At 38.2% G+C, this 140645-nt stretch overlaps 2 protein-coding genes across 4 annotated transcripts; one reads left to right on the forward strand and one right to left on the reverse strand.

The window, feature by feature from the left end:
- Positions 1-44408: 44408 nt before the first annotated feature.
- On the reverse strand, positions 44409-91458 carry IPMK (inositol polyphosphate multikinase). 2 transcript variants are annotated; one of them, XM_037139918.2, is made up of 6 exons: positions 90963-91458; positions 73124-73209; positions 68296-68392; positions 56320-56492; positions 50949-51030; positions 44409-49555 (listed from the first exon to the last, which is right to left on the reverse strand). In XM_037139918.2, the coding sequence occupies exons 1-6, from the start codon at positions 91150-91152 to the stop codon at positions 48933-48935; spliced, it is 1251 nt and encodes a 416-aa protein (XP_036995813.2). In that variant the 5' UTR covers positions 91153-91458; the 3' UTR covers positions 44409-48932. The 2 variants fall into 2 exon arrangements, with proteins under 2 accessions (XP_036995813.2, XP_036995812.2); XM_037139917.2 differs by having other exon boundaries at positions 73115-73209.
- Positions 91459-92675: 1217 nt separating this feature from the next.
- Positions 92676-114323, forward strand: CISD1 (CDGSH iron sulfur domain 1). 2 transcript variants are annotated; one of them, XM_037139919.2, is made up of 4 exons: positions 93896-93915; positions 98073-98167; positions 99591-99796; positions 113904-114323. In XM_037139919.2, exons 1-4 carry the CDS (start codon positions 93911-93913, stop codon positions 113991-113993), a joined length of 396 nt encoding a protein of 131 aa, XP_036995814.1. In that variant the 5' UTR covers positions 93896-93910; the 3' UTR covers positions 113994-114323. The 2 variants fall into 2 exon arrangements, with proteins under 2 accessions (XP_036995815.1, XP_036995814.1); XM_037139920.2 differs by lacking the exons at positions 93896-93915; positions 98073-98167 and adding an exon at positions 92676-92852.
- Positions 114324-140645: the final 26322 nt, after the last annotated feature.

Here is a 140645-nt window from a genome sequence, read left to right on the forward strand (position 1 = left end):
ACTCAGATTCCAAATAAGCAACCACTGACAGAGAACAAGTCGACCAAGAAAAAAATGGGGAAAATTACTGTTTTTATACATATTTAGGGACCATAATTTTTCTATAGCAACAACAAAAAAGGAGACGTAATTTCTCTGATTAAACAAATTGACTAACTAAAGAAATTTTTATTGCTCAACTTTGGTTTCTTATATCATTATAAAGTAGATAAATCTGGGCTAAAAATCCTATATCCATATTTATTAACATGCTGTTTGGGCACATGCCTTAATATCTCTAAGCCACAGTTTTCCCACCTATGAGTGAGATACACAATGATAGTGACCACTGCAGAATGTTAATGTGAAAATTGAATTAAATAATGCCCCCAAAGTGCCTAGCAGTTATAGTCAATAAGAGTTAGATACCATTATTATTACCTTTCTCTGAACTTTGCTGCTCTGGGGCAAATAGTAAAATAATATGTGGTGAGGAGGGCTGGGGGGTGGGCAGAGGAAGGAGAGGAGGAGAAACCTCTAGCGCAGACCCAGCCCTTACTATGTACTAGACATTATACTGGTTGCTCGGACGTAGGTTTTTATTTTTTCATTTAGCTTTTATTCCTTTTATTATGCATTATTCCTTTATTATGCATTACTATGCATTATTCACCACAATTTTATGGAGTAGTTTCTATTACTCTAAAGATGATGAAACAGGGGTTCAGAAAGACTAAGCGTTTTACTAAGGTCAACATAGACAAAAATTAGTGATGCTAGGATACTAACCCAGGCAATGTGACTCCATGGTTTATCGTCTTGACAAGAATCAAATAAAACCTATTTCAACACAGTTCAAGTCAAGAATAAAAAGCAGAAGACTTTTCAGGGAATGTACAGAGCAACATTGAGCTCACCCGCAAAAGGCTCGCAGGGCGACATCAGAAGCGTCCAAAGCCTTGCGAGATGACGCTGCCCGTGCCACAGCCTCAGGCGCGCCGGCGGTGCCTGAGTGAGCAGTGTCCTGAGAGGGGAATCAAAGCCGATCTTCTCCTGACCTTCCCATCTCGTTCTACACTTCAGGTTGAAAAGTCTATCTCTGGATTGACCTCCATCCTCGAATGTACATTTTGAAGGGAGTTAAATAAAGATCAAGTGCATACATGTATGTTCTCTCGTTGTATTCTCCTTTAAGCTGAAGGAGGAAGACAGGAGCAGAGCCTGCTCTGTCCTGGAGAAAATCTGTCCATCCCTGTCTCTTCTTGGCCCTCTCCTCCCTTTCCAGACCTACCTCGAACTGGTGAGGAAAATTGAGTCTGGAGATGATTCCTTCCTGGGGGTTTCTAGAACTTCTTGTTTTTTTACTCACTGCTGGTGCTCTGGCCATTGAAGCATAAGGATCTGAGACGCCGGGGTGCACTTAATGGGAAAGAAACGCACTAGTTTTTATTATCCCTGACTACACATTAGAATCTACCTTGTTAGGCTTTTAAATTTCCCTTGGTCAAGACACATGTTATAAAGCTTAGCCAATATCTATGGCAGCAGGGGAGAGAATGCAAGCAACAGTTATTTTTTTTTAAACCCCAGACCATTCCAGTGGGCAATTAGTGAAATAGTCTGTTCTGGTTGTAGAACTCGGCACTGACCTTAAGATGGCAAAAAAATAAGTTTTCCATATGGCTCAGCACAGACCATGAAAATTCTACAGTAGTTTTTAGGGCCAGAGCATAATAAAAAATATTCCTTGACTCCACATTTTATCCTGTTAATATAGAACCCTTTGGGAGACTGGGGATAATTAAACTGGAACAGAGTTTAAGGGTTTGGGTCGAAGACAAGTCTCATCATCTTACTCCATAATATTTGTCCTGAATTGCAGAGGCCACATTTTTCTCTAATTTGAATAATGCTCTTTCCCCTTCCTGATTCCCTCAAGCCTTCAGATACACTTGGGCAGGAAATTAGGATCTATCGACTTATGATATGGTTCCCTGAAGCACCAAAAGGAGAAATAGGTCGGCCAAAACTTCTACTTATGTGCACCATGAAACAAAAAGATGAGACACATATATTAGGATTTTTGTTTTTATTTGGAGGGTAGTGCCCTTCAAGCTTCCAAACAAACTCCAATATATAGCCAAGATTGAGACCCAGTACTCTAATCCAGCAATTTTTTAACCACTGTGTCATAAGAATTTTTAAAACACGCAATTCCTATTTGCCCTGGCTGGTGTAGCTCAGTGGATTGAGCACCAGACTGTGAAGCAAAGGGTCACTGGTTTGATTCCCATTCAGAGCATAAGCTTGGATTGCAGGCCAGGTCCCCAGTAGTGGGCAAGCCAGAGACGACCATTCATTGATGTTTCTCTCCCTCTTTTTCTCTCTCCTTTCTCCTCTCTCTCTAAAAATCAATAAATATGAATTTTTTAAATCAATATTTAAAAAATAATAATAAGACACACAATACCTGACTATTTGGTCAGGGACACTGACCTCTTTTCCCTTGAACTGTCAAATTAAAAAAACGACAACAGCCAATACAATAGCTGTCTGATGTGAATGAACCAAAATTACAGCTATTTTTTGTCAGATTGACAAAAATATATATTTGTGTGTGTGCTGCGGAATTTTAGTAATTACTTTATTTGTGCCATGAGATTTTTTAAAAAGGTTAAAAATCGCTGCTCTAAGCAGTGTCTCAGAACCGTGGACAACAATCAACAGCCTAGGCATTAGGAAGGAAATAATAAAGAGAGGCATTGCTCTTGAACAACTGCTTTTTACCACAGAGACAAACAACTTAAAGAAAATAAGAACAGAAAAAAAGTACAAAACATCAATAGAAAACCCCATTCTGGTTTAAAGTAATGTTCTCAAACCGAAATGACTTACATGGTCCAGGTAGATTTTATTAAGAAAAGAAATAGACAAGGCTTATTACATGATGGTAGTTTGAGATTCTCCTTTTGAAAAAGATATCCTTTGCATATGGAGTAATCTTCAAGTACAAACACACACAAAACAATGTTTTCTGATTTTCCTAAAAGAGCTATGACCTTCTAGATTTGTATCTTATTATTCTACTGTGGATGGAAAAATATTCATAAGACGTAATTGCATTTTCCTGTTTATTCTGCGAGAGAAAAGCAAGATGATAATAAATGAAAACCTCGTAAGACAATAACAGAGACTAAAGAGCACATCTGTAGGAGAATCTGGACATACTAACAACTCGAAACTGGATGAAATTAACAAAATAATGCAAAACACAGTAAACTTTCCAACTCACTTCAGAACTAAGCTCAAATTAATTCTCAGGCCATAATGTGCTTTATGATTAATGGGTATTTAGGGAAGAAAGATTTTCACTATTTATCATCAGCTTTCCCTACTTCCCAGTCAACGTATATTAGCAAATTTCCATTCTGCAAAGTACCTGTTGGCCTGTTCACTACAGCTCACACAATGCAGCGAACTCTTGCAATTACCTAGATAATTCCTGGTGAACAGGGCATTTGCATAATATTCAGGACACTCCATTTCATTTCCATTACAATGTGGGCAAATTCTCTTTTGGAAACCCAGATAAAGCAGTTCACATTTATCAGGCAAAGCCACAGGGACACTATGCAAATACCTCAACCTTTTCTGTCAAATGTGGTATTTCCATCAGTTAATCATTGCAAGCACCTTTCATTAAGCAAAAGAGCCTGACTGTGAAAGCCTAAAGCCAGGCAAAACTCTTCATATCCAATCAATCATGAGAAAATAGAAAATGCCCACATTACCTAATTTTATTTATAACAATTAGTCACTGAAAAGCAAAAACAAGAGAGAAATTTGTTTTCTCCATGAACAAAGTAAATCACTTTCACATTTTTTTAAGCGGAGGATTTTTGAGGCACCTGGTTCATCTTATCTATGACTATTGCAACCCATCCCACTGCATCCCCGTTCTAGCCAATGAGCTTTGTGTCCTGCTCTTTAAAGACAGAACACAGCAGCTCTGGACTGCACTTCCTGTGACTTTGAAGAGAATTGTTAAGACGTAGTGTCAGAAATGTTTATAAACTGTTGCCAACAATTCCTCTTCTGAGCTAAAGTTATAAATACTTAGCTAAATTCTAAAGGAGTATTTATGAGATATTTTCCCCTGAGAAAGAATTGCAATCTCCAAAAATGTCTGTTAAAAAATGAGTATGGGAAATACACATTTCTTTCAGGTTTCACAAAACTTTGCAATCTGTGGTCCAAAGGGTCCTCAGAAAACTCAGAGTTTTCTGCTCTGAGAACTTGTTTGGCTGCCTTGGCTGAAGGTTCTCTGGTAAATCCTGGTTCTTTTTAGTGTTACTAAAACCTGCCCATGAATTGGGAACTGCAACGAGATCGCTGTGAATACTGGAAGGCCAAGCAAATCAGTTTCCAAAGCATCTATTTCTGAGGCTGGTCAACTGCATGGGCAACCAGAGAATAGCAAATGTCACTAGTACACAGTTCATTCTATATCCCAGTCTGTGTTTTCTTTCCCAGAGTGTAACAAAGACCACAATAGAGAAAGCCTCTGGTGATTTATAATAAAACTAATGGAACAGATGGCTAATTTAAAATTGATGAGCCCTCACTAGTGCAGCTCAGTCGATTGAATGTGGGCCTGTGAAGCAAAGGGTTGCTGGTTCAATTGCCCATCAGGGCACATGCCTGGGTTTCGGGCCAGGTCCCCAGTAGGGGGTGAGCAAGAGGCAAACACACAGTGATGTTTCTCTCCCTCTCTTTCTCCTTCCCTTCCCCTCTCTCTGAAAATAAATAAATAAAATCATTAAAAAAATAAATTCATAGGAAGTTTCCCCCCAAGTAGGAAGTTTTGCTCCTTCAGCTATTTTGTATGGTGTGTGTTTTTTTATATTGAAGTGAAATTTTTATAACAAAATTAATCTTTTTTAAAGTGAATAATACAGGATCATCTTGTAACAGGTTAGATCAGAGAAGGGGCCCTTGAAAAGTAGGGGAACCCCACCATTCCCCCAAATCCTGCAAAAAAGGCACGGGGTGGCAGGTGGGGGCACAAGGAAGAGCAGAAGGCAAAGCATTTGAGGCACATTGCATAACAAAGGCAGATTAACAGCCCTCGCCTTGCTGAAGGGAGGAGCTATGGAAGAAAGCTGCTACCCAGGGAAAATTGTGTGTGTGTCTGTGAACACATGTGCCAGCAGAGTAACTGGTGACATAGCGGGTTGGGGGGAGGAGGAAACAAGCTCATACAGCACCTGTGTGAGCTGTGGGGGCCAGACACCCACTCTGGATGCTTGTGCGTGGCTGGGAATTCTTGCCCTGACTAAAAATGGCAGCTGAAAAGAGGGTCAAAGACACTGGAGAGCTGACAAAAATGGCAGACGCTAAAACACCATAGGAAGAACCAGATGTTCAGCTGCACAGAAACTTCTGAGCCAAGCCTTTAAAATTAGAGTGTGCCAAAAAATATGGGGTCTCCCTGGAGGTCTGGAGGTCTGCTTGTAGGACTGTGGGGCTGGAGGCCCTCAGCACCCCTCCCTCACAGAAGACGGTGCACAGGTGGCAACATTGTGGGGGACCTGCCTGGCTATGCACACAAGCACACTGACGGCTGAAGTAAAGGCAGCTCAGGAGAGAAACAGCATCTGCTGTGAGAAGGACTCAGGCTGGGCACACAGACTTATGGGAGATGCTTCTAGCTGAACTGCGAGATGCAGGGCCCACCAGGGGCTTAGACCCTGCATGGATGGGAGCCCACTCCTAGAAGAAGGGTCCTACACAGGGACCCATTCCTGGGCTCCAGCATCGGAGACACCATGATGCAGTGCAGCACAGCGTGTGGTTTCCTGACCCGCTACATGGAGACAGAGAGCGGTGTACCCGAGATCCTGAGAGAGAGAGAGCTACTGTGACAGGACGGCTCTGAAACCCATGAGTGCACTTTCCAGAGAGGATGGAGATCTGTTTGCGTGATCAGCCTATGGACAGTAAAGAAATGGGGAACTTCTGGGCATGGTTTTGGCTTGTAGCCTTTTGGGAAGCAAGGGAAGTTCTGGGTATCTTCTCAGAGAAGGGCTCACAGCAGGAGTGCTCTCAGCCCCACCCTCCAAAGTTGGACTCCTACTAATAAAAACCTGTTCCCTTAAACACAAATCATTGATTCATACTAAAAGGCACTAAGTGGCTGAAACCCAGTTTGCATGGTTACAATCTTCCCAGGTATTTTAAAGCCTAGACTGGCTACCACACCATTCCAATGCTAAGAGTGAAAACCATCATCAATCAGTATTCTTTAGTACTCTACATTTTTGCTGTGTATATGCCAAATAAAGGTTCAGCTGATTTTTTTCACATACCTGACTAGTTTTAGACATGGCTAACTTGAATTGACTACTAACTCGGGAAATGCTTATATAACACTGAAATAACTAATCAATCCAGAGGGAAAATAATGATCATGTAGATTGTGTTCTCATGCATTTGGCTGACAAAATTGATACTTTTTAATCTACGATTGCAGTGTAGAGACATACCCTCAGCATAATTCTATCAAACTCTAAGACCTCCACAAAGAGAAGCCCTGTGCTCACAGCAGGGAACCTGGCCTCATCTTCATCACCACTCGGATATTAGCACCTGCCTTTGACACCACCAGATTCCACTTCTCTGATCCTGCCCAGGGAGGAACCCTACCATCGCAAATGACTTCCCACACTAAGCAGCGAGTCAGAGCAGCACACCACGAAACTGGAAAACACACAGAGGCAGCTCCGGAGAACCTTAAATCTGCTCATTGGAATCCTTCTCCTGCCCGTTACACTCTGGAGACCAGTGAAGTTCTGGGCCTCCCATAGTCGGTCCTGCGGTTCCCAAGAGGCCGCCAAAATCCTAAACCTTTCTCAGCTCCAAACTACCCTGTGCTTTATGCCTGGCACTTTATTGATTGTAAACAACTCAGAACTACAAAGCTAAAGGCTGTTAATGAATGTCACCCCACATTGCTGTTACACTTCAATCTAGGAGAACCAGAGGAGGAACCAGTGATAACATTCTGAACCCCCCTGTTAGGCTGAAGGGGAGAAGGGGTTGGGGGCCCCTGGGTCCTTTCTGTGCTCCTGAAACTGCTAATGTGGGCTGTTACTCTGGCAAGACTCGTCCGGGGAATCCGTTTACCTTATGCTTAAGAAATAATTGTCACTCCAAGAGTAGAGTTTTCACTGCACAATCAACTGTGCAGCTTTTCAAACAGAAGGCCCCCACGCTCGTTTCCCACCTCCAGCCTCTCTAGTGCCCAGGCATCTGCACTTTTTTGAAATCACCCAGCTGAGCTTCAGCCAGAGCCAGAGCTGACACGAGATGATTCCTGGGAGCCAGCCTGAATCTGAAGGCCTGTGGCCTGCAGGAAACATTTCCCTCTCAACAGTTAGAAGAGAAAAATCACATCCCCTTGATTGTTCTGTTTGCCTCTTTTGGATCTAAGATTCTCCGTGGCAAACAGGACATTCAGGTCTTAAAGCAGATTCCATTTTTCTCCTAATACTCACTGTTGGTGAATGAGAGGCTAAGGTCTCACTGACTTCATTACTGAAATGAATTGAAAGGCGTCAAGAAAGCATCCTAACCAAGCCATTGATAATGTAAAAATCATGTTCCTCGTGGATTGCAAAATAGCTGTCTATTTCCATGGGAACATCCTGTGTGGTTCTGGTGCCTGAGGGGGTGGCTAATTAAGAGAGCACATCATCCCTATCAGGACAAATTCACACTCCTCATTTGATCTTCAAATCTTAACAAGAGCACGTCTGCCACCCAGTGTTCAAAGCCGGCATTAAGTTCTTGTCGGCATCACAGAAAAGCAGTTCCTTTCTTTCAGAACTTCAGTTTTATTTTCCTTAACTAGGTCAGTTCTGGACCATTTGGGGGTTATAGGAAGAGGTATTATTTCTATTGTTTTAGATTTTATTTATTTATTTTTAGAGAGAGGGGAAGGGAGGGAGAAAGAGAGGGAGAGAAAAAACATGGATGTGTGAGAGAAACATCCATCAGTTGCCTCTCACACAGCCATGCATGTGCCCTGACCAGGAATCAAACCAGCAACCTGCCTGTTTGCAGAATGACGCCCAACCCACTGAGCCACACCAGTCAGGGCAGGAAGAAGTATTGTTTCTGAGTGAAACCTATAAAAAACACAAACACTTGCACTCATTACTTGTGCATTCAGTCGCTGAAGATGACAGAAATTAATCAAAACAGTCACGATCCCTGTGCCTGACCCTCCTTCTCAGCAAATTGTCTCCGCAGTATTGGTAACCAGAACCTGATGCTCCCAGAGCCAGACTGGCCGTGGTGAGCAATCTGTGATGTCTACTTGCATGTATATAGCCTTGAGAAATTTTACTCCTAATTGGCTTAAAGTAGTCTGTCCCATTACAGTAATTTAAGTTTCAACAAGAAGGTAACAGTGAGGACTGCTATATTTGGTGCTGAAATTCACATTCCACAAAATACAATTCACATCAAAATGGCCTGTCCCTACAAAATGCATGGGCTCACGGATCAGTGGACCTAACTGTCCTATCTCCCCAGGTGATATAATGAAGACACTTATTCTCCCAACCTTAGTTCAGCTGGAAAATAAGCCTGAGCCTACTTACAAAGAGAAACAGCTATTATATGCAACAGTAAAAGGTCTTGTGGAAGCAAAGACAGACCTTCTGCGATACATTGCCCTTCCCCCAGCCTCAGTAAGAGCTGTGCTATGGTAATATGGCTGGGGATGGATCCATCACCAGGTAATGGATTCAGAGAGAGGAACCTATGGGAATAACCAGCCTCCTCCTCCTCATGGTTCCACCTCTATAATGCAGTCTATTCTTTTTGCATTCACCCAAGTTAAAAAATAAAATAGCTATGACCCACTGGGAACAAATAAGCGACTAAGAGCCATCAAAGAAATGTATCCAGACGCCACTGTGAAAGTAGTCTAAAACTGACCCTTCCTCTAGTTACCTCATTTAGCCACAAAGGGAACTGACTGATCTGCATTAATCAAGCACTTACTATGTGCCGGGCACTATGGTTTAACTACATTACTACTCCCACCTTACCAGTGAGATGCATTGACAGTCTAACACCAAAGCCCATTCTCTTTCCAACACGCTGCACCAACCCTCCTGATCTACTTGTGTGGAAAGTACCCTGGTTTGCATTTCTCTGCCCCTCTCCCTATGTTCCAAAGCTCTGGAGTGAACTTGCCAAACCTCCTGGCTTGCGTAAATGCTCCCACATTTATCTACTCTCTCCTCCTTTGTGAGAACTTCCCCTCTGGGTCTCCTCCGGCCCTTATTGTTAGCATCATTTAGTGAACTGTGTGTGTGTGTGTATTCCCATTGCACTGAAGCACCTTTGGGGCAAAGATCACGCTTCCAATTCAAATATAAATTACATTTATTGAGAATCTATTTTGTGTCAAGCCCTATGTTCCATTCTATCTTATACCTCTCTTAACCCCCAATATAACACCCCTGCAGCTGAGAGTAAAGTAGGTAGGCATTCAAGAAATATTTGTAAGAAAGGAAACAAAGTTTTTAAGGCATATCTCTATAGTAGATGTTTTATGTGCACTATTGTATTGATCCTAAAACCACCCTAGAAAGAAGGCATTTTTCAATTTTTATACATGAAAAACCAATATTTTAAGATCATAAAAACTTACCAAAGGTCCCTGGCTGGTGTAGCTCAGTAGATTGAGTGCGGGCCTGCGAACCAGACAATCACGGTCTGATTCCCAGTCAGGGCACATGCCTGGGTTGCAGGCCAGTTTCCAGAGAGGGGATGCATTAGAGGCAACCATACATTGATATTTCTCTCCCTCTCTCCTTCCCCTCTAAAAATAAATGAATAAAATCTTTTTTAAAAAACTTACCAAAAAGGTCACCTAAAATGTGATTAAGTTTGGACCAAAGCTAATTGTTCCTATCTCCAACTTTTTGCACTATATTATGTCTGTATTACAGGTAAACATTTGTTGGCAAGAGATCCTATGAAAGAAAATTTTTCTTTGAGGGACAACTGAAGCTTCCAAATAAATGCCATTTTATAGGAGAATTCTTCTTTTAGTAACCAGAATGTCTCTTAAATTAGTTGGTATATTTGAGACTAAGTTATTAACTAGATGATGCAATATTTTTATAATAGTGTAGCAAATGAATATTAGCACAAATACTATGTTTGAATTTTAAGAATGTGGTAATATAAATAATTCTTTCCTAAAAACTAAACTTCTAGACCTAACTACCAGTTTATGAAAAATATGGGGGTTTGGGGACAAGCTGAGCAATGTCATGAAGATTCATCCAGCCAAATCTAGAAATGTGGGAAGAAGATTAATAGAACAGCAGTCGGCGGCCGAGCCAGGACAGAACCCCGGAACAGAAGTCTGCGGTTCGCTCAGGAATCTGGGCCCGGAAACACTCTGTTACACTGGCCTGAGCAACATGCCATTCCACCTTCTCCCTTGACAGTTTATTCTCAGCCCAGTTGAAACAAAAAGGAAATATCTCAAGGTGACACTATTTAAAACTAAATCAGAAACTAAAAAATTTCACTTTTCCCAAAAAGAAGAAAAAAAGAAACAGGAAAACCATTATAGAAAGGTCTAATTCTTTCCCAATGGCATAAATATTCTTGACAGCTGGCTCCTGAAAGCATGTCGCAGTGCCATATGAAGAATGAAACTGCAAAGCCACTTCCGGACACCAACACTGGCATCGGCCAGCCTGGGTGGCTGTCACGGCTCCCACGCTGCTGTACACCATTGCATTGAAGTTCCCTTCTACTAGGTCAGGCAGTATTGGTAATAATGTATCCACATGTTGATTTACACTTTTGCAAACATTTACAATGTCTCAAGCTATTTATGACAAAAATTTTAGAGATAATCCCTAATCAACGACTAACCATGTTCTATTGCTTTAATGCATGTGAGTTAGACTACTTCTTCCCAGCAGACAAAATATGTGTCTGCCTGTGAAATGCCCTTGTTAAAGCTTTAGGAAGACAGAGCACCCAAGGTTTAAGTCAGTTGTTGAGGACCTGACTGATCAGCAGAACTTCCTGGTCAGATTTTCAAAAATACAGGCTTCGGGCCTCACCATGGAGCATGTGAATCTGATTCTGGTGAGACCCAGGGACTTGCACCTTTTTAAAACTCCTAAAGACTCTAATGGTTAGCCAGGTTTGAAATGCTCTGCTCTGGACGGCAGGAGGGGCCATTCTCTTCCTTTCTCTTTGTTCCTATTTGGCTCATGAAATGGGAACTTCCACTCTGAACTTTAGGGGAGAAGTTTTTGCCAGCCACTGGTTCCTGTTCCCCTCACTTGTTCCCACGGGATACGAGGGGTGACCTGTCCTGACTGGAAATGCTGCAGGACAGTCACTCCTCCTGCACGGCCTGTCCTTTAAGTTCCGCTTGATGCTCTCTCCCAAGCAAGCTGCTCACTGTGGAGCATCTGCTCCTCTCTCCTCAGCTTCTCTCTTGGCCCTCTGACTCATCTATTTAAACTTGAAGGGCTGTGAGCGGACCGTGACTCTTAAATTGTCTTGTCAAGGAAGCATCTGCCTTCCAAAGCCAACCTCCCCTACATGCAGATCCCATGGCCCGGACCTGGATGTAGGTAAAATGAGGCTCATGCACAAATAACAAAATGGATTCTGCATTTTAATTCTCACTTGGTTCCTGTATCTACTTCTTCACCAGCTCCTCCAGAACTTCTGACTCCAATGACCTGGAATTAAGCCAAAACACATCTGAATAGTCACATGTATAGACAAAAAGGTTCACATACTCAACCTGACAAGCTCAGGGGAGGCCTGCGTGCCAGCCTTACAAACTCAGAGACCTACACTAACCACATAGGATGGTCGGAAATTAAAACTTGCTAACTAAAATCAGTTCATGATGGGAATCCATGTCTCAGGCTAGAATCTTCCCTGATCAAAGTCAATCTTGACCCTAATTGAGGCTTTCTATTGCATCTACAATAACATACCTTTAAAACGTCAAATTCCCTTTTTCTGGACCCTTCAAAGCACAGGCACCAAACCAGAAGAAAACTACAAATCCCTTCATTGTCATTGTTATCATGTTAATTGTTGACTGTCAACTATCCTGTACCACCGGTGTAAAAGAAGTATTTGTCTATTATATTACTTTTTGTCCAATCCCAAAGGTTTCCCCTCTTTGCTTTCTCCAACCTCCCTCATTTGTCACCAGTGGATATCATGTAATCCATTTGTGTCTTTTCTCTTAATTGTAGTATATAAAATAAGGTGCAAAACTGCCATTCTCCAGAGCATTTTCTCAATCTGTTGATATTTTGCTTTCTACCAATTATCACTTTAGCTCAGATAAACTCACAAATTCTTACTGGTTTGGATTTGATGCACTGACAGGTGAGACAGTTTGCCATTAATCAAGAAGTGGATACACAACCCCAAAGTAAACAAAAAGTTAGAACCTGGAAGCAGGCAAGAATTTTGTGAAGGGTGCCCTTCTGGACGGCCTCTGCCAAACCCCATCTATGGCATCAGGAAGTACAGACTAGGGGATACAGCCAGGGAAGATCCACTGGTTAGAAGTATAAAAATAAAGGGATTGTGGGGTACAAAGCAAAAAGACTCTTTCTCAGTTATTTTGCAGAGTGGAGCCAAATTCACCAGCATCAGGGAGTAGAGAGTTGATCCTCCTAACTCTTCTTTCCTCTCTCCCATAACACACAAACAATTTTTATAGATTCCTATAAAAATACATCAAATTCCTATTTTATATCAGCTTTCTTTATACAAAAGATCACTATACTGCAGGTAGAAATCAAGAGGGCAATTTTATATCACTTTAAAAAGTATATTCGAATTTTTTCAATTAAAAGATAAATACTCTTATGGGAGATCCAAAGTGTCAGAGGAGTAAGTGGAAGCCACACTGACCTCCTCCCAGGACCAGTCCGGAATTACAACTAAATGGCAGAGAAATCATTCTTAATAACTAACTGATCACTACCTGGAGAGAAACCTTACAGCCACAGAAAGACAGAAGAAACCGCTTCACCACAACAGGACTGGTAGGGAGTGTGGGAAAGGTGGGAGAGGCTCCCAGGAGCAGCAGTTGAAGTTTCAGAAGGATATTTCAGTAGTTAGGGGGTTCCCTCTGAGAAATGTGGGGTCCAAACTCCAAGCCTAAGCACCAAAGCCAAAAAGGAACCCAGATAACATCCAGCTATGAAAAGCAACAGGGTTTTTGTCTGCACAGAGAGGGACAACTGGAGATGCAGATAGTTTTTTAAAGGATTGATGCACAAAATTTCATTTGCAGCTACTTACCCTGGGCTCCAGCAGAGGTAGGGGAAAGTGGACTAGAGACGCCTGAGGAGAATCTGGGGTTGGTGGTTCCAGGGAGAGAACTGAAGGAATAGCTACCAGGATCCCTGTGCTGAGTCATTCCCCATACTTCAGAAGCCAGCTTTCTCAGGCAAAGCAGGCCCCTCCAAGTTGTATCAGCCTAAGGGGAAGCAAGAGCCCTGCCCACAAGAACTACTCTGCCCCACCCCGTGGAGCTTAAGCAGGGCTGTTGATTATATTACTGATTAATTTAACTACTAAGGCACAAAATATAAAGCAGCAGCCAAAATGGGAAGACAAAGAAATAGACCCCAAAGAAAAGAACAAGAGAATACTCTAGAAGAAGTAGAATAAATGGAGGCAATCAATTTATCAAATGGAGATTTAGAGTAATGAGTATAAGGATACTCAACAGCATGAAAAAAGATATTGAAACCACAAAAAAGGACCAGTCAGAAATAAAAAAATGCAATATCTGAAATAAATAATACACTGGAAGAATTAAATAGTAGGTTAGATGAAGTATAGGATCAAATTAGCTATTTGGAAGACAACATAGAGAAAACAGGCAAAGCAGCAAACAGAAAAAAGAATTTTCAAAAATGAGAAGAGCTTAAGAAATATTTTAGACAACATGAAGCATAACAACATGTGCATCATGAGAATGATAGAAGGAGATGAGAGCAAGCAAGGGATCAAGAACCTATTTGAGGAAATAATGGCTAAAAACCTCCCTAATCTGGTAAAGGAAAAAAACACCCAAGTCCAGGAAGCTCAGAGAGTCCCAAATAAGTTGGCCCAAAAGAGGCCTACACCCAAACACATAATAGTTAAAATGACCAGACTTAAAGACAAGAAGAGAATTTTAAAAGCTGCAACAGAAAAGCAGGTAGTTATCTACAAGAGAGCAACAATTAGACTGTCATTTGATATCTCAACAGAAACACTTCAGGCCAGAAGGGAGTGTTGTGAAATATCCAATGTGATGAAAAGCAAGGACCTACAACTAAGGCTACTTTACCCAGCAAGGCTATCATTTAAAATTGAAGAAGAAATAAGGAGCTCCCCAGGCAATAAACTGCTAAAGGTGTTTGTTATGACCAAATCATACTGCAACAAATGTTAAAGGGCTTACTTGAAGAAAAAAAGAAAAAACAAACTAAGAGGACAGCTAGATCAGGAGTAAACCATAGAAATAAAGATCACATGGAGGGTTAGCAACAGGGGAGTGGGAGAATGAGAAGGGGGAGAAGGTACAAAAAATAAGTAGCATAGATGGTAGGTAGAAAATAGATAGGGGGAGGGCAAGAATAGTATGGGAAATATAGAATCTAAAGAACTTGAGACACGTGGTCATAAACTAAAGGGGGGAATGGTGGGGGAGGGGTGTGCAGGGTGGAGGGGAATGAAGGGGGGAAATACAACAACTATAATGGCATAATCAATAAAATATATATTTTTAAGAGGAAAGAAAAAAAAGACAGAGGAAGATAGTCTAACAATAAAATGACACTAAATACATATTTATCAATAATCACCTTAAATGTAAATGGCTTAAATGCCAACCAAAAGACCTAGGGTAGTTGAATGGATAAGAAGACAAGACTCATATATATGCTGCATCAAAGAGAACCATCTGAGATCGAAAGATACATGAAGACTAAAATTAAAAGTTTGAAAAAAATATTCTATGCAAATAAAAAAGTTTAAAAAACCTGGTAACAGTACTTATATCCAACAAAATAGACTTTAAAATCAAAGCTATAGTAATAGACAAAGATGGACTCTAGTTAATGATAAAGGGAACAATCTGACAAGTGGATATAACCCTAGTAAACATTCACACAACCAACATAGAAGCACATAAATATGTGAACCAAATCTTGATGGACATAAAGGGAGAGATCAAGAGAAATACAGTCATAGTTGGAGATTTTAACACCCCATTGACTTGAATGCATAGATCTTCTAGGCAGAAAATAAACAAAGAGACAGCAGTCTTAAATGACACACTAGATCAAATGTATTTAATATCTTCAGATCATTTCATCACAAAGGAACAGAAAATACATACTCTTCAAATGCACATAGAATGCTTCCTAGGATAGACCACATATTAGCACAAAAAAAGCCTCAGTAAATTTAACAAGATAGAAATCATATCAAGCTTTTTCTCTGATGATAATGCTATGAAACTAGAAATCAATCACAAGAAGAACACTGAAAAGCACACAAAGATGTGAAACTTAATAACATGTTATTAAACAAATGAATGAGTCAAAATGAGATCAAGGAAGAAATCAAAAGATACCTTGAAACAAATGAAAATGAGGACACAACAATCCAAAATCTGTGAGACATGAGGAAAGCAATCTAAAAGATAAATGTATAGCATTCCAGGTCTATCTCAAAAAAACAAGAAAAAGATCAAATAAAATATCTAACTTCACACTTAAAGGAACTTGAAAAATAACAGCAAACAAAGCCTAAAGTGAGTGGAAGGAAGGGAATAATAAAGATCAGAGTAGAAATAAATAAAAGAGTCTAAAAAATAAAACAAAAGATCGGTGAATGCAAGTACTGGTTCTTTGAAAAGATAAACAAGATTGACAAGCCTTTAACCAGACTCATCGGAGAGAGAGAAAGGACTCAAATAAAATCATAAGTAAAAGAGGAGAAATAACAACACAACTGATGCCAAAGAAATACAAAGGATTGTGAAAAAATATTATGAAGACTATATGCCAACAAGCTGGACAACCTGGATGAAATAGATAAATTCCTAGAAACATATAATCTTCTAAAACTAAATCAGGAAGAATCAGGGAATCTGAATAGACAGAGTACACATAGTGAAATTAAAGATTATGTCAATAGATGCAAAAAAAGCACTTGATAAAATCTAGCACCCACTTATGATAAAAACTCTCAGCAAAGTGAGAATAGAAGGAACATTCCTAAACATAGTAAAGGTCATATATGACAAACCCACTGGAAACATTATACTCAAAGGGCAAAAACTAAAACTGTTCTCCTTAAGATCAGGAACAAGATAGGGACATCTGCTTTTACCTCTCTTATTCGACATAGTACTGAAAGCCCTAGCACAGCAATCAGACAAGATGAAGAAATAAAAGACATCCAAATTGGAAAGGAAGACGTTAAACTGTCTTTATTTCCATGGTACTGTATATAATTTCAAAGATTCCACCAAGAAACTACTAGAACTGATAAATGAATTCATCAAAGTAGCAGGATATAAAATAAATATCCAGAAATCAGTTGTATTGTTTATGCCAATAACAAACTAACAGAAAGGGAAATTAAGAAAACAATACCACTTACATTTGCTTCAAAAAGAATAAAATACCTAGGAATAAATCTAACCAAGGATGCAAAATATCTATAGTCAGAAAATTATAAGACACTGAAGAAATTAATTAAAGAAGACAGAAATAAGTGGAAACACATACTATGCTAACGGATAGGAATAATTAACATAATTTAAATGTCCATACTACCCAAAGTAGCCTATAGATTCAATACAATTCCTGTCAAGATTCTAATGACATATTTCACAGAACTAGAACAAATATTTCAAAAATTTATATGGAATCCCAAAAGGCCCCTCATAGCAACAGTAATCCTAAGAAAGAAGAACAAAGAGAAATCATGCTACCTAATATTTTAAGTTCTTTAAAAAATTAAAATGGCATTATAGGAAAGAAGGAAGTACACAAGCAAATGAGATAAGTCGGGTGAGTGGTGGGCAGTGTTGTTTTGCGAAAGCTTCGTAAGGAATGTGAGTTCTCCAGCCCTGACTTGTGTGGCTGAGTGAGTTAGACGTCATCAAACAAACCAGAAGGTCACTGTTTTGATTCCTGGTCAGGGCACATTCCATGGTTGCAGTCCAGGTCCCTGGTTGGGGGTGTGCAAAGGGCAACTGATCTATGTTTCTCTTGCACATTGATATTTCTCTCCCTTTCTTTCTTTCTCCCTCCCTTCCCCTCTCTCTAAATATAAAAAATAGAATTTTGAAAAACAATTAAAAAAAAAGAATGTGAGTTCTTCAAATCTGATCTATGCTTTGGGGTTGGAAACAACACAAACCAGCAAGCTTTCATTTGGGCCTGAGGGACATTCAGGGCAGGCCACCAATGCTTCTGTGGTGACTCAGGAGAGGAGCCGTGGAGTCTTTCTCACTGAGAAGGGCCAGTCCTGTCTGCAGAAGTATGTGCCTGACATGCACACACTTGATGCTTCTTGACTTGCTCAGACCTGAGAGTTTTCCCTGAAATGAATGTTTCCTGCTCTGCTCTGTGGTCCGCAGGCTGAGCTCTTCTAAACATTTCCTGCATCTCAGTTTGCCATAGGTTCAACGGAAAGAGATTCAGTAACTTGTGCAGGATCATGTGGCCAGGAAATAATGGCAACAAAAGCAGATGTGCCTGTTTTTTTTAGCATATTTTATTGATTATGCTATTACAGTTGTCCAATTTTTTTCTCCCCTGTCCCCCCTCCACCCTGTATCCCCCTCCCTACAAACTCCCTCCCTGCTTAGTTCATGTCCCTGTGTCGTACATATAAGTTCTTTGGCTTCTCCATTTCCTATTCTATTCTTAACCTCCCCCTGGCTATATTGAACCTACCATATATGCTTCTTATTCCTTATACCTTTTCCCCCATTCTCCCCTTACCCCCTCCCTGCTGATAAACCTCTGTGTGATCTCCATTTCTGTGATTATATTCCTGTTCTAGTTGTTTGCTTAATTTGTTTTTTTTTTTGTTTTCTGGTTCTGTTTTTGATAGTTGTGAATTTGTTGTCATTTTACTGTTCATAGTTTTGATCTTCTTTTTCTAAGTCCCTTTAACATTTCATATAATAAGAGTTTGGTGATGCTGAACTTCTTTAACTTGACTTTATCCGGGAATCACTTTTTCTGCCCTTCCATTCTAAATGATAGCTTTGCTGAATATAGTAATCTTGGATGTAAGTTCTTGCTTTTCTTGACATTGAATACTTCTTGTCAGCTCTTTCTTACCTGCAAAGTTTCTTCCAAGAAATTAGCTGACAGTCTTATGAGAACTCTGTTGTAGGTGACTGTCTCCTTTTCTCTTGCTGCTTTTAAGATTCTCTTTATCTTTAATCTTGGTTAACTTAATTATGATTTGTCTTAGTGTGTTTCTACTTGGATCCAACTTCTTTGGGATTCTCTGAGTTTCCTGGACTTGCATGTCTAGTTCCTTCGCCCAACTCGGGAAGTTCTCCTTCATTATTTGTTCAGATAAGTTTTCAAGTTCTTGTTCTTCCTGTTCTCCTCTTGGCATCCCCTATAACTTGGATATTGGAATGTTTAAAGTTGTCCTGGAGGTTCCTAAGCCTTTCTTCATTTTTTTTTGAATTCTTATTTTTTCATTCTGTTCCAGCTGAATGTTTATGTCTTCTTCCTGTTCCAAATCTTTTATTTGAGTCCCAGTTTCCTTCCCTTCACTGTTGGTTCCCTATATATTTGTCATTTCACTTCATATAGCCTTCATTTCTTCCTTTATTTTGTGACTGTACTCAAATCATTCCTGTGAGCATCCGGATTACCAGTGTTTTAAATTCTGCATCTGATAGGTTGGTTATCTCCTTGACACTCAACTACTTTTCTGGAGTTTTGATATGTTCTTTTATTTGGACATTTCTTTGTCTTGGTGCACCTGTTAAGTTGTTAGGACCAGAGCTTTATGTATTCGCCAGGGCAGGGCAAGCCACTTCACTTGTTGTGAACTGTCTGTGGGAAAGGGGTCAGAGAGGGAACAATGCTGTTTGCTAGGCTCTCACCCCACTCTTAGTCACTTCTCTGGCTTCCCACAAGCAGACTGTGGCCTGCCAGGTGCTGATTCATGGGTAGGTGGGCTTGTGTACATTCTAGGATCCCATCAGGTCCCTGTGAGACTGGGAGTTTCTCCCACCACGGCAGCCCCTAAAGGTTTTTACTGCTGGAGCTTTTGAGGCTTTATTTCCTCTCGATGGAACCCTGGTCTGTGTCACTCCCCAGTTGTTCCTCCAAGCTTATCCTCACACAAAGGTGGGATATCCCAGGCTGCCAGCCACAGCCTTGCTGTGTCCTCTCTGCCCCAGCTGCTCATCTCCACCTCTCCTACCGGTCTGGATGAATGTGTTTTGAACTCCTTGGTTGTTGGACTTCATATACTTTGATTTTCTGGCAGTTGCGGTTGTTTTTGTTTTTAAATTGATTGTTGCCCTTCTTTTGGTTGTGCGAGGAAGCAATGTGTATCCACCTAGGCCTCCATCTCAGATGTACCTGTTAGTACATAACATCTAAACTCTTTTTTTAAAAGATCCTATTTATTTATTTTTAGAGAGAAGGTAAGGAAAGGAGAAATAATGGGAGAGAAACATCAATGTGTGGTTGCCTCTTATGTGTCCCCTACTGGGACCTGGCCCAAAACCCAGGCATATGCTCTGACTGGGACTCAAACTGGCAATCCTTTGGTTCACAGGCTGGCACTCAATCCACTGAGCCAGACAGGCCAGGGCCATCTAACCTCCTTTATCTCCCAACTACCTGCTCTAGACCCCTCCCCTCACAGTGTCCCTGTTGTCAGCATTGACATCCAGAGGCAGCTTGGCCCATCCTTATCTTCATTGCCCCACAGCAGGGCTGTCTTTGATACACTGCAATCAAAAAATTCTGAGCCACTTCTTGAACAGGCAGACACACAGTGTTACAGAATGTGACGGTGGTCCATTTCAATAGTCACCACAGGAAAATTTGTTTCATTGAGTGGTAGTGAAGAAGCAGGTGAAACAAAAGCATCCTTCCATAGTGTTAGTTGTCCTTTTACACAACAACATCAACCTCTTTTTCACAGAGAACAGCATGCGCATCCATCAGGAACCTGACTCTTTGCCTCTGTTGCAGTCTCTGGATTAGTTTCAGAGAAAAGTCAATGAAGAGACTATGATGCTATCAGTGAAGCCTGTGTCTTTGTTAACCTGGGATGCTCTGGCTACTGATTATCACTGTAACTGTGCAAACTGGGCTTCATTCACTTGGCACCCTTTTAAGAGACCCAACAATTTGTGTTGAAGGAAACAGGTTTTTATTAACAGCGGTCCAACCTTGGGGGTACTGAGAGCACTCATGCTCTGAGCCCTTCTCTCCCAAGAGACCCAGAACTCCTCTTGCTCCCCAAAAGAGTACAAGCTAAAACCATGCCCAGAATTTCCCATTTCCTTATCTGTCCTTAAGCTGGTCATGCAAACAGATCTCCATCCCCTCTGGAATGTGCACCTGTGGGTTTCAGAGTCGCCACCCTCTCGCAGCAGCTCTCTCCTTCAGGATCTGGGATGCACTGCTCTCAGTCTCCACGTAGCATCCACAAACCGTGTGCTGTGCCACACTGGATCCTAGTGTCCCAGAGGCTGGAGCCCAGGGAGCACTTGTCCCTTCAGAGGACTCTGCCTCCAGGACTTGGCTCCCATCCATGTAATACCTAAGCCCCTGGTGGCCTCTATACCAAGAGAGTGACTTCTCTGTACCAAGCACCCGTACCAAGAGGGGGAGCAAACGAGAGAGTGAGAGCATTTCCACCTTTTCCTTTTAACAGGCCCTTCCAAAATCCCACATGTACAGGAAGCCAGTGGGAGCGCCCAGGCTTTGGTGAGTCGGTGTCCCCCTTTTTTGTCAGCTCCCCAGTGTCTCTGACCCTCTTTTGGCCGCCATCTTTAGTGAGAATGAAAGTTTCCCAGCCACACACAGGCACACGTTTCTGCTAGTCAGGGTGGGGCACCCGGCCCCACCCCTGCAGGTCATGCTGGTGTTCTGTATGAGCTTCACCCCTCCCCCTCCCCAGCACCACCACCCCTACCCCTCCACAAGCACACATTCTCACAGTCACATTTACAGTTTGTCCTGGGCAGCAGCCTCCTTCCTCAGCCCCTCCCCTCAGGAAGGCATGGGCTTTGTTAATCTGCCTTTATTAAGCAATGTGCCTTAAATACTGTGCCTTCTGCTCCTATGGCACCCTTCCTGCCTCCCTGCTTTTGGGGGGTTCCCCTGTTTTTTCAGGGTCTCCCCTTGTTCTGGCCTACCCCATTACATTACCATTGATGCTCAAGGTAGAAATGAGATACTCTTTTCCTCTGTTGAATCTCCTGTGAGACTTTTCAAATATAATAGATACCAAATGGAGAGGCCTGGATAGTATACACCCAGGGCCCTCTCCAGCAGCTCATTTTCCAAAGAGAACTGAATCTAATGCCACTTAGAGGCACACCCCAGAAACATGCAATGTGGAGTCAAGTAATTTCTATCAAGAAGAAATAGAAATTACTTGATGAAATTAAGATAAAAATCTTTTGAGAAGATGAAAATGAATGAGACTCCCCAAAAAGACAAATATGTCCACTGAAGTAAAACAGTCAAATCAGGAAACTACACACTTGCCAAAAAGACAAACCACATCCTGCTGGATGGCTGTGGTGGCTCTGCCTGCACCTGACCCTGTTCCGTCCCCCTCGCCAAGGGGCCCTCAGCAAGCCCACCCCTCCGGATGATCTGGGCAGGAGCAGCTCAGCGGGACTGAGTGGACTCTGCTGAAGACAAAGAAACTGGCTCATACAAGCGTGGGAATGTGAACCCTCCAAACTATGGACCTCTGGGCTCTGGACCCTCCCTTTTGTCATCAAGGCCTCCTCTTGTGACCTGTCTTAGTCCATTAGGGCTACTATAACGACATAGCACAGGCTGGGAAGTCTATAAACAACAGAAATTTTTCTATCAGCCCTGGAGGTTAGAATTCCAAGGTTGATGTCAATATGGTCGGGTTCCAGTGAGAGCTCACTTCTGGGGTTCAGACTGCCCATTTTCCTGTGTCCTCACCCAGGGGATGGGGTAAGCTAGCTCTCTGGGGCCCCTTTTATTCCTGCTCTAATCCCATTCACGAGGGCTCTGCTCTCATGTCCTGATCACCTCCCAAAGGTCCCACCTCCTGAATACAGCACTTCCTCAACATTGTTGCAATCAACATTTTTCCTTATAACACTGAAAAAAAAAGCCCCCCACCAGGAGTCACCATCTGTGTGGTGTTTGAATGATCTCCTCACATCTGCGTGTGTTTTCTCTGGGACTCTGGTTTCCTCTCACATCCCAAAGCTGTGCACATGAGGTGAACTGGCCTGTCTCCACTGCCCCATCTGAGTCAGTGTGGGTGAGGGTGTGCGTGGCCCTGGTTCAGAAGGGCATCCTGTCCAGGCCTGGTCCCACTATGTGGCTTGCTGGGTTGCCAGGACAGGTTCTGAGCACCCCTGACCCTGAACCGGAATAAGCACATTGGAGAATAATGATTTATTTGTCTTTCTTAAATGTATGTATAGCTCACATTTATTTCAATGTTTACTATTAGCAGGGTTTGGGGCCTTTCTTTAGAAAAGTTTGGGGATGTTTTGTGACTATCAATATGCCCTAGGAATTTAACTCCTGCTTATATCAATAAGCTTGTGGTAAAATTGGTTTCATTATATGTCCTCTCACTTAAAGTCTCCACTTCCAAGAACCTATTGACAACATTAAGACTTACTGTATTGTTACCTTGGGCATTAAACTTTTAACATGATTTTGGAGGGACACAGAAATTCAGATCACAGCTTCCTCCATATACATGTAAAATGTTGCCGAGGTGGGATTCTTTGCATGGAGCACATTTCCAAGTGCATACAGCTTTGCCTCAAGTCCGCAACTCTACGCACATGAGCTGACTTTTGCTAAACCTTCCTCAACAGACCTCATTTTGTCACACATCTTACTCCATATGTTTGTCCCATAACATGACAGTTATGTAACAAAACTAAAGAGGAACTAAGTGTCCTCACTTTATAGTAGTTTTCATTCCAAATAGAGTCAGACTTCAGGAGGCAGAATGGAGGGAAAAGGAAAAGCCACGGCCTTTGGGGTGAGACAGGTCTGGGGCTGAGTTCTGGAAAAAGGACGGTGCATCCTTAGGCCAGTCATACACCTTCTCACAGGTGAGCTGGAGGCAGCGATGCCTACTGGGTTTTAACAAAACCTAGTAAGAGTTCATTTCCTTTCTGCTTCCTCTTATTTAACCTTAACCCTTCAGTCGCCTTCTTTCCAGACTTACCAAACTTAATTTCACCTGAGCTTCAGCTATTGAGAACAAAAGTCATTTTCATAGAATGAACACTTATCACTGTGGAGTTAAAAAGAAAAAAATGCCTCATATTTATGAAGGTAATTCACAAGACTATTCCTCAAAATGCACTAAATATGGCAGCAATATTTATTGAAAGGTGTTTAAAGTCCCCAAGGTAACACTCTGAAAACCACCACAGGCACTGTGTGAGTTCTGGCCTATTGGAACAGAGTTAGATGTGCGGCAACCGTCGAGCAGGCCACTGCTCCTCTGAGCGTCTGCTCTTCTGCAGAAACAGTGTTCTGCCCTGTGAGAAGGATGAAAATGAGGAGTCAGCCTTCCTTCTCCTACCTAATGAACAGTATGGTTTGAGAATTAAAGTAAAATAAAGCATGCGAAACATTTTATAACAATCTAAATAAATAGGGGAAGTGATAGTCACGAATGTTTTAGTCATAATGACACAGCCAGTTGGCTTAAACAAACAAACCAAAGGGGAGGAGCCCCGCTGACTGAAGCAATTTCAGTACAGGAATATTTAGCTTCAGGAATGGCTGGAGGGAAATGCTCAAGCGATGTCAGAATCTGTTTCTGTGTTTGTGTGTGTGAACTCCCTTCCAGCATTTTTCCTACACTGACTTCTTTTTCAGACAGGTCCTCCTTTGTGCTAATTAGAGCCTTACATTTATGTCCTCATACCTAAGCAACTGTGATGGAAAGAGAGCTTCTCTTTCCTGTTACTTATAACAAAAGCCATAGATTACATCTCACTAGTCTGGTATGGTTCATGTGATCATCCATGAACTAATCACTGAAGCCCAGTAGATAGAATGCTATGATTGGTGAGACAAGGCTCATAATCCCTTACCTGAAATTGGGGTGCTAGGGTCAGTCTCATCTAATAGCATAAATACAGATGGTGGCTCCTGAAGCATGAAAAATGTATGCTGGACATGCAAAAACACTGTAGAGCATGAGAGTATTAGTTAAGATTATGTCAGAATGTGAGTGCCAGAATAACCCCAAATCATAGTGGTTTAAGCAAAAAGAGAGGTTTCTTTCTCTCACACATTCAGGAAGCCCAATAGTAGTCTGAACTGTTAAGACACTCCAGAATATTAGAGATCCAGGCTCAATTATTTGTTGCTGCCCACTGTGTGGTTTCCATTCTATTCTAAAGATCACCTCATAGTCCAATATGGATGTTGCAGCTCCAGGTATCACATCCTTATTCTGCCCAACCTATAGAAGTTCTGCCTTTAAAAATAACTTCCATTTACATCCCATTGAGCGGAACATAATTATTGGCCATATTTAGCTACAAAAGAAGCTAAAAAATATGACCTTTGTTCTGAATAATCATTCACCAAACCAACAATTGCAGTTTAATATCACTATTGAAGATGAGGAGGAGAAATACTTGGGGAAAACCAAAAGTCTTTACCACACAAATTTAAATAAACTTTTGTAATACAATACAAGTTATTAAGTGCTAGTAAGACAATATAAAGAGATAGTGTGTTTGACTCTATATCTGGAATATTAAGCAGCTAAAATTGGTCTCCTGATAACACTGCTAAATTAGGTGATTAATGATCCAAAAGAATACTTAATAATGATAAAGGTAAAATTGTGGTAGCCACATGGTTTAGGCACATAACTTGAATATCTTTAGGATTCTGCAAAATAATGACACAAGTCAAACTGAGGTAGCCAGGTACTTCAAGCACACTCCTTACATAGATTAGGCATTCACCAAAGACACAGTTTTCAGAAAAATAATGAGATAATTTTTTAGACATTGAGAGTGTATCTTTTCAGATCTTCAAATCATGGTAACTTTGAGAATAAAATTAAGTAAATGTTCTTCCTGTTTTATGAGTACGGAATCAAAGCCAAGACAACAAAATATTTAAGAATACAATAAGGAGCTCTGTTTCAAAGATTCTCACCATTATGGATCCAGGGCTGTTTCCAGACTCCCCTCCCAGAGATTCCCTGCATAACCACACCTTCATTCTGCACTGCTCCACGTTTTCAGCAGAAGGTTTTGGTGATTCTGGATGCTCCAGGTGAACCTCCCTGACAACATTTCTACGTATTGAAATTCCACATTTCTTTTTACAGTCACAAAGCAATTAAAGGAGAACAGATGAGCACAGCAGGAAAAAAATAATAAAGTTTCCCTCTCAAAATAAGAATGCACTTCAAATGCCACAATAATTGAAAAAACCTAATCAAGCCAAAATGTAAATGCAATCAATTTCCGTAATTATTTGGAAACACCAAAGTAAGTACAAGATGCTCATCAAAATAAATGGAAAAAGCTTTATCCTATAAAGGACAACTATAATTATAAAATTATGTTGTAGATTTGTAACACAGTTCTCTCAGAAACTTTATAACGAGCAGACAAGATTGCCTTCTCTTATTGTCAAAGACATTCTATCAGACATGAATAATCAATATCAAATTGATCTATTAAATATATTAAATGTATTAAATATATATTGGAATACACAAGCACACACAGAGCCAATGAGGAATACATACTTTTTGGATACACCTGCAATATCTATAAAAATAACCATTTCAGGCCCTTAGAATAATTTCAATAAATGTCAAAAGACTAGTAAATAATTCAGACTATTTGCTCCAATCATATTTCAACAAAATTAGAAATTAATGGCACAAATATAGCTATTTAGTCATTTCAAATATTTGGGTACCAAATAACATATGACCGAACAACCCATAAGATTAAAAATAAATCCTAAAGGAAATTAAGTTCTATGTAGTACTGAATACAAATGAAACATACTTCATGTAAAATTTGTTTGACATAGCTAATACGGTACTTAGGGAAAAGTTATTGTTTTACATGCACTCATTAGAAATTAGGAAAAGTTAAAAATAAACATCTGTTATTCTTTTTCTTATCTCTTTTGATGTACTTTGTTAATCATTTCAACTCATTAAGTACTGTGTTTGAATGACTAATAAGTATATGGAAAAAAGATGCTCAACCTAATTAGTATTCAAAGACAAATAAATGAAAAACAGTGAGGTAAAAGGCTAGTTTGTTACATGCTTCTGCACAGTCCGAGATGGCTGTGACTATCATATTTGCATTCCAGCCATTGAAAAAAGAGGACATGGAGAATAAAGGGAAACTCCTTCCTTTTAACAGGGCATAGCCTGAAACATGCATGCCTAAATACAGCTCACATGTCATGGACCAGAATCTGGTCACATGACAACACCTCACAGCTTCTGGGGTATCTAGGAAATGTATAATTTGTTGCAAGGCTCCCAGGTACCAAGATGAAAACTAAGGTTTCTTTTACTGTAAAAAAAGGGAGAGGAAGAGAGAGAAAAGACACTGAATAGATAACCAACACGCTCTGTCACATATGACATGCTTATGTGAAATTTTTTGAACTCTCACACTTCTATGGGGGACCCCACCCCCTAACATGTTCTCAATTGTTCATTTGGTTGTGAAAAGTCTTTGCTGCTCAAGACTTGGAATTTCAGAAATAAGACAAAAGTAGCTTGGAAAGAAAAAATATCTATGTATGCAAACCTCTCTTCAAGAAATTATTGTTAACTTTATTTAGTCTGGTATTTAGTTAATTGAAACTTTTAAAGCATCTTTTATGGAGCTTTTGATGTGATGCCATCTGTGGCCTTATAAGGTGGAAATAAGTTAGTCCAAAGCCTGGGGGTAGATGGCAGCCGAGTACTTATAGTTAAAAATCAGACTGTTTACATTTCTGTTTGTGATATTCTATGATTTACTAGTAGTTTTATCTTTTCAATTCTTTCCACACTAAAAGAACTAGAAGCAACAAACTATAAAAAGGAGGTTGAGTATAAACTTCCTCAAATGCAGTGACAAGGATTTTTAATACCTGCTATCAAGAACACAATCTCTTGGAAATAAATGTGCATTGGACAAATCAATTAACCTTTCATTGAGTTCAGAGTAGAATATTTTCTTTGGAAGAGTTGACTCCTCCCAACAGATGAAATGCCCTAATTTCTTCTCACAGAATAAGTTCAGCTATTTTCCAAGAAGCAAGATGACCCAGAGTTACCAATTTATAAAAGCCTAATTTCTTCATTCAGAAATACTTTAGTCTCCAACCTTTAAGCCAAAAGCTTAAAATTCAGTCAAAGGCTGAAAGAATTAAAACACCTGTTTTGACACCTATGATTTGTGATAGATAGGAGTAAGCAGGAAAATGAGAATAAATAGAGAGAAAAGCAAAAGCCAAGAGAGGGAGGGTTGGGATAAAAGGCTAAGAGCTGTTATGCCTTGGGTGCCAGTATTAGAGTTCAAGATCATTATAATCAGTCCAAAGTTCATCAGGCCCAAGATCCTCACCCTACTGCCTGAACAGGGACGAAATACCATTTTCTATTACACCTCTTCTCTGTACTCCCCCAACCACTAAAAGAAATGTAGTAAACTCAATCTAAAAAAATCACATTTGTTCAGGAAGTGCACAAAAGGGAGAATACAGGAAGTGGCAACGCTCTGTCTTTACTGGGGCACCATGGGCTGCCTGCCAGAGCCAATGCCCAGCCGCAGGTCAGTAATTTATTATGCCGTAGGGATGGATCTAAATACAGCCAGTGGAATCCGCGTCTTTCGAATTACACATATACTTTCCTGGGTCTCAGCTTGGAAATATGTGTTTGTGTGCCTGAGTTTCCTGAGGTTTCTGGCCTCGCCCCGCTGAGTGATGGCAGCGTCAGGACCAAGGACAGCACCGGCGCCCAACCCTTACCTCATTCTCATAGCAAACCTGTGATGTCGGTGTTTTTACTACCCCCAGCTTGTAGTCTAGAAACAAATCCAGGATATCAAGTGGCTTACCCAAGGACACGTGAATAGTAAACATCAGAGCCAGAATTGGACTCTAAACACAACATTTATTACTTTTATTCAATTTGATATCTCTAATTGCACAACTATTTGCCAAAATTCTTGTTTCTCTGAGTAATTTTTCTGTAATAAAGCACTATTTCCTAAAAACGCTATCAGAATTCCTTGCATTTCACCATATGGACACTGTTGGTTGAAATGTAATTAATCTTGAGGCACTGAGCGCCCATGCAGCCAGGTGACAGGTGGAGTCCCCAGCAGGGCTCCCCCATTGAAGCCCTGCCTTCCACCTTCCCCGGTAACTACTGCCAGCAACCAGGAGTCCAGGAGGCCAGAGGTAGTCATGGAACACTAGCATACAAGGACTTTGCTAGGCTTTTTGGCAATATCTTGCAATTCAGTATTTACTTTTTGAAATATAAAGTTTATTACAAATTTCCCCATTGTAAATACATGCTAGCAAGAAAAATAAAGCCAAAAGGAAAAACTCCCTTATTTTCCCATTCCCACAGATAACCACTCTATTTGTGTGTATTTAACCACAGTCCTTTCTTTATAAAGCTAACTGCGGTGAGTGTGGGACCAAGTGGGCCACGATCCTGAAGCAGCCCCCACCTCACCCCCACTTCAGACAAAGTCGTTAAGCATCGGTCAGCTCTGTTGGGGCTCCAAGTATTCTTACTGGAAGAAAAGATATCATCAGGTTTTTTTTAATTAAAGCTTTTGAATTTTATCAGGTGAAGATTTTAATCAAATTGTGGATATTTCCAAGTTGAGCTTCATTTTATACTATAAATATTTGTAGCTGATCTAATGAGCCCATAGAAAGAATCTCAACTCTGAGGACTTCAGATATCCACTTGCTGTCTACTCCAACCACATGAGGTGGTACCAGGTGATTTTCCTTTTCCTTTCCTCTTCAAGTAGTAAAATGAAGGTGTGTCACTATGTGTTTTATTCCCTCAAGCTCGTTCAAAACGGTGAAAGAATTGCAAACAGGCTTGAGGGAAATTTGGGGCGGGGGTGACAGAAAAGTCAACACTGGATTGTGATGATGGCCCACAAATTTAAATCACAAAGTTACTAAACAGCCTTGACTTGTACCCAAATAAAAGTGTAAAAAGGAAAAATGCATTCTTATACTATATCTATCAGAAGAAAGCTTTTCCCTTAGCTACAAGTTAAAATTTTAAATTCACTGATAAAATCTGAAATGCTTCGACCATTTATTTTTATTCCTTTAATCTTTATCTTTTCAAAGTTGCCTTACAACACCAGACAACCACTATAATGCTCAATGTAACTAATTAAACAGTATAATTAAGTACATATTTAAACTCTCTTTTCCTGGGCCATATAGTACTGTAGAAAGAACAACAATTCGATTTTTACTTCTTCTGGCCTTTCAAAATCTCCTTTAACATGTATATCATGAAGAGTAACATATCTTCATGAACAGGAAGAGTAAACTTACATTTTTAATTTGGATAATATTTCCAGCATTCAATTTGACCACAGATGTCTCTCTGTAATTATAGTACATGGTGCAGCATATTCCCACTAATCCAGACATCCCTTGTTTGGGAACTTAGAGAACTGGGAAATAAGCAAATCCAGTGTGGTAGTTTAGCAACTTGGCCTCTTAGACCTAGCACGAACTCCTTGTTATAAGCTCTATTAACTTGGACAAGTTACTTAGCATGTCTGAGCCTTTATGTAACCTATAAATTTGGAATTAAACTTTTTCAGAGATTTCATGAGGATTAACTGGGTTTGACATCAGTAACATAGAAGAAAAAATGTTACTAAAACTACCATAGCAATTATGTCTCAAAGAGCAGCTATCATAATTCATTTTAGTAAAACTAAATCTGTTCTCTACTTATAGATACTGTTGGGAAAGCGGAAAAAAGTTGGAAAGCTTTGGCCAGTGACATTAAGGTTGCAGTCTGAAACAGGTAAACGGCCTCTTATTTGTAATAAAGACTCAGATATAGCAACTATTAAAATTTTCATTAGCTGGGGTGGAGAGACTAAAGCACTAAACTTTAAGACAAGGATACTTAATATTCTATTCTAATTTGTCTGTCTTATGGCATGTAACCAAGCTTTTCATTCCCAAGCGTCCCCAAAGCCTGCTCTACCAACAAAATTTCTGTGTGAGTAATTTGAGAGAAAGTCAAGGCAAAGAAGCTAAATCCCACCCATGGGTTTGTGTGGAGGAAAGCAGCTGTACGAACAAGCAGGATTCAAGTCTTAGGAGGAAGATGAACTTGGGCTAGTTCTTATCAAACACTTGCCTCTAGGATTACACAGAAGTCTTTGGAAGCACACTGAATTTTTTATATAGGATGTGGGATAGATGACTTTGATCAATTATATTTAGACCCCAAACTAAAAGAATTGGGTTATAGATGGAATCATAAATTATTAGTAAAGTAGCTGATAACACACACACTATATGTATACAGTTGAGCCTAATTATTCATGGATTCTATATCTGTGAAATTACCTACTCACTAAAATTTATTTGTAGCCCCAAACAATATGTATGGCATTTTTGCAGACATCACAGAGTGGTAAAAAACTTGAGTCACCCAATGCATATGTTCCCAGCTGAGGCTGACCATGGCAATGCTCTGCCTTCTTGTTTCAGCTCTTACAGTATGTGTCTCTTGCAGTTTACTGAGGGTTACATTTTTCACATTCTTGTGCTTTGGGGGGGGGGGTGATATTGCTGTTTAACATGGCCCTGAAGCGTGGTGCTGAACTGTCAAGTGCACTTAAGAGAAGAAGGCATGACACAGAAAATACACGTGTCAGATAAGCTTTCCTCAGGTATGAGTTAGAGTGCTCTTGGCCATAATTTCGGTGTTAATAAAGCAACCATATATATTAATAACTAAGGTGTCTTTCAACAGAAACACACATTAAGGTGCTGCAGTACAATTCTGACACTGACCTCCCCGAGTTAGTGTCAGACTCCAAAGGTGAAAGGCTCAGTCCCCAGCAACACAACCATTACCTCAGACGTCAGCCCCAAGTTTGGGGGGCTCCAGGCCATCCACAATTCTGACCTACTGGCTACAAATTTGGGGGTTCCAATGACTCCCCCAGGTTCAATAACTCACTAGAATGACTTAGAGAACTCAGGAAAGCACTAAGATATGACTAGAGTTTTATTACAAAGAGACACATAGGGCAAATCTGGGTATGGGTATATGGGAGGGAGAAGAGGAAGCCTAACTAGAGTGGGCTAACAGAGTCTAGGAGAATTAGAGCTAAATTGAGGAATATGCTGAAAAGGAACCAATGGAAGGGGGTGGTAGATGAAGGGACAAGAAAGAAGTCAGTAAAAGATGTTTCAGTAGGGCTATTACACCTGTGGATGAGCTCACCTGTGCATTGATGAAAATGACACAATAAAGAGGGACAAATTCAAGTTTCAGGAGGGTTTACAATTGCACCATGGGTGTTTTTTAATATGTGTGAGTGTATCAGATCTGAAGGGAACAATAGAGGAGTTGACTTCACAAACTGGAAACGTTCATCCGTTCTAACAGTAGAAAAATAGGTATGGGTCTAGAAGGAAGTTGACTGATAAACTTGAGCGGGGAAATGATGTGTAATTTCTTTTCGTTGCTACCATTTTCTTAGTGTACAAGTGAAATCATGAACTAAGAGCTGAGGGAGGAGGCGTGATCACCTGTCTGGAAGAATGGTGGCATGAACTGACTTGGGAAATGCAGGATGGCCTTAATAGTACTGAAAGACCACGTGGAGGCTGAAGTCACGCATTTCAAGTGGCACCGGTTTGATAGCTGTACTGTATTTTTCCTGAACCATTTTTAGTTCTGAGGTACAGATATTGAGCTGGTGGGAACACTGAAGGTAATCTTTGCCAGGTGAATGTGAGGGAGGAAATTGGGCTAGGGACCTTCTGGCTCTGTGTATGAAGGGTTCTGGAATCCAAGTTGTGTAAGGATGAAAGTGAGGATGTGAAGATGATGGATAAGGAAAAGTTAGGAACAATGCACCCGAGTTCCTAGTGGAGGGGAAAAAGTTGACCTAAAAGTAGCAGAGAGAGGAAACTGAAAGTATAGGAGATAGAGTGGGATCATAACTAGTAATGTCTAGGGTATGCCCATAGCAAGGAGTGGTGGCTGAAGTGGGGGTGGAAACAAAATCATAATGAAGCGGTCAGGGACTGAGAAGCCCGGGTACTGGGAAAATTATCTATCCGCCCATGGAAATCACCAATAACTTCAAAAAACACAGGTGGACACCATGACTGTAAGCCAGGTGCCATATTTGACATCACTGGAGGGACAGTAAAGAGATAACTGCAATAAGGAAAGAGAGGAAGTCATTCATAGGAGTTTGCTTTTGCTTTGTTTTGTTTAGGGAGGCAGGACTAACCATGATTCTGGAAGCAGCTACAGAACACCTGTTGCCTCCTGGCCTAAAGTATTTAGGTATGGGGGGAGATAACAATCACCACTTACCTTCAGTATCCTCTCCTGAAAATACTGGGTGGGCCAAAAAGTTCATTTGGTTTTTCCATACAGTGGCTCTAGTAACACTTCGTTGTCTTTAACTTCATTTGAAACAATTTTGTTAGACTGGATTGCGACAGCTGTCATACTAGCATGCATTAAAAACAAAACTTATGGGGAGAAAATACGGACAACTGTAATTAAACAATAAAATAATTTAAATTAAAAAACAACAAAACGTCACAACTGGTGAATTTTTGTGTAGCTACTTTAATATTGAAGGTGAGAGAAAATAAGTGATGTTTTTGGCTTTATTATTTCAAGAAAGGTAAAAATGCAAGTAAAACTCAGAAAAAGATTTATGCAGTGTATGGAGAGGTGCTGTGTGACAGATCAAACATGTCAAAAATGATCTGCAAAGGTTCGTGCTGGAAATTTCTCAGTGGACAATGCTCCACTGTTGGGTAGACCAGTTGACATTAATTGAAAACAACTTATACCTGTCAGGAGATGGCTGACATATGCCATTTGGAAAGGCAACTATAAGCAATATAAAAACACTATGATAAGAAAGGCAAGGATGTACATCAAAGATTGCTCTACGCAGCAAAGCTATCATTTAGAATGGAAGGGCAGATAAAGTGCTTCCAAAACAAGACCAAGTTAAAGGAGTTCATCATCACCAAGCCCTTATTATATGAAATGTTAAAGGGACTTATCTAAGAAAAAGAAGATAAAAAATGCAAACAGTAAAATGACAACAAACTCATAACTATCAACAACTGAGCCTAAAAAAACAAAAACAAAAACATAAATGAACTGAGGAAACAACTAGAACAGAACAGAATCACAGAAAAGCAGATCATATGGAGGGTTATCAGTAGGGAGGGGGGAGGAGAGAATGGAGGAAGAGGTACAAGAAATAAGAATAAATGGCAGGTACAAAATACACAGGGGGAGGTTAAGAATAGTATAGAAAATGGAGAAGCAAAAAAACTTATATGTATGACCTATGGACATGAACTAAAGGCAGCGAATGTGGGTGGGAAGGGGTGTGGGGGGTGGAGGGGAATAAAGAGAAGAAAAAAGGGGACAACTGTAATAGCATAACAAATAAAATATATTTAAAAAAAACTACATGATGCTTGGCAAGTTATTTATAGATTTCCATGCTTCTAATATTATCTATTATTTATGGCTTAATTCAAAAGTATATAAATATCATACTCAAACAGATACTTGAACCCTTTTGTAAAAGCAGAGTCTCTACAAAAGCTATAAAGAAAAAATAAAAATTCAACAGCCAGGAGAAGTTACACAGCATATATTCATGAAGTTACTGAGCACATGTCTGATTAATCATCCTACTTGAGGCTACACAGAATTACCATAGACCTGGAAACTAGAAATTAGGAATAAACCCAGTGACTGCTTTGGATAAGTTAAGTCCAGTGTGCTAGGTGTTTTCATTCTTAAAAGAAGATTTACTAATTTTATTTTCCCCAAGAAATATATTCAAAACAAATTACAAGAGTAAAAAATGTAACGGTATCCCCTCTGGGTAAAATGATTGGGAAATGCATAGGAAAAGGAAATCACTAAGTAAACAAACAATCTTCCTAAGAATTTTCACCCTCACTGGTATATATAACAATAACAGAAGAAAATAGTATGGAGAAAGTGACAATTAATGAATTAATGTGAAATTCTGATATAGGGAAACTAAATGCAGCTAAACGGACAATGAAACAACACATTCAAGTTCAAGTAGTATTTTAAAATTAAGTAGCCCTTGTCCCTAAAAACTAAACCCAAACTGGTTCGATGAAAAAATGTTTTAACATCCACTGAAGTGGTATTTATACTTTATAATAGAAAGTACCTGGTTTTGCATAATTGTTTGCACACACTTGAAAGAAAATTGCCATTCAAGTTAAACAAGCAAGTACATAGATAGATTAAGATGGGTTAAGATACAAAACTACTCCCAATATTATAACACAGTAATATAAATTGAAGATGATGACACTGTGCAACTACCCAGTGAGTTCTACCTAGAAAAGGGGAGGGATAGAAACATTGATCAGAGCACTGGGGGGGGGGGGGGGGGGCTGGGATGGAAGTAAAAGACAGAAAACTGCACTTGAACAATAATTAAATTTAGAGGAGGCAAGATGGCGACGGAGAAGAACGGAGCAGATTCCAGTTCCTTGTACATAAGGGAAAGAATCCTGTACAATCAGCGGAAGAGAAGCCAGGCAGCCAGCATATATGAAAATAAGGGACCAGAAATCTTGATGGTCACGGAGGATCCAGATGGTAGGGAGACAGCAGCGGTACAGTAGAGTCTTGGGGACAGAGCAAAGACGGAACAGCAGGGAACAGGGGGGGGAGGGTGCACAGTCCAGAGACCAGTGCTTGGCACACGGCGCCCCTTGATGGGCACCCAGCGTTCTGGTCCAGTTCCCCGTGCATCTCCCTACCTCAGATTCGTCCGGACGCCCGGGCTTGCCGAAGGGACCAAAACAAAGACGGGAGCAGAAGGTTTTTCGGCTGGTGCACAATCCAGGGACCAGTGCACACCGCACAACTCGCCTTGACGTGGCGCCTTGACGTGGCGCCTTGACCTGCGCCCAGCCTGTCTAGGTCGTCGCCCCGCCCTCAGATGGCTTCCGGCTTCTGGCTCCCGACTTCCGGTTCATCGCCCTTGGACTCTTTGGGAGCCCTCGGCCTGCCCAGGGGTCCTTGGGAGAGAGCTGGGGTCCTCAACTCCCTCTCTTTCTGGCCAAGCAAGTTTGGGCGCCAGGAGAGCCTTGTGTGCTAGAGTTTACAGAGAGGGTGCTGGGAACAAAGGGCCTCAACCATGAACTCTTTGGTCGCCAGACCAGGAGAACTGATAGGCATAGTGTGGGGCTCTGACTCCAATAGACACAGCCGCCTGGTCTGCTCCTCACCCAGCCTGGCAGCAAACCTGAGGTTGGGCAGAGGGCCTGGAGCTTCCCCACAGAACAGGGGCAGGTCTGTGCTCTATCCCATGGGAACCAGGCAGCCTGGCTGGTGCAGGTGCCCGCGCACCCCCAACCCAACCCACAGTGGTAACGTGGGAAAAGAGCACTGTGAAAAGAGCCCTGGAAAAAGAGCACTGTGAGGAAGTCCTAGTTCCCCATCAGGGAACTGGGGAGAGGTGCCGAAGGTCTGGCTCCTGAGAGACAGCTGGCAGAAAAATCACAATAATCAATCCACAGTCAACTGCAGCCAGAAAAACCAGTTCGCCTAGTTTGAAACCAACAAGCAACGTTTCTTTTTTTTTTAAATCTTTTCTTTTCCTTTTTCTTTTCTTTCTCTTTCCTTTCCCTTTCTTCCCCCCCCCTTTTTTACATAATCTGTTATTTTTTAATTTTATTGTTTTATCTTTCAATACTTTTGTCCTCTTTTTTCGTATTTTCTGTTTTATTCCTTCTTTCCAAACTTATCGCTCCTTCCTCCATTCCCCTGCCTTTTTTTTCTTTTATTTCTTTCCTTGTCTTTTCTTTCTTTTACCCACAAAAGACACAAACAACTTGAAAATACGAAAAGACTAGAGCTGGACCCATAGAAGAGGCTTCCCAACAGTAGAGTCAGAGAGACAAATTTCACTTTGCTGTAGGAGAGAAGCCACAAGTTGCTGCGTATTTGAGTAGGTGGAAGCACAGAACGACAGGAAAACCAAAAGAGACTGCACCACTGAATTTCACAGGCATTCCACCACAGAAGTTCACACCATAAAACCAGGGAGTCAGAACAGATCAATTTTAGAAGCTGAGACTAACAAGAAGAGTCTCACGAACAATGGGAAGACAAAGAAACAATCCCCAAATGAAAGGAAAGGAGGAACCCTCAGAAAGAATGTTAGATGAAAGAGAGGCAAGTCAACTATCACATATTGAATTCAAAGCACTGGTTATCAGGAAGTTCAAAGAGCTCACAATGAGCTACCAGAAACTACAGGGGAGCTACAACAATCTCACCGCAAACTATATCAACATGAAAAAGGAAATAGAAACTACTTAGAGCAAAGGACAAGAGGAAATGAAGAATACAATTTCCCAATTAAAGAACACAGTAGACAGTATTAAAAGTAGAGTCGATGAGACAGAAGATCGGATTAGCGAGTTGGAGGACAAAGTAGAAAACAGCTCACAGAAAGAGCAGGAAAACGAAAAGAGGCTCAGAAAGAATGAAGAGGGATTAAGAGAAATGCAAGACAATATGAAACATAATAATATCCAAATAATAGGGATATCAGAAGGAGAAGAAGAACAAGGGATAGAAAACCTATTTGAAAGAGTAATGAGAAAAAACTTCCCTAATTTGATGAGAGAAAAAGTCACACAAATCCAGAAATCACAGACAGTCCCAATCAAGAGGAACCCAAAGAGGCCCACTTCAAGACGCATCATCCTTAAGATGGCAAAATTCCAAGACAAAGAGAGAATCTTAAAGGCAGGAAGGGAGAAAAAAGAAGTAACATAACACGGGAGCCCCAATAAGGTTAGCTACTGACTTTTAAATGGAAACACTTCAAGCAAGAAGAGAAGGGGAAGAAATATTCCAAGTAATGAGAACCAGAGGCCTACAACCAAGGCTACTTTACCCAGCAAGGCTCTCAATTAAGTTAGAAGGCCAAATAAAGAGCTTCCAAGACAAAAGAAGTCTAAAAGAATATGCTTCCACCAAACTAGCCCTATAAGAAATACTAAAAGGACTGCTTTAAGGAAAGGAAGGAAAAGAGAGAGACAGAGAGGAACACAGGTACAAAAATGGCAATGAATAAGTACCTATCAATAATAACCTTAAATGTAAATGGATTAAATGCTCCAATCAAAAGACACAGAATAGCTGAATGGATAAGAAAGCATGACCCACACATGTATGCTGCCTACAAGAGACCCACCTCAGGACAAAAGACCATCGCACACTAAAAGTGAAAGGCTAGAAACAAGTTTTCCAAGCAAACGAACAAGAAAAAAGAGCTGGGGTAGCAATTCTCATATCAGACAAAATAGACTTCAAAAAAAGGGCCATAAAAACAGACCCTGAAGGTCACTTCATAATACTCAAGGGAAGAATCCACCAAGAACACATTAACATTGTAAATATATATGCACCCAACATAGGAGCACCCAAATATATCAAGAAAATCTTAGAGGACTTCAAGAAAGATATTGACAGCAACGCAATTATAGTAGGGGATTTTAATTCCCCACTGTCAAAAATGGACAGCTCTTCCAAACAAAATATCAACAAAGATATTGCAGCATTAAACAACACCCTAGATGAAATACACTTAACTGCTATATATAGAACCCTTCATCCCAAAGAAGCTAAGTACACATTCTTTTCAAATGCACATGGAATATTCTCAAAGATAGACCACATGACAGGACACAAAATGAGCCTCAACAAATTCAAGAAAATTGAAATCATACCAAGCATTTTCTCTGACCACAGGGACTGAAATTGGAAACCAACCCCAAAGAAAAAAACCAAAAACACCCAAAATCATGAAGACTGAATGGTATGCTATTAAACAATGAATGGGTCAAGAATGAAATTAGGGAAGAAATCAAAATGTTTCTGGAAACAAATGAAAACGAACTTACAACAACCCAAAACTTATGGGACACCGCGAAGGCAGTTCTGAGAGGGAAGTTTATAGCAATACAGGCCTACCTAAAGAAGACAGAAACATTTCAAACAAACAACCTAACCCTATGCCTGCAAGAACTCGAGGAACAACAACAAAGACAGCCCGAGCAAGTAAAAGGAAGGAAATAACCAAGATCAGAGCAGAACTAAATGACACACAGACTAAAAGCACAATTCTAAGGATCAATGAATCCAGGAGTTGGTTCTTTGAAAAGATAAACAAAATAGACAAGCCTTTAAGTAGGCTCATCAAGAAAAGAAGAGAGCGGACACAAATAAACACAATCAGAAATGAAATAGGAGAGATTACAACTGATACCACAGAAATAGAAAGGACTCTAAGAAATTAATATGAAGAACTGTATGCCAAGAAATTTGAAAACCTAGGGAAAGTCGACACATTTCTAAAAAAACATAATCTTCCAAAACTCAATCAAAAAGAAGCAGAAAACCTGAACAGACCAATAACAGCAAAAGAAATTGAAGCAGTAAACAAAAAACTCCCATCACACAAAAGCCCTGAACCAGATGGGTTCACAGGAGAATTCTACAAAGCATTTAAGGAAGAGCTAACCCCTATTCTTCAGAGACTATTCCAAAAAATCCAGAAGGATGGAAAACTCCCAAATTCTTTTTATGAAGCCAGCATCATCCTAATTCCAAAACCAGATAGAGACACAACAAAGAAAGAGAACTTTAGGCCAATATCGCTGATGAACATAGATGCTAAAATCCTCAACAGAATATTGGCAAATTGCATCCAACAATATATCAAAAACATCATACACCATGACCAAGTGGGATTCATCCCAGGGATGCAAGGATGGTTCAATATTCGCAAATCAGTAAACGTAATATATCACATAAACAAAAGCAAAGACAAAAATCGCATGATCATAACAATAGACATAGAAAAAGCTTTTGATAAGGTACAACACCCATTTATGATAAAAACACTCAGCAAAGTGGGAATAGAGGGAGCATTCCTCAATATAATAAAGGCCATTTATGAGGGACCTAGAGCCAACATCATACTCCATTGGCAAAAACTAAAATATTTTCCATTAAGATCAGGAACAAGACAAGGATGTCCACTTTCACCACTTCTATTTAATATAGTACTGGAAGTTTTAGCCACAGCTATCATACAAGAAAAGGAAATAAAAGACATCCAAATTGGAAAGGAGGAAACAAAACTGTCATTGTTTGCAGATGACATGATAGTGTACATGGAGAATCCTATAGACTCTACTCAAAAACTGCTCAAACTAATTAATGAATTTGGTAAAACAGCAGGTTACAAAGTCAATATCCAGAAATCAAAGGCATTTTTATATACTAACAATAAACCAGCAGAAGCAGAAATCAAGAAAAAAATACCATTCGATATAGCAAAAACAAAAATAAAATATCTGGGAATAAACCTAACCAAGGAGGTAAAAGACCTGTATGCAGAAAACTATACAACAATGAAGAAAGAAATCAAGGAGGACACAAACAAATGGAAACATATACCATGTTCATGGATTGGAAGAATCAACATCATCAAAATGTCCATACTACCCAAAGCAATATACAGATTCAATGCAATACCTATTAAAGTTCCAATGGCATATTTCACAGACATAGAATAAACACTTCGAATATTTATATGGAACCATAAATGACCCTGAATAGCAGCTGCTATTTTGAGAAAGAAGAACAAAGTAGGAGGAATCACAATACCTGATATCAAATTGTATTACTAGGCCACGGTAATCAAAATAGCATGGTACTGGCATAAAAACAGGCACATAGACCAATGGAATAGAACAGAGAGCCCAGAAATCAACCCAACTCTCTACAGTCCATTAATATTTGACAAAGAAGACAGTAACATAAAATGGACTAAAAATAGCCTCTTCAACAAATGGTGTTGGGAGAACTGGACAGCTATGTGCAAAAAAATGAAACTTGAGCACCGACTTACACCACACACCAAAATAAATTCAAGGTGGATAAAAGACTTGAATATAAACCATGAAACCATTAAAACCCTAGAGGAGAACATTGGCAAAAAAATCTCAGATATTTCATGCAGCAACTTTTTTACTGATATGTCCCCTAGAGCAAGGGACATAAAGGAAAGAATAAACAAGTGGGATCTCATAAAAATAAAAAGCTTCTGCATGGCTAAAGAAAATAGTATTAAAATAAAAAGACAACCAACTCTATGGGAAAACATAATTGCCAATGATACCTCAGACAAGGGTGTAATCTCCAAAATATACAAAGAACTTACACAACTCCACTCTAAGAAAACAAATAACCCAATTAAAAAATGGGAAAAGGACTTGAACAGACACTTCTCCAAGGAGGACATACAGAGGAACCAGAGACACATGAAAAGATGCTCAATATCGCTAGCCATCAGAGAGATGCAAATTAAAACCACAATGAGATACCACTTTACACCAGTCAGAATGGCTATCATAAACAAAGCAACAAACGACAAATGTTGGAGAGGTTGTGGGGAAAAGGGGTCCCTAGTTCACTGTTGGTGGGAATGCAGACTGGTACAACCATTATGGAAAACAGTATGGAATTTTCTAAGAAAACTAAAAATGGACCTGCCTTATGACCCAGCAATTCCATTGCTGGGACTATATCCTAAGAACCCTAAAACATCAATCCAAAAGAACCTATGCACCCCAATGTTCATAGCAGCAAATTTACAATGGCCAAAAGCTGGAAGCAACCATCAGTAAATAAATGGATCAAAAAATTATGGTACAAACAGGAAGCTAAACAACAAAACAAAGAAGCAAACAATAAAAACAAAGACACTGAAATAGAGAACAAGTGGGCAGTGACCAGAGGGGAGAGGGAAGGGAATTTAAGGGGAAAAAGGGGGAGGGATTTGACAAATAGGAAGGACACAGGGACGAGAACTAAGGGGGGTGGAAATGGGAGGGAGGTGGGGAGCACGGGGTGGGGGGGGCTGAGATGGGAGAAATAGACAAAAAACTGTACTTGAAAAATAACTAAATAAAATTTTTTAAAAATTATGGTACATATACATAATGGAATTCTATACAGCAGAAAAAAAGGAGCTCCTACCCTTTGCAACAGCTTGAATGGAACTGGAAAGCATTATGCTGAGTGAAATAAGCGAGGTGGTGAAAGACAAATAACCATATGATCTCACCGTTAACAGGAAACTAAACAACAAAACAAACAAGCAAGCAAAATAAAAACAAGGACACTGAAATAGAGAACAGGGGGACAGTGACTAGAGGGGAGAGGGGAGGGAATTTCAGGGGAAAAAGGAGAAGGATTTACAGAAACTAGTATAAAGGACACATGGACAACAACTAAGGGGGTGGAAATGGGAGGGTGGGCTGGGATGGGAGTAAAAGACAGAATAGTGTAGTTGAAAAATAATTAAATAAAAAAATGATTAAATTAAAAAATCATACCTGTGTAATCACAGTAAAAGTGCCAGTGAGAGTGAAAACTTCATAGTCAACTTGATCTTTTTTATTTGAAATATTGTTAATTAAAAGAAAATTAAAAGTAAAAAAAAAAGAAACATCAATCACTTTTTAAAACATAAAGAGTAAGAGATTTTTAACTTGCATATGCTGCTTGTCCTGCCTGCCCTGATCAGCTGAATTAAATCTCTACTTTCACTTGACATGACATTGCTGATTAAACCAGGCTACAAGCCAAGACTAATTTCCTGGCACCCTGTATGTCGGTCTGAGATTGGAGACTGGCACCCAGCAGCCCCATCTCCACTCAGCTGACCTGCCATCTGATAGGGGAAACATGAGTGAAGTCCAGCCCAGAGCAGCAGAACCACCCAACTGACTCTGGGGTGTTGTGCAGCATTAACTGCTGACAGAGTGGTCAGGCGAGCCCATTACTTAGATTGTCCTGTCTGCCTCTGGCATAACCTAAATGGGTTAGGGTCAACCATAACAGGGAGTGGAAAATGGACACTAAGACTGATGAGAACTAAAAATTACAGTATTGTTTTCTCACAAGTTACAATGACAACAATATTTCTTGAACTGGACCCAAGCCATATAAACTATAAATTAATCCTATTTACCGTAAGTTTACAACCTTCAAAGTACATGAGGTGACTGATACTTAGTCTTCTACAGACTAACAAGTGTCCACATGATACTTCTATAGATTTGACTTAAAACTTTTTCAGAATATCCAAACCAATTACAGCATGTCTTTTATGCCTAAAGCATCTTTAGACTTTTGTTAGAAGGCTAGTAAAGCTAAATTAACAAGCATATGCAGAAATGTTTTCTTCACTTGGCATAATCATCACGCACAAAAAAGGTCAATGGTACAAATAATTTTAGAAGACAAGTCTATTATTATAGGATTTTTAAGATCTGCTACAGAAGGTTTAATGGCCTGACATAGCTGATAAATTTTGCTTCCAATAGAAAATGGTCAGTATTATCTTAAGCTATTTGCTGGCTGTATTTCCTCACGTTCTAAATTCACTTTCTCAGCATTCTGTCCTGGATTTCAAACGGTTCTGCTTGCTGGTAGCCGTGATCCAAGTTCTACTGCAAACCCCACCCACAAAGAACTTTTCAAAAACCTGCTTCTCCAAGTGTGGTCCATGGACAAGGAGCATCACAGACCCCATCCAGGCCTGCTCAGTCAGAACCTACTTTTTATAACAAAACCCCGTGATTATTTTCAGTTTTTATTACTTCATTTCAGCTCTTAGTTCTTAGTAACAGCTTCGAGACTATGGCTGTGGGATTCCCTCCTACTTTCAGCAAATAGGCAGCCAGTCTTAAAGAGAAAAAACTGCTTCACACAAAGTGATTTCTCCCCACAGTGCACAGCAGCAGGTCCAAGAGGAAAGCCATACGACCCTCTGGAGCCTTGACTCACAACTACTATGAGGCTATGAACCACACACCCTCTTCCTCCTCTTGTTTTTTTAAAGATTTTTTTTTTTGAGAGAGGGAGGGAGGAAGAAAAACATCAGCGTATGAGACACATATCACTCGGTGGCATCCCACAAGACCCCAACCATGGACCCACAACCCAGGCATGTGCCCTGAACAGGAATCAAACCACTGACCTTTCGGTTCACACGCCGGCGCCCAATCCACTGAGCCACACCAGCCAGGGCTCTTCTTGTTGTATGCATCAGACCGATTCCCCTTTCACACAAGGCTCTATGTTGATAAATCAATCATAGACCAAATAATATTTTATATACTTATGGGGTTTTTTTCCCTTTCTACCAGACAGTACATATCTTGAGAATGGGTACTGAATCTCTTGGTCAACTTTTAAAAATTTCCAAAACCAAAAACAGTGCCCAGTAAAGGGCAGGATTCCAACAGTGCCCTCTCTTTTTAATGAATGAATGAAAAAAATAACTTACCTACTGGTTACTGATTAATTCATGAAATTTCAAACACTCACAAGAATAGCTTACCTAATTCTCAAGTTTAAAAATTATAGTATATATTTTCACAGCCACGGCAATTTGTTTCTCCTATAGTCTATTGGGTTGGTTCCAAAGATTTCAGTCATGATAGAAAAATAAACAAATATTCATGTAAAGGTTTACATAGTTTCTTCATTTCCAATACGTAAGCTTCTAGTAACACCCTATCTTAATCATCTTTGAATCCCTAATGATGCTTATAGTTTCTGGTAATTACTATGCACTCAAATATTTGAATAGGTTATTTTTAAACTACCATATCTGTTAGTATTATTACAATTAACGAAAAAGGAGCTCCAATGCAAAACATTTTAATAGGCTGTCAAATATACAGTATTAGAATTATCTAAATATCACTTATAAAAATTGGTATATCACATTAGATGATTCTATAAAATAAAATCACACATTGACAATAACCCCTGCAGTCCGAGAACACCCCCATTGATAGTACAAATTACAAACACATTTAAAAAGAGACATTAAACCAAAGTAACTTTGACTACATACATTCATTCATCAAGTACAATAAACTTAGCATAGTCACTAGTAACACAATTTCAGGTGCAATTTCACATGCGTTCGTAAGTCTTCCAGTACAACTCCCATAGTAAAGTGTCTTTGTGCACGCCATTCTCGTATACAGGTGCATCACACATCATACTTGACTATTTCACTTCATAACTAAACTTGTTAATATGTAAGTGAACACCAGGCCAAAATTTAACCCCAATGATAAGAAAGTTTAACAATTAAAAAGAATTCTTGAGTATAATATAATTTGTTTAATCCTATGAATACTATTTCCTCTTACTAGATGCTATCAAAATAATAATTTAAACATTAACTCCCCAAAAATAGAAACTCTAACCTTCCTAAAATATTAACTAGCATTTTAGGTAATGATAAAATCATCCGTAAGTCAAAAATTTCATATTCACTGCCAAATTTAAAATACTGGTGATCTGAAGATTGAGGCCAAAAACATTTGTACTAAATTATAAAATACAATATAAAAATGTGCAGTAATTTGCTTGTGAAAACATAATGGAACATTTTTCACAGTAATGTTATAACACTACTCTCAATGGACACTCTAAGTAAACGTACCTTTACCAGCAAGAAAATGGAAAAATTAAGGCCTCTGTATGCTATCTATAGTTACTACTTGAACTCAAAGTGAAAGAGGTTACAATACTGCAAAGTATTATTTTCAACCTAACACAGTTGCTTCATTTCAACTCAACAACTGCCTTATCTTTACACAAGCTCAAATGCTAGTTAATTTTGTCACCTCAAAATGAGTATTTCTCTATACCACTGCTATTTTAATTCAGCCCCAACCCCACCTCATCTAGACAGTATACTGGAAATAGTTATAGCTTTGCCTAATTGCTTTACAACTGTATATTCAAGGGCTTAAAATACTTGGCACATGGTAGATATCCAGTAAGTATTTTTGAATTAACTAAGAAGCCTGGCCTCCACGAGCAACTCTACTTGTTTTCCCAAACCATTAACAGACTAAAATGACAAGAACTGAGGTCTACACTATGATAACACAGAATGTAATGGAAGGACAACTGAAGCTACGCATTCCACAAACCAAGGTTAAAGGCACTGGATCAGAAAGATTATTCAAAGCATCGTAAACAATTTGTAAAGCAAATCAAGTTTTAAAGTATCAAATGCTGAACTGCTATGAGAAAATGGTACTAAAGTGATGAAAATGCTTTAAAATAGCTTCACAGGACAAAATTTCTGTCATTTCACAAATACAATTCTTTCATTGTTTTTCCATTTCCTTTCATCCTACATCTTCAACAATATTCCAATTCCTAGAAACAAATGTTTTCAGTTGCATGAAACAGAAGAAATGCAACTAAAATAACTCTGAAAATGCCTTTTCCTTAAGTCATGTTATAAATTTGATAGAGGTTATAGAGATATGAAGAGTATCATCTTGAAAACCATAAAACAGTAAAGTATACTCAAAATCAGAAAAAAGTTCTTATTCAGTTAACACAATCTAAAGCCCCACAACAGCAAATTGTAGTGTAAAAGACATACATAGTAAGTACTATCTTTCCTGACACATAAAGAATTATGAATACTGAGTTGAAATACCATCAGTGCCATATTAGAGCTATTTAATATACACATTTTCACAAATGATTCTTGAAAAACTATTTAGATAAAATATTTAGTATTTATCATCAATTTTTACTTGAATCTATGCAACATCCATCTGTATTAAAATATCAATGAATGTAAATACTTTATTATAAAACTATTATACAATTTTAAATTTTTACTAGAGAAATGTATTATTCACTCATAATTTCTTGAACTTCTCTTTATGAGTGCATTCCATAAGAAATACACTAAAGCCATTATTTGTGTTTCCTAGTGGAAAAAATTTGATAACCTTATTAACCCAAACTATATCCTTATTACGCTTTACTTCTTAAACATTTGTATGTTTAGATATGCTTGGTGAATAGTGATCATTCTATTCCCACAGTGGTATATTTCAGCATAATGCTACATGACTGGACTACATAGTAAAACAGTCACATGTAGATTACATAAACAGATACTCTGTTATATGTAAGTTTACTTATAAAGCAACATAAAATGAGTATTGGATAACAGTGATAAAAAATGTAAACAAACAGAATTAAATGTTAATCCCTTCCCTGAAAAACAAAAGATAAAAAGCGCTTCCTGTTTTATTAAAATAAAACAAAATATGATTTTACAAAACTGTATTTCCAAATATGGATAAAGAAAATCTAGAACAGTTGACTTACACTTTGTTGAGCTAAAATGTGCAAAAAAAAAACAAACCCTGATAATATTTAAATGTATTAAATTCATTTTACACAGGCTGATACCATTCCCTACCAAAAAAAAAAAAAGCCTCCTGTTTTGTTCAGATTCAAAATTGTGTCTAATTATCTGAACTTAAGATTTACTGAACTGCTCTCCAAATAACAACAACAACAAAAGTCTATTGTAGGAGAAATCAAGTAAAATTAGAAAATTTCTGACTATTAATTATGACTTGAAATTCATCCCCACACAAAAAGCAAAAGCCAATATCCATTTAGGCAGTAGAAAAAAAAATATGAAGTCCCTAGAAAAGAATTTACAATGACTCTACATAAAAAATTAAAAACAACTGAATTTGCTATAACAAAATGCATATGAAGTTTAAAGTTATTCAGGTTTAACAGATTTATTAAGCATAGAATTCACAGTGCATTTGGTACTTCTGTTTGTTCTCAGATATCTGCAAAGTGCCCTAAGAGAGGGTTGGGAAGGTAACATAAACATAAACTGTGATACTTTCTTCCACACCAGAAAGAGGTGCTTAAATTCAAAAGTTTAATTTGTAATTCTAGGGGAAGAGTAGGAGGGACTAACAATTTCCAACTCTAAAACATTTTCTAATAATATGACAAAACTGTTAACAACTTAGATGTGTTATTAGTGAATCAAAATGCAAACAATGAAAGCATAAACATCTAACATATTTGCAAATTTAATTTTAAAGTTTAAATGTTATCAATAATAATAAATGCTTATTTTTTCAAAGATGGTGAATATGAAACACAGATAACACAGAATCTAATTTCCAGAAAAAACAGTATTGCTCCCTCCCCATGAAACTAAATCAAAATTTCTCTCTTGAATATAAAATTATTTTGAGTAAGAATGAAATAGAAGCGAGGATTTAGATATGCACCATTCTCTATGATGTATTAATCTACACAGTATTTTTGACAATACTCAATATCGAGTGTGGTTCTTCCCTGCTCATTAGTATTCCGAAAAACACCATTTTTAGAAACATACATTTATACTACTGGTTAACTAAATGGACACATAAAAATATATAACTTTTTTAAAAATTCAAGTTATTTAAAGGAGATATAAGACAAACCTTCAAGCATCCACATTTTGAAGTTGTAGTAAAAAGAAAAGGTATTATTATATAGTTATAACACTTTTCAAAAAGTGGTGAATATATATTCCAATTTGCCCATAAATGAAAGATTTTAAAGGAAAAACATGTTCTTTCCAAGTACTTTATTTTTCCCCTTCTTACCCCAGCAAGAATAATCATTAGTGCCCTAAATTTCAAGATTTTTGTTGTTGTTGTTGTCCATTTCAATTATCTTTTTCATGAAATATAACATGTTGCCAATATGAACATAAATGAAAATTAAAGAGAAAATCTACTTTTGGAATGTAATAATTCAAAATCATTTCCTTAAGAAGCACCATTTGGTATGCTGATCTAAACTTTAATATAAAACCTAAATAGTACTTATTTCTGAAGTAGAATTTTCTCCAGTTTTAATAATTTCATATAGCAATACTAATGACATCAACCTGTGCTTTCTAGATTTTTGAAAGTGTTCTCATAATGTAATGAGTTTAGATATGGCTCATTGTCAAAGTTGGGTGGACAGAGATTCCATGATAAACTGGCTATAGAAAACTAAACTCTTAATGACTGAATAATAGTTTGCATTTTACTTGAGCCAAATAGATGTTTCAACCATGTACCACCACCACATTCCCTGCTTGACTTTCCAAAGTTTCTTTATTCTTCATAGTTTTCTAATGAACAAATAATTAGTTTTCCTGAGTAAGATTATAAAAAAGTTAACCCTTCTACCAAAAGTATAAAGACAAATAAAATGCAGACTCACAATATAAACTTTTTACATAGCATTACAAGTGCAGAGATAGACTGCTGCTCTTCACAATGATTGCCCCACCCCTTAAAAAGACTGCAGAAAGGGATTCATTTGTCTAAAATACTCTGCAGTACAGTAATTAAATGCTTCAGCCCATAAACATATCCGTCATCCATTGTGTTGCTAGGGAAAACATGAGCAAAATCTATCATTCGCACTTCCACATCTGCAGTCTCTTGGCAACCAGTGGGAAGATGATAGAAAACTTTTTCCAGTTGGGAAAGGACATTTCCGTTCAAATGTTCCTGTGACAAGCTTTTCCACCCATTGTCTTGCTCTATACTTTCAACTTTCAATGAAGTCTGACTGTGATGCTTTTTTGAATACATTTTTCTGTGACGAGCATACATCTTAGACAAGCTTTTGCCTACGGAAGCCTCTATTTTTCCATTTGTTGTGGAACTTATCACTCGAAAATTATTATTGTACTCCAGTACATTTGGGTCTGAGAATTGTCCTTTGGACAAAAACTTTTCTGCCAAAGTTCTTTCATTTGATTTTGTAGTAGCTGACTGAGATGAACCTTCATAAACGAACAGTAATGAACTTGCATAAAAGTTAAGCTGCTTCTGGCTTTCAAACCACTGCAGGATACTCTCAACCTTCTGAATACTGGCAGCAACAGCATCTTTTCTTAAGCAGAATCCATTATGAAAAAACCTGGAAACTCCTATGAAAAGGAAAATATAATAATATTGTAATATACTATTATGATTATAATCTAAAACAGCTACCGCTTGGGAACTAAACTCGTCTTAGATGCAATTTTTCAATTTTTCCCACCATTCCTCACAATTAACCAAACGCATAGGAACTATAGTCAGACAAAGAAACCTGGACCTCAACTTAATTTCTCGTGAAGATGCTCTTACTAGAAGACATTTAAGTGATACTATGTAAAGTGAAATATCACATTTAGAAGTATTTGCTACAGATAGACTGGTAGTTTAGTTCTTTTTACATATATTATCTTAAGTAATGTATTCTAAGATTTCCTTCATTTGCTGTGAAGAAATTTACAGAAAGCTTAATTTGTCTGTTAGAGTCACATTTAAGAGCTAATCTAAAACCTGGAGTCAAATCATAAAGATTTTGAATGGTGCCAACAGCCCATTACCAAAATACCAAACCATAGCTGTACTAAATTTTTTCTGTTCCCAATAATATTAAGTCTGTCTTTTCACAAAAGTTAAGCTCACTTTGGGGATTAGCACTATTCCAGTTTTAGTATATTATCCAAAATTGAGATTTTTACATGTTTTAACCTATAGTCAGATTATTAGGCCCCTTTTAAAATTACTTCGGTTGCCCACTCTGGGACAGAAACCACTAAAAAATATATTTATATTAGCTTGGGAAATATTTTAATACAGAACCAGTCTTCATATTATCTTGCTATTGGCCAAGGCAAATACTAATTAAGATCACACTGTGGGATACCTATTTTCTACACATAAAATAAAAATTCTTCTTCAAACTCTTTATACTACACATAACCTATTTCTCACCTTAGGTATAGCTAAGAATAAACCTCCAATAAAATTATTTCCAGAAATCTAGAATATCATTGCTTTTATCTTGCACATAAATGTTTAGAAGCACATGTTAACAGATTTATTCAAACTACTTTTAATGCTACTTGTTTATTCATAATGTAGTTCTAGAAGCTAATAACATATAGCTCAACTATAAAAGGGAAATTTCAATAAAAATAAATAACATGCTACAACATACCCTTTGAAGTCTCTTATGTAACAAGTAGTTTTAATATACCATGATCTATATACTATGACTTTAAAGACAACCTCTAGTTCCAGTACTTGGACTACATGGTTGTTTCATGGATGCTCATTTTTATTTAAGTACATTAATAAATTTAAAAAGGAAGGAAAATGTAAGAGGACCATTCATGGCTCCATGGTTTTGGTGTATTGTGAACTAAGGATTATGATCAGGCCAATTCTGTGAATTCAATCATTATACTGAAAGAGAATTAAAATCAAAACCACTTTTGATAATTGTGCAGTAATAAAAGCACTGAAATGTGATTTTTCAATCCTTACCATCCTTTAGAGTTTCTTTTGTTAAGCTTCTTCCATAGTGCTGGTTTTCTGTCTCATAGCTATCAGAATGAACATGATAAACCTGTCAGAAAAAGTAGTGAATATTCAAAATGAATACTCCTTGACCATGCAGAATTTATCTCAGCAATGGTTAAAGATGGGAAGATTTATATGATTCATTCTAATGGATTCTTAAAAAATCATGTCATCATTTCAATAGATTCTGAAAAGGCATTCAACAAATTTATATCCACTATCAATGAAAACTCTTTAAAAGGATAGATGAGTACTTCCAATATGAAAAATCATATACCTCAACCCATTGAAGGTAGGTCTCAAGTTTAAAGTGAATATAAAGAAGCCCCTGTCCTAAGATAGAAGAAGCTTCCAAATAAAGTATTCTAGCACAATGTCTCTTATCATCACTACCAGCTAATATTGTTCTGGAGTCTCTAGCAAATGTTAACAGACAAGAGAAAGTAATTAGAGGTATAATAATTTGGAATAGAGGAGATAAAAATATTACTCTTTATAGACAATGGCTATACACTGAAATATCAACTATAAAACTAATACAAACAATAAAAACTTGAAATGCCAAAGGAATACAAATTAGCAAAAAGAGTCTTGACTAAGTGGGACTCAGATGGCTGGGTATTGTCCCACAAACAGAAAGGTCACCTGTTTGATTCCCAGTCAGGGCACATGCCTTGGTTGCCGGCCCTAGTTGGGGGCATGCAAGAGGCAACCAATTGATGTTTCTCTTACACACTGACGTTTCTCTTCCTCTCTTTCTCCCTCCCTTCTCCTCACTCTAAAAATAAATAAAATCTAAAAGATAGAAAGACCAAGCAAATCATTACCTTAAAAAAAATTAGTAAACAGGAAATAAGCTATGTACTAGTATATATTAATAAACAGCTATATATATTTGTATATATATATAGCTATATACTAACAGCTGGTTAGAAGCATAATTAAGACCCCATTTATAAATACAGCAAAAAAGAAACAAAATATAGAAATTAAATAAAGGTGTAATCTATATAAAGACATTTTAAACAAATTCCTAAGACCTACATACACATACACACCACCATGGTCTCAGAGAGGAAGACTCAACATAAAAGATATCAATTCCACTTAAACTAATCCACAACTAAAATAAAATTATAATAAAACATCAACAATCTGGATAGCCACATAAGCTAAAGTTCCATTAGAAAAGCAAGAATAGACAGGGAAAATCAAAATAAGATTAAGAGAAAGGGACTAACCTTGGCATCCTACCAGATATTAAAATACACTTCATTTATATAACTGAAGAATAAATGACAATTATAATTATACATATTTAAAGGTACAATGTGGTTATTTGGTGTACATATACATTGTGCAAAGCTTACCAAGATCAAGATAATTAACACACCCATTATCTTGTGTGTGTGTGTGTGTGTGTGTGTTGAGAACACTTTGGATCTACTTTCAGCCAATTTCAAGTACACAATGTTGTATTATTAACTAGTCACCATGCTGTACTCATAACTTATTCAACTTATAACTGAAAATTTGCACCCTTTGATCTATATTTCCCCTATCTTCACCCCTCCAAGCCCCTGGAAACCATCATTCTAATTTGTCTCCAAGAAATCAGCTTTTCTTCTTTTTTTTTTTATTCCATATATAAGTAATACCATACAGTATTTGTTGTTCTTTGTCTGGCTTATTGTGCTTAGGATAATGTTTTCAAGGTCCATCCATGTCATCTCAAACGGCAGGATTCCAAATGCTAATAGGTGCAGCATTTCTTCTGGGGGTGATAAAAATGTTCTGAAGTTGAATATGGTGATGGTTGCCCAACTCCATAAATATATTAAAACCAATGAATTATGTACTTCAAATGAGTGAACTGAATGGTATTTAAATCATACAATGCTATTTTAAAAAACACATCAAACAGAGGGACCTCTATTTCGGGAAACAACATGTGCAATGCTTTACTTATTTATCCTGTGTATGTGCCTTAAGGCAATGGAAACCCAGAGAAGAGTTTTTAAGAGGAGAATGCCATGATTATTTTTGCCATGTTTGGAGAACAGACTGGAAGAAAGAAAAACTGACTTTGAGAGATCAGTTAAGAAACTAGCGTCTGGAGAAGGATAATGATGAAAATGGAATTTAAAATGCTTGGGAATTAAGATCAATAGGATTGATGGATGGGTCTGAGAGGATATGGTGTCTACAAAATTTTTAGCTTGTAAAACTAGTGATGCCATTTACTGAAATAAGGAATACAGGTTGTTGCTATTGTCGTGGTTAGTTGTGAGAGAGATGAGTGGATCACGTTTTTATATATTAGTTCTAGATGGTTTTCGGAGGGTTTTTTAAAGATTTTATTTATTTATTTATTTATTTATTTATTTATTTTTTAAAGATTTTATTTATTTATCTTTAGAGGGAAGGGGAGGAAGGAGATAGGGAGAGAAACATCAATGTATGGTTGCCTTTCGTGAGTCTCCTGCTGGGAACTGGCCTGCTGGGAACTGGCCTGCAATCCCAGTATGTGCCCTGACTGGGAATCGAACCGCGATTGTCTGGTTCGCAGGCCCGCACTCAATCCACTGAGCTACACCAGCCAGGGATAAAGATTTTATTTATTTATCTTTAGAGGGGAAGGGAAGGAGAAAGGGAAAGAAATATCAATTTACAGTTGCCTCTGGTGTGTTCCCTCCCCTGCTGGGAACTGGCCTTGCAACCCAGGCATGTGCCCTGGCTGGGAATCGAACCAAGATTGGTTCACAGGCCCGCGCTCAATCCACTGAGCTAAGGTCTAGATGTTTTTAAGTCATCCAAGTAAAATTTCCAATAGGATCTTAGCTGTACAGTAGGAGATAAAAGGAAAAAAAGCTGAGGCTAAAGATACGCCTTTGGGAGTTATTAGTGTAAGTGAAACTGAACCAATAAAAACAAAGGAAGAAACAAAAGGGAGGCAGTAAAATGGAACACAGAGAAATCCCTCAACATTTAAAGAATAAACAGATAACGAATGAGCTTGCAAAGAAAACTACAAAGTAGCCTTTGGAAAAAACCAGGAGATGGTACAGTGTTACAGACATCAAGAGGACTGTTTTGAGGAAGACCTAGTTAGCCTTGAAGTTGCTTTTCAAAGTGAAGTAAGGTGAGTAATGAAAATGCCATTTGTATTTAGTGACACGAAGATGTCATTAGGGACCTTAGTCAGGAGCTAATCTGGTGGCATGATGGAGCAAAAGCCAACTGGAGGTTAAAAATACTAAAGGGGAAGTAAGGCAACAGAAATAACTAATGTGGTTGTGAAGAGAAGCAGGTTAAAAGTGGCTTTGATGTGGGTTTGTTATTTTTTTAATTGAGTGACCTGAACATATATAAAACAAAAGGAAAAGAGTCAGGAAAGAGAGACAGGAGTTAAAGATATAAGACAAGAAAGAGTCACTAGTATTAGATTTCCAAAGAGGCGGAAGGGAATGAGATCTGGAGGGCATAGGGAAGGGCTCTCCTTAAGATGGAAAATTCTTCAATGAGACTGGAAGGAACAGAGGGAATGAAAGTATCTGCAGGTTAGATACATACATTTGTTGGCAGGAAATTAAAGGAATTCCTGTCTGATGGCTTTAATTTTTTTTTCCACAGTAGGAGGTAAAGTCCTGTGCTAAAAGTGTGGAAGAAGCCCTGGCTGGTGTAGCTCAGTGGATTGAGCGCGGGCCTGCGAACCACACGATCGCGGTTCGATTCCCAGTCAGGGCACATGCCTGGGTTGCAGGCCGGTTCCCTGCAGGCCAGTTCCCAGCAGGGGATGCACAAAAAAGGCAACCACACATTGATGTTTCTCTCCCTCTCTCCTTCCACCCCTTCCCCTCTAAAAATAAATAAATAATAAAATATTAAAATGAAAACAGTAAAGGTCTAAATAGTTGCCTTGTTGGATTCCTGTAGGGTATTTATTTCTTGTTTGTTTTAACATTATGCCATTAACGTTTTTTTCTTTCACTATATATTCACATTTAATTATAGTTTTCTAAATGAAATAACTATATCAACAATTTCTTTGATCAGAATGCCAAACTCAACTGTGCTGTTATAACCTTCCCGTTAACAATCCATCTATAATGCTCCCTATTAACTGTTTACAACTCAAGAGATCCATATGTCATCTTTTATGATGAATTTTAAATCTCATCATGCTTATATAGATACGTAGTCATTTATCAAATTTAACCTCCACACGTCTAAATCATATACTGAAAACCGTTTGTTTCAAGAATTTTGTTCTACATTACGTCTTTAAAAAAATCCTCACTCAAGAATATGTTTCACTGATTTCAGAGGAAAGGAGGGTGAGAGAGAAACAACAATCAATTGCCTCTCACACACAGCCCAGCCGAGGATGGAACATGCAAACCAGGTATGTGCCCTGACCAAGGGATCGAACCCTCAACCCTTTGGTTTATAGGAGGACGCTCCAATCAAATGAGCCACCCAGCCACGCATGGCTCTGCATCTTAATTGTGACATATCATTTGCAAAGATGGCCTCAACAATCCTTCTCATCTTTGTGTACATTGCCATTTGTATTGCGACTTCCCTATTCCCACCATCAGAAGTGGAGTCTATTCCTCCTCCCCATGAATAGTATAAGCTGATCCTGTGATAAACTTGGACCTAACCGCCCTCTTGGAATGCGGTACATGAAGAAGTTCCAACTAGCCTCCTGGAGGATGAGACCACATGGAAAAAGGTTAGAACCATCCAAAAGTTAGAACAAACTCCCAGACACAAGCATGGGGTCACTTTAGACCACCTAGCCCCAGGTGAGCCATCAGGTGAGTGCAGCCACACAAGGGACCCTAGGTGAGATCTGCAGAACTGTCTACTTGAGATCAGCTCAAATGGCCAACCCAGGGAATCATGGGCAAGTAAAATAACTGTTTTTAAATCACAGTTTTCTATTTTAAAAACAGAAAAATTACTGAACATATAAACTTAGGACTTTCCTAATGAGAAAATCATAAATAACATTTACTTACCATGTTATTTATGTTACAGCTAAACTTAAGCTTCTTTAAAACAAAATGAACAGAGTTGGAGTCTTGAGGGTCAGCCATTCATTCATCTTATTAGTTAATCACTATACTAAGTGTCACAATCATTCCAGACACTGACAATGTATCAGCGAACAAGACATAAAAAAAATCTCTGCTCGCACTGGAGAGTTATAGACAACCAAATTCCAAATTATATTATCTTCTGATTCAGTATTATAATGACATCCATAATTTTCAAGAACAGAACATGTAAATAAAAATGTGTGTATTATACTAATAATCATTCTTACCCTCATGCCAAGCACCAAGAACCCAATCTCTTCCATTAATGGGTACTTGCTGACCTGTTGCTGAATCTTCTCAGATGAGGCAAAAGGATCATAGCTTTTTCGCCCTATCTTTACATCCATTATACACGGCTTATTAAATTTATGGGTCACATCTTCCAGTTTTAGGTATAAATCTGTTATTAAAGAAAAACTTTAATTAGTGATAGGCAAACATATTACTACTCAAGTAACTTCTATGGAAACAAAATGAGGAAAACTTAAAACTGAGAAAAAAGTTAAAATAATTCCACTTAACAATTAGTATATAAATATCATGGAGAGACTCTCGCACAAGGTGGTATACATAAATACAATCATAAGCAAAAGGTATGAAGTACGTATAAGGTTTCCAAGGACGATAAAAAGGCAATGAGATTACTTCAAAAGCTGTTGAAGAATTACCCTTTTAAATACAATGTATGTCTGTATGCCTTAGCAGATCTCTGATTAGCATTTTAATAATTTTTAAAAAGCTGATTCTTCATTTAAAATTAGTAATAGGAATGAATCCTTCCCACAGAGTATACAACAGAAATATGGGTTAAGGAAGGCAGATCAGCCCTGACTGGTGTGGCCCCGTAGGTTGGGCTATGTCTCACAAACCAAAAGGTTGCTGGTTGGATTCCCAGTCAGGGTACATGCTTGGGCTGTAGGCCAGATCCCCAGTTGGAGACAAGAGGCAACTGGGCAATGTTTCTCTCCCTTCCTTCCCCCGTCTCTAAAAAGAAATAAAATCTTAAAAAAAAAAAAAAAATCAATCAAAATGATGGTCACTCTTTATACTTTCCACTCTCACTAGTCTCAAAAGAAAAACAAATAACTTGCTTTTTAGAATACAAATATCCTCAATTCTCATAAGATCATTTATAAACCACTCTGCCAACCTGTATACATCTTCGTACAGAAAATTACAAATGGTGGTTCAAGTAAAAAATTATAAAAGCCTCAGTTGTCACACTAGCAGAACTATTCACAATTTTAGCTTGAAAGTAAGGGTCCAAGAGCACCAAAAGAAGGAAGTAAGAGAAGAAATTCTTCCTCCCATTTCTGGCCAGAAAGAATCTGCCCAAAGTTCTGAATGATACTGTAATTTTAAGATATAATTAGATTATAATAAGAAACATTTTTCCTAAAAACTTTCCTCAAAGACAGGAAAAATTCTATTTGCTTTTTATGAAAGTAACATATAAAATTAGAGAATATGTATATTCTACATAAATTACATAAATGGGTACCAGAGAAAAAAGACTTATCCTCTAATATCTTTTCCCCAGTCCCACTACAGATTTATAATTACTCTTTTTGCAAACTACCTATATTATTTGTTTAGTGCTTATTCTAAATCAACATTTTCTCCAATTCCAGTTTACATTCATTATCAGTTTCAGGTGTACAGCAAAGTGGCCAAAATCACGTACTCTACAGAGTGGTCCCCCCACTGCCTCAAGCACCCACACAGTCAACATGTCACTCATGTTGACTATGTTCCCTGTGCTGTGATCCACACCTCTGGGACTATTTTGTAACTATTGATTGTACTGCTTAATCCCTTCAAATTGTTCACCCAGCCCCCATAATCCCTCCCCATCAACAACTGTCAGTTTATTCTCTGTATCTACAAGTCTATTTCTGTTATATTCATTTTGTTCTTTAGATTCCACATATAAGTGAAATCATGTGGTATTTGTCTTTCTCTGACTTATTTCACTTAACATAATACCCTCTAGGTCCATCAGTGCTGTCACAAAAGGTAAGATTTCATTCTTTTTATGGCTGGTAGGATTCCATTGTGTAAATGTACCACAGCTTTTATTATCTACTCATCTACTGTGGGCCAACAGACATATGAAAAGTTGCTCAGCACCACTAATCATCAAAGAAATGAAAATCAAAACCACAATGAGATACCACCTCACACCTGTTAGAATGACTACCATCAATAAATCAAAAGCCCTGCCTCGTGTGGTTCAGTTGGTTGGGCATCCTTCCGCAAACCAAAAGGTCTCACGTTCAATTCCCAGTCAGGGCACATACCTGGGTTGTGGGTTCTGTCCCTGGTCAAGACACAAGAAAGGCAACCAATCTCTCTCTCCCTCTCATTCTCCCTCCCTTCCACTCCCTCTAAAAAAAAAAATCAATAAACATGTCCTCCAATGATGATTAAATGAATGAATGAATAAATAAGTAAATAAATAGCAAACAAATGCTAGATGTGGAGAAAAGGGAACCCTTGTCCACAGTTGGTAGGAAGGTACATTGGTACAGCCACTGTGGAAACCAGCATGGAGGTTCCAAATAAATTAAAAGTGGAATTGCTTTATGACCCAGATGTCCTCTGGGAAGACACCTGAAGAAACCCAAAACATGAAAATATATGCACCCCCATGGAAGAGCCCAAGTGCCCATCGAGAGACTTGTAATAACTAAAATTAGCATAGTTATAAAATTATAAGGAAGTCAGTGCTGAACCAAAAGTGAGAAACCCCTTAGGTTTAAGAAACAGATTGAAAGATAAGAAGTAAAGAGATAAACTGCATTCCTTAGCCAAAGGAAGATGGTGGGGGAGATGTATGACTGTGCAGAAAGAACTAGGTGAAGCCCAGCCCAAATATGACAAAAAAGGGACTGCAGCCTAAGAGACCTGCACTGGCATACAAGAAAGAACCCTTCAAATTTTAAGGAAAGGATCTTACAAACAGACATCTTCAACAGGGTAAGAGATAACAAAAAGTCCGGACACAGACAATACATGCTAACGGTGAAAGGCAATGGGACAATCAGGAATATCCCCCACCCCAGTTTCTGTGCTTTAAAACATAATCACCATCCTGGCTGTTGTAGCTCAGCAGACTGAGTGCCAGCCTGCAAACCTAAAGGTCACTGGTTCAATCCCCAATCAGAACACATGTCTGGATTGCGGGCCAGGTTCCCAGTTGGGGGAAAGTAAGAGGCGACTGATTGATGTATCTCTTGCACATCGATGTTTCTTTCCCTGTCTCCCTCCCTTCCACCCTCTCTAAAAATACATCTTAAAAAATAAAAACTAAAAGATATTCATAGAAGGGATGAGAAGATGGAAAAGGAAGCGGCACAGAGCAGTACCCTTCAGATTCTCTCCTCCCATCTCCCAATGACTGAACAAAAGAGAAAGCAACTGATTCATTCTCTCTCTAAGGCTGTATAAAAATTTCAGTAACAAGGCTTTTATTTCAAATAGCAAAAAAGACTTAGGTCCTAATACAGTGGATCAATGCCTTAAAAAAATTATCATCATTAATTTCCCTTACTCACGAGATCCTAAAAGTATCAGTGAGGTGAGGCTCACTAATGAGAGAGTATTAAGATAGTGAGCAAACCTAGCTGACTATCACAGCATCTGTATCTCAGTATAGGGTCATTGTTTTCTACTTGCCAATTTGATAGTGATTAAAAATAATAAACTTTTTTTACACAATGAGATAGAAATGACAGAAGCTACAGTAAAGCAAATGTGAATATAAAATCCTCACTTCTTCCTTTTCTTCTTGGGAAGAAGGAAAATGCAAATGCAAACTCTATATATGAAGGGGTATCTTCCCCCCAAAACAGAGTGTATTTATTTTTACATGTTTAAATGCCAGTCACCTTCAAAGTACTCTCCATTTAATGCAATCCACCAATCGAGACATTTTTTCCACTGCTCAAAACAGGTTTCGAACTCATCAATTTTGTTGCTTTTTAGTGCTTCTGCTGTTTTTCGTTTTACCTTTTCCACATCAGCAAAACGATTCCCTTTGAAAACTTTCTTCATCCAGGGGAAACAAAACAAAGTTGTTTGGGGTGCGATCGAGTGAAGAGGGAGGGTGGGGTATAGGGGTCATGACGTTTTTTGGTCAAAAACTGCTGAACACTCGCCACAGTGTGGGCAGGTACATTTGTAAATCACCCATCATGAAATGAACAACTGCACTGAAAGTCTTCCAAAAAAATTCAATGAAGCTGAATGCAGCCTCTCATAACAAGGCCAACTGGCACACTGATTCAGATGGGCCCCTAGAACACTCACCTGGTGTTCTAGTACAAAGAAAGCCTGAACTGAAAGGGGCCCACCCTCCAGAAGATAATTCTGGTTTTTTGGGTCCTCCTTTGTACGACAGGGATACAATATATGTTCACTGAATGAATGAGTGTTTGCCTTTCTCATTCCTACTGCCCAGTAGAGATTTGGCTTGGCCTTCCTCACACTATAATAAATTTTGTGTTTTTCTTTACCTTACTTTCAGGTTCTTGATATGTTTTATGTGATTAGAATTCTCCAAGAACTGCTGCTACATTATTGTTTACTAGCTTTAAGTAAATGACCCTTAGGTTAAGGTTTAGTGAGAATTGGTTTAGTGTTTTTTTTTATATCTCCAGCCTCAGTGTTTTTAAGTGAAAGTAAAAATTTCAGATCCTCATTTCTATCTTACCTTCTAGGTTACAAACACCGAAAGCTCTGGAGATGTAGAGCTTTTAAAAAAGTGTATGATGTTCTGTATCTAGCAGCTTGCCACAGGTGCTTTTAAATGAAATAGGTACTAAATAGGAAAATGGGGCATAATATTAGTCTTGAGAGCCTTACTGATTTTTCTACAGGTCATCATCACTAGAAATAAATCTGAATACTAATCCTCTCTGAAAACTGCTAATAGCAAATTATCTCTTTAGAGTTTAAGGCATTTTACTATAGGGAAAACTCACAAGGAAATACCACACACTGAATAAAAAGGGACACTTTCTCAGCTGGGCCTCTCTGGGTATATACTGTTCGGTATTTTTCAATTTTTAGGCCAACAGAAAAGAAGTTCTAAAACTCATTCAAAAAGTATGATCAACTAAGAAGAAGATAAATGTCATATTTGGAATAGGTTAGATTCATTCTGACTGAGGTTAAGGAAATAAATTACATTAATCTGATATCTGGAAAATATCTTAGAAAATAATTATGATATTATTTGATACATAATCTGCACATAAAGGTAGAATTTTGAATATTAAAAAAATGAAGAGGGCTGGTTTTTACACACACACACACACACACATATATATATATATAAATCATAAAGATAGCGTAATAACTTGATTTACTTTTTCAAATTCTGGAAAGCTCTATTCAGGACAATAGATCCTGATGAAGTAGGTCTGCCAGAGGTCCAAGGACTGGCATTTGTGAACCTCATATCTAAGAGAGCTACTCTGTAATATTCTAAAAGGCTTAGTCTTGAACTTCCCACTAAGATGGAGGTATAGGTAGACACACACTTCCTCCTTGCACAACCGAAAGAAGGACAACAAATTTAAAAACAAAAAGTATCAGAACTGCCAGAAAATTGAACTGTATGGAAATCTGACAACCAAGGAGTTAAAGAAGAAACATTCATTCAGACTGGTAGGAGGGGCAGAGACAGGCAGCCCAGGTAGAGGACCCATGGCAAGGCAGCAGCTGGAGGCCCTGGTGGGCGAAGTGAGGCTGGCAGACTGGGCAGTCCCACATGTGCATGCGGATAAACCAGGAGAAACAACTGGGAGTGAGACAGACCATGAAACACAGGGTTCCAGCTTAGGGAAATAAAGCCTCAAAACCTCTGGCTATAAAAAGCTGTGGGGGTTGTGGCAGCAGGAGAAATTCCCAGCCTTACAGGAAAGTTCACTGGGGAGAGCCACTGGGTTCTAGAATGTACACAAGCCAACCCACCCGAGAATCAGCACCAGAAAAGCCAAATTTGCCTGTGGGTAGTGGGAGAAGTGAATGAAAGCCAGACAGGAGCTGAGCAAGCAGCACTGCTCTCTCTTGGACCTCTCCCCCACATACAGCATCACATAGCTGCCAAGTGGGTTACCCGGCCCTGGCAAATACCTAACTCTCCCTTACAAAAAAAAATATGGCCCAAATGAAAGAACAGATCAAAGCCCCCCCAAATAGAACTAAGAGATAGCCAATCTATTAGAGATGGAGAGCTGAAAACACTAGTAATCGGGGTGCTCACAGAAATAGCTGAGTATGGTCATAAAACAGAGGAAAAAGTGAAGGCTATGCAAAGTGAAATAAAGGAAAATATACAGGCAACCAACAGCAAAGAGAAAGAAACCAGGACTCAAATCAATCATTTGGACAAGAAGGATGAACTAAACATGCAACTACAACAGAATGAAGAAACATGAATGAGAGAAAATGAGAGGCTTAGGAAACTCTGGGACATTTTCAAACATTCCAACATCTAAATCATAGGGGTGCCAGAAGAACAACAGGAAGAGCAAGAAATGGAAAACTTACTGGAAAAAAAAATACAGGAGAACTTCGCCAATCTGGCAAAGGAAATAGATTTCCAGGAAGTCCAGGAGCCCAGAGCATCCCAAAGAAGTTGGACCCACGAAAGTACACACCAAGGTACATCAAAATTACATTACCCAAGATTAAAGATAAGGACAGAATCTTAAAAGCAGCAAGAGAAAAGGAGACCATTATCTACAAAGAGGTTCCCATAAAGGTACTAGCTGACTTCTCAAAAGAAACCTTGCAGGCAAGAAGGGGCTAGAAAGAAGTATTCAACATCATGAAAAGCAAGGGCCTATATTACTCTACCCAGCAAAGCTATCATTTAGTATGGGAGGGCAGATAAAGTTCTTCCCAGATAAGGTCAAGTTAAAGGAGTTCATCATCACCAAGCCCTTGTTATATGAAATGTTAAAGAAACTTATCTAAGAAAAATATGATGATCAAAAATATGAAGAATAAAATGACAATGAACTCACAACTATCAACAATTTAACCTAAAAACAAAAACAAACTAAACACACAACTAGAAGAGGAACAGAATCACAGAAATAGAGATCACATGGAGAGTTATCAGCAGGTAAGGGGGACAAAGGGGGAAAGGTACAGGGAATAAGGAACATAATGTGCAGGTACAATATAGACAGGGGGATGTTAAGAATAGTATAGGAAATGGAGAAGCCAAAGAACTATACGTATGACCCAAGGACATGAACTAAGGGGTTAGGGAGGAATGACAGTAGGAAGGAAGGTGCAGGGCAGAGGGGAATAAAGTGGAGAAAAAAAATAGGACAACTGTAATAGCATAATCAATAAAATATATATTTTAAAGGCTTAGTCTTGATACTTATAGAAGAAATAAAAGGACATATACTTTTCATAAACACATGAAGTTCATTACAAGAGGTTACCCTAACTAGAAATATAGTTAAGTTTAAGAGGCTATGGCTATAAGAGATAAATCTATTATTTATCTATTCATTTGTGGAAAGTGTATATAGAATTGCTATAGTTCCTTAATTTTTTTAGGTAAAGACCATGAAAATAACTACCAGATAAGGCAAAATATACCACTTCATGCCGTTTAAGCAGACTATTAAGTAAGATTTCTCAGTGGCTTTACCAATGACATGGTTACCATGCTCATAGATTTATATACTCCATGCTGTTGAAGACAGTGTAAGATTATACATTACTAAGAATGAAGAAAGCTTGTGTATTTTAAATATAGTTTCCATTTAAGATATATAATTAAATATAATTATCTTAAAAATAAATACAGGGTTGGGCAAAAGTAAGTTTACAGTTGTTCATATGAAAATAATACAATAATTAATAAATAACAATACAAGAATAAAGAATAATACAAGAATATCTGTGTCCCGTGTACTCACAATTGTATACCTACTTTTGTCCCACCCTGTACAGTAATTATATTGTTTTATAATATATTAAGCATAAAAAATTCCTATAGCAAATTTTCTACTGTTGGAATATAGTCCTCATACTCTGACAAGCAGACAATTTTCCAGTATCAAAGGAGAAAAAAATGTAAACATCTGAAACATTGTGAAAAAATTAAAAGAACTATAAACAACTATATAGTAAAGATGAACTAGCTAGTTCCTTTAAAGCACAGGTGGCAAACACAAGGCCTGCGGGCCCAATCCGGCCTCCACCTTGTTATATCAGACCCGAAACCTTGTTTCTACCCGGCAGCAGCACCAAGCTCTTGCCTAACTGTTAAGGACCAGTTACATTTACACAGTCCTAAGGTTACATTCGGCCCGTTGAAGGCAACCGCAGGGCTGATGTGGCCCCTGCTTTAAAGAAAGACAAGGAAGATGGTACCTAGGGAGTTGAAGGAAAGCTTATTTAGCCCTCCTATTAATGAGCATCATTGATTGTATAAATTATGAGAATATGAGTTCCAAGTTTCATCAAGCTCTTCCCACCATAACTAGAACGTTAAGTATACAGGCACTGACTATCATCTTTATTTCTACAGCTCCCAAAAAGAAGAAAAGGCCAGGTGGGAAACACCTGCCCAACTACGAAGCCAAATGGAAAAACAGGAAGCCTTGCTTGTACTCTCTCCACAGCAATCTTCAGGCAATTCTGAGCGCAGCAGAAAATGAAAGAAGAATTATAAGTACAGCCCTGGCTGATGTGTTTCAGTGGATTAAATGCTGGCCTGCAAACCAAGGCGTCACTAGTTCAGTTCCCAGTCAGGGCATAAGCCTGGGTTGCAGGCCAGGTCCCCACTCAGCAGCATGCAAGAAGCAACCACACATTGATGTTTCTCTCCCTCTCTTTCTACCTCCCTTCCCTTCTGCCTAAAAACAAACAAACAAACAAACAAACAAATAAATAAATAAATATCTTTAAAAAAAATAGAGACACTGAGCCTCTAAATTTGGGGTAAAGAGGGAGAGAGGGAACAGACATGTAGGCCAGCTCATGCCTCCTAAAACCTGACAAGTGACTGGACCCAGAAACCTGTGATCAATCAGGCTGGACACTGAATTTGAGAATTCTCAATTTGCTTAAACCCACTTAAACAAACTTTGTCGAGCCTTCCAAATAACTGTCAACACAAGGTTGCTGATGGTACATGCACTAGGAATTTGTGTGTTTATACACACGTACAAATAAGATTTAATACATTTAACTAGCCCAAAATCTTCAAAGATAATCTCCAATAAATGTTTCTATCTTAAAAAAGACTTCCATTGGCCGTGTTCTACAATTAGCTAATAGTGATAATTATACAATTCTATAAATATACTAAAATCTACTTAATCGTACACTTTAAATGGGTGAGTCTTGCCCTAACTGACGTGGCTTTAGTGGGTTGGACACTGTCCTGCAAACTGAAAGGTTGCCAGTTCAATTTCTGATCAGGGCACACGCCCAGCTTAGGCAAGGTCCCTGATTGGGGGCATTTGAGAGGCAACCTATGGACGTTCCCCTCCCTCTTTACAGCTCCCTTCCCCTCTAGCGAATAAAATCTTTTTTTTTTTAAGGGATGAGTTTTATGGTACGTAAATTTTCTCTCAGGAAAACTGTCAAAAAACTTAAAAGACAAAAGTATTAGGTCATCACATTCTTATATTTCTCTCAAGTTACCATAATTTACTCAAAAAATTGGTAGGTACTTTCTGCATTTTACTACTTTAGATTATAAGAACCATATCAAGCTTTATAGAACTCCAACCTAACCACATAAGATGCCCAAATAAAAACAAAGGATCAGTAAACAAATTATATCACTAACTTAATGCTATGTAAAGTACAGTAATACAAACAACAGTATCCTACTAAAATTGAAGAATATACTGTTGACCCTTGAACAACAGGGGTTTGAAGTATGCAGGTCAATCCACTTAAGAGTTTTTTCAATAAGTACTGTAAATATACTTTCTCTTCCTTATGACTTTCTTAATAACATCTTCTTTCCCCTAGTTTACTTTATTGTAAGAATACAGTACATAATACATGTAACATACAAAATATGTGTTACATTATCAGTAAGGCTTCTAGTCAACAGAAGAGTATTAGCTAAGTTTTGGGGAGTCAAAATGTTTGTTGTACACAGATTTTGGGCTGTGTGGGAAGGTGGAGGTTGGGGTCGGCACGCCAACACTCACACTGTTCAAGGGTCAACTCTATTTTCACAATCCTGTGGGCTAAACACGTAAAAAGGTTTCTGGTCTTCTCTTTGTTTCTTTTATAGTTAAAAAGACAGGAACAGAAAGATGAGTCCATGAACTCTCCCCAACAAAATGAAAGGTAAACAACCTGCAGGGAGCAACAGTTTGGTCCAACTTCTTGACCAGAGCCAACAAAGGAGGAAAGAAAGAGGAAATCCCGAGACAACTGTTCTTATACTGAACCACTCTGTACATGTATACTTGTAGTTCCCTGCCCCTTTTCCCCCTTCTATTTCCATTTTCTCCTCTCACTTTCCTCATCTCAGTAGCACCAATATTTCCAATCATATTCAAATAAGAATATTAGAGTTTGCAAAGCATTCTCACGTAATATAATCTGCATTTTCACAACTCTCTGTGGAAATGTATTGATGAAAAAATAGATCTCAAAAAAGGTTAATAAATTAGCCATGTTAGAAGTAAGCAAGAAATAAGCCAAGTCTTTTGACTTCAATGGTACTGTTCTTTTTGTATTAGCACAGGTGTTCCTCAACATTATTTAGTATGGAAGACATATAAGGCTGTTGACTGCTAACAAGCTATCGATTTTTAAATCATGTGCTACTGATCCTAAATTATAAAATGATTTTTAGTAAAACTACTTTTTCTCTTATCCAAGTTTTCTGTATACTCAATAAAGATGATGTTTGCTCAGTTATTCTACCTCTTCTAAACAATCTTTTAAAACTGGGCATTTAATTATCTAGATATTTTAATCTAATACCACTCTTAGCAACCTTTGTTAATCTTTCAATGTCACTTTCTTGAGGGATAATGATTTGCTCTAAATTAAACATCAATCAGTAGCAAAGTAAATTGAAATGTAGCTATCTTATATTCAAAGAGAAATTCCTATGATCATAATATGTATAATAATGTAAGCAACATGCTGATCTGAATCAGAAACAGGTGTCTGGGGCTAAGAGAAGAAAGAAGGGAGGACAAGGGAAGGAAGGAGAGGAAGCCTCAGCTTACTTTTTTCCCCCTCCATATGGCAGTAGTACAGGAGAATCCTATATACCCAGAGGAACCATGGATTTAGTATTATCTGAGGATACTCATGGGAAGATACAATGATTCCCTATTAATGAAACTAGATACACAGTCAATGAATCCAAGGAAGACAAAGAACTGAGGAAAAGAACAAGTTCAAACTGGAGCTCCCTTCTTTCCAATTCTCAAAATATAGTTCAAGTACTATCTACATTTAAAAAGCTTATAGTTTTTATTTAACCACCATATCACTGAACTCCAACATAAATCTGCATAATCAAAATGTCTGGGCATTAAGCCTATTAATTTGCATTTTAACAGGCCTATGGGTTATTCTTCAACTCAGTCAAGTTTGAAACTCTTACCTTATTCATGAACTTTCAATAGCTACATAGTTGAGCTGTTTGTTTAATTACATTCTGTCTGCTCAGTCAAAGGCCCTGAAGTGGCAAATACAGCTTCAAGTATTAACTCATATTAAGAGAGAGAAATGCTATGCTCTTACATAGATCACAGTTTGCCCTCTATGAAACTTACTGGTATTTTTAAAAATACTGCAATTTAAAGCCCAGTGGGAGGAGGATGAGAGAGTGGGATAGGAGACAGGGGGGAAGTTATGCAAAGCAAATATACTTCCTGATTTTTTCCTTTTCAAAATGCAAAAAAGGAAATTGCCTACATAGAAGAAAAAAAGGACATCTGTAAATAAATACAGTATTTGGTACACATTATTTTCACTGAATTAAAACAGACTCATCATTAATTTGTATATGCCATTTAATAAACTGGTTTTGAAGAGCAAAAGTAGAGAATGATTAGGAAGGAAAACATACATGTATTCTGTTTGTATAATACTAGTCTTACTTTTATATAAAGTCTTTTAAAAAGCCACTGTCCTGAATTAAAACTAAAATATAAATATTTAGAAAAAGAAATTACCATTTGGTGCAGTGGGAGGTGACCAGATGCCATAATATTTTGGCAAATATTTTCGTAGCTCTAAAAGAACACCATCAGTACAATCAGCAGCATAAACCTGAAATAGGAAAATATAACTTAAATGAAGTTAGTTTCTTATAATGCTCTATAATTACCCTACACATTTTGCAACTGAAATAATACTGATGATCATAATTTATCTGGCATGAGTTTCAACTGGAAGTAAATCTGAATAAGCAAAAAAGGGTACTGTTTCCAATGAAAACTACATATTGTTTAGAGCACATTCTTGATGATCTAATTCTAGCCTTTCATTGTCCTTGAACTATTTTACAAAGCAAGCTGTAAATAACTATTAGCAAATGCAAAATAATTCTTGTCCATATACCTGCAAATAATTTCTGCACAGAGAAAGTTCTATGGACTTCCATCCACCCCCTATGAAAGAGAGGAGTTTTGTGTCCATACATGACTTCATTTCAATTTCCCTTTAGTCCATGTAAAATTTTGCTTCTTTGATTTTTCTTCTGAACCAGTTTTAACATCTACCTGGTTCCCTCATTAAATAATAGGTTTAACAAAATCTTTAACACACACTTATTTTATATCTGTAAGGGAATTGTGATTTTACTTTTAAAAAATATATCCATTAGCTCAATGTATTGTACGTCTAATCACTGCTCATCTAATTCCTTGATTTATAAGCAGTAATAATTCTAGGAAATAATAGAAATGTCTAGATATCCTGGAACTAGATTCTTTATTTTCTTCCTTGATGAGGAGTGAAAAGAAAATATTTTGTTTTAAAAACAACTAATAAGGTATTTTATTTAATTAAATCTTTCAAATATGGTCTACCTAATTATCTAAAGCCATAAAGTTCACTGCTATAAAATGCTTATGAAATCTTAGTATTAGAATGCTTATATATGTGAAACCATTTTCATGTCAAGTAGTTACATACAACAGAGCTCTAAAGAATAAACTCGGGTGACTCCCCAAATAACCCATGTGATGCACTGTATTTCCCAGCCACCCCTGTTGAAAAGTGAGCAGAAGTGATAGTAGTCACTTCCAGGCCAAAGTAATTAAGAGCAGGGCGTACTTTATTATCCCTCTGATCCTGGCACAATGACAGTGAGGGCAATGCTCGTGATGTAACAAGATGGGAGGACCCAAGTACATCTCTATGTACTGACCTAAAGAAGTCCATGATACATTTATAAGTGAAAAATATAAAAGAATTAGACGACAGAGAGGTACACTTGTTCTTTTTAAATATTTTTTTACAGTACTAGAACTGGCACTTACTACAACATGCCAGACAAGGTAACCTAAAAGCCTTTCTACTTAGAAATGTAGGGAAAAATATAACAAATATTTTTAAAATGCATAGCTGAACTCCCAAGGGAAAAAAAGAAATTCATAAGCATTTAAAATAAAGAGGCAACCAAAGTGTTACGCTGAACAGTGATGTGTGGGTTTCACAGAGGTCCACACTTAAGACTTGAATCAAAGGGTCTCTCTCTGAACAGTTAAAAACCTTAGCATCTGTCCTGGTCAGGTGGCTCGGTTGGTTGGAGCATCATCTCAATATATCAAAAAGTTATGGGTTCGATCCCCAGTCAGGTCATGTACCAGAGGCAATCAGTCAATGTTTCTCTTTCTCTCTCCTCCTCCTTCTTCTCTCGCTAAAATCAATTAATTTACATACACACATATACACATACATATGTGTGTGTATCTCCTCGGATGAGGATTAAAAAAAAAAAACAACCTTGGCATCCTTCTCTCTTCCCACCACACTGCAAGAAAGCTGGTGGCCACACTGACTGAGAAAAAGAGAGAAATAGCAACAACAATATGAGGGATAAAAAGAGAGTCGCAAGTAGACACAGCAGAGATTTTTAAGAATACTATAAAAAAGTTTACTAACTCGGCAATTTTTTATAAAAATCTAATTAATTACGTTTTTACTATCACATGAACACCACCACCAACAACAAAATCAGGACATTTAGGAAAACAAATCACTGGTTAAAAAATACAATCCTTGCCAGGAACAAAGAAAAGAATTAAAGGGAAAAGGAAGGATGATAGAAAGGAGAAAAGGAATAAAGAGAAACAGATGGGAAAAGGCTCTGGTGAATGTATAGTTGTTCTATCAAGCCTTTAAGGAACAAACCCCTGTGTGACACAAAGTCTTCCACACAACAGAACAAGAAATGCTCCTCAACTCGTTTTATGAAGTTAAAAGAAACTTGATTATCAAAACCAAACAAGGAAAATATGTGCATAAAATAGTTCAATCTCATTTATAAAGCATAACTCTAAAAATTTTGAAATAAAATGCTTGCAAACAAAATTCTATAATGTATATTACTAAAAATAAAGACATGTCCTAATAGGTTTTATTCCAAAAAATGAAAGGTGATATAACATTAGATTTTCTATTATGGCACTTATGACATTAATAGATTAAAGGAGGAAACATATGATCATTTCAATAGATATAAAAAAGGTAGCTGGAATTTATTCCATACTTAGTCATACTTTAAAGTGTTTTCTGAAATAAAATAGAAAGGATGCTATATAACTTCTCTTTTCCACCTCCACAGTGTTCTACCCAAGAAGCTGACCTGAATCAAGGGCATTAGTGGGGTCCCTTGCCCACCTGTCATTGTCTCTCACTGGTGCAAGAGTAAAGGTAGAAGAGTTGAAGTCAGGTTATTTACTTCTCTAGTTCCCTATCAGTTTCTATCTTATAAAGTTACCTTCCCTGGGTTCCAGTAACCACACCCTCTCCTTGTCGTTACAGGCCCAGGGATGTTACAGCATTCTCTCTTGCAGGTGACCTTAAACTCTGACAACACCTTTGTCAAAAATCCCTTTATTAAACTAGTAGCATACATCATTTGTTTACTGATTGAACCTTGACTCACACAAAAGGCAATTTGCTTAACCTGGGAAGAAGTACCCACCAAACCCTAAAGAGAGAAGCATACTTTAGCGGGCAAATGTTAAAAGCACTTTGTCGTATGAGAGGAAAAAACCCCCCATCATAGTTTCCATTGAGCCCTGAACTGGAAGCCCTTGACAGAAGTATATCGATTCAAAAGGTACAAACAAAACCTCCAATCACAAAAGATATAATTGTCTATATAGAAAATAATCAAAATTGTTAGAGAATCTAAGATAAACACGAGTTAAAAATAGTTCAGCAAGATTACCAGATGTAAGAACACTAGACAAACACCTTTTTCATTCTTATATTTTGGCATTCATTTGAAAACTTAATTCAAAAAATACTGCTTACAATTGAAATAAAAATAAGGTACCTAGAATAAATCCAGCAAATTATGTACAAGACTTTTATAGAGTAAATATAAAATAATTTCTTCAAAAACAGGCAGTACATATCAGTCAAAAGCATATATTCTAGAGCTACACCAACTGCATTCAAATCCTGGGACCACCCTTTACTTTGGCATGATCATGATCAAATTATTTAAACTAACTATGCCTTAGAGTGCACATGTAGAAAATGAGGACCATAGCAGTACCTACCTCACAGATAGCTGTGAGACTTCAATGAGTTCATAGTGGTAAAGCATTTACAAAAATACTTGTATTTTTACTTTAGCATGTATTTTTTTACTTGTACCTAAACTTAAGAGCTAAAGCCATAAAATTTAGACAAAAACATAAGCATAAATCTTCATGACTTTAGATATGACACCAAAAGCACAAGTGACAAAAGAAAACAGATACATTGAACTTTAATATTTAAAAATATTTTCAAAATATATGAAAAAAGTGAAAAGACAACCCAAAGAAAGAATGGGGAAAAATATTTGCAAATCAAAAATCTGATCAGGGACTTGTATCTAGAATATATACATAACTCCTACAACTAAATAAAAAAGATAACCCAATGAAGAAATGAACAAAGGATCTCAATGGACATTACTCCCGAGATTTACATACAATCACTAAATACATAAAAAAAAATCCAACATCATTAAGAGAAACACATTCACTCGGATGGCCATTAAGGGGGGGCAGGGGGGAGATGTAAGAAGTACTGATGAGGATGCAGAGAAATTAGAAGCCTCATACACTACTGGTGGAAATGTAAAATGGTACAGCCACTTTGGGAAACACTTTGACAGTCCCTCAAAAAGATAATAAGGAATTATTGTAGGAGCCACCAATTCCAGTCTTAGCTATGTACCCTCGAAACTGGAAACAGGTACTCAAACAACTCCTTGTACATGAATGTTCAAAGAAGCTCTACGTACAAAAGCCAAAAAAACCAACCCAAAGGTCCACCACCAATGGATGAATGGATAAACAAAGTGTGGTATGTAAGTATAATAGAATATTAGCCATAAAAAGGACCAAAAATAAGTCAAAAGCCTATGTTCTAGAGCTACACCAACTGCATTCAAATCCTAGGTTCACCCTTTACTTTGGTGGACCACCCTTCACTTTGGCATGATCAAATTGTAAACTACAATGTAGATGGACCTTAAAAATATTACATTGAAAAGAAGCCAGACACAAAAGGTCACATATCGTATGAGCAGATTGGTGGGTGCCAGGGACCGGGAGCAGTGGAGAACCAGGGCATCATGTCTTCAAAGTAACAGGGTTTGCTTTCAAAGAAATGAACATCTTTTGTAATTAGACAGAGGTGGTGAATGTGAAACATTGTGAATGTTCTAAAAAGTGTTCCTAGTAATATGTGTAATTAGACGTTACGTCTGCCCTGCCAGAAAACTGAAAAACACTTTGAGTACAACAAAACAAATCTTACCTCACTTACCATATTATAGAATTCTAGCTCTCTAGGACCCCTTGGAGGTGGCTGTAGCTGTTTCAAAACTGTGCCATCTGGATGTTGCAAGATACCTAAGAACAAATATTGAATATTGTTAATATTCACATATTTGCTAATCCCATATTTGTTAATGCTTTAATAATTGTGTATCTTGCATCCTAGAATAGATATAGATTTGTTCCTGAAGTTACAGACAAACCACTTTCATAAACTGAACAGTTTTTTATTTATTTCAGAAATTTTAACATTTAACCCACATGTTTCCGTGCTTGTTATATGCAAAGCACCAGAACACAAATTCTAAATAGCTTGGTTTTGTTGTCTCCAACTATTCCCCTTATAGCCACCTAGACTTTCTAATAAATATGTATAAATTTTTATAGAAATTCTTCAGTAACAGGCTTTTTTGGAGATGTTAATCTATAGTTTAATAAGAAGCGAGTTAGAAGGAGCAGCAAAAGCTGATCTCACCTTTATAAAGAGAAAAAAATGTTAACAGTAGTCCTATATGAATCTGCTGCTTTGTATTTCTTGTTTCTCTTATCTGACATAAGAAAGCAAACAATTTTTTTCTTGATTTAGATGCACTGTGTACAGCTATAGAGATAGAATGAGGGCACCTAGCCAAGGGGAAAAGTCAGGGCACCGAATCTGGAGCAAGAAGGGGCACCTTTTTATAATCTGCCCTTTTTCTAAAAGAAGGAGCCTTTTTTTCAAGTCATATCTATATATTAGCACTGGCCCTATCCCTATACCATGAAGACTCATTCCTAAATTTATGTTAAAATCTTAAATTTCCATATATTGAGTTTTTATAAAATCATGCCAGTTAGAACACAGTAAGGCTTAAATAAATCTATTTATAACTTTAATAAAGTATGCCACTTAAGTTTCTATTGCCATTGACAAGAATCAGACTTTTTTTCTTCCTTTTCTTCTTTTTTTAAATTGAACTTATTGAAGTGACACTGGTTAACAAAATTACAGGTTTCAGGTGCACAATTCCACAACACATCGTCTGTGTGTACACTGTACTGTGTACAAGTCTTCTCCTTCCATCACCATTCATCCCCCCTACCCTCCCCCACCTCTCTACTTTTCAAGTGTAGGAAAATTTTAATTATGATAAAAATGCAGAATTTAATCAACAGAAGCAGAGAGTCTCAATTTAAGACTATAGTCATCAAGTTATTGATTTTAATACCCTGATATAGTATAAGTAAGTATTAATCCACATGGGTTAATACTTAGATATAAGATGTAAGACTGGTTGGTAAGCAAAGGATTTGGGGATTTTCAGATGTAGTCTAATATAACTAAAAATTAGTGAAGAGAAATTCTAATCCTGAAGGTTATGATACGTAGAACAAGAAAGACTTTCTCAGCCCTGGCTGGTGTAGCTCAGTGGATTGAGCGCGGGCCTGCGAACCAGACAATCGCGGTTCGATTCCCAGTCAGGGCACATGCCTGGGTTGCAGACCAGTTCCCTGCAGGCCAGTTCCCTGCAGGCCAGTTCCCAGCAGGGGACACACAAAAAGCAACCATACATTGATGTTTCTCTCCCTCTCTCCTTCCCTTCCCCTCTAAAGATAAATAAATAAAATATTAAAAAAACAAGAAAGACTTTCTCCCCCACGGTGAGAGGCAATTTCTATGGGCTAATGAAGAGTGGTAGATAAAAAGAAACCTTGATGTACTCAATTCCAAAAGATGGGGAACATGGAGAATTCGTAAATGAGGAGAGAACCTTGGCAGCTTCTCTTCAGGCAGGCACCTAGTCTACATACAGGTACACCTCCCATTAAACAAGTATTTTATCAGGCAAGCAAAAATCAGCTTGACTGTAGACAACAGTGTGGCGTGGCAGGATGAATTAGAGACCATAGCCCTTACAGATTGTTTAGTCCAGCTATTCTTTTACACTACTCACTCTGCAACACACCCGTATAAGTTTTCAAAAAAAGTGGAAGAGAAGAGAAGTGGATGGAAGAGAAGATGGTAATTCCAGGCATTCTCCCTATGACATGAATTCAAAGATTCAAATGTAAACCAACAGTATCTTAAACTGAAGACAAATCCCTCCCAGCTGAATAACTGTAAAAAATAATTTAAAAAAGCATCTTGGAAGACTGAGCCAATAACAAATACACTGAATCTAAGACTACAGCCCAGGATCAGCTTAACTAAATTCTAGAAAGAGTATGACCTATCAGCATCTTACCCTAACAAAGGAAAGGACTTTCACTCTTTGTGGAACAAAACAAAAAAATAGTACATTTTGTTCCCCACTGTTCCTTAAATACAATGTGAAAATCCAATAAAAAAATAAAATATAAGATATAACCAAAAAATCAACAAAATATGATGCATAATCAAGAGAAAACAGTCAAATGACAAGCACAGGAGCTGACCAAGTAATTTTTCTTTGACCAAGTAATTTTAACTATAAATGTGATGTTAAAACAATTATAAATATGTAAAAATTATAGAAAATGGATATTAAATGCTGAATAAATGAGGTATTTCAGGAGAGAAATAGAAATTTTTTTAAAAGACCTAAAACAAAAAGTTAAACAAGAATACTAAAAAAAAAACCCTTTCACAATCAGCCCCACTCTAAACATAAAATAACAACAGAGGAATTTCGACCCCATGGTGCACTAAAGGTTTATTAGTCTATACTCAGTCTTCCGTAACAACATACCATAGATATGTGGCTTAAACAACAAATACTCATTTTCTCACAGTTCTAGAGGCTAGAAGTCCCAGATCAAGGTGCCAGCCAAGTTGGCTCCTGGTGAGAGCTGTCTTTCTAGCTTGCAGCCTCCTTACTTTGCCCTCACATCTGTGTGGGGGAAAAGGAAATGAGCGAAGGAGGGAGTGGGAGAGGGAGAAGAGAGCAGAGCAAGAATAAGAACACTCTCGGGTCTCTTTTTATAACAACACTAATCCTACTGGATCGTACCCCCACCCTTGTGACTTCATTAATCCTAATTACCTCCATAAAGGCCCTATCTCCAAATACAATCAGACTGAGGCTTGTTTTTCCCCCCATAACCTTTGAATTTTAAGGGGCACAACATTCAGTCCATAACAGAAGGTAATCATAACAATAACAAATTCAAACTTGGCTCTACTACTGACTACATTAGTTCAATCACCAACATTAACAGCCTAGCAGAAGAGGCATTTTAATTTCAGGCAAAAATACTGTTTGAATAAGTTGCTTCAGTCCTATACAACATATCCAAAATTTTTTAAAAACTTACAAGACAGATAAAAAAGAGGAAAAAAATCACTGTCAAGAGTTAATGCAGTAGACAGACCAGTTTGAGATGACAATGATGTTATAAATTATCAGAGGAGCTTAAAATAAGCATGATTAATATGTTAAAGATTATAAAAGAAAAGGCAAAAAATGCATGAAAAGATGGGGAATTTCAGCAGACAGAAAATTTGAGACTCAAGTGGACCATTAGAAATAAAACGAGCCCTGGCTGGTGTGGCTCAGTGGAGCTGGCCTGCGACTCTTTGGGACACAGGCCTGGGGTGCGGCAGGGTTTTGGTAGGGGCATGCGAGACGCAACCACAAGTTGATGCTTCTCTCCCTCTCTCTTTCTTTCTCCCTTGCCCTCCCTCTAAAAATAATTTTTTAAAAACCTTAAAGAAAAAAAAGGAATAAATGAGGTAACAGAGTCGAAATATGCCTTCTGTGGGTTCATCAGTAAACACAAAATAACAGAGGAAGGAATCAGTGAATTTGATGACAAGTCAACAGAAATTATCCAAATTGAAACATAAAGAAGGAAAATAAAGTGGAAAAAAATCACAAGCAAGTATCCAAGATCTGTGGAGCACCGATCTGAGAAAATTATCGTTTATACCCCCCCACCCCTGCCGAAAAAGCTACAGCCCTGTTCTTTGCAGCCATTATTCACAATAGCTAAGAGTGGAAGCAACCTAATGTCCACCAAGAGATGAAATGGATTTTTTACAAGGGGTATATAATTTATTGGAATATTATTCAGCCTTACAGAAGGAAATTACTTTATATGTTGCAACATGGATGAACCTTGAGGACATATGCTATGTGAAACAAGCCAAACTTGTGTTGCGGAAGTACAAATACTGCCATGATTCCACTTCCATGAGGTATTTAATGCAACCAAACTCTTAGGAATAGCAATTACAATGCTGGTTTCCAGGGTGGGGGAAGAGAGAAAGGAAGATTTGCTGCACAATGATTACAGAGTTTCAGCATTGCAAGATAAAGAGTTCTAGAGATGTGTTGCACAAAAACATGCAACTTAAAAATGGGTAGAATAGGAAAAAATTATGTTAAAACAATTGTAAACGGTTGGAATGGTAAATTTTACATTGTTTTTTTGCCACAATAAAAAAAAACTTTGTGTATTAAGTTGTATTATGACTGTGTAAAATGAATGCATGTTAAATTTTCTATCTGTGGATAGAACACTCTGGGTAGGTTTTACTTTTTTGTAACTTTTTCCAGAAATTTCTATAATAAACACACACTGCTTTTATTATTAGATAAGTACCTAATATAAGAAAATACATATATGACAAATATAATTACATATTCTTTAAAATCTGTTACATAAACAAGTTATTGAAAAATACAGGAAAAAATTTAACAGAAAGTGTTTGAAGAAATACTTAAGACAACAGTTGACGTGTTCTAAAGCTAATGAAAAACAATCGAATACAGGACCAAGACACGCAGAGAATCCCAAATAGAATTAAAAAAAAAAAAAACCTTCCTAGGTATTTTACATATAAAAACACAGACGGATTAAAAATAAAAGGGAAAAAAGATATACTAGAAAGTACTATTCTGCCCGGGCTGGTGTAGCTCAGTGGACTGAGCACTGGCCTGTGAACCAAAAGATCGCGGTTCGATTCCTTGTCAGGGCACATGCCTGGATTGCAGGCCAGTTCCCAGCAGGGGCCAGTTCCCAGCAGGGGATGCACCAGAAGCAACCATACATTGAAATTTCTCTCCTTCTCTCCTTCCCTTCCCTTCCCTTCCCTTCTAAAGATAAATAAATAAAAACTTTTAAAAAAGAAAGTACTATTCATAAGGAAGTTGCTATATTAATCTTACATATCCGACTATATTAATATCAGCCACAGAGTTTTAAAAAAAAGAATGTTATCACATGTAAAAAGGAACATTTCATAATGTTAAGGTCAATTCGTTAAAACAAAATGATCTTGACTTCCAGCCAAATGGAGGCGTAGGCAGACACACTCTGCCTTCTCACACAACCAAAATAAGGACAACAATTTAGAAACAAAAAAACAACCAGAACTGACAGAAAATTGAACTGTACAGAAGCCTGACAACCAAAAAGTTAAAATAGACACATTCATCCAGACAAATAGGAAGGGCAGAGTTAGGCACCGGGAAGAGAGGGGTCATGGCAAAAAAAAAAAAAAGCAGTTACTTTCAGATCCCGGGCCTGCAAGACGGCAGCGGAATGAGCCCGGGGGCAGGGTGGCAGCGGGCAGACTCAGTGAGGCGCACAAGGCGGCTGGCTGACCCAGCGGTCACACATTCACACACAGATAAACCAGGTGAAACTGGGGAGCGAGACAGACCGCGCAACCCAGGGCCCCAGCGCTGGGAAATAAAGCCTCAAAACACCTATTCAAAACACCTGTGGGGGTTGGGAGTCTCTCCGTTGGACAGACCCACATGGTCCCAGAACGTGCACAAGCCCACCCACATGGGAATCAGCACCAGGAACGCCCAATTTGCTTGTGGGAAGTGGCAGAGGGGACTGAAATCTGAGAGGGCGCAGAGCTAGTGCCATTGTTCCCTCTCGACCCCACCCCCACATACAGCGTCAGAACCCAGTGACTGGGTTGCCCTACCCTGGTGAACACCTGAGGCTCTGCCCCACCCCTCACTACGCAACAAGACAAAAAAAAAATGGCCCGAAGGGAAGAACAGATCAAAGCTCCACAGCAAATACAACTAAGCAACAAAGAGATATCCAACATATCAGATGCACAGTTCAAAGCACTGGTGATCAGGATGCTCACAGAATTGGTTGAATTTGGTTGTGAATTAGATGAAAATATGACGGCTACACTAAGAGAAATGAAAGAAAATGCACAGGGAACCAACAGTGATGGAAAGGAAACTGGGAATCAAATCAATGAAGTGGACTAGAAGAAAGAAAGAAACAACCAAATAGAAAAGAATGAATAAACAAGAATTCAAAAAAATGAGGAGAGGCTTAAGAACCTCCAGGACATCTTTAAATGTTTCAACATCTGAATTATAGGGATACCAGAAAGGGAAGAGGAACAGCAACAAATGGAAAAGTTATCTGAACAAATAATAAAGGAGAACTTCCCCAATCTGGCAAAGGAAATAGACTTCCAGGAAATCCAGGAAGCTCAGAGAATCCCAAAGAAGTTGGACCCAAGAAGGAACACACCAAGGCGCATCATCATTACATTAGCCAAGATGAAAATGAAGGAGAGAATTCTAGAAGCAGCAAGAGATAAGGGGACAGTCACCTACAAAGGACTTCCCATCAGACTGTCAGCAGATTTCTCATAAGAGACCTTACAGGCAAGAAGGGGCTGGAAAGAAGTATTCCAAGTCATGAAAGGCAAGGACCTACATCCAAGATTGCTCTATCCAGCAAAGCTTTCATTTAGAATGGAAGGACAGATAAAGTGCTTCTCAGATAAGATCAAATTCAAGGAGTTCATCATCACCAAGCCCTTATTATATGAAATGTTAAAGGGACTTACCTAAGAAAAAGAAGATAAAAAAGATGAACAGTGAAAGGACAGCAAACTCACAGTTATCAACAACCACACCTAAAACAAAAGCAAAAGCAAAAGTAAAAGCAAACTAAGGAAACAACTAGAACAGGAACAGAACCACAGAAATGGAGGGTTAGCAACAGGGGAGTGGGAGGAGGAGGGAGGGGGAAAAGGTACAGAGAATAAGTAGCATAGATGGTAGGTAGAAAATAGGGGGAGGGCAAGAATAGTATGGGAAATGTAGAAGCTAAAGAACTTATGACACAGGGACATGAACTAAAGGGGGGAGTGTGGGGGGAGGGGATGCACAGGATAGAGGGGAATGAAGAGGGGAAATGGAATAACTTTTATTAGCATAATCAATAAAATATATTTAAAAAACTGAAAAAAATTATCTTAAATGTGTGTACTAATAAGTTTCCAAATACATGAAACAAAAACTGAAAGAATAGAAAAAACAGATTAACTCACAATTACTTTCCAACAATTGATAAACAACTATATGGAACATTAGTAATAATATATAAAACTTGAACAACGCTATCAAACAACTGATGCAGAATGCTACATCCAACAAATTATATGATTTTTTTCCTGTACAAGTAGAACATCTACCAAGACTGACCTTGTGCTAGAGTACAAAAAAAAAAAAAGCTAAAATAAAAAAGAATTAAAATCACACGTATTTTCTGACCATAATGGAAACAATAAGATATTTGGGGGAATAGCAGATGGAAATAAACATACTTTTATATAATCTATGGATCAAAATTCAGAAGGGAAATTAGAAAATATTTGTAGTTAAATGCTAATGGAACTCAACATATCCAAATTTGTGGAATGCAGGTAAAATACCACTAATGCTTTGAGGAGAATGTATAGTTTTAAATGCTTCTATTAGAAAAGTAAAAAGAGGTTTCCAAACTAGATGCTAGAGAAAGAATATATTAACCCCAAACAAGGTGAAAGAGAAATAAAATCAATAAATTAAGAATGGGCATGGAGAAATGTCAATGAAACTAAAAGGTTCAATGATAAACCTCTAGGTAGAGAGATTAAGAATGGTAATTTAATAAACTACCATTGTCAGGAACACATGAAAGATGAGTTATCAGTACAAATCCCACAAACACTAACTGCAGAAGATAATTATGAACTTCATACCAATAAACCCAACAACTTAGGTGAAATTAATAAATTCCTTTAGACACTAATTATTAAAAGTGATAAAAGAAGAAACAGATTCTCTGAGTTGTCCCATGTCTATGAAAAATATTGGTCATTTTAAATACCCTAAGGCAACCATAGGCTGAGATACCTAACTAGTAAATTTTATCAAAAATTTCCTGGCTGGTATAGCTAAGTGGATTGAGCACGGGCCTGTGAACCAGACAATCGCGGTTGGATTCCGGGTCAGGGCACATTCCTGGGTTGCAGACCAGTTCCCTGCAGGCCAGTTCCCAGCAGGGGATGCAAGAAAGGCAACCATACATTGATGTTTCTCTCCCTCTCTCCTTCCCTTTCCCTCTAAAGATAAATAAATAAAATCTAAAAAAAAAAAAAAAAATTACAGAAAAAAAAAACAATCTTACCAAATTAGTTCAGAAACGGTAAAATACAAAACATTTCCCCATATTATAAATATATTTTATTAATTGTGCTATTTTAGTTGTCCCAATTTTTCCCTCTTTTCCCCCTACCCAGTACTCCATTCCCTCCAGCAATCCTTCCCTTTAGTTCATCTCCATGGTCACGCATATGTATTTGGTTCTACATTTCTTATACTATCTTTAATATTCCCGTCTATTTTGTACTGACCAATTTATGCTTCTTAATCCCTTCACCTTTTCCCCCCATTCTCCCCCTTCCCCCTCCCAGCTGATAACCCTCCAACTGATCTTCATATCTATGATTCTGTTCCGGTTCTGGCTGTTTGCTTAGTTTGTTTTTATAGATTCAGTTGTTGATAGTTGTGAATTTTTTGCCATTTTAATGTTCATAGTTTTGATCCTCTTTTTCTTAAATAAATCCCTTTAACATTTCCTGTAATAATGGTTTGAAGATGATGTACTTCTTTAGCTTTAATCTGGGAAGTACTTTAACTGCCCTTCCATTCTCAATGATAGCTTTGCTGAATAGAGTAATCTAGGTTGCAAGTCTTTGCTGTTCATCACTTTGAACACTTCTTATCATTCCGTTCTTGCCTGCAAAGTTTCTTTTGAGAAATCAGCTGAAAGTCTTAAGGGAACTCCTTTGTAGGTAAACTCTCTGCTTTTCTCTTGCTGCTTTTAAGATTCTCTACCTTTAACCTTTGGCATTTTAATTATGTATCTTGGTGTGATCCTCTTTGGGTCCAACCTTGTTTGGGACTCTGTGCTTTCTGGACATGCATGTTTATGTCTTTCACCAAATTAGGAAAGTTTGCTTTCATAATTTTTTCAAATAAGTTTTTAATTTCTTGCTTTTCTTCTTCTCTTCCTGGCATCTCTATGATTCGGATGTTGGTGTGTTTGGAGATGTCCCAGAGTGTCCTTATGCTATCCTCGCTTTTTTTAATTCTTTTTTCTTCTTGCTGTTCTGGTTGAATGCTTACTTCTCCCTTATATTCCACATCGTTGACTTGAATTCTAACTTCATCCCCATCCACTATTGGTTCCCTGTAGATTTTCCTTTATTTCATTTAGTATAACCTTCATTTCTTCCTGGGTCTTTTTTATTTTGTTGCCATACTTACTGAATTCTTTAAGCATCCTGATAACCAGTGTTTGGAACTTTACACTTGATACATTGGTTATCTCCGTTTCATTTAGGGTTTTTTCTGCAATTTTGTTCTGTTCTTTCATTTGGGCCATATTCCTTTGTCTCCTCAATTTGACAGCCTCCCTGTGTTTGTCTGTGTATTGGGGAGAGCTGCTTTGACTCCCTGTCTTAGTAGCATGGCCTATTAGAAAAAGGACCCATCTGGATGAACGTACCTTCTTTAAATCCTTGGTTGTCAGACTTCCACATAGCTCAATTTCCTGACTATACTGGGAGTTATTTGTTTTGAGGTGAGGTTGTCTCCAATCCAAGTACTAAGCAGGCCGACCCTGCTTAACTTCCAAGATCAGACAAGACTGAACGCACTCCGGGTAGTATGGCCGCAGAATCTTTTGAAGTGTAGCTATAATTCTTTCTGTGGTTTTGGGAGGAGGCATAATCCGTTTACCCATGCCTCCATCTTGACCAGAAGTCCCACTGTACATTTTGTGAAACCAGAATATTCTTGATTTTTAAAAACCCCAAGAAAGGCTTAAAAGAAAATTAAAGACCATTATTTCAAATGAACAAAGTCACAGAAATCTCTAAAAAAAAATTAGTAAACCTAATTCAGTAATATATACAGGGTTATTTATCATGACCACGTGGACTTTATTCCAGGAATGCAAGGTTCATTTAAATATTTCTAAATCAGTAAATATATTGATGTTTTAAAGAAACAGAGTTCTCAATGAGAAAAAAAGGTAGATACAAATACAGAATAGGAGAAGCAAAGAATAACCCTGTGGGATTGGCTTTAAATTACAGGTATATGTATGAACTCAAATTTTTAAGAATATTGAATTATGTATTTTACTCCAATCTAGTGAGAGGACTAAGAACAACAACACACAAGAAGCACAAGAAGCAACAGTATACCTAGTGCTCAGATCTTGATTTTTAAACATCATTTACCCCTAAAGGAAGCAGGTTCTTGAAGGAAAAACAGCTCATTCCAGGGCTGGGGCAGGGAAGGTATAAGATGAACATTGCACATCTTTTTATGACAGAAAGTGAGAAAATGCTTTAAAAGAAAAAAATGGAAAAGGTTTAGAAGACACAGGATCCAGCTTTAAAACTCTCCTATTGCCTAAATCTGGGACAACATGAGCATCAAAATAAGCAGCAACAATAACAGCCAAGATCCATACATGGAAGTTTGAAAATTCCATTAGTCAAACCTAATAATGAATGAATGAATCAATCAATCAATCAATCAAAGTGAAAGAGAGAGAGAGGGAGGGAGAGAAGGAAAACTATGCCTTAAAAGAGAATACCACATAACAAATATAACAGGAATAAGTTTGAATATTACCATTTTGCAAATATATTAGCAGTAAGTGAGATGGTCAAGTAATTGTCAACGGATGCTTTTCACATTCAGTGCAAACTTTGATGAGGAACAGTAAATTTAACAGTCTTAAAATATTCCCCTAAATTATTTAATCACAATAGAAAAAAAGAACATTTTACAGTAGAAAATTTGGCAGACATCACTTAACCAGGAAATCAAAGCTACATCACCAGTAATGCAAATGACATGCTGTGTCCAAGAATACAACATAATACAGTATTTTACCAGAAATGCAAGCATCTTAATCCAATAAAATTTAAAGAAAGGATATTCCAAAAACCCATATGCCTTTATTCTTCAAATAACCATGGTTATGTAAAGTAAATATCAAAAACTGCTCCAAATGATAGGCAACTAAGGAGTCATAACAACTACATGTAATGTGTAGTCATGGATGGGGGAAAAATGCTATAAAAAGATACAGCCCTGGCCAATGTGGCTCAGTTGGATGCAGCCCACAAAGCAAAAGGTCACTAATTCAATTTCTGGTCAGGGCACATGCCTGGATTGTGGGCCAGGACCCTAGTTGGGGATGTGCAGGAGGCAGCTAATCAACGTTTTTCTTCCTCGCTTTCTCCCTCCTTCCCCCTCTCTCTACAAATAAATCAATACAACCCCCTTTTTAAAAAAAAGATATAGGGTAATGACAAAAGCCAAAATGTTATATATTCTGAATTTGATCATTTTACCATGATTAAGAAAACATTCTTAATTTTAGGAGCTATATACTTAATTATTGAGGGGGACAGGAATCATGATGCTTAAAATTTAGTCTTAAATGGTTCTGCAAAATTATTACCATATACCACAGAGAATGATAAAGCAAATGTGGCAAAATATTAATAGGTAAATCCAAATAAATGGTATATTAGTTCATTGAACCATTCTTGCAACACTTCTGTAACTCTGAAATTTTTCCAAAAAAAAAAATCTTTATAAAGGCAATACAATTCCCAGTAGGAAAAATCTATTGAATACTATGTAAGACCTCTACGCTGAAAACTATGAGTAAGAGAAGTTAAAGGAGGCCTAAATAAATGGAGACATATACCATGTTCAAGTATTGGAAGACTTAATATTATTTAAAAAATCAATTTCCACCAAAGTAATATATACATTCAAAACAGATACAAAATCTTATCAAATTTTTGGGGAAAATGACATGCTGATTTAAAAATCTATATGTAAATTCAAAGGGCCACAAAAAGTCAAGACAATCTTGAAAAACAAATTACAATGCTTGCTCTTTAGTATGAGACTTATTCTAAATCAACTTTAATTAAAATAGTGAGATATTATTGCTAGTATAAGCAAATAAATCAGTGAAAATAAACAGAAGTCTAAAAGCAAATCTAGAGAGCTGACTGAAAATATGTGGTATATATGAACAATGGAGTACAACTCCGTTGAACAAGTTGCACTCCACTGTTCACATACACATGAGGTGTACAAAAGATGACAAAGCTCTCCAGGAACTAATATTACTGACTTCTAGGATATAACATCAATTTAAAAAGCAAAGCACAAACCAGTATATATAGCACACTGCTTTCTGTATCAGAAATGGAAATCAGAAAACTTATACGGATCTGCTTATTTTTGCAACAAGAAACAGAACTGAAAAATAAAAAACAAACAAACAACAACAAAAAAACATCCAACAATAAAATTGGTTACCTACAAGGGATACTGAGGAATGGTGTAGAATGGAAGGGAATGTTGTCACACTTCTGATACACCTTTCTGTAAAATATGACTTTTTTATAGCCACTCAAAAATATCTAGCTAAATAAAAATGAACAAAGGGAACTAATTTTAAACAGAAACAAATGAATCCAACTGTACTTCAGAAGAAACTGTCAAAGAAAGTGGTAAAAATAAAACCCCCAAAAGCCCTAATCCAAATAACTTTTTAAGAATTGCCACCCTCATACCCTCAATATAAGGGAATCTCATCTTGAACTCCTTATCTAGGTTTGTTTTCTGCAGCAGTATGGGAAGAGAATTTCTAAAAATTATAGTATTAAGCAAGAAATACATGTATTAACATTGTTGAGAACAAGGTTCATACTGAGATAGATGAAAAATAAGAATTTAGAATTAGAACAGAAAGAACTCTGGAGTTAGAATAAAACTGAAAATATCAGTATGAAGTTATAACTTTAAAATATTTACACATACTTTTTAGTTACAGCCACTGAAAATACCTAGAAGCAATGACACTTCAATGGCAATGAGCATACCTAGCACCCAGATCTTGGTTTCTAAATATCATTTCCCACTCAAAATGAACCAAAACCCTTGGAGAACTGGCTGGTTCTAGAGTTGGAAAGAGAAGAGTCTAAAATAACTTGAGACAGAAAATAACCAAATCAGGAACAATTTGAACAGTAAAATGAGTAAGTTCTATAATGGGTCATGACACTTCATAAAGTAAGAATCCATGAGTCCAAACTGATCACATACAAGGACATACATACACAGAAGTAAAGGAAGGGCTATATCTTCTAAGAGAATCCTGATTGTTAAATTAGATGGAGTGGTAGAACTGTAAGAAAAATAATTTTTCCACTATCAGAGTGAAGACTATTTTAGGCAAGAATCATCAATAGATGCCAGATCTAGGAATGAAGTATAACAAGTATCCAGATATCTATATGATCTTAAAACCAAAATGTCTTCCCACAGATGCTTATTAGTTGCAAGGGGAAAAATGTTAATTATATACTGAAGAAGCCTGACCAAACGTGGGCCAGATTATTAAAATTAATAATGGGCAGATAGATATTGTGAACCTCCAGATATGACTTAAATAGGGCACAGGTGTATAATGTTCCAACCAAAAATTCATTACCTAAATTTCATCATGAGAACCCATCAGAAATAGAAATTAAAGAATATCTCATAAAATAACTAGCCTGTATTCTTCAAAAATGGCAAGTCATACGAGACAAAGAAAGGCTGAGAAACTGAAATAAATTAGAGGATTCTAGGAGATATGACAACTAAACACAATAAATGATCATAAACTGGATCCTGTGCCAAGAAAGACAAATATGATACATTATTGAAACAGTTGACAAAATCAGAATATGAACTACAGATAAAAGCATTCTATCCCTATTAAATTTCCCACATTTTATAAATGTGCTGTGGTCACAGAAATATACACAGAAGTATTAATGCATAAAAGGGCATACAACCTATTCTCAAATAATTCAGGAAAAAAATAAATGCAAAATCAAAAATTCAGAAAAATGTTAAGTTCTCTGTATTGTTCTGGCAACTTTTCTGTAAGTTTGAAATTATTTTAGTGAATTAAGTTTCAGAGGATATCTAATGAAATAGACGAGTAAACCAAAAAAGTTGTGGGTTTTCCCCCCAAAAGTTATCATTTTAAATCCTGTTTCCCTACATACTACCTCATTCTATATCCTAAATTGGATCAGGACACAAATACCAGACTTTAAATATTTGTCTTAATCTTTAAGGACTTCTGAAAGAAATTAATGGTACATGTTAAATATTAAAACAAAAGGGACCTTATGCTAACTTTGGTGAGCTTTGTAAATTGGTAGCTATCACACTTTTGTTAAACTTTCCTATAGAAAAAGTTATACAATGTGCAAGGTGTATTATAATACAAGAATGTTTAATATATTACATAATAGCAAAAAATGATGAAAATCTACAAATCCAACATTAGAGGGAAAAAATTATATTACGCCCCCACTATAGAACAAAAGTTTAACGACATGATGTAATACAGACTGAAAACAAAAAGTTGATATATGTATGTTTGTACAACAAATCAGAATTGTATTGTGTTCACATGTGTCCAGAAATAAAGGCTTGAAAGGACACACCCGATACAGTTACCAATCCTTGGGAGAGGACAAGTAGCAAGAAGGGCACTACTAACTGTTTGACTCTTCACATTTTTTTCTTAAGAGATCATGTACTAGTTTTACAATTTTAAAGAAAGCAGGGGAAAAACTTTGTATTCTGAGAAGATTTCAATGTACTTCGATGAAATATGATTTCAGCAAACAGCATAAAATATAACTGATATCAGAACTATAATATTCTTGTCACTTAAATTATAACAAGATCTATTTTTCTGTTCAAGTACTGTTATACTATTGGTTCTATGTTTTTAATTTTTGACACAGCCAATGTTGATATAAGAAACAACCAAACCTGTAGGGATTTTTTATAAGAGCTTATTTCAGCCCAAACTGACAATTGCCAGGAAGCAAGATCTCAAATGCTCCACAGAATGGCAGTTTGCAATTTCTTTTATGCTTTTGAAATTAAGGAAGATTACATGAAGGTGGAAGAAAGCAAGAAGAGAATTGAATTACAGGATAGTAAACAAAATGATCTACCCTCTAGAAGCTGGTTATTTCCAAGGTGTGTTAATCTTAGATTTAAAAAAAACAATGGACAGGGCTGGCTAAATGCAAAGATAAATCTTTTACTAAGTTATATACCTACCATGCCTGCCAATTATTATGATCAGATCACCCTGTGAGGTTACTTTCCAGAACCCTTTTTTCATCCACACCAGCAACTCTTTTTTGGAAATAGGTAAGATATGAATCCTAAATCAAAAAACCCTGGTTACTTAATGATAGTAATGAAAAATTTTAAAAGCAAATATCCACACAATGTTTTAAGAAAGTTTATTCTGAGAATTTCACCTGACAGCCAAACCAAACTGTGATTTATTAATACATAAGGTACTCAAGAACTATAAGTGGTTTATTATACTGGAAAGATAACTTATTAAACTCTGAATTACTATCTTGTTACTGATTTTGTTAATAGGGAAAATTATCATCATATGGTGTCCCTTCACTAATACTATACACAAGACTGTGTGAATGGCCGAGAATTAAACTCATCAAATATTTATTAAATTGCTGGCACAGAATGTCTGAGGCACTGTGCGCTGGCCATACAAAGACAGTCCCTTAGTCTTACAAAAAAAAAGTCTTACAAAATCAAAAAAGAAGTTTATTTTACACTGAATGCAACAAATTAAATTTTGGACTCCTTCCTCCAGAATCTAAACTACTCCTTTAATTAGGTAATGTGGGTGACAAATTCTTTCAGCCACTATTTGCAATGTAGTTTTAAGTCACATTCAAGGTACATTTGTAATGAGTCAGAGAGAACTCTCTGAAAAGGCTCATATTACATATTTTGATAAAGCAATAGTTACACCCTTAAGTGACAACCATCACTTTTGTGTTAATGCTAGGAATTTTTTTCCTCTCTTCTCCTTTACACAGAAGTCAATCTCTAGAGACCCTTAGGAAACAATTTTTTTCAGGCCTCTAGAATATCAGAAATATTATCACTACAATTTATCAGTGTAAATCAACTGGTATGCACATAAACCTGTTAACAGTAATTCCTTAGGAACTCCCAAATTCTCATTACCTGAAGTATATGCTAAGCATCCTGAGAATGTTTCTTTACACTTATGCTAAACACCTTGAGAATGATGTTTGCTTCCTTATCTGGTGTACTAAAGGAGTGGTCACTTTTCCCTCTTCCACTCCTGCCGTAGTTTAACTGAGCAGAATGTACAAGGCTACGGGGATAAACAGATTGGGCCCCTAACTGGAGGAACTCATAATTTAGTGGGGAGAAAGCGTGTCAATGACATGACCACATCATTAAGGCCTAACTTTCAACACAAGGAGGTAAAGATAAAAGTAGTGGGAAATGCTTGTCTTCAAGAAATAACATACAGTGCATTGGAACAAGTATTCATTTCCAAAACTCTGAGTTCTCTGCAAGCACAATAGAAGGTGGACAAACGGTGCTCTGAGGCAGGACCCTTGGTTTCCTGATCCTAACATTGCAGTTGTGGGACTTAAGGCTTGTCACTTAACCAGACTTAGCATCAGTTATTTCCTCTAAAAATGTCAGTATTACTTAACTAGCCTAAACTCAAATCATCTTACCAGCATAAACCAAATTGTCTCTAATGGCTTTCAGGTCTAAGATCTGTTTTACTAACTCACTCCCCAAGTAATCATGATCCAGGGAAGCAAGGTGAGTAAGCTGAGTGAACTACAGTTTCTAAACCAAACTGTACATCATCAATATAATAAACTGAGATAGATAGGCCCTGTATTGTGCTTTAAACATTGTGAGCTCAAAAAATGTATTGCACAGGCCACGATAACCTTATATAAAGATGGATCAAGAATAACTGAATGTCCTGCCCGTGTACCACTCTAGTACAACAGCAGGGTGTCGTTTCCTACCAAGAATCCGAGTTCCTGCTGCTGGAACCACGCCTCCTGCAGAAATCTACCAGATATCAGGAAAACCTCCCAAGAGGCTGGGAGGGATCTCAGATAAGATAAACTCTCAAAAAAATAAAATAAAGGAGGGGGGCTGTCCCCCCGCCCTGCTTTGCACTGAAAAAAGAGGCACTAGATTAGCATCATCTGTATTTCATTCCTGCTCTTTTGCAATAGCTACCCATTTATAATAAACAGACCTCGTGCTCAGTGGAGAATTTACTTCCCCGTCCAGGAAAAATGAAGTTCCTTATTTTCACTGAAGACGCTGTCTCCAATCAACACCCACCCTCCCTGGGGAGACCAGGCGCTCTTCTCCCTGCCACCTCCTGCTGACAGCGTAAGCCTGACGCCCCACACCCTAGAATTGCCCCACTTTTCGACACCCTGCTGCACGGATCGTGAGGCTCTGGGGGAGAGCGGAAGAGGCCCGCGTGTACACCAGGGGGGCGTCCGGCCAGTGGGCGCCAGGCTGCCTCCGCCAGCCGGGGATTCAGGGAGACGAAAGGGGAGCGGCGAGCCCCACGCCACCCCTACTTACCCACTTTGTCCTTCCCGTACTTGTGTCCGGCCACCTGATGCGACAGGGGCACGCAGCCGTTGAGGAAGCGGAGCCTGACGCCTGCTGGTTTCGGGGCGCTCTCAGAAACTGCATCGCTCGCCGGTGGGATCCGGATTTCTGGGGGACCAGGCGCCTCGAGCGGGAGGGGGGATGGTGGCTCCGTTGCCATAACCGAGAGCTGAAGCAGTTGCGGCAGCGAGGGCAGGGGAAAAAAAAATAGGGCGGAAGGACTGTGAGCCGGGGAACCCTGGGGTCGCTCAGACTCGGCCGAGAGGAGGCCCGGGGGTTCCCGCGGCTGGTGCCCGCTGAGGCCCGGGGAGGTGGCCCATGACGCCGCGGAGGCGAGGGCGCTGCCCTGCCCAACTCCCGGCGGAGCACGGATCCCGGGTCCCACTGCTCTGCCGCCGCGGCCGCCAGCCCGGGCGCAGCCCAGAGACGGAACCGAGCCGAGGCGCTCCCTGGGGCCCTGACGAGGACCGCGGCCCCACCCCCTGCGCCCCCGCCCCCTCCCGCCGTCCTCCAGTCCCCTCGCCAGCCGCGCGCGCGTCAGCACCGATCGCCCTGCCGCGGGCGAGAGCTTCCGACTGGGCGCCCCGCGGCCGCTGCGGCTACTGAGCATGCCCACAGGCCGCCCGCTGGGACCCCCCTGGGGCGGGGTAGGGTGGGCCCTGGGCACAGGACGGAGACCGGGTTGGGGCGAGCGCGTTCGTGGTCCCGCACTCCCGAAACCACAGGCCAGCGTTAAGAGGCCACCAGCGCCAAGAGGCCACCAGCGCCGTGTGCTTTCATTCATTCAGGGCGCGTTTGAGCGGTTCTGGGGAAAGGCTCAAAGGCCTGAGGCTTCTAGTTGTGAGGAGCAGTCAGTCACGTGTTAGGACAGTTAGGAGGCCGCTGCAGCTCCAAGGGTGGCTTAGGAGGTTACCCCTTGACTGCAATCAACTCCCTCAAACTCCCACCCCACGCAGAAACGACAGAAGTAAAACCAAGCATCTTCTTAGAAGATGAGGCTTCAAAACACCCTTCAAGTTAATCCTAGCCTCTCTCCCTAAATTGGTGCCCCTAAACGGCTTTTATTTAAAATAAAAATCTAAAAAAAGGTTTGGAACCGACACTGACCTAAGACTGTAAAAGTCAGAGAATAATCTGAATTTTTTTAAGTGAGCACATATTTTGAAGAAATTAGTCCTTTTTTTCTCCCTTTCTCTCACTCGACCCTTAGCGCATGTTCCAAGGTCCTCAACCGATGACTGGGTCAAAGGCAGAGAAACGGATGTACACCGGGAGCAAGAAGAGATTCTGGGATGGGACTATGCTTGATTTGCGTCTGGCATTTTATACGAAACCTAGACCTGGCCTTGCAGGACTGGCTATGTAGCCACACTGGCTACGAAATTATTAAGTAAAAAATCTTAGATATCTGACTATGGCAACTGTCCTCCTAACACCTGTACTAAGCCTCTAAAACCCCCCCACACACCTGAGAAATACGCAAAACCCAGCCTGGATTCCCAATTCCTAAAACCCTGCCTCAGGGCTCCAGGACCCCGCCCCTCAAGAGTGCGCAGACTCAATTGCTACTTCTCTAGGTCTATTCCTCCTCCCACCTCCAGCAGCTGTCAAAATCCGGACTGTAGACTTCCTTGAGGTCCGGGACACAGCTCTGCGCATGCTCAGCATCAGCAAGGGTGGATAAAACGCACGTGCACGTGCCACCGGACTGCCTCGGCGCCTGCGCCGTAGTTGCCTGGAGTCGGTGCCCTTAGGCCGCGTTTCGCACCCTCACTTAGTCTGTCAGCGCTAGGCTGTTTTCAGTGTGCTGTGCACTCCTAACAAGCGACTGCGCCATGAGTCTGACTTCCAACGTAAGAGGTGAAGTGGGGTCCGGGCGTGGGTGAAACCGGCGGCCTGCGCACCAGTTGCAGCTTAATCAGCACCTCTCTGGGCTGTTACCGCTGCTCAGCGTGCCGGCCGGTCCTTTAACCTTGAGATGCATCAGGGTTTGTTCTTGGCCGACCTGCAGGCTCCCTGGGCCGAACCGGGAAAGTGGTGTGGATTGGTGGTATCCGCGAGCATAATTGGCGTGGGGGGCATACAGGCATCTACCCAGGTCTGGATCACTTTTCCACCAACCAAACCGTAAAACCTGATGATACCAATGCTAGCTTTTCTTGTTCTCCCTTGAGACACTTCTGTGTCAGGGGGCTTGGAGAAAAGGAAAGGAAAAACAAACAAAAAACCTGTTCCCTCTTCTCACGTTTAAATCACTGTGTAGTTAGAGCGTGTATTGCCAGCAACCCTGAAGAGATGCATGACTAATCACATCTTAGTTTTGCACTTTTTTTTTTAAGGGAAGAAACCCAATTCGGGATCTTAAGTTTTCCCAGATTTTCATTATGCCTCTGGCAACTGGCGCTTCGTGGCAGTAGTCCAGGAGAGAGGATTGAAAACTGAGCTCATTGAGCCTTCAGTTTTTTCAACCTTGCTCCCACTGTGCTAGTACCTAAAGATTGGAAACGTTGCTTCACAGAAGGTCAAATTAAAATTAAGAGACTTTCTAGAAGTCAATGTGAACTTCATTTCTTAAAAATTGGGGGTGGTAGTACGGTTATTAATGTAATACTGTGTACCAGCTCTGTGATAATAATGTGATCTCTTTGCCCAATATAAAAATGCCATACCTCAATATTTGGACACCTGTAACAGTAGTTAAGTAAAGGTAAAGAGATTGTCTAGAAGTTAATTAAAAGTAGCCCCATTAATTTATTTAGTACATATTGAGCATCAACAGTGCCAGAATCTATAAAAAGTTTCCTACTAATATGAGCCTTAATTTTGTAGTAGATTCTATGAATTGGAGGATTCCACTTCTGTGCTCAAAACTTATGTGACAGAGTGAGGGTGACAACCTATGAATCTTTAAGTTACTAATGAGGTATGTAGTAGGTGATTATTTGCAAAAATTATTTGAGAGGATAGTCATTGTAAGTCTCAAATTGAGGCACCTTGGTATATTAAAAGTAGAGAATGATTTTTTGTGTTTTGTTTTTTAGAAATCCAAACCTGTACTTTCTTAGGAATAAAACTATTGTGTAAAATAAGATGTTCATGTGATTCAAGCCACTGGTGATATAATAGGAAGAAAGATTCCAAGTGTGTCTTTAAAATGTGGAGTCATTTTGTGTAAATGCACACTAAACTCTAATAAAGTCGCATACTATGGAAATATGAAAGAGGTGAACCTTAGGGCTTCTTAATACAACCTACAGGCTAATCTTTCTTGCAATCACCACAGATTTGTTTTGTTTTTAAATCTAACCATAGGGGAATCTAAAGGGGACTTTTCCCTTTAGTTTGCAGTTTTCTAAGAGATAGGAAATTGCTTGGTGAAGAGGGCTGTTAATCTTGAAGTACTCAACTTTGTTATGAGAAGCAGCTACTTTTTATTTCACCTAAAAGCATGTTGTGAGGACTGTCATGAGCCTTTGTAAATCTTTTCTTCCAGTATCTTCTTTCTCAAATATAGTTGCATGGCAGAGCAGGGACAGACAATGTTTTGGCAATCCACCTCATAATGATTAGAGCCAAGTTATTTTCTCAATTTTTAAATCAAACCTATTAGTTTATACAGATTGAAAGTCATTTTAGATCATTTTATTTTGGGGAAGACGATCATGTCTCTACTTAGTTAAATAAATTCATAATTATAAAGGGCTTAGAATGATATTTGATAATGGTAACTGCTGTGTATGTTAGATAATAAATAAAAGGGTATGTGTGATACAGAATTTTTGTTTATATTTAGAAGAAAAAATCCAATTTAACCAAATATTTTAGAAGGCCTTCCTGAACCTGCTCCCCCCTCAAGTCCCTTTTTTTTCAGTTTGTTTTATCCTCAGGCTACAAAATAGGTCTCCACCTATCTACCTTGTGGTTTATTATTCACCCCAAACCTTGAACACTACAATATATGTAACCCAAAAGAAATTTCATAAATTATTCTTCTCTGATTTTTATATCCTTGTCTATTTTATACAACTGATTCATTTGGGTTCAAAAAATGCATTGAGTCATTCAAAGTAACTATTTAAGGGTTTGGTTTTTTGAGGAAGAATGTGCAGATCCGACTGTGAATAAAAAAGTTCCTTTGGGTTATAAACAAATAATGGGGTGGGGGCGGGGTGGGGGCAGGGGTTTGAGGAATGCAGGGGAAACGAGACTAGTTCTTGGAGCTGAGTAAATGAGTTCATTAGAGCATTCACTGTATATATCTGAAATGTTTCATAATCAAGTTTTATTTTTAATCTTAGGAAATACTTACAGTTCACACTTTGATACAAGAGGTTAAGATGAGGCCAAAGAAAGATAAGTTATTTGGTGTAAGAGCAATGTGTTGGTCTGATGGACAGGTAGAGCATGAATTCAAATTAGTAATCTATTATTTGTTTTTACTCAGTTTATATTGAACACTGCCTGTATGCCAGGCCTTTAGAGAAAACCAGGCACAGCATACCAATCTGGAGGAGACCCAAGGGAGGGAAAAATTTAAACACGACTCCCCTCCCCCTCTCCTGAGATGAACATTCTGAGTTTGTGGCAGTTGACACTGGGCTGCAGAGGACAGTTTGGGGCAGAAAAGGGGCTAAAGGAAAAGAAGCAGGGTGAGATTAGCAAAATAATTCCCACACTAGAGAAAAGCAGAGGAATAGGTTATAAACAAGGATGTAGGATTTGGGGACAAGTTCATATTTTCTCTATCTCTGAATAATTCTAATAGAGAAAACTAGAGATTACACAGTAGTAGGCCAAGGGAAGAGTTAGAAAGGGAGAGATCATTTAGCAATGTATTTTCTGTATGTTGTTCTTTTCATTGGCTTATTCATGGTCTTTGTGTAGCTGGAAAGCATTGTTAAATAAGGGTGGATAAACTGGGATTTGATCTAACTGTAGGAATTCTATGCCTTGAGAGATGTCTATAGAAAATGCAAGTGATTTATAAACCAGAAGAGACAGAAATAATTATCAGTTTTTTTCTGGACTCCAGAATGTCTGAAAGTTGGTTGTCAACTAAAATATCTTTAAAAATTGGTCTCGATAAAGTCCTTTGTTGTCTCTGGTTTTTAATAGGCATATATACTACCAAGGACTAAATGTTACTTGAACTTTTAATTTTTTTATTCTAATTATTGATTTTTTTTAAATTATTTATTTATTTATCTTTAGAGGGGAAGGGAAGGAGAGAGGGAGAGAAACATCAATGCATGGTTGCCTCTCGTGCATCCCCTGCCGGGAACTGGCCCCAACCCAGGCATGCGCCCCAGCTGGTACTCGAACTGCGATCCTTTGGTTCGCAGGCCCACGCTCAATCCACTGAGCTACACCAGCCAGGGCTAATTATTGATTTTTTAATCTACCATCATTCTTATCTATTTTTATATAGTTTCCTTTTCTTGTCCCTAGTTGTCAGTGATATCTGCAGCTTTTTGCCAGAAGAGACTGATTGAGGCTGCATTTTACATTTGTCTCTAATAAGATTAGAGAATTCGAATTTGGGAAGGGGGAAAAAGAAGAAATGGATATTCTTCTGTAATTTAAAAACTCACTGAAGCAAATACAAAGCCATTTTTTTTCGTGTGTGTGTGTGTGTGTGTGTGTGTGTGACATTTATGTAGAGTCATAAGTGACTCTTGTTAGGAAGTAGGGTCATAGTGCATGTTTTGATTCCCCATGGACCCAGCCACTCTTGGATGGTACCTTGGATGGAGTCAGTTCCCATTTCTTTCATTTGCTGTTGCTTCTTTTTTATGTCAGTTTTCGGTCATTTCTTCCCCCATCAAAATATCCGGGGAGAGTAAACAAATTTTAAAAAAAAAAAGCTTACCATACTGTGTGGATTTGATGGGTAATAAAAGAGAATAAAAGAATGGATGAGAAGGTTTTTTTTTTTTTAGTTTAAGGTAGAAATTTCTATCGGATTCTCCTTTTTATATCATGAGACAAATTAATGCTAGACAGTTGGAGGTGTTCTTTGGCTCTCAGGCTTTTTTGTAATATGTAAGCACCATTAAAATAAGCCTATTCGAGATTATCTTATAATTCACCTAATAAGTAAGGTGTGACTAAGATCAATAGCATTTAAAGAATTGTATTATTTTAGTATTTCAGGATATTCTTCCTTTCAGATTCTTCCTAAAGATAACATTCAGGAAACATAATTGAACATTGACTATATAAAGCAATACTGTAGCCCATTTTATGATAAGTACATTAACTATTCAGAGTGGCTTTCCATTATGGAAGAAGTGGATTGCCATAGCTCCTGACATAGAATATTTTCTCAAGGGGCTTCCATGGTAAATAATGCATCAAAAAGGAAGGTCATGAATGAAGCTAGAAATCAGAGCAAAGTTTTAGCCCTGCTTGGAATTGCCACAGGGAAATACTGTGAGACAGTACTAAAATTCAAGACAAATCTTCACAAAATGTGCAGTTAAAAAACATCCTCCAGTAAGGCCAAAGGTTTGAAGCTGTCAAATGACTTATTAACTTGTTTTCTCAGTCATGCAGCACTTGGAAAGGGCATAGTGTTAATGTTTATTTTATGGGATTATAGCAAAGAGAAATAGAGATGTTGGGGGAAGGAAAACATACTAAATTACTTTGTAGAGAAAAATACTGTGCTTGAAAATAGAATCCAAGGAATATGCTAATTAGAAACTTGATAAAAACTAAATTATTAAATAAGCTAAGAGAAGGCCAAGATAAAAGAAACTTAAGTGTGAGAATGGTTGTTCCTTTCCTTTAGAATTCTGTAAGATGAGCTCCCGTTTTATGTAAGGCACTCTTGGGTACAGTGGTTAATCACATTAGTGTAATAAGAAACCTGACTCAATATTGCAAACTTAGCCATACAGTTCATTATTCATTATATGTTTTTATGTGGCCTTGGAATGTGTTTTTTATACTTATCTCTCTAGGGCTTTATTTGATAGTCTGGGAACTTATTTCAAACACTGTGAAGATCTGACTCAGGAAGTGCTGGGAAGCAGTCCAGTGTGTTTATCCTGACCCCTGTTCAACTTCTTCCTGCAGTCCATTCCGTGCTGGAAATAGACAACTCTCCTCTGAGGCTGAGGCTAACCAGACTATGCAGAGCTTTCTCCTCTCCAACATTCTCTGGAAATGGGGTAGTTGTTAAGTGCTTGGGTTTCTAAGGACTACTTGAAAAGCTATGTCAAAAGAATAAATAGGTGGCCTGTTAGTCAAGTGAATAATTGAACAGAAAAAATGTCATTAAATTTATTATTTTTTATTATTCAATTACAGTTAACATTCAGTATTATTTTATATTAGTTTAAGGTGTACAGCTTAGTGGATAGACATTTATGTAATTTACGAAGTGGCCCTCCCACTATTTCTAGTACTCACTTGCACCGTAGATAGTTATTACAGTATTATTGACTGTATTCCCTATGCGGTACTTCTCATCCCTGTAACTATTTTGTAACTACCAATTAGTACTTCTTAATCCCTTCGCTTTTTTCACTCAACCCCCAAACCCCCAGAATAAAATGTCATTAAATTTAAAATGAAGCTTTTGGGAATTCAGATAATCTTCCACAGATAGATAATGGAAATTTAGAATGTACTAAATGAGAATAAAACTGTAATATTCATCATGTTTAATATTAGTACATTCTGACTTTTATGTTAATGAGACAGCACTTCGAAATTTCAAAAAACAATTTTGAAGGACTTTGAAGCATAGAATCATGCCAGATATATTCCTTTGAATGTTTAATATTAAGGGTGGTTTTGTTTTATTGGCTTTTTTGTTTGTTTTTCTTTGGATACCAGTCCTGTTTGCGGTTATACATTTTAAAACCGCTAAAGGACTTACTATTCAAATGAATTCTGAGTCATTTTGTTGACATAATCACCACCTGACTTGGGGTGGCAGGGTAGGGGCAGTCTGTCCTGTTTGTAGTCTGAATTTCTCAAATATTTATTTAAACAATAGGTATCTGCAGGCTCACGTGTTATTTTAGTTTAAGATTTTGTTTGTTTATTTTTAGAAAGAGAGGAAGGGAGGCAGAAAAAGAGGTAGAGAAACTTTGGATATAAGGGAGGAAACATTAGGTCAGTTACCTCTTGCAGGTGCCCTGACTGGGACCACACCTGCAACCCAGGCAGGTGCCCTGACCAGGTTCCTGCAGCCTTTCACTGTGTGGGACAATGCCCAACCAGCTGAGCCACACAGATCAGGGCTCACATTTATTTTAAATCTTTTTGTTAACTCTTAAAAAGATGATTAAGCCTTGTTTTTCTTTCTCTGCCTATAAAATGATTTTTAAGTTTCCCTCTTCTATTTTAATTTAGCTATCATCTCTCAATCCAAAATACACAATTGCTTATGAGTGGGCTGGGGAAAGTCTTAACAAAGTGTTAACACTAATGTGTTCTGATCATTCAGTTAACATTAAAAACCGACTTTGACTATTGGGATGCTTAATACTAAAAAAATTGGATTTCCTGAACATCTATCTGTATTAGATTATTAGCATATTTTTTGGTTTTTATAATTATTCCTGTTTCTCTTTCCTACTCTAGTTGAATGGATCGCAGCAGTTACCATTGCTGCTGGAACAGCTGCAATTGGTTATCTAGCTTACAAAAGATTTTATGTTAAAGATCATCGCAACAAATCTATGGTTAACCCTAACATTCAGAAAGACAACCCCAAGGTCGTACATGCTTTTGACATGGAGGATTTGGGAGATAAAGCTGTGTACTGCCGTTGTTGGAGGTCCAAAAAGGTAAGGGAAATAAGTCCTTTATATTAGTACCATCTTTAATGTAATATTCTCTTTAAACTATTCTATCAAACTGGTATCACCAGATACTGTTAAGACACAGCTTATTTTTTCCTTTTTTTTTAATGGATCCTGTTCTCTGTTTTTCATGTACTCTTCAAGAATATAGTTACTAAAATGTATAACCTCCGTACAGTAAAATGACATCTGTTCTCATTGAGTTCAGGTGAATATAACCACATTCTTAGCCAAAGAAGAGAGAAAAACCCCTTTACTCTTAAGATTTCCTCCTCGAGTAGATCTTAGCCTTCCATTATCCCGTGGAAGGAAGTATGTAGCCCAGACCCAGAGAAGCAGAAGAGGTCAGTTCTTTTTTTGAGCTTTTAAGCTCCTGGATTCCAGTACAAGTTTTGGAAATTTTAAGATAAAGTTTTGGTAAATCAGCCCTGAAAATTTTTATCAGGTAAACATTGACCCTGTATCCTAAGCTGCCTTTAGGCAGCAGCTTCTGCAGTTAAATGATAAAGTTGGAGTTTTAAAATCTTGTTTTCTTTTGTGAGAATTGCATTTCATTAAGTTCTATGTGGAAGTGTCATCTTTGATTCCTACAGCTTTTGACAGTGATGACAGCTGCTGATCTAAAGATGGTAGAATGTTCTTCTAAGATTATCTTGGAAAGCTTTGTACACTGACTGACTTAAGAATTTCTAGTGTATAGTGAAAACGTTGTATGTATTACCACCGTTAGCATTTCAATAAAATGGATTTCACTAAAGATGACTTCATAAGGACTAAGAGAATAGACAATACAAATGAGGTGTCTAGCCCTGGCCAGATGTCTCAGTTGGTTGGAGCATTTTCCCATGCACCAAAAGGGTTGCAGGTTCAATTCCAGGTCAGGACACATGCTTGGGTTGTTGGTTTGATCCCCAGTTGGAGTGTGTACAGGAAGCAAGTGATCAATGTTTCTAACACTAATGTTTCTCTCCCCACTCACTCTCCCCTCCTTTCCTCCTTCCTGCCCCCCTCCTCTCTAAAAATCAGTAAGCATTTCCTCAGGTGAGGATTTTAAAAAAAGATGTCTCTATTTCAGAAAGCACATTATGTGAGGGACCCCTTCCTACAGTGGAGAGTTGTTGTCACAAATCAACACATCACATACGAGGCACTGAGAAGCATATTCTACTACCCCTCTTCTCTCAGTACAATTGATGCTGTATAATCCAGTGATACAGTGCTTGGATTATGACATTGTGTCTAAAAAAACACCTGATGAGCATATGGAATATGAACCAAAAATCCGTAGTGCCATTACAACAAGTTATATCTTAAGAAGAACAGTGTTCATTAGGAATGTGGGGTTGTTTAAAAGTACTAGTAGGATTGCTAGAAAGTAATCCTCAGTCACATTCTATATACTAGCTCTGGTTTGTTTTGTAAAACTATGCCCATATAGGTTTCATTTTCTTGTTACGCGCCAAAGTATAGAAAGTAATACCTTTATAAATAACAGAATTTCTAAGTCAGAATTGTAATAGTTCTTTAGTCAGTGATTATTTGTTTTAATTTTTTTTTAATTCTCCTCTGAGGATGTGTTTATTGATTTGAGAGAGAGAGAGGAAGGGAAAGTGAGAGAAACATGGATCAGTTAGTTACCTCCCATATGCACCTTGACTAGGGATTGAATCTACAACCTAGGTATGTGCCCTGACTGTGGATCAAACCCACAACCTTTTGGTGTGTGGGACAATGCTCCAACCACCTGAAGTACCCAGCCAGGGCCACTCAGTGATTTTAATTCATTCATTTCATGTCTACTATGCATGCATGCATGACCAAAAGTTATATAATAAAACATCGGGTATCATAGATGTGTATAGTGGATACAGTACCAGGGCTTTATAGAAAAAGAAGAGCTTACACTGTGGGCTACAATTTTCTGGGAAGGCATAGTGATATACATGGGAGTTAAATTGCCCCAGAAAGATTGGTAGCATTTGAATAAATTAGCAAGTATTGGAGACATTCTCAAAATCTGGAAAAGACTCATATGAACAAAGGAGGAATCACTGAAGAATCTAGTCTGGTCCTAGCACCTGCCTCTCCCCCAGAAACAAGGCCAAATGGGAGAGAGTCTTGAGTATACCAGTGAAGAGTTTGTGCCTCCAGACATGGGGGAGCTTCTTGTTAGGGATTTTGGATGCAAAGTTATGATGCTCATACCAGGGTGCTAGCTGTCGGAATGGAGAGCAGTGAAGAGATACTTGAAACATTTTGAAGAAAGGATCGGCCAAATGCATTCATTGACTGCTTTGTGTGGAAGACTGGGGAAGAAAAACTGATGATGATGGAAGTGTCTAGGCCTGTGGGATTCAAAGAGGTGGTGCCGTTAACAGAAATAAGAAATGCAGGGTGAAAAGCTGATTTCCTAGGACAGTGATAAGGAGTTCAATTTCAAAGAGTGCATTAAAGGTGACATTTGAATGGAAATGCACAGCAGGCATTTTGAAATGTGGGACTAAAGTTGAGGCATGGGGGTTAGAGATAGAGATCAACAAAACTGATGAGTCAAGCATAGGAATGAAACCAAAAGGTCCTTGACACAGATAAAAATCAAGGACTACATATGAACACTGAGAGAATCTTCTGCATTTTAGAAATAGGAATAAGAGCTAACAAAGGAAATGAAATGGGCCAGTTAAAACAGAACTAAGAATATCGTGGCTTACAGTGGAAAGGGGGAACAGTTTCAAAGATTTAGATGTCAACATCACCTTGTGCAAAGTCGACCTGCTGAATAGATTATTAAGAGTAAGACTGTTGAATCAAACAATTAGTCATTTGACCTTTTGGTGTCATTTCAACAGAAGAATAGAGTAGAAGCTATGTCCAAGTGGGGTAAAGTGTGAATTACTAATGAAGAAATACTAGCAGTCTGAGTGTATGTCAAATTTTCAGTAAGTGTGACAGTGGATGGAAAGAAAAGGAAGATAATAAATAGCTTTAGTGAGCTGTAATGCTTAGCTTTGAGGTCAAGTAAAGGTATTATTACCTTGGTTGGGTTTTCTCAGAAGGTAAAGGGCCAATAAAATAGCCCTGGCTGGTGTAGCTCAGTGGATTGAGCATGGGCCTGCGAACCAGATACTCGCGGTTCAATTCCCAGTCAGGGCACATGCCGGGGTTGCAGGCCAGTTCCCAGCAGGGGACGCACGAAAGGCAACCATACACTGATGTTTCTCTCCCTCTCTCCTTCCCTTCCCCTCTAAGGATAAATAAATAAAATCTTTAAAAATAAAATAAAATTTAAAAAACATAATAAAATAAATATGTTCTTTCATGGACTAAAATCTCAAGTATTTCAGGAAGAAACAAATATACAGAAGCTAGTGATTTAAATGTTTATTTATTAGACTTTATAGTTCAACATAACATCCCAGGATTATTCTTGCATGGTACGATTTAGAGTTTCCCAAAGATTAAACTAGGGATCACCATCTCCCATAAGTAGACTGTAAGGAAAGGAGTGCCAGACCAATCATTTTATTTTCAATTTTCTCAGTCTTTTTTATTCATTTATCTTTTATGACATTAGTGATCCCCTTTGCATCTAGCATTTGTCAATTCTGAATTTTGACTGAATCTTGAGTACTTTTTATTCCCAGAGTGAATTAAGAGTTCACGTTGAGCATTATTCAAGTCAATGGATGTTCTTTTCTTCATGCTACTTTGGAAGCTCCCCACATTCTTGAGGTTTCCTAAGATTATCACACAGGTGCCAGGTCATACACATGTCAGTGCACAGAAGACTTGTAATTAATACCTTTGATTAGATGGCTGTATTGAGTTTATATTTAGTCATTTTTCCTTATACGACCCAGTTGTGTTTACAATAAAATGTAAATGACTCTTTTACCTATTTCCAAAAAAATGTTATTTGCAATATAAACTTTATTTTAACCCTAATGTACAGTTGCTGGTTTGCTGTGTGCATCTAACATAAGCAGTTTTCCCAGACCTGATGAATCGGATCTCTTAGTAACATGTAAGAAATAATTTTTAACACGCCTCATTCCTGGGCTTCCCCCAAGATTGGTATGCCTTCTGCTGTTTCAAAAAAATTCACTCGCTCCATATCTCACAAAAGGGATATCCATATGTAAAGTAAGAAGGAAAGAAGCCAGTAGAGAAGAAATGATTAAAGCAAGTACAGGGAAAGATATTTGAGACTTTGAGACAGTGGCATCTTCAAAGAGGGTGGAAGGAAATGAGACTAAGCACAAATGTGAAACTTGTTTTGTTAATTAGATTCCCCTTTTAGCCTTAAAAAGGAAGATAGTCTTACTTTTGAAACAAGAAGATAAAGGAACTTTGGCGTAAGAGAAGAGTATGCAACGTAGTCTTGCTAGATTCCCACCCCACCCCCCTTGCTTCAAGTAGGTTGTTACATCATTTGCTGAGTTGTATTCCTGCCAACAGGAAGGCAGGAGAGACGCTGAGCAGGGGCAGGAGAAGAATGCAGACTAAGAAATTAGAAATAGAGGAAAGCCATTCCAGTTAACATCCAGAACTCATCTGAAATGGAAGTGCTGTGCAACTGTACATATCATGTAGAATCATTTTCTTTTATTTACAACTTCAGGGATTGAGTTGTGGGGTTTTTGTTAGTGGTGGGCTTGTTTTTGTTTTGAGGTGTATACGTTATAGAAAGTCTTCCTCCTATTAATAGTTTGGAAGTGGGTTGCACTGAGTCCATTTTTTTTCATAGAAACAATATCTAACAAACATATAGGTCCCAGTATACCCAGGCTGTAGGTTTGATCCCTGGTCAGGGCACAGACAAGAATTAACCAATGATGCATAAATAGTGGAACAACAAATCAGTGTTTCTCTCTCTCTCCCCCCCCACCGTTACCCCCTCTTTCCCTCTCCCCCTCTTACCTTCTCTTCCTCCCTCTCTCTAAAAAATAAGTAAATGTGTTTTTTTTTTAATTACTTATTTACTTATTTATTTTTAGAGAAAGGGGAAGGGAGGGAGAAACATCAGTGTGTGGTTGCCTTTCACGTGGCCCCCATTGGGGACCTGGCCCACAACCCAGGCATGTACCCTGACTGGGAATCGAACCTGCAACACTTTGGTTTGCAGCCCACACTTAAAAAATAAATAAATGTTTTAAAAAACACATAATAGGATATTTTCTGAGTGTTGGTCGATCCATAAAAGGACAGTTTTGTAAAATCTTAGTTTCTGTTAATACATTTTCTTACTATATCTACTATCTTACATTTACCCAAGTAAGTACATAAAATGGTGTAAAACACCATATTCTCTCAGGAAGTTTGAAGATCTCACTGCTTTTGTTATTTTTCTCAACCAGAGCAATCATGTTTCAGAGTGGTTTATGGTAATAAGCCAGAATGGCCCCAGGCAACTTCCTTAGGAAATATGATCCAAACTCATTAAAAATACAAAGTTTAGAGAAAGAAAATAAAAAAATTTTTCTTTAGTTGTTGCAGATAGAAGAGATAATTCAAGGAGGGATGTGTATTTATTTCCATTTTGAATCATCCTAAAAACACATATCATAACTTAAGATATGGGGCCATTAAAAAGAAACAAATCTTGTGTTTTTCATGAAGACCCTGATAATGTTGTCAGCTTTCCAAGTGGAAAAAAAGGATCCTGGTGTTTTTTTTTTCTCCCCCAAATATTTATTCCAACTTCTCGTAACTCTCATCCTAATTTTAAAGATATTTCGATTAATGGATATATAGTTTTTAATTGGTGTAACAAACATAATAGGATAACACTGGACTACAGGAAATTCAGCCAATTTAATTCACAAACTTTTCTTCAGGATGTATTAATAAACAAAGACTGCCACCTTAGAACAAATTTTAGAATTAACTATGAGCTCAACTTTTTTCACCAATTATTTGATCTTTAAGTATTGATACTATGAGAACTGAATTAAATATACCCTTTGCATTCTTATAATTTCAGTTTCTTGGCTGAACAAATTTAACAAGTTTCAAAATTTTTAATTCAAGAAGTTTAATAAAATTTTAATGTTTTCATGAAAATTATTATTTACTATACCTAGGTTATGTTTGAAAGTATTTATCACTCATTTTCTTTCTCCTGAATAAAAAAGTTAAAATAAGACACTTTCTAAAAAACATATTGTTACATAATTTACTATTTGAATTTTAATGCCAAGTAATTACCATTCATTTATACTATATTAAAGATCATGAAGTGATTTCAATAAGTATATCCCATCGACGTGTACAAAACATTTCTAAGAAATTGCTAATCTTATTTTGAAATAACCCATTTTGGCTTTTGGTTGAAAATAAAATGTTTGTTTCATAACTTAACATGAGAAATCCCTAATGTGTAAATATAATGAGAATACTTGATATTCACATGAACTTTGGGAGATGATTCTGACTTAAGTCAATAATTTCTGTGGTAAGCAATAATAGAAAGTATTATTAATATTAAGATACCACTCCAGATATTTTTCCATTGCTGGTGTGGCTCAGTGGATTAAGTACCGGCTGCTGAGATCAAAGGGTTGCTGGTTCAGTTTCCAGACTAGGGCACATGCCTGGGTTGTGGGCCAGGTCCCCAGCAGGGAGTGCACAAGAGTCAATGACGCATTGATGTTTCTCTCCCTCTCTTCTTTCTTCCTTCTCTAAAAATAATCAAAATCTTTAATATAAATAAATAAAAGATATCAGTGCCTCTGAACAAATGGATGTTTAATAACTATTTTACATTTTAAAGGCATAAAAGCTTTATATACTTCAGTAGTATGAAATTTCCTTAATAAATAGGATCTACTACTCCTTTTTTTTTTTACTTGATGTTTGAATACAATTGTCTCCATTTTCCCACCACCATTTTCCCCTGCCCTACCCACCCTGCCTCCCACCCTCAATCCTACCTTCCTTTGGTTTTGTCCATGGGTCCCTTATACATGTTCATTTACGACCCTTTTCCTTCTTTCCCAGTTATTTCCCTACCCCCTCCCCTCTGGTTACTGTCAGATTGTTGTCAATTTCAGTGTCTCTGGTTATATTTTCCTTGCTTGTTTGTTTTGTTAATTAGATTCCCCTTACAGGTGGAGATCATATGGTATTTATCTTTTACTGCCTGGCTTACTTCCCTTACCAAAATGCTCTCTAGTTCCATTCATGTTGTGAAGGGTAGGAACTCCTCTCTTTCTGCTGAGTAGTATTCCATTGTGTAAATGTACCACATTATTGATCCACTCATTTATTGATGGGCACCTAGGCTGCTTCCAGAATGTGGCTATTGTAAATTGTGCTGCTATGAACATTGGGGTGCATAGGTTCTTTTGAATTTGTATTTCAGGATTCTTAGGGTATAATCCCAGCAGTAGAATTGCTGGGTCAAAAGGCAATTCCATTTTTAGTTTCTTGACGAAATTCCATACTGTTTTCCACAGAGGCTGCACCAGTTTCCATTCCCACCAACAGTGCACTAGGTTACGTCTTCTCCACATCCTCACCAGCACTTACTATTTGTTGATTTGGTTACGATGGCCATTCTCACTGGTGTGAAGTGGTATCTCATTGTGGTTTTAGTTTGTGTCTTTTTTATGACCAGTGATGCTGAGCAGCCTTTCATATGTCTCTGGGCCCTCTGTATGTCCTTCTTGGAATGTCTGTTCAGGTCCTTTGCCCATTTTTTAATTGGATGGTTTGTCTTCCTGGTGTGGAGTCATGCGAGTTCTTTATGTATTTTGGAGCTCAAACCCTTGTCTGAGATACCATTGACAAATATATTTTCCCACACAGTTGGTTCCCTTTCATTTTGCTAATGTTTTCTTTAGCTGTGCAGAAGGTTTTTATTTTGAGTGAAGTCCCATTTCTTTGTTCTTTACTTTATGTCCCTTGCTCTAGGGGACATATCAGTAAAAATATTACTACATGGAATATCTGAGATTTTCCTGCCTGTCTTCTCCTCTAGGACTTTTGTGGTATCATGACTTATATTTAAGTCTTTTATCTATCTTGAGTTTATTTTTGTGTATGATGTAAGTTGGTGGTTGAGTTTCATTTTTTTACATGTAGCTGTCCAGATCTCCCAACACCATTTGTTGAAGAGGCTATATTTATTCAATTTCTTGCTTCTGCCTCCTTTGTTGAATATTAATTGACCGTAGAGATTTTGGGGTTTTTTCTGGGCTCATTACTTTTTAAAGAAATACTTACTTTTACTTGTTCATTTTTCAAAAAATGATGAAACATTAATTTTAGTTTTTAGGCAGAAACAGATAATTATAGAAAAGATATTCTTATTTTTGATGTATGGCTTTGTTAATCTTTTATAAAATTTTCTTTATTTCTCTAGAGATCTCTCTCCCATTATTGATTCTGTATATGGAAGAAAATGATTTGAGAAAATTAATTAGTTTCTAGTATTTTTAACAGTGAGATTTAAAAAGAAAAGTGAAGCATGCTACATCACTACATTCTTTGAGGATTTTTAATTTACAGATATTTCATTTTCTAGAAATACATTTATAACTTGTATGCATAAAACTTTACAGTGACATGTTTTGTGTGAGCTATTTATAAAAATGGATTCTTTTACAATGTAAACTTTTATTCTCACTGTACCATCATCTGTTTGTTTATCAAACATATGTCAGTTTGAAATGCTGTTCTTTGTAGTAGGATACATTTTAGCTTGATTTGTTTTATGGCCTCTTTCCTCATCTGTGCCAAATAACCTGAAAGCTTGGGGTTATGTTTTTACTGCAAGGATTTGTTTCTAATATGAATAAACTGTATATCACATTTTATTGACCTAAAAAAAGAAATAACATAAGCTCTATATACATTACCAACATGGAATTTATGCCTGGATATATAAGATATTCTGAAAACCATTAGGTTTTCTGTAATTTTTAACTCAGAATTATATATATAAATAATAAAATTAAAAATAAACATCGTTAACATCAACCAAGTATTATTTTAATTTTAGAGTAGACATTTCTTTTTTTTAAAGATTTTATTTATTTATCTTTAGAGAGGAAGGGAAGGAGAGAAGGAGAGAAACATCAGTGTATGGTTGCTTCTGGTGCATCCCCTGCTGGGAACTGGCCTGCAACCCAGGCATGTGCCCTGGCTGGGAATCGAACCGTGATCCTGTGGTTTGCAGGCCCGCGCTCAATCCACTGAGCTACATTAGCCAGGGCTAGAGTAGACATTTCTAATATCAAAGTTTAAAATTATATACGTTTTATTGTCTAGTTTCAGGTATTAAAGACTTAGACCCTCTTCACTGTGAGTTATGAGGCAACTTTACCCTTAAGGCCAAGACACTTGCTACTTTACTCTTCTAGACTCTTTCAGTGCAGTAGTGTACCTTATAATAAACATTAAATCTAGATTCTAGAGTGTAAGTACATTCCAGACATCAAAAATAAGACAAAAATGCTAGTAAGCATCATTTAACATGAAATAGAAATAAAAGCTATACATGTAGAAAGAAAGAAACAAATAATTTACTGGTAGTTGGACCTTCTAAGGGTAAAATTCAGAGGAGACACCTAAAATGCTGTTGAATTCCTATTTTTATTTAACAGCAGGAAGGATATATTTGCAAAAGCCAATAATATATATGAGGTGTGTCCAGAAAAAGTCCAGCTATTGTTAATATAACAGGAATGGTTTGCGGAACACCAACATAACCTGTCCACGAAGGAGAGTGGACTGGAATGCGTGTGTGTGAACAGTGACAACTTCACTGGACTAGTCAGTGGGGCTGGTAGATGCCCTTGAGTGAGCATGTGTACTGTGTGGTTATCACATTCAAAATGACCGAGCAAGTAGAGCAATGAATCTCCATCAGATTGAATGTTCCACTGTTAAGCCGGAACATTCCTCCATGGAAATTATTCAGATGATTCAAAAGGCTGCAGCTGTGGGCTACTGGTGATTGGTTGCTTCACCATGACAACATGCCCACTCGTGCATCACTCCTGGTGCAGAGCTTTTTGGCAAAACATCAAATTATCCAAGTGACTCGGCCCCATACAGCCCAGATTTGGTGCCCTGAGACTCCTGGCTTTTCCCAAAACTAAAATCACCTTTGAAAGGGAAAAGATTTCAGACCAACAATGAGATTCAGGAAAATACAGTGGGGCAGTTGTGTATACCTGGGCCATTAGGACAACTGTGTGAGGTCCTAAAGTGCCTAGTTTGAAGGGGACTGAGGTATGGTTGTCCTGTGTACAATGTTTCTTGTATCTTGTATCTTCAACAAACATCTCTATTTTTCATATTGTGTGGCTGGATACTTTCTGGATAGACTTCATATATAGAGAGATCACAAATGAGAATATACCTAATTATAATAACTGAAGAAATTAGGACAAATAATTTTGTCGAAATATGCATAAGACCTAAAAACAAAAACTACAAAAGAAATAAAATGGGATTTGGCAAAAAAGATTCTCATGTTTATCTGGAGGAATAAATAGGTAAAGGATAAACAGGAAAGGTTTAGTAAAGAAGACTAGTATAAAGGAAAACTAGGCCAATTTTAAGTATATTTTACTTATTTATTATTTTTTAAATTATATATTTTTAGACAGAAGGGAAGAGAGGGAGAGAAACATCAGTGTGTGGTTGCCTCTCATGTGGCAACCACTGGGGGCCTGGCTCACAACCCAGGCATGTGCCCTAGCCTGGGAATCGAACCAGCCACCCTTTGGTTTGTAGGCCAGCACGCAATCCACTGAGCCAAACTGGCCAAGGCCCAATTTTAAGTATATTTTAAACACAGTTATTATACCAGTGGAAAAGGTTGATGAATATGATAATCTCAAAACTATATATAGGCATTTTATATTTTGATAAAATTATGAAGATATAACAATTTAGGAAGCAACCTCTAATATTGAAGCAACAAGGTCTAGAACACCATTTTGCAAAGTATGCTCTATAGAACACTGTAATAATGGATAAAGTTAAAGTCTCCATGATCTAGTCAGTTTAGAAGAGTTTGAAAGTTCTGACAAAGATGGAGGCATAGGCAGAAACACTTTGCTTCCTCATACAACCAAAAGAAGGTTAACAACCAATTTAAAAACAAAGAACAATGAGAACTGCCAGACAGTCATTTGCATGGAAATCCAACAACCAAGGAATTAAAGAAACATTCATCCAGACTGGTAGGAGGAGTGGAGACAGGCAGCCAGGGTGGAGAGGATTCCCAGCAAGGCAAGGAGGCAGCCCACACAGGCAATCCCACATTCACATGCAGATAAACTGGGAAGAACAACAGGAGAGCAAGACAAAAAAACAAAACAAAACAAAACAAAAACACCCAGGGTTTCAGTGCAGGAAACTAAAGACTCAGAATCCCCGGCTGAAAAAATTTGTGGGGGTTGTGGTGTCAGGAAACTCCCAGTCTCACACAAGAGTCCATTGGAGAGGCCCACAAGGTTCAAAAATGTACACACACCAACCCACCTGTGAATAAGTACCTAAAAGGGCACAGCGCATTTGTGGGAAGTGATGGAAAGTGGGGCAAGAACCAAGCAAACACCATTGTTCCCTGTCTGATCCCTCCCCCACAGACAGTGCCCCATCACACTAAGATGGTTTACCCTGCTGTGGCAAATACCTAATGCTCCACCTCTTAACCACGTAACGTACCACACCAAGACAAAGATATATGGCTCCAATGGAGGAACAGATTGACTCCGGAAAAAGAGCTAAGTGATGAGGAGATAGACAGCCTACCAGATGCAGAGTTCAAAACACTGGTAATCAGGATGTTCCCAGAATTCATTGAACTCAGTTGCTAAATGAAGGCTACACAAGTGAAGTAAAGGAAGATACACAGGGAACCAATCATGCAGGGAAGGAAACTGCAACTCAAATAAACAATTTGGACCAAAAGGAAGTAAATAAACATCCAACTGGAACAGAATGAAAAAACAAGAATGCAAAAAAAATGAGGAGAGGCTTAGGAACTTGTGGGACAACTTCAAACTCTGCAACATCCGAATCATAGGGGTGCCAGAAGAAGAGGAAGAGCATGAAATTGAAAATGTATTTGAAAAAATAATGGAGAACTTCCTCAATCTAGCAAAGGAGATAGACTTCCAGGAAGCCCAGAGTCCCAAAGGAATTGTACCGAAGGAGGAACACATCATAATTAAGTTACCCAAAATTAAAGAGAGAATCTTAAAAGCAGCAAGAGAAAAGGAGACAAAGGAGTGCCCGTAAGACTGTCAAGCTGATTTCTCAAAAGAGACCTTATAGGCAAGAAGGGGGCTGGAAAGAAGTATTCCAAGTCATGAAAGGCAAGTATCTATATCCAAGATTACTTTACCCAGCAAAGCTTTCATTTAGAATGGAAGGGCAGATAAAGTGCTTCTCAGATAAGATCAAATTCAAGGAGTTCATCATCACCAAGCCCTTATATGAAATGTTAAAGGGACTTATCTAAGAAAAAGAAGATAAAAAAGATGAACAGTGAAAGGACAGCAAACTCACAGTTATTAACAACCACACCTAAAACAAAAGCAAACTAAGAGGACAGCTAGATCAGGAGCGGAGCCACAGAAATGGAGATCACATGGAGGGTTAGCAACAGGGGAGTGGGAGAGAGGGGGAAAAGGTACAGAGACTAAGCATAGATGGTAAGTAGAAAATAGACGGGGAGGTTAAGAATAGTATAGGAAGCCCTGGCTGGTGTAGCTCAGTGGATTGAGCACGGGCCTGTGAACCAGACAATCGCAGTTCGATTCCCAGTCAGGGCACATGCCTGGGTTGCAGACCAGTTCCCTGCAGACCAGTTCCCAGCAGGGGACGCACGAAAGGCAACCATACATTGATGTTTCTCTCCCTCTCTCCTACCCTTCCCATCTAAAGATAAATAAATAAAATATTTTTTAAAAAAAAAAAGAAGAGTATAGGAAATGTAGAAGCCAAAGAACGTACATGTTTGACCCATGGATGTGAACTAAAGGGTGGGGGGAATATGAGTGGGAGGGGGTGTGCAGGATGGAGGGGAATTAAGGGGGGGAAATGGGACAACTGTAATGGCATAATCAATAAAATATATTTTTAAAAAGAAAAATGGAGATCTCATGGAGGGTTATCAGTGAGGAGGAGGAGAAGGAGAATGGAGAAAAAAGGTATAGAGAATAAGAAGCATAATAGCTGGGCACAAAATAGGTGGAGGTTAAAAATGCTATAGGAAATGGAGAAGCCAAAGAACTTATACGTATGACCCACAGACATTAACTAAGGTGGGGGTGGGGAATGCTGGAGGGTGAGGGTAGTGCAGGGTGGAGGGGGATAAGGAGAAAAAAGTTGGGGCAACTGTAATAGCATAACCAGTAAAATGTACTTAAAAATAAACAATGGGTATCATTCAAAAAAGAAGAGCTTGGTTTAAAATAGTTTTTTTATAGCAGAAACTTTTGCAAAATGTTAATGTATGTTGTGAAACAGAATATCTATGTTTTTTAAACATGATGAAACCATATCAGAATATATTACAGCACTCCATTGGAACATGCTCTAGGAAACACTGTTTTCAATTTAGTTTTGTCCCTTTTTCCCCCATTGGACACAAAATGTCTGTTATATCTAAAATGTGTAATCATGAAAACAATTGTAAATCAACCACATTTCTAAAACAAGAAGTCTTCATGAAGAATGTTAAAAAGAAATGTATGAAGGGAAATGTATGATACTAAAGAGGCCTTTTATATGGGAGGGGAGGAATTAAGGACATGAAAAAACAAGCAAAACAAAACGGTTTAAGGAAAAAATTCTACAAAGTAATCAACAAAAGATAATATACAAGTTGATTTTAAATAAATGAACTTTGACTCTTACACATAAAGCAGCAGTGGACATAGAAAGAATTACTAGAATATAAACCTGGAAAAAATTTTCAAAATCCATAATCAAATATCACAAAAGGAAATGCTATTATGTATTGAGTTACCATGTTATATATGTGAATCGAACATCACCCCTTCCTTGCCAAATATAGTACTGCATTTGTGATTAGACACTTCACATTCTCTTTCTGTCTTCCTAGTTCCCACTCTGTGATGGATCTCACACAAAACACAATGAAGAGACTGGAGACAACGTGGGACCTTTGATCATCAAGAGAAAAGAAACTTAAGTCAGCAGTTTGATGCTGCAAACCAACTTGTCCTGATTGTTTAATTAGAATGACTACCACTTCTGTCTAATCTGCCTTCTCTGGGTTCTAGATGTGATCCATTGCAAACTGCTGCTTTCATATGCATGGCATTTGCCATACTTGTTGAGCCACCATGGTGCACAGTTGTTTAAACAAAAAAAAAAAAAAAAAAAAGGGAAAAAATGAAAGCAACATCATGGCCTGTGGGTTATTTTAGTCTTGGAAGGATCCGTTTCTTTATATTCAATGTAATCACATTAGAATGTACTTGTATGTTGAAGTTAAAGTAATAAATTATTCTCAAAATCATGAATATGCAAATTTACTTATAATATTCAAGAAAAAGTATCACCTTTTATAGCTTAGCTAACCTAGAAAGTAAATTGAGTGTGTTCAAACTACATTAATCTCAATACAGTGTAGGAGAAACCTATTATGACCTTGATTTTCTTCTTAACAGTGGTAATGACACTGAGACAATACAGCTTCTGTGTTTTCCCAGTTTTTAATCAAAATGAACTTTGAATGTTATTTGCTTATTTAGAAGTGGGCCAGGTCAATAATAAAGGGGTGGTAACTTGTAGTCATCTTCATGGATAGTTCATTGATCCATTAAAGCAACCACTAGTGATTTAGGTCTCAAAGGGAATATATTTAGAGTGGTCATGAAGGATGCCTTAAAATATAATGTTCCAGAATTATGTCCCAAGGAGTAGCATGCACCAATATGGGGACATTTAACTGGAGAACATAATGTCAAGACTCCTAAATGCAAAGTCACACATCACCAACAAATGGTGGTCAGAGGGTAAGAAGAAAGGTATGAGAACATTTTTATTTCCCAAAGAGCCCACAAACATTACATTCATTACTAATTCAGAAAAATGAAAATATAAAAACTAAAGTAATTAGAAGCAATAAAAGAATAAAGGAGTAAACATTTTTTAAAGAGAATTTTGGATATTATGGGTAAGAAGAGAAACATCGCAAAATACATATTAATACAGGCAAACATTATTTGAAATTTGCAAAACAAACTTTTTTTAAAGATTTTATTTATTTTTAGAAGGGAAGGGAGGGAGAGGAACATCAATGTGTAGTTGCATCTCACATGCCCTACTGGGGATCTGGCCCGAAATCCAGGCATATGCCCTAACTGGGAATCGAACCAGCAACCCTTTGATTCACAGGCCAGCACACAATCCACTGAGCCACACCAGCCAGGACCAGATAAATACTCTTATCATTTCTTTTAGTATACTGGGCTCCTCAGTAGTAGTAAATCACAAGCTTCTACTTGCTAAAATCCAGAATTACCTTGGAAGTTACAGGAATCAATGAAACCAAACAGTGTTCTTATGTGACCACTGACACTTTTTAAATATACAGTTTTGTGTATTGTGGTATATAAAGTTGAATCCCAGATTACGTGTACTGGTTTTAAGTATCCCATGTGACTTACTTGGACAAGTCTTTAAAGCACGTCTTCAGCCAAAATCTAAAATATCACAAACCTGGATCCTGCCTATCAGTTTCTTAGGGTACAATTTTTTCTGTGCCCTCCCCCCTTTTATAAAATAAGTATGAATGGATCAGAAAAAAGCGCATTATGCTTTTAAGAGGTTGTTTCAAAGAAAAAAATCCATGTGCTCCCAACATTTCTGGTAAAGGAACATTTTTTAACAGATTAAACTGTTTTCTTAATTTTGAATTTGAAATATTATTAGCCATGCATTTTTATAGTTAAGTGGAAGAGAAAATAAGTAGTACCAATTCTCAAAACTGTTTTCAAAGGTATAAAATTATATGGGGGTGTGTATGTTTACAGTGAAATTGTAGATCTACCATAGCATCAAGTCCAAAATAATTAGGTAAATTTATATTTTAGGTCATGTTAAAATGTTACTACATGCTCTTGAACTAGAATTTCTTTGGATATTAAAACCTTTTCATGTTACTTATTGTAAAAAGTTAAGTGGGTGTGATTTAGTTAATGTATGTTTTCACACAAAAGTCACTGTTCTCATTTAAGCATTCTAAAGCTTTTAATTGCTTTTTCATATGATTGGGAAATCAGGCAAATGGCACTTCCCCACGGCACCACCATCTTTTTATCCTCCGCGTCATTTATGTTCCAGTGATTTCCCAAAAACAAGGTTTCCAAAATAAGGTTTTAGGCTAAGGTTGAGAATTTTCTAACATTATGAAGAAACTTGTTCACTGTGATTTAGAATGACATTTGTCTCACCAGACATGCATTAAGCATATAGACCATACACTATGTAATTGAGAATGAAACATTTGGAGAATTAAAAGCTCAAAGTTTAGGTTATATCATTTATGACATAGGTTATATAACTTATGATTTGGTGTTATTTTTCTTGACAAATTATAGCGGGCACAGTCATGTATACAGTCTTTTACTAAGTAGGTGAATTTATTTGATCTTTGTATTAGATTTTGGTTATGTTTTTAGGATAAACATACATCAATTACAGCTCCTAATTAGCAGCATGCTCAGTGTTGGGCATCTGTGAGGATTCTCTACTAGTTGTCTACTAGAAGGTGTCCCTGCTTTTAACACTGATTTCAAGCAAAGCCACTTGCCTCTCAGCCTTTTAATTGAAGTCTTTGAACTAAATGGCATCTTAAGCAATTGTTCCTAAAATGTAGGCCAAGGCTAAATTTTCAGCATCCACAAAAGGCGGAAAAAGGCTGATAAAAGGTTATCAACTAAAATTTAATTTTTACAGAATTATTAAGTGTGGGAGTGACTAAGCCAAGGTCCTGTATACAGTTCTCAGACATACTGTTTTATAGGTATTAAAAACATAGTTTTATTTTAATACTTAGTTTTTATGTATGATTATTAGCACAATGCATTGCAACTTCATATAAAATTATTAATGTTAAAAAATGTTTTTTTTAATTCCATTTACCATCATGGATCCAAGCTAAGGATAATGCCAACCCATCCTAATCCCTTCACAACCTATAATTTTAACATGGTGATTTGCCAAGGATGATTGTTAGTTAATAGCACATCTGCGTTCCTGTGAAAGTCTGTATTTTTTCCAGATTTAATGGAAGAAGTACTTCATAAAAGAGGTGCATATATTAACTGAAGTTGCCAGGAATACTGCCAAAAGGGAAAGACTGGCAATAAAATTTTAATCCATCAATCAATGAATATGATTAAGATATAAATTAGGAGTGTCACCCCTTAGGTCTGTAAACAACAAAAAAAGTAGGTTTTGTTCAACCTCAACTGGAACAAAAGAGTGCCAAGCTGAGAATGTTTCAGGTAGGTATTGTGTAAATTAGATCTTCTTCACCTTCAGCAATAACATACCTGAGGATAGTCAATTTCTTTCTAGTTCTTCCAACCTGTCATGGATAAGCAGAAGTCAATTTCTGTCAAGACTTGGGTCTTCGAGTGCTACTTTAAAAGTTGTTTTCATTTGTTAAGTATACAGAGTTGTATAGATTCCCAGCTTTATTTTTACGTTTAAAATAATGCTGAATGTCTGCCACCTCCCTACATGCTCATTATGGTAAGAAACATTGTTTTTTGTAGGTTTTTTAAATAGGTTTTATTATGTTATTGCTGTTATCCCAGTGTTCCCCCTTTGTCCCCTCTTCCCAGTACTCCCATTGCCTCCAACAGTGTCCCACCCCCTTAGCTCATGTCCATGGGTCATGCATATAAGTTTTTGGGCTTCCACATTTCCTATACTATTCTTAACATTCCCCTGTCTATTTTGTAGCTACCATTTGTGATTCTTTTTCCCTGTATATTTTCCCCCATTCTCCCCCTTTCCCCTCCCAGCTGATAACCTTCCAATTGAACTCCATATCTATGATCCTGTTCCTATTCATGTTTTTTGCTTAGTTTGTTTTTATAGATTCAGTTGTTGATGTGAATTGTTACCATTTTAATGTTCATAGTTTTTATTTTCTTCTTTTTCTTAAGTCCCTTTAACATTTCATGTAATAATGGCTTGGTGACGATAACTCCTTTAGCTTTGCCTTGTCTGGAAAACAGTTGATCTTCTCTTCCATTCTAAATGATAGCTTTGCTGGATAATCTAGGTTGTAGGCCCTTGCTTTTCACCACTTTGAATACTTCTTGCCACTCCCTTCTTGGCTGCAAAGTTTCTTTTGAGAAATCAGCTGACGGTCTTATGGGCATTCCATTGTAGGTAACTGTGCTTTTCTCTAGCTGCTTTTCTTAAGATTCTCTCTTTTTCTTTAATCTTTAGCATTTTAATTATGATGTGTCTTGGGGTGCTCCTCTTTGGGTCCAACTCGTTTGGGACTCTCTGTGCTTCCTGGGCTTACATGTCTATTTCCTTTACCAAATTAGAGAAGTTTGCTTTCATTATTTTTTTCAAATAAGTTTTTAATTTCTTGCTCTTCCTCTTCTGGCATTCCTATCATTTTGATGTTTGTATGTTTGGAGATGTCCCAGAGTTTCCTTAGACTAACCTTGGTTTTTGTTTTTGTTTTTTAATAATTCTTTTTTCCTCTAGCTGTTGTGATTGAATGCTTATTTCTTCCTTGTGTTCCAAATTGTTGATTTTAATCTTAGCTACATACCCTCCACTGTTGGTTCCCTGTAGATATTTCTTTATTTCATTTAATGTAACCTTCATTTCTTCCTTGGTCTTTTTTATGCTGTTGCCATAGTCATTGAGTGCTTTGAGCATCCTGATAACCAGTGTTTTGAATTCTGCATTTGATAGGTTGGTTATCTCCATTTTGTTTAGTTCCGTAGAAAGAGGTTTGGGTTTTTTTTCCTAGAGTTTTCTATTTTTTCATTTGGGCCATGTTTCTTTTTTTTTTTTTTAGGTTTTATTATTTATTTTTAGAGAGGGGAAGGGTGGGAGAAATAGAGGGAGAAAAACATCAATGTGTGGTTGCTTCTCACATGGCCCCCCACTGGGGACCTGGCCTGCAACCCAGGCATGTGCTCTAGACTGGGAACTGAACCTGCTGCCCTTTGGTTCACAGGTTGACACTCAATCCACTGAACCACAGCAGCCAGGGCTGTACTATATATTTCTTTGTCTCCTCAGTTTGGCAGCCTCCCTGTGAGGAAGGGCAAGTCCCCCCATGTGCCATGGATGTGAGTAAATATGACTGAGACATGATGTGATCTGCTTGGGGAGGAGAGGTGGCCATTTTCCCAGAGGAAAAGGCCTTGAGCAGTGACCAGTTTCTCAGGGGAAAAAGGCATTGAGCCCCCTCCTCCAGGGCCTTTTATTGGGTTGTAATACACAGGAATACAGGGCAGCAAGGATCAAACAGTAGATAACATTTCAAAGAAATCTGAGGGCTTAGTATGAGTCAGAGTCTATAAGGAAGAGTTTTAGGGTTTCTTGCTCAAACCCTTAACAGATGAATGAAAGCACTCTTATCAGAGCAGATTTCACAGGTTTATCAGGAAGTCTTTGTGATGCCAGATTTTCCCCCAGGACACACCCTTTAGCAAAGCAAGGAGCTGCACCCCTCCCTATCAGGTATTCAGGCTTAAGGGGATTCCAGGAAGCGCTTCTCCTGGAGAACATGGGGACTCCGGCTTTGTCAGAGCTGGGGGGTGAGAGTCCATTGCTCCCTCTTTATTGCAGCCCTCTGAGTCCTTCCATGATGGCCTCCCAAGTGATCATGTCTGGCCTGGGTTGCCCCTCCTCTGAGGGGTCTTACCCATCCAATCATGCTTTGGGGGCAGAGAGGAAACTGAGGGAGCATTTGCTACCAGAGACAAGCTTTGTCTCGTGCAGCTCACATTCCAGAGGTCCTTAGCCACGGGGTAAAGTTACAATTCCTAGAACCAGGCAGAGCGGTCCACAACACCTATGTTTGTTTCTGTGTATTAGGTAAAGCTGCTTTGGCTCCCTGTCTTAATAGCGTGGCCTATTGTGTTGTTTTGGGGGGACTGGGGTTTTTTTGCCAATAATACTGCTAACCATTTTCATTGTTGGCTTAAGCAGTGGCACATCTAACTCAATTTACAAGATAGATTTGAAAGACGAGGTCTCTTATGGCTCTATTATCCATTAAACTTAGCTAAATCTGTTCAATTTATTTCAAAACCTCCCGACTGTGAAAGTTAGTGTTCCATTTATGTACTCCATCTGCAGAGCAATCCTCTTTCTTTTTGTAAACATGCTTAACACAGGCTTCCTCCCCTCGTTCTAGACAATAAGGCTGTGTGTTCACCTCAATACCATTAACGATTTTACTTAAAATTTCTCAACCTTGTCCTGACTGGTATGGCTCTATTTGTCGGACATCAACCTGCCAAAGTAGAAGGTTGCTGGTTCGATTCCAGGTCAGACATATGCCTGGGTTGCTACTTTGGATCCCAGATGGGGCATCTACAAAAGGCAATAGATTGATGTTTCTGTCCCTCCCTTTCCCTCTCTAAAAATCTTTAAAATAAAATAAAATTTCTCAGCCTTTATCTTTCTAATTTGCAGTCTGCCCTGCAGCTATCACAGGAGCCTTTTTCTTATCTCCTCACCTCTGCATCCATTCCAACAAAGCATTTTAGTCATCACTTAAAGCGCGCTCTTCTCTTTTAGGGTCCCCTGGAAGCTGCTTCTAGCACAAAAGCTAAAATAACGTTTGCTGGTTACTACTTCCATCCTAGCCATGGACGCCACCTAGTGTAGAGTCCGATAATGAAATTTTTACGCCATAAAGTGCAGTTGTTAAGATGTACTTAAGTCCCTAACCCTGAAGTACCTTTGTACCTCCAAAAGTTTGGTCACTTAACAACAGCTTACAGCTTACAGATCTGTGACTCCCTGATGCTTATAGCATCTGATTTGCCAAGTCATTGGTAATGCCTTGGGGCTTGTTTTTTATTTTAACTGCTAAGAAAGAACATTCCAAAGTTGGTCATGAATAATATATTCAGTACCCAGAATGGTTACAAGTACATAGCAGGTGCTCGATAAGTACGTGTTTTATTTGAATGGAATTTTATTTTTTAATCTTATTTATTGATTTGAGAGAGAAAGAGAGACACAGATTTGTTGTCCCCACTTATTTATACATTTATTGGTTGGTCTTTGTATGTGCCCTGACTGAGAATGGAATTTGCAACCTTGAGCTACCAGCCAGGACGTAAGTGTATCTTTAAAAGAATACAAAAATAATTGTTTAAAAAAATTAGTTTTGTCTTGTTTTGCCCCCGGTCCCTGATTATCTGTTTTTCAAGTTTGTTCCTCTACTTCCAATATTACAGACTATTGAACATGCCTATTAGGAAAATGTACTGTATAACTATCCTATCTTGACAAGATTGACAAAAATTTAGTCTAATACTTCTGTGCCTAACGTTTTAGTATAAAATCCAGCAAACAAATACTACTACTATCCAGATCACCTTCTTTTAAGACAGTACGCACATGATAGGGTGGGAGAAGTGTGGCATTTGGAATGTTCAAAGTCTGTGGATATTGCTTTGGGAGAAGAGAAAGCTGCTGTGAAGCCCTGGCACTTGTCCTTCTGTAAGGCTTTCTTTTTTTTTAAGATTTTATTTCTTTATTTTTAGAGAGGGGAAGGGAGGGAGAGAAACATCAGTGTGCAGTTGCCTCTTGCACTCCCCCTACTGGGGATCTGGCCCCCCATCCAGGCATGTGCCCTGACTGGGAATCAAGCCCATGACCTTCTGATTCGCAGACCAGCACTCAATCCACTGAGCTACACCAGCCAGGGCTCTAAGGCTTTCTAACTGCATTTGTTACCTCTCTGGGAGCAGTGGGTACTGGTGCAATAGTCATGGGCTTCTGACTCCTGTTTCAGTTCAAATCCCTGCTCTGCCACTAATTAGTTGAGACCTCAAAGGAATAATTTTCTGTGGGCCTCTGATGCTTAATTTTATGTGATCCTGACTGGGCTACAGAGTCCTAGATATTTGAGCAAGCATTATTTCTAAGGTATCTATGAGGGCGTTTTCAAATGAGATTAACATTTAAATCGATAGACTAAGTAAAGCAGATTGTCTTCCCTAATATGCATGGGCCTCATCCAATCAGGTGATGGCCCAGATAAAACAAAAAAGCTGACCTTTCCCAGGTGAAGAGAGAATTCTTCCTGCCCGACTGCCTTGGAACTGGAACAACTGCTCTTTCAGGGTCCCACGCCTGTGAGTCTTCAGATGGGGCTACACCATCAGATCTCCTGGGTCTCCAGCTTGCTGACTCACCCTGCAGAGTTTAAGACTTGTTATCCTCCATAATCTCATGAGCCAATTTCTTGTAACAAATCTCACCACCACCACCACATCTGTCTCTCTCCACACAAAGATAGATACACAAAAATGTATACGCTGTGTTGTTGCTCTGGTGACTCCTGACTAATACACCCCTCTAATTATTTTTTTAAACATGTAAAAGGGGGGTTATACTTACTTGGAGAGGGTTAGAGATAGTAAATTGAAACACCTATCATGGAATCTTATATATAACACAAACTAGCTTGGGTACCTGACCCTAACTAATATTATGTCTGTTGTTAAAAGTACTATACAAAGAGATTCAGAGTTCTTTTCTACATATATAATGTAGACAAATTCTTGAAATTGACAAATTTATTTTGTTAACTTTCCCAAGATATGTTTTAAATGTATCTTATTTTTCTGCATGTGCAGGGAAAGCAATTTTTTAAATTTCAGGTTCTTTCTGCAGCAATTTCTAAAAATAATTACTGGGCACCTACTCATTGCCAAGCTGTAAGTAATAAGACTGAAACAGTCCTTGCCCTACAGGGGTTATTAACCCCCCAATTCTTAATAGAGAGGAAGGTTAGAGATAGGTGAGTGAAATAAGTACAAATGAATAAGAATACTAGGGGCCCAAATCCAGAATCAGAGGTCAGAGCAGTAAGAGCTGAAGAGTGAGCAAATGTTTGAAGGGGAAGAGAAGCAAGCAAGTTTCACATTTCTGACCCGACATGTCCCTGACTGGTCCAACCACTTGTTAGATCCGCAGGGCACCTACCTGTGAAATGATCTCATTGATAGGATTTGTCTTCCCTGTTAATGTGCAAGATGAAATTAAGTTGCCATCCCTGACTCATCACGTGAAAGCAGGACCAAGTCTAGGATTAAACCCAGGCAGAAGAGGCTGGCCCTTTCTGCTTCAGCCAAAACTTAAAAGGTTTTATATCAACCTTCATCACTTCCGCAGAAAGGCTAAGAAGTTAAATCAATGCTCTTAAGTATTCTTGTCGTTGCCTAATGAAGAAAATACCTGAGCTGGATGAAAATGTTTCATGATCTCAGTTTAAATAGTGATATTTTAATTCAAGTTACACTACAATGTAATTTTGAAGAGGGTTGAGTGGATACATATGCAAAAACCATTCTTAGAATCCACTGCCCATCAATGCACAGCCTGGACAGTCATTAAAAAAGCGAAGAGCTAAGGACTCTGCCTTTTCCACTGTGTGACCATGGCCAGGTCACTTAACTTATTTGAGTCCCTAGAAAACAGGGATAATAGGGCTGACTGTCTCACAGGGCTGCCATGAAAGAAGCAATACACATGAAGTACTTTACCTTTTGTCCAGCACCTGGTAAGTCTGCTTAGCTGTTCATTATTGTGCATCATCGTTCAGCGGTTGAGCAGCATAGGGGGATGCTGTAGGACTCATCACTACTGCATAGCTACGACCGTTTCAACTCAAGGAAACTCTTTACTTGATCACACACTACAGTTTGATGAGAGCTATAATCAACTCACTATAGTTGGTTTGAGTATAGAGTCGCTTGGATTGTTACATCTTTTATTTAATCAACACTGTCTAAAGGCCCAGAAGAAACTGGAAAAGAACAGAAGCAGTAAATACACCACACAAAGGTGGTGAGGTTGGAAATTTAAACTGAGAGCAGTAACCCAACCATTCCCACATTTTTCCCTTTCCGTTTTGTTCTTTGGCCCCTTCTATTAATATCTGCTCCATAGGATGAAAGCTTTGTGAGAAATGCAGTTCTGGAGATTCCCATGTGTCGGTTACCTTGCCCACCAGGGGGAGTCCTGGCCACACCTTTTTATAGCGAGGTAATAGGTAGAGTGGAGCAAGTCTCTTTTTTGTAAAGTTTTTCATTACCATTTAATCAGGATTAGAAAAACTGCAACACTGTTGACTAATGCCTCAGAACCACTTGATTTCAAAGATGCAGTTTCAGCCAGCTGTAGGTATTAGTGTCCTAAGGGAGAAAAAATAAGAGAAGGACAAGGTAGAGGAGGAAAAGGGGAGGAAGAGAATGGGCAGAATCAAACTCCAGACAGTGAAAAGTTCAAAACAAGCAGGCCTCAGACGATGCTTTTATCAGCACACACACAATGCACACTTGCAAGGTAAGAGCTCCAAGAAACCCCATGTTTAAATAAAAGTTTTAATCTCTCATTGCCTTCGAATACTACATCTTACCAATAAGAAATGTGTAAAATGATACACTACATGAGTGAAGCACATTTTTCTAGTCTTAGTGATTTTCCAAAAAGTAAAGAGATTATTTTTTCTAGGTAAGAAGAATTCCATCTATTCCTATTTATTTGGGAGGATAAAATGAAGACTCAACTCTATATATCTATGATGTCTTACAAGTAGCAACAGCAAGCCAAAAAGTCACTTTACAAACAAATCAAAGTATAAAGCATCTGACTACAAAAGGAGTAAACATGTGTTTGGAGATTATAATTTGTACTGGAAGATGTACCAGCAGAAAGTCTAGGATTCAGGAAGAAGGAAGAAGGCCGTGGGTTTCCGCAGTTGGTAAAGACTTCATAGACTGGGTCTTAAAACACACGCAGTACGGAGAGACAGACCTCTCACAGTTGTCTGTCCAGCTGCACTAGCTAGCACAGATAAACAAGTGGCCTCCCCCTCTCCAAAATGTTTGAACCCAGGTCAAGGCAGTGGAAGAAGAAATCAGTGGAAAGTGGAACTTCCTGACAACCCCATGCGAATGCCATCAAATTTTTTGTATCCCCACTGATCACTTGGGCAATCATTTTAACCTAAATGACTTCATAAGAAGTTGTATCTTTGCTCTTCCTATTCTGTTTGCTCAACATGCCCTCCCTCAGTGTCCTTTGTGTCTAATTTTACATATTACTCTCAACATTTATCTCATGTGCTATGTCTTCCAAGAAGTCACTGACAAGTTCTGGTTGCTTTTGCATTTTCAATACACTAATATATAGATATTTCGTCATTCACGGAACAGACTGCGGAGTTTGGGGGTGGGGGGTACAGGGAAAAAAGTGAAGAGGCGTTAGGGTGCGTAGTGTGCAAGTGTTGCATAAAGTTATTTAGTGCCGTCCCTCACGGCCAAGGCTCACCACCTACCGGCACCATCATTCATCATTCCCAACCGATATTCTAGAAACAGGCCAGTCCAGTCTAACTCAAATCCCATACCAAGAACACTCTCTCTTCTTAGAATACTTCTCCAAACCTTTTTTTTCTGGATAAATCCAACTTCCTCAAGAATCAAAGGATCAATTCAATATTGCCTCCTCTGGGAAGCTGTTCCTACTCCCTCGGTTAGAATTGGGTGCCCCTTCTTCACAGTCCACAGAGCTCCATTTACTTTTTGTCTGAGTAATATTGCACATATTACAAGTCTTTTCATTTAAGCTATAATGTCTTTCCAGGTTCCCTTCTACCTAATATTTGTTGAGCGAATGCACGAATGAACAGACACCTATTAAGTACCAGAACCTTTGGTAGGCTGGGAAAGGGAGTGAAATAAAACACAAGCCTTGCTTTTAGGGGGTCCATAGTCCAGCTAAGTCATAATGATGTAACAGTGACCGATGATGGAGGGAGAAAAAGGAGACTCTGAGTTGTTGGAGCCATTGGCTGGTCTAGGGGGAGGTGACAAGGAGACAGATGCCTTTGATGTGTTCTCAGAACCTAGTAGCACAAAGACAGAAAACTGGGAGACCCTTGGCCAAAAAGCCACACGCAGATTCAGTTTGTCCCTTACAAGCTAACATTGAGAAATCAGGAGGTTTTATATAATAAGATTTCTGGCTTCATTTGAGAAATCTGGTAACCTGGAATTAATTGCATTCTCAGAAGTGAGGAACAGCTGCATTTTTCAGACAGGGCACCTTTTTGCATTTACCAACTTTTATAGTAAGTGAACATTTCAATTAAGAAGTGAATCACTTTGAAGGAAAAAATAAGGTAAAAACCTATGCAGCCAGTACTTGGATATGGCCTAACAAGTGAAGGTGGTGCTTATACACAGGGCTTCCAGGGTCTCTACCACCGCCCACCCCACCCTCACCTCCAACAACCTTTGCCATATTATACGTATGTCAGGCAAAGCGGTAAGATCTTCATGGTATACTGAATACTTTATAAAATGTTATCTTTGTAATTATTTTCCGGAGTACAATCTCACTTGATATAAATCTCGTAAGCCCTTTTATTTGTATTTTCCCAGAATGTATTTATTTATTCTTTTGTTTTGAGTGATTTCAATTTAGTGTTCTTTTTAAATATGGAATATATGATGTAGAATGTTCTTTGTTTTATGTCACCCCAAATCATTTATTCATTCATTTATTATTTATTTCTATTTTTAAATTTTATTTTTCGATTACAGTTTACATTAAATATTATTTTGTATTAGTTTCAAGTGTACACCATGGTGGTTAACAATCCTATACATTATGAAAATTGTCCCCCCTGATATTTCCAGTACCCACCCGGCACTATACACGGTCATTACAATATTATTGGCCACGTTCCCTATGCCGTACTTTACATCCCTGTGACTATTTCATAATCATCAGTTTGTACTTCTCACTCCCTTTCATCTTTTTCACCCAGTAGCCCAACCTCTCTCCCTTTTGGCAACCATCCCTCTCTTCTCTATACAGAATCCTTTTTTGAAATAGGATTCAAATATTTTGAAATATTTACATCTGTGGATATAACAGTTAGATGAGTCTTGATTCTATCACTGTTAATTATTTCTTTTGTTTAGCTTTTTAAGAATAAATTTTCAGCCCCAGCCAGTGTGGCTAAGTTGGCTGGAATGTCTCCCCGTAACTGAAAAGTTGTGGCTTCCATCCTGGTCTGGGTGTGTGTGATCCCCATCCGCATGTGTGCAGGAGGCAGCCAAGCAGTGCTTCTCTGTCTCATTGATGCTTCTCTCTCCCTTCTTCTCTCTCTCAAAGCAAGAAAAAACGTCCTCAGGTGAGGATCATATAAATATATAGATAGGTGTTCACTGTGTGTTCTCTACTTGTGTTGCTATGTACGTTTCTTCTGACAATTTAAGAAGCTTGTGTTTTTGTATTATCACTATTATGAAATATAATCTACCTTGTAATTGTTTAAATAGTATCTAGTTCCTACAGAAATATTTCCTATTCAGAAATCATGACAATTGCATATTTGCACTTCTTCCTTTCTTCCCTTTTTGCTACCAACCTAAGTAGATATCAGAGTACAGGTGGCAGAACAGCAAGTGAAAAGACCTGGGTCAAGTTATGCTAAGTTTTGGGTTTTGTTGTTGTTTGTTTATGTGTTTGTTTCAAGAATTCAAGGAGGTGCCCTGGCTGGGTAGCTCAGTTGATTAGAGTGTCATCCTAATACAACAAGGTTGTGGGTTTGATCCTGGGACAGAGCACATACAAGAAGCAACCGATGAATGCATAAATAAGAGGGACAACAAATCTATGTCTCTCTCTCTCTCTCTCTCTCTCTCTCTCTCCCCTTTCCTCCCTTCCTCTCTACCTAAAAAAAAAAGAAGAAGAAAGCCTTGGCCAGTATGGCTCAGTTGGTTGGAGTATCACACTATAAACCAAAAAGTTCGATTCCCAGTCAGGGCACATACCTAGGTAGCAGGTTCAGTCCCCAGTAGGAACATGAATAAGAGTCAAACTAATTGATGTTTGCCTCTCACATTGATGTTTCTCTCCTCTCTGTCTCCCTCCCCTCCCTTCTCTCTAAAATCAATAAGCATGTCCTCAGGCAAGGAATAATAATAATAATAATAATAATAATAGAAAAAAGAAAAGAAAAAACATTAAAAATAGGAAGGAGGCCCCTGGGGCTGGAGGAAGTAGAAGCTGGTAAAGTCAGAAAAGTCATTGAGGCTGTGTATTTGTCTTTTACTCTAAGATCTGAAGCTGCTACAGAGGAGCAGGAGACTGACATCTGATTTACATACAACCCAGGCCTCTGTGTGAAGACTAACTGTAGAGACACCAAGCACAGAAGCAAGGAAACCACAAGAGACGATGCAATCATCCAGATGAGAGAAATGATGGCAGCTTCCTCATCTGGAAGAATGAAGTGATAGAAAATTGTTCGGATTCAGACTGCTTTGAAGGTAGAGTGGATTGGATATGCTGATGGGTTGGATGTAGGATGTGAGAGAAAAAGAATTACTGCAGGGCTTTTGACCTGAGCATTTACTGAGAGGTTCTCCAGATTGCTGCAGGAGGAGAGCAAACCTGTTATTAAACCCCAAATTAGCAACCACAGATAGCTGAACCTATTATTACACTACAATAATAATTGAAATGATGTGACAACGGAGCATGAATTTACACCAAAAATATAAGAAAAAGAATAGAAGCTTAGAAAGGACCTCAATATTAATAAGAACTTAAAATAAAAGTAGCATTTCTAATCACAGAAACAGGATAAATGATTTAAAGTATTGTGCCGAAACAAGTAAATAGCCAACTAGAAAGGAGAGTAATGTTGAATACCCATCCTGACTTTAAACCCAGTGATGACTGATTATCCTCCCCAGAAGTATAAAGACACTGAGAGACTATAAAATTCTGGAAGAAAAGATAGGACAATATCTTTTAACTCTTGAAGTGGGAAAGATTTTTATAACACTAAACACGGAAGCCACTTTTGACTTTATTGTAAAAAATTAAAAACTTCTGTGAGACAAACTCCCATTAAATAATATCAAAAGATAAGCAAGAAACTGGGGGTGGGGCTGTATTTGCCAGTATCACAGACAAGTAGGATGTTATTTGTCAACTCTTCTATATGACTAAAACATTTATTTTAAAATTTCATGATAAAAGTATTAAGAAGAAAAAACGATTTCCACAGAGACTCAGGAATTGGGGTCACTGAACACAGTGGAAGAGGTATGGCACTTTCTAGAAGAAATCTGCACTTCAGGAAGTTCTCCTAGGCCCACAGTGCCTGTGTGACACTCCAAATGGGTTTTTTACACTTACCCTCAGGTAGGCTATTCTCACCGGTTACTGTCTGCATGTTTAGTTTGTGGACAGAATGCTATCCAACTACAGACAGTGATGCCACAGCTGTGGTAAAGAACCCAAGAACCGAAATTATTCCTCATTTCCACATTCCTTTATAGACTACATCAGACCAAGGCACTCTTTTTATAGTGGAGACAGATCACCTGCTTGCAAAAATTCTGGGATACTCCTCAACATTTCCTCCCCGATACCATCCTCAATCTTCAGGAACATAAAAATCTGTACATGAGAATGACTTCAGAAAAAATCTCAAGAAACCAGACTTAAATGACCAAAAGCTTTGCTCTTGGTCCTTATAAAGATCCAGAATCCTCCAAATAAGAGATACTGGGATAACTCTTAATTTTTTAAAAATTTATTGATTTAAGAGAGAGAGGTTGATTTGCTGTTCTATTTAGTTATGCATTCATTGGTTGATTTTTGTATGTGCCCTGACCAGGGGTCAACCCTGCCACCTGGGGCAGTGCTCCCACCAAGTGAGCTATTTGGCCAAGGTGGATTACCTCCTTTTGAAATGGTATTTGGATACTCAATGACTACTGGCATCTCTAAAACTTCTATTAAGCAAGCATTATGAAAATTTAAGTGAACAATTTGATGCTAAGACTAGCTATATAAAAGAACTAACTAGTATGCTTGAATCATATCACCAACAGATAAAAAGAGGCATGGCCTCCATCAACAAGGTTGGCCATCCTTTTGTCCAGGAGACTGGGTGCACATTAAGGTCTGTAGGAGAAAACATGTGCTACCGCCTTCAGAGGATTGACCTTAAAGCCGCCTACACTGCCAGCGACATTAAAAAAAAATCCTCCTGGATCCATGTAAGCCGTGTCAAAACAGACCCACATCATAGCTCTCGAGACAACTGGGAAGCAATTTCTCCAGGTGGCCTTACACCAAGGGTTTCCAGGGCTAGTGCTCAGGCCCTGGTAGAAGACAATGCTGAGAATCACCTACTTCTCTCCAACTCAGCCCCTGCTTTTAAGGCTCCCTAAATAAAGATATTTTTTTAAAAAACCACTCACACCACCTCTTATTAATGAACATTTCCCCCTCCCACAATTTACTAATATTTAACTTATTTATAAAGCTAACTGGACAGTGTTCATCCCTCTCCACTTTCTGTCTTCCTCTCTTAAATGTCCACTAAGGGTTCCATCTCAACCTGTATCTTGCTGTTACTAACTCTCTTTTGCAACAGGTTGGGCACAGACCAAATACCCCTGTATGCCAGGTTACCAGACTCTGGCTACATTAACTAATCAGCCTGACTGTTGGTTATACCAACATCTAGAAAGTGAGAAAGAGCCTGAAGTGATCTTTGTTGCAGTCAATGTGAATACCTGGTTGACTGAGCATGGAAGATGGATGAGCAACAGAATATGGCATCCACAACAAGACAAACATCAGTCCGCTTCTCCTGGTGAGTCCTTTGGGCCTCAGAAATCCTCTGTAGAAGCTCAAGGACTGTCCATTGCCCCAAAAGACAAATGACAGTCTTTTGCATCAAAAACAGACAGGACATTTGACCTTCCTGAGTGATATATACTCAAGACAATACTGTAATCAAACTTTGTGGTTCGATTCCATAAGAGGTGTTTTTAAACCTCTCAAGGAAATTGTAAGTGACTCCAGCATTAGGGTTTTTTTTTTTCCCGGCACAAACCTCTGCCCCAAAATGTTCTGAATGGCTCACAAGCCACCTTGTACAAGTTGGGGTGTTGCAGATGCCCTGCCCACCCTGCCACCACCAGGGGTAAGTTGCCGAATACCACCAACTATATGTGGGCGGACCAAAAGCCTGGACTCATTTGGTCAGGCGACAGAACCAAGCTTCATGACTGCCAAAACCAGACTCCAGGCCTCCTGTACCAGCTATTTCGCAATCTGTTCTGCACTCACAGATTGACAGGAGCACATGGAAAATGAGGTGTGTGAATGCTAACAGTGCTAACAGCAAAGACCAGGGAATACTCCACAGCCTGGGAATTACAGATTCTACTTTCACCTTGTCTGTAAACCATGCTGGTCTTTTCATCGTATGTGATGAAAAGGTGTACAAAACTTCCCACATAAATAGTCAGGACGATGTAGACTTGGATGCCTCGCTCCTTCTGCCACCAAGTGCTCCATCCCTAATACCAGCCAAATTACAAATGTGGGCTTCGTTGTTCGCAAAGTTGTGCTGCATAAACGTGCAAAGCGAGAAGTTGTAAAGAATGTGTTTATATATCACAACTCCAAGTTCTCTTCAGCATTACGGATCTTATCCCCAAGCTTTGAAGATTAGAAATTTAAAAAAAGAAAAAGCAAGCTTAAATGTCTGCATGGTAATGGAACAAGAATTCAATACCACTCTGTAAACTTTGAAGATACTCGAGTCAGAAGTTAACAGCTTAGCCTCTGTGGTTCTCCAAAATCATTGTGTCCCCGATACAACTGTCCGACCAAGAGGAGCCTGTGTACTTACCGGAGAAGTGCTGCTTCTATGTAAACCATGCAGGATAAGTAGTATCCAACCTAAATCTGTTAAAAGAAAGGATTATCTTTCTCTGACTGGCTTATTTCACTTAACATAATGTTCTCCAAGTCCATCTACACTGTCACAAAGGGTAAAATTTTCTTTTTTATGCCTGAGTAGTATCCCATTGTGTAAATGTCCCATAGTTGTTTTCTGCATTCATCTACTAATGGATACTTGGGCTGCTTCCATATCTTGGCGATTGTAAATAACGCTGCAATTAACATACGGATGCTTATGTTCTTTTGAATTAATGTTTTGGTTTCCTTTGGAAAGACAAACACCATACGACTTCACTCATATGTAGAATCATTAACAAACTAAACTAACAAGCAAAATAGGACAGACTCATAGACAGCGGGATGACAGCAAAGGCTGGGAGGATGGGAGTGGGTGGAGGGATTGAAAAAAAAGGAAAAAAGGGTTCATGGACAAGGACAACAGTGTGGTGATGGGGGTGGGGTTAGGGAGGGGAGGGCAGTATAATGGGACTCAATGGTAATGGAAAAATACAATAAACTTTTTTTAAAAGAGGATTAATATTTTACATTAGCCAATGTAATGTAAATGAAGCAGAGATATCTTATCGGAATGAGTCATTCCCAGGCATGGGAGACTGGTTTCAATGGGTTGTGGAAATGTGCTCTGATTTGTTCTTTTTCATTTGTTTATGCCCCTGCTAAGCTGTGTTATTTTCTCTCTTTACAATCTCTTACCACTCAATTACTCACTCATTCCTTCTCTCCACTGCCACCAGCTTATATTTTGATGTGTGAAACTGCTAGAGAACTTACAAAAGAGGAGGAAACCATGGGCATCAGGAGAGTCTCCCCAGAATGTGCCATCCTGGCACATAGATTATTTGGAACTAAAAACAAGGCCCAACAAGCTCAGGAAGAGGTTTCTTTTAGGTTCCTCATTGTTGTTTTTTAATCTTCTTTCCTGACTAAGGAGATTTAGGTAGAAAAACCTGCTTGAGGAGGGGGAGCTAAGCATCTGCACTACAGTACGTATGAATTAAGTGAGATGGACAGAAGGGATCTAAGCAAAAATCTGTTCACTAGATTCCCCTTTGTGTCACATGGTTTCTGGGTGGCTCTGCAAGAATCGTCGAATGTCAAAATTTTTTAAAGATTTTATTTATTTATCTTAGGGGAAGGAAGGAGAGGGAGAAACATCAATTATGCCTATCCCCTCCTGGACTCAATCACCCATTTGGTTCAGACTCAAACCACTGAGCCACACCAGCCAGGGCTGCTTTTTCTTATCTACCTATGAATTGCCTACCTCCCCCTCAGTCCAGCATGGCATACAGACCTGAATTTGCCTCACTGTCTTTGCAGTTTCCATGCTTATGTGATTTTCCCCTGCGCACGTATTAAAACTCGATTTTTCTGTTAATCTGCTGTATGTCATTTGATGTATTTGACCAACCAGAAAAACTAAAAGAGTAAGGGGAGAGCTTCCCCAGTCCTGACACTTTGCTGACCTTCCTATGGAAAATGAACATAATAAAGCCGACCACATGTGGTGGTTGTGGTGATTGAAGCAAGTGCCACAGGAGAAACTGCCTGTCCAGGTATCTGACAGATGTGAGCACCAGATGTGAGTGAGTCATGTCGCCTCCCAGGTTCTCATGGAGCAATTGGCAGGAAGTCATTAGTATATCTTTATTGTGATAACATGAGGTTAAAAAAAAAGAAACAAAACATAAAAGCAATTTTCAAAGATGATCAGTGTAGTGGTCAATATCTTGCATATCTGACATCCAGAGCAGATTATTTTGCAGTTGTTTTTGAACACCCTCTCCCATTCAATATGACAAAGTTGGTTTTAGTCACAGTCATAAAAATGAATGAATAATAATTATGGCCAGGCAAGAAATGCAGGTGGACAAAATTTTCTTTTATTTAACTTCCTAAATATAAACATGATGATAAAAAGAAAAATTTAAATATTTCAGCAAAGTAAAGGGAAACATCAATGCTTTGAAAATACATCAATGTATTTTTTGAAAGAAGGGAAAAATACCTACATGTTGTTCTGTGGCAGAAATGAGTAACATTACACTTTCTGTTTTGTGTTAACTAAGGAAAATGTGTCAATGACTTCATCAGATTTGACCTTTGTATCTTCATATTGAATAGAGAGTGTGTAGTCAGATTTGTTGCTATATCTTCTGAGCAGCAATATGTTTTAATAATTTTAACTTGGAAAAGTTTCTTTCACACAAAAGCAATAGATACATACAGAGTTAGGGAACGTATTAAACATGAAGATAAATTTGGCAGTCATAAAAATTGAATTTTACAAGAAATTTCAGAAATTAGAATACTCTTCACATCTGTCTTCAGGATTAATTCTAGACTTTCTTTTTTTCTTAAGATTTTATTTATTTATTTTTAGACAGAGGAGAAGGGAGGGAGGAAAAAAAGGGAAATATCAATGTGTGGTTGCCTCTTGTGCACTCCCTACTGGGCACCTGGCCTGCAACCCAGGCATGTGCCCAGACTGGGAATTGAACCTGTGAATCTTCGGTTTACAGGCTGCCACTCAATCCATTGAGTCACACCAGCCAGGGCTAATTCTAGACTTTCAAATGTCTTCACGATAAAAAACAAAACAAACAAACAAAAAAACACCATTAAGATGTTTTCCTCAACAGAAGTTACATTTTCCATAACTTAATAAAATCTTCCAAAGTTTTTTACTTTACAAAAAAAATTTGAGAAAATGACTGAACAATAGTAAATATTGGCATTTTTTGATCCTTGCTTAAAAATAGGTGTCCAGTGTTTGAAATTCAGACATTGACTCTTGATTTCTTCCAGCCAGTTAAGGTCTGCATCTTTCATTGTTTATCTTGGCATTGACCTTTGAACTTTTAAAAAATATATATTTTATTGATTATGCCATTACAGTTGTCCCATTCCCCCCCTGCATTCCCTCTACCCTGCACACCCCTCCCCCACCTTCCTCTTTAGTAGTTTATGTCCATGTGTCACAAGTTCTTTAGATTCTATATTTCCCATACTATTCTTGCTTTTCCCCCTATTTTCTACCTACCATCCATGCTACTTATTCTCTGTACCTTCTCTCCCCTTCTCCTCCTCCCACTCCCCTGTTGCTAACCCTCCATGTGATCTCCATTTCTATGGTTCTGCTCCTGATCTAGCTGTCCTTTTAGTTTGCTTTTGTTTTAGGTGTGGTTGTTCATAACTGTGAGTTTGCTGTCCTTTCACTGCTCATATTTTTATCTTCTGTTTCTTAGATAAATCTCTTTAACATTTCATATAATAAGGGCTTGGTGATGATGAACTCCTTGAACTTGACCTTATCTGGGAAGCACTTTATCTGCCCTTCCATTTTTAATGAAAGCTTTGCTGGATAGAGTAATCTTGGTTGTAGGTCTTTGGACTTCATGACTTGGAATACTTCTTTCCAGCCCCTTCTTGCCTGTAAGGTCTCTTTTGAGAAATCAGCTGACAGTCTGATGGGAAGTCCTTTGTAGGTGACTGTCCCCTTATCTCTTGCTGCTTCTAGGATTCTCTCCCTCATTTTAATCTTGGCTACTGTAATGATGATGTGCCTTAGTGTGTTCCTTCTTGGGTCCAACTTCTTTGGGACTCTCTGAGCTTCCTAGATTTCCTGGAAGTCTATTTCCTTTGCCAGATTGGGGAAGTTCTCCTTTATTATTTGTTCAAATAAATTTTCCACTTGCTCTTTCTCTTCCTCTTCTGGTACCCCTATAATTCAGTTGATGGAATGTTTAAAGATGCCCCATAGGTTCCTAAGCATCTCCTCATTTTTTAAAATTCTTGTTTCTTCATTTTTTTCTGTTTGGTTGTTTCTTTCTTCCTTCTGGTCCACTCCATTGATTTGAGTCCCAGGTTCCTTTCCATCACTATTGGTTCCCTGTGCATTTTGCTTCATTTCACTTAGTGTAGCCTTCATATTTTCATCTAATTTGTGACTAAAATCAAGCAGTTCTGTGAGGATCCTGATCACCAGTGTTTTGAACTGTGCATCTGAAAGGTTGGCTATCTCTTGGTCACTTAGAAGTATTGGCTCTGGGACTTTGAGCTGTTCTTCTGCTTGAGCCATAATGTTTTGGTCAGGTCACGCCTGTTACATATGAGGGGTGGAGCCTTAGATGTTCACTAGTACGGAGTCGCTGGGTTGTGACGCTGTATGTGGGGGCGGGGTCATAGAGGGGCAATGGCGCTTGTTCCACGCTCTCTCTCAGATTTCCGTCTCCTCTGCTGCTTCCCACAAGCAAATTGGGCCCTTCTGGTGCTGGTTCCTGGATATGTGGGCCTGTGCACCCTCCAGGACCCTATAGGTCTCTCCAACAAATTCTCTGTGAGCCTGGGAGCCTCTCCCAGCACCTCAACCCCCATTGAGGGGGAAAAACCCCCCTCAATGCACCATTTTTCCAGTTGGTGCATTTAGGCTTTAATTCTGGCACTGGGGCCCTAGCCTATGTGGTCTGTCTCACTGTTCACTCCTTCGCCCGGTTTATCTGTGCAAGAATGTGTGACTGCAGTCAGCCAGCCGCCTTGCACCCTCACTGAGTCTGCCCATTGCCACTCCATGCCTGGGATCTGCCCACCGCCGCCTGCGCACCTGGGTTGGTCTGGCCAGTTTTTCCTGCAAGACCCAGCTCCGCTAGCTGCTGACTTCATCCCTCTTACCGGTCTGGCTGAATGGTTCGTTGTTGTCAGACGTCTGTACAGTTCAATTTTCTGTCTGTTTTAGTTGCGTTTTTGTTACTAAAACTTTGTTGTCTTTAAACTTGGTTGTGCGAGGAGGCACAATGTTTCCACCTACGCCTTAATCTTGGCGGAAGTCTGACCTTTGAACTTTTATTGTTCTTTTTTAATGTAAATGTCCCATTTCCTTATGTTTTGCTATTGTACAACCTTCTTTTCAATTTCTATGCATAGATTTTCAGGGAACAATTTTAAAGTTTGCTGTTTTATCAGATATTATTCAAGTCTGATTCTAACTACTTGTAAATATTTTTTTAATGGAATTTACTCTTTTTTTTATTTAAAGGTTTTTTATTTATTTATCTTTAGAGGGGAAGGGAAGGAGAGAGGGAGAGAAATATCAATGTATGGTTGCTGCTCATGCATCCCCTGCTGGGAACTGGCCTGCAACCCAGGCATGTGCCCTGACTGGGAATTGAACCGCGATACTCTGGTTCACAGGCCCGCGCTCAATCCACTGAGCTACACCAGCCAGGGCTTATTTGTAAATATTTTTGCATTGAATTAACCTCATCTAAAAATTTCATATAAGAAGTAAAGGTAACTAAAATAAAAATTTGCTTACATCTATCATTGTTTATTTTGAATCTATTGTTTAAAGATAGGAATATGAAAATCACAAGGGTTGTAAGCAAAAACCGCCCAATAATCTAAAATAATTCTAGATCATTATGAAGTTACTTTCAAAACAAATGCATGTAGCTTACTTATTTCCAGTGGGTCAGAGGCCAACAGCATGAGTGGAAATTCTCCAAATTAACTTCCATGTAGTATGCAAAACTATTAAAGGATTAATGATGAAAACGTGCTAATTAGAGGTGAATATATTCATTACTAAAACCCAACAGGTGATGGAAATGTTCTAAATTTAGATTATCATAAAGACTGTGCGACACTGTAAATATACTAAAATCCAAAGAATTGTATACTTGAAACATGTGAATTTTATAGTAGGTGAATTATATCACAATAAAGGCATAAAGAAAGAACCTTAAGAGTAACTACAGGAATAATTTAGAACTTAAATCTATGAACAATTTTGGGGTAGGAATATTTTATCACCGACATTGTTTAGAAATTACTGGCAGTTTTATATTATTCTTAATTATTTCCAGTGACCCACATATAGTTTATAACCAGGGCAAACAGCATCTTTGGCTCACCACCGGATCAATTTGTGTGTCCATAATTCTATACAATGTAATTGTTATTAAGTTTTACTCCTTTAGGCTCTAAACTCAGGGGCGGCTACATTATGACTGCTCAGATGCTAAACCACACAGTAATCCAGGGGATTGTGGAATCTAGCATTAAATTACATTTTCAGGGGTGGTATCTTTACAGTTTCCCTGACTCCGATACTGAATTTTCTGTGTTATATTTCCTACTCTCTCTCTTTCTCCCATTTCCCTCCTTAGCATTCTGTGTTAGAAATATCTGCAAATTATTCCAAGAGGCTTAATGTTCTTAAATCTGCCAGTTGCCTGAGACTTTTTTAAACACTAGCAGAATAAGGTGAGTTTTCTTTTTTAAGGTATGAAGTCTACAGCAGCTGTATAGCTACAACACCTACATTCACAGTAATTCCATCTTGTTCTCCTGCTAAGGCAAGAGAAACTTCAATCCAGACACCCAAATTTGCTTTGTTTTGAGGTGGGTGGGATGTTAATGTTAAGATAAGACTCAGTTGTTTCCCATTGCCTCCAGGGTACTGGGCTGGAGAGACTTAAGGATTTCACAATATATCAGCCACTTATGTAAGTGCACCATTTATGGGATGTTTTTGTCAAAACCTAGAAACTATGGCTTTCTTTACCTTTTCTATTCACTTGCCTTCCCCCCATTTCCCAACAGCACGGTTATCACCTAACAAAAGGCCTCTGCCCAAAGTCTCGTGCTATTTTTCCTGGTCAAAAACATACTTCCTCTTCATAGTTTCCCAGGCAGCTGTACTCATTGTACTTTCAAGTTTTACAAAGCGGACCGACCCCCTCATTTTCTGGGTCATCTAAAAGTATGTCCTTTTCCCCCAGGACACAATGGATGGAGTTCTTTGACAAATAAAAGCCAGAAAGACAGGTATATGAAGGGACTGGCTCAGAGTTGACAGTTCAAGGTCAACTGTATTTCCTTTTCCAGCGCTTTTTAGCTTGTTTTTTTAAAAAGATTTTATTTATATATTTTTAGAGAGAGAGGAAGGGAGGGAAAGAGGGAGAGAAACATCTATGTGTGGTGGTCTCTCTAGCGCCCCCTACTGAGGATCTGGCCCACAACCCAGGCATGTGCCCTGACTGGCAACCAACAAGTGACCCTTTGGTTCAGAGTCTGGTGCTCAATCCACTGAGCTACACTAGCCAGTGTATTTCCTTAATTTGAAGGGCAGACATTTTTGTATTGTAATGTTTATGAATTTAGGATATTTGACAACTCATGCAGTTTTGTATCATATGCATACTGGTCCCTGCCCTCAAGGGTGGTTAGGAGGGTGAAAGGTGATCCTGTGTAAAGTGCACTTCACTGGTGGGAATTCTTTCCTGATAGACATTTTCCCTTGAAAAGGTAGAGGAGCCTGTTGGACTCTGTGGGAACATGAGACATTATTTTTGTTTTGGTTGGACGTGGGTTTGTATAAGTGTGTGGATTTCTTTTGCTCACGGAGCTCAGCGGCAGTGGCTCACCTGTGCTCTAAGAGGCCTCTGCCCTGATAGCGAGAATAGAGTGGGCGTCCACGGCGGAAACTGCTTCCAAGATGGCTCACGTATGTGGGGCATAGCGTCGCTTTTAATATGCATTTTACTGACGTGTAACTTACCTACTACAAAGTCACCATTTTCACCAAGTAAAATGTACATTTCAAACATTTTTCATGAATTATGAAGTACAACCATCACTACCATCCAGTTTTAGAATCTTTTCATTACTCCCAAAAAGTTCGTTTGTGCTTGTTCACAATTAATCCTTAGTTGTGTCCCCAAGTCTGTGCAACCACTGATCTGCTATATTGTGGTCTGAATGAATTTACCTCTGTTTGACATTTTACATAAATGGAATAATATAATATGCAGGTCTTTTGCATCTAGCTTTTTTTACTTATTATGTTTTTGAAGTTCAGCCATGTCGCAGCATGTGTCGGTAGTTTATTCCTTTGTATTGCTTTAATATTTTATTGTATAGGCATACCACATTCAGTTTATTCACCATAGATGGACGTTTAGGCTGTGTCCAATTTTTAATCATTATGAATAATTGCTGCATCATATGATGAAGTTTATGTTTGTGTTAAGAAACCATCAAAATATTTTTTCAAAGTGGCTATACCATTTCACATTCTCACCAGCAGTGTATAAGACTTGCGGTTTGTCCACATCCTCTCCCACACTTGTTTGTCTTTAATAAGCCATGTGTTTTTAAAATTGTCGTATAAAAAAACCCACATAAAATTTACAGTCTTAACTATCCCGACGTGTGCAGTTCAGCAGTGCAGAGTGCACTGACATTGCGCAATTAGTCTCCAGAACACTCTCATCTTGCAAAACTGAAACTCTATCTGCATTAAACAACTCCATGTTCTCCCTTCCCCCAGCCCCTAGAAACCACCATTCTACTTTCCATTTCTATGACTTTGACTACTCTAGTTACCTCAGGTAAGTGGAACCACACAGTATTTGTCTTTTTGTGACTGGCTTATTTCATTTCGCATAATACCCTGGGATTGATGCATCTTGTAGCATGTATCTGAATTTTCTTCTTTTTTAAGATTGAAGACATACAGATTTGCTAAAGTAATCATGGTGTTAGATAAATATATATTAGCCCCAGAAACTAATGAGGTGGTCCATTCTATCCTAGTATCGTGTAACAAAAAATTGAAGGCATGGGTTTTTATAGGCTAAGGAATGCTGTGTTTATCATCCTCAGAATTAAACAAAGTCCCCCTTGCAGTCTTAGGTACAGGGGAAGGAAAGAAAATAGGGGAAGAATATTGAAGAGGAAAGGTTTTTTAAAAGGAGAAAGACATACAGATAAGGAACTAGGAATC

Source organism: Artibeus jamaicensis, unplaced genomic scaffold, assembly GCF_021234435.1.
Source record: "Artibeus jamaicensis isolate MK-2021 breed Jamaican fruit bat unplaced genomic scaffold, CSHL_Jam_final contig_332, whole genome shotgun sequence".
Classification (NCBI taxonomy): Eukaryota; Metazoa; Chordata; class Mammalia; order Chiroptera; family Phyllostomidae; genus Artibeus; species Artibeus jamaicensis.

Excerpts from the sequence above, each read along its gene's own strand:
- CISD1 (XM_037139919.2), top strand. Across the intron at positions 98,168-99,590 it reads CAACATTCTCTGGAAATGGG|TTGAATGGATCGCAGCAGTT; the intron begins GTAGTTGTTAAG and ends TTCCTACTCTAG. Across the intron at positions 99,797-113,903 it reads GTTGTTGGAGGTCCAAAAAG|TTCCCACTCTGTGATGGATC; the intron begins GTAAGGGAAATA and ends CTGTCTTCCTAG.
- IPMK (XM_037139917.2), bottom strand. The coding sequence starts at position 91,152 with ATGGCAACGGAGCCACCATCCCCCCTCCCGCTCGAGGCGCCTGGTCCC. Across the intron at positions 68,393-73,114 it reads TCTATAATATGGTAAGTGAG|GTTTATGCTGCTGATTGTAC; the intron begins GTAAGATTTGTT and ends TTCCTATTTCAG. Across the intron at positions 49,556-50,948 it reads AAAAGAAACTCTAAAGGATG|GAGTTTCCAGGTTTTTTCAT; the intron begins GTAAGGATTGAA and ends TCCTTTTCATAG.